Source organism: Choloepus didactylus, chromosome 14 (assembly GCF_015220235.1).
Source record: "Choloepus didactylus isolate mChoDid1 chromosome 14, mChoDid1.pri, whole genome shotgun sequence".
Lineage (NCBI taxonomy): Eukaryota > Metazoa > Chordata > Mammalia > Pilosa > Megalonychidae > Choloepus > Choloepus didactylus.
In genome coordinates, this window is record NC_051320.1 from 82,524,704 (window position 1) to 82,668,882 (window position 144,179).

Consider the following 144,179-nt stretch of genomic DNA (forward strand, 5'->3'; position numbering starts at 1 on the left):
GAATATTTTCACTCCCAACCCCCCATTTCTCCTACCCTGCAACCACTAACCCCTTTTTGCCTCTAAAGATGGGGCTTATTCTGGACATGTCCTATAAATAGATTTACACAATATGTGCCATTTTGTCACTGGATTCTTGCAACTTGGTGTCATGTTGTCAAGGTTCATCCACATAGGGTATATCAGTATTTCATTCCTTTTTTATACCAGAGTAATAGTCAACTGTATAGATATGTGCCAAATTTATTTATCCATTCATCTGTTGAGGACAATTTGGGTTGTTTTCACCTTTTGGCTATTGTGAACAATGCTACTGTGAACAATCATGTACAAGTATTTGCATGTGCATTTGTTTTCATTTCTCTTGGGTATATACCCAGGAGTGGAATGGCTAGGTCAAATGTATCTCTATGTTTAATTTTGGGGGGAACTACCAAACTGGTTTACAAAAGGACTGTACCATTTTACATCCTCAGATCTGTATGAGGGTTCCAATTTCTTATTATCCTCTCCAGCAGTTCTCTCTCTTTTTGGATTATAGCCATTATCGCATTGTGGTTTTGATTTGTATTTCCCTGGTGGCTAATGGTGTTGAGCACCTTTTCATGTGTTTACTGGCCATTTGCGTATCTTCTTTGGAAAAATGTCTACTCAAGTCCTTTGCCCATTTTTAAATTTGGTTATTTCAATTATTTGAGTTGCATGAGTTCTTTATATGTTCTAGCCGTATTATCTGACATACGCTTTGCAAGTAGTTTTACCTATCCTGTCTATTTTCTTTTGATTTCTTTATGGTACTACTCAAGGCACAAGAGTTTTAATTTTTTGGCACACCACTGTACCAATTTTTTCTTTTGATACTAGTGCTTTTGGTGTTATATCTCTGAAGCCATTGCCTAATCCAAAGTCATGAAGATTTACCCTGTATTTTCTCCTTAGAGTTTTACAGTTTTAGCTCTTACATTTAGATCTTTGACTGAGGTTGAGTTAATTTTTGTGTATAGTGTGAGGCAGGGGTCCAATTTCATTCTTTTGCATGTGGATGTTCAGTTGTCCTGGCACCATTTGTTGAAAACACTATTCTTTCCCCCATTAAATGGTCTTGGCACCCTTGTGGAAAACCCATTGACCACAGATGTATGGGCTGATTTCTGGACTCTCAATTCTATTTCATTGTTCTATATGTATACCCCCCCCCCCTTTTTTTAATGTATATTCTTAAGTCAGTACCAGAGTCTTGATGACTCTTGCTTTGCAGTAAGTTTTTAAATGTGAGTCCTTGAACTTTGTTCTTTATCCTTTTTTTTCCCCCAATTGTTTTGGCCACCCTGGGTCCCTTGATTTCCGTATGGATTTTAGGATTAGCTAATAAATTTCTACAAAGAAACCAGCTAGGATTCTGATAGGGATTGCATTGAATGTGTAGATGGCTTTGGGAGTGTTGCCACCTTAACAATTTAAATCTTATCTGTGAACATGGGGTATTTTTCCATTTATTTGGATCTCCTTTATTTCAACGTTTTCTAGTTTTAAAAGCATATGTTTTGCATTAAATTTATTCCTAAGGAATTTATTTTTGATACTGTTGTAAATAGAATTTTCTTAAGTTCATTTTAGATTGTTCATGAAAGTATGTAGAAATATAAATGTTTTTGTATATTGATTGTATCAGTCCGAGTTCCACCAGAGAACAGAATCAAAACTAGTAGATGTACACATCTATTACATTAATTTCCATGCTCATTTTATTTCCTTCCTTCTGCTTGCTTTATGTTTAATTTACTCTTCCTTTTCTAGTGTCTCAAGGTGAACAGTTAGATTACTGGTTTGCGATCTTTTTTCTTTTTTAATATAGGCTATACATTTCCCTCTGAGTGCTATTTTACTTGCACCCATAAGTTTTGGAGTGTTATGTCTTTATTTTCATTCCTCTCATAGTTTTTCCTAACTTCTCTTGTGATTTCTTCTTTGACCCATTTGTTATATTTGAAAATGTGGTTTAATTTTCACATTTTTTGGGAGTTTACCAAATTTATTTCTGTTATTAAATTCTAATTTCATTTTATTTTAGACAGAATGAAATTTAAATTTATATCCTTTAAAATTTACTGAGGTTAGTTTTATGTGTTCTATTCTGGGGAATGCTCCATGTGTACTTGAGAAGAAATGCCATTCTGCTCTTGTTGGGTAGGATGTTCTACAGATGTTTAGTTTGCTTATATACTGTTCAACTCTTCTATTTCTTTGTTGATCTTCTGACCTAGTCTTTCTATACATTATTGAAAGTGGTATACCAAAGCCTCCAACTATTATTGTTGAATTGTCGTATCTTGCTTTTATTTCTTTCAGTTTTTTTTTCCCCATGTAATTTGGTGTTCTGTTGTTAGGTGCAGAGAACAGAATAGAAAATATCAGAATGAATCAAGTGATCTTTGTGAAACTCGTGTTTCAGTTATGTGTGTGTGTGTGTGTGGGGGGGTCTTGGTACATATTATGATTCAAAAGGTATTTCTTATTGTAATTTGTGATAAAAAACCTTTGAAAGCCATGCCTTGGGCAGGCCCCAGTCTTGTGGTTTTTAGACTATCACACATGGTGTTGGTTTTCACAGCCTGAATTAAAACTCCCCTTTTCCCCCAACACTCTCTTTACCTGGCTAACTGCTACTATTTTTACCAGCCTCAATTTAGATAACACCTCCTTGAGGAGGCCTTTCCTAATTCCACATGACAAAAAAAGTTACTGCTGCACCCTCTACTTCTTCTACTGTAGACCCTACTGGAATGATTTATTTCTCTCTCCATCCCTCTACTGTAAGTTTTGTGAGGCAAGGATCATGTAAATCTTATTCACAGCTCCATCTGTGGCAGCAAGCAGATGCTTGGCAGTTGTCCATGTTCAGGAAGTATTTGCTGAGCATATGATTAAAGTATAAAATAATGAGACACCTCCTACATTACCAAGGGTTGGGAAACAAATATATTTATTGAGAATTTACTATGTGTTAGGCATTGTGCTAATTGCAGCATCATTATAGAAAAATATCACAACAACCCCTTGAGTGATATAGTTATTTCCATTAAATACATGTGGAAACTGAGCTGTGAAGAGATAAAGTAACTTTCTCAAGGTTACCCTGTACTATCTAGTAGGAAACAGAGCAAAATATTAGAAGAATTCAGGAAAAAGAGATTGTAGGGAGCTTGAAAGGTCCATGGAAAGAGGAAGCCTCTGGGGACGTGAAGTATGCTGGAATCTGGGGCAGTGGAGAACAGGAAGGGAAGGAGCCTAAGTTGAGAGGTGGGGGGAGGGGAGGATAGCATTTTAAAATGCTTGTACCATCACCACAGCAACAGCATTTGAAAAAGAAAGCTTCCCTTCAAGTTAAGTAAAGCAAAGATGTATTAGACTCAGTGTCTTTTCACAAGTAATGCAGGCAGCTGGAATGTCAAGTTAGGATGGCTATCTGGTACCTGTTCCTTGTAAAGGACTGAATTTCCTTCTGCAATTCAGTGTTAATGGAATGTGAAGGCGTTGCACCCTCTAGTGGTTGAACTGGAAACACATCTATATAAATCTATTTGCCATCTTACTGGGTTATCAGTAACCTGATACAATGGAGAGTCTAGTTTGCAGAAGGATTAGTGTAAATCTTTGTCCCTTGAGATTTTCAAGGATTGGGGTATGTAAAGAAAACATAGGAATGAATCAAGACTTTCAACCACTAAAATGTCTTGGATGGAGATGTCTTGAAAGATATGATTTACGGCTCCAGACATCTGGAAAATCCTAGACAAATTCTACAAGAAAATTATTGGATATGTTGCTGATCTTGAGTCAAAGGGATCAAATTTTAGGTGTTAAGAACAAAAGGAGATCTCAAAACCAGAGTTTTGAGCCATAGCTCAAGACAGAATATCTCAGTATATGGGAACAGGAATGAAAAATAGTCATTTTCTAAGACATTATAACTCACAGAAAATTTATGACTCACAGACCCTCACTGAAAGGACTGTACAAAGATGTATTTCAGTAAGAAGAAAATGGCAAATCCTAAGTAAGGAGTATGATACGATTCCAGTGGCAAAAATGTAAATTGGTAAGTTTATCAATATAACGAAGAGAGTAATGTTGATTGTAAAGAAAGAAATGACTAATAATTGAGGATTTTAAAATTAAGTGGAACTAAAATAGTATAAAGGATATAGGGGCAGAGACTGAAGTTAAAGAGTTCCAAGTTCCTGGAGGAGGATGAAGGTAGTGATTAATTTGGAACCTTAGAAATGTATTTTTAAAATGTAATGGTAAATTCCAAAAATAAAAAAGCAAAAATGCAAGCAAGAAAACACAACAAGAAAAAAAGATCTATAACTTTCATATTAACAGAAACGAATAAAACTTAAAAAGAATTTGATTAACGCCAAAGAAGCCAAAATGTTGACGTTTAAAAAAGGCCTGGTAAAAGAATGCCCCCTTGTGGTAGGTTGAATAATGTTCCCTCCAAAGACTAATGATTCCTGGGCCTGTGGGTGTAAACTCATTGGTAAATGGGATCTTCAAAGATCCTGTTAAGATGAAGCCAAATTGATAGAGTCCTTATAAGCAAAGGGCATTTAGACACGGAAGTAGAAGCTGCAAGAGGAGAGAGAAAGAGACAAATTTCCATGTGACAGATGCCGCAATTGATTGATTGCCAGCAAGCCACCCCCAGAACACTACAGACTTTGGAGAAGGTATGGCCTGCCAGTATCTTAATTTTGGACTCCTAGCCTCCAAACTGGGAGTCAATAAAGTCCTGTTGCTTAAGCCAACCAGTTTGTGGTATTTTGTTACAGCAGTCTTGACAAGCCAAGGTGCCCCTCAAATAGCATCAGTAAAAATATATATATCCCCATATATATAATTACATAATAGTGTGTGCATGTGCAGGCACAAACACACAAACATACAGACTTGAGAAAACAAAGAACATCAGATAATAAGAATTTTTAGGTATATGTTGTTTACCAGAAGACATGCATATCGAGCCATATAACACGGAAAAGTTGGAAATAAACTGATGGAAAAATTCCACATGCACATACTAGAAAAATACCAAAAGAAAGCTTGTGTGGTGTCATCAATATCCTACAACATAGAATGTGGGCACAAAGGCATTTATAGGAATAAAGAAGGATCCTACATGATAACAAACAATATACCTTCCCTACCAAAAATAAAAAACAAAACAAAACATGAAAACTCTATTACAATCATCAACTTTTATTAATCTAACAACATAGCCTGGAAATATATGATGCCAAGTAGACAAAATTTCAAGGAAAAAAACGGATATATCAGGAATTATAATGTATATAATGGCTTATTTAGCTTCAGGGATGTGAGTATGAGAGCATAGAAATCCTTACCTTCCAGAGGAGCATTTTCCCAAACAACCTGAGGATGCTGAAATTCTACATGGAATCTGGGTCGTCAGAGAAGCAGCTCTATGGTAAGATGTCTCTAGGGCCCAAGTTTGCCTAGCTGTCAGCAGGTGCAGGAGAAGCTTACAACAGAATAAAGCACATCTGAAAATAGACAACTTAGGGACAAAACTATAACTTTAACAAAATATATATAAATACATTGCATTTATGATGGTATCTATACATCTCTAGCTACAAACAGATATAGGTCTATGAGAAAGGTGGGGGGTGGATATAAACCTTGGGCTCAAGAAAAGGAAGAATTACATTTTATATAGGCACACATTTAAACAACTGATAATGTATGAGCTCACAAAGGGTGCCTCAACAAACTCCAGCCAGCAAATATAATTTAGACCAATCTCTCCACATAATGCAATTAAATTAAAAATAAGCTAAACTTATAGAAAAAAGAGTAACATTATATATTTAGAAACTAAACACTTCTAGATAGCTCTTGAGTTTAAGTAAAATTCACAATTGGAATTATAAAACACTTAGAACTAAATGGCAATGAAAATACTACATATTAAAAATTGTAGGATGCAGCTTAAATGTTTTTATGTTTGAGGAAAATATATAACCTTAAATTCATGCATTTTAAAAAGGGAGGAAATTAATAAACTACAGCTATATGCAACAATATGGATGAATCTCAGTATTAACTGGGCAAAAAAAAAGCAAGTCCTAGAAGGCAATGTGGATGACAGCCTCATTCAAAGTTATTTTTAAAAATAAAAAGATATATATTTGAGATACACACACACACACACACACGCACACATATATGCACACACACTTGAGGAACACTTACATATATATAATAAGACAAAAAGAAATTAAGCGAATTGGAATCTCAAAATTGCTGATTACCTCTGGACAGTAGGGAGGGGAAAGGGATGGAAGAGGAGCACATGGTAGATATTAGTTTCTTGTAATATTCTAGTTCTTGGTTGGTAGATTAATGAATATTCATTGTATTATTACAATGAATAAATGAATGAAAGAAAATAAAATATCTCAAACGCTGATAGGATGTCATGAATCATGGTTTATGTTAATTGAATTCTGTAAGTGTGACACCACATGCAGGCAGAGGGGGAAGTAACAGAGATTAACTTCTGTATCCTGAAAAAAAACAAACAAAAAGCTCACAACTTTACCTTCAAACTTCAGGTGATACTTGAACAGCATTCTGATTGAAGTGTAGATTAGCATAATCTACTTTATTACCCTGAAAAGTAAACATTGGAGTGGCAGTCACAGCCAGTACAAGACGAAAAGTAAAAGGCATAAAAACATTGAAAAGGAAGAGATGAACTTGTACTTCTTTGCTGATGACAAAATTATTTACTCGGAAAAATCTAAATGAATCTAGAGAGAATCTGTTGAATTAGTAATAGAATTTGGCAGGGTCACTGAATACAAAATCAACATGTAAAATCAACATATAAGATCAATAGACAAGCATCAGCAATAACCCCAATTAGAGAAGTAAAAAAAGGTAAGAAAAGTTAGGAAAAAAGGTTAACATTCACAATGGCAACAAAAATCATAAGCAATCTAGAGATAAACCTAATAAAATACACGCAAGGCTTTTATAGAAAGAAATCCAAAACATTATCTTTAAACAAAAAAGACCTGGGTAAATGGATGTGAAGACTCAATGTCTTCAAGATGGTGTTTTCCCCAAGTTAATGCATGAAGTTAATTCAAGTGTAATGCAAATGGGCCAAGATATTACTAGACAAAGAAAAACATGGAAGGGGCACTTGTGCTTTCAGATATCAAGAATGTATTTTTCATCTCAGGCATTGAAATCTGCATCTCTAAAATTTCAAGCAATTTTTTAAATATCTTTCTTGTCTCTCCTTAACATGTTCTATCTTTCTACTAGCTTATAGGTATAGAATAGCATCATAATAACTTTTAATGTCCTTATCTACTAAATTTATCATATGTTTCATTTCTGGGTCAGTTTTGATTAATTAGTTTTTCTTTCTCTCTCTCTCTCTTTTTTTACAGCTTGTATTTGTCCACCAAATTGAACTTCACTGTCCGAAAGGAGTGAATTAGCTTCCCAGGAAGGTGAGTCCAGTAGCAGGTCTCACCTCTACTCTGATTTAATTGATTTATTCATTAATTGATTTTTAATCCTTGCTCTGATTTGTACTTCCTTGCTTTTTGCATGCCTGGTAATTTTTGATTGGATGTCAACCATTGTGAGTTTTACCTTGCTGGTACTGGATACACTGTATTCCTAGAAATATTCCTGAGCTTTGTGCTAGGTCATAGTGAAGTTACTTGGAAATAGTTTGATCCTTTTGGGTTTTGCTTTTTAGTGAGGTGGTACTAAAGCAGTGACTAACTTAGGGCAAGGGTTGCCCATCAGGTCTGTGGCCCATTTTTGTATGGCCTACAAGCTAAGAATGCATTTTTGCATATTTAAATTGTTGTTGTTGGTTTTTTTTTTTTTTTTTTTAATAAAAAGAATATACAGCAGACACTGTAAGTGGCTCACAGAGCCTAAAGTATTTACAATGGCAATAAAATGGCCCTTTACAGAAAAAGTTGACCGAGTTATTTTTCTCCCACTGCTGGGGCAAGACCTTACTTAGTACTACAATTGCTGCCATATGAATTACAAGGTTTTCCCCTCTCACTCTTGTTGGTATTAAAGCTTCTGCTTTAATGGGCATATGTCATCATTGAAGCCAAAGCAAATGGGACAGAGACATATGTTGAACCTGTAAGGAAATACTTCAAATCATGTGTCAGTAATCAGGGAGCTATAATAATTTTGTAGAGAGGAGAGTGCATAATTGCAAAGCAAATTCTCCCTACACCCCTAGATTAAACAAGATAATGCAGTACTGCTCAGAGCCTTTAATGTTCAATTGCAGAGATTCTCTAATGATGTCAATGAATTCTCAAGAATTTTGTTTTAATTTCATTTTTATTTCAGTGAAAATTATAATTTATATATGTTTATTTGAAACTCTGAATGAGCGTCTTGACTATAACTATAACTAGGAGATTTCAGGGCCCACATTTACATTTGTGCTTGTATCATTTGAATGAGCAAGGGTGAAGGCAGAAAAGAAACAGTCACTGTTTGTGTGTCTACAATCTCCCAGGCACTGTGTAAAACCTTTAGATGTGCTTCTTCTTTTCATTCACACAGCAACTCTTCCTGGTAGGATAATCAACCCTGGTTGATGGGCAAGGAGCTTGACTTTTACAAAGGTTGAGTTGGTTCAAATTGCCAGGAAATGGTGGAGTTGGGATTAGAGCTCAGGTCTGTCTCCCACAAAGCCCATGGTCTTCTGCTATGACCTGTCACTCTCCACCCCAATTGAGAAAGGAGACGGAGTCGGCAGCCGCTCACAGTCAGCCACGTATGCTCCGGAAAGTTCCGCCCTACTCATTCACGCATGTTGGCCAGTAATAAAATCACTTCCCTTTTGATGATGAAAAAAGGCCAGAGAGTCCAGGCTCAGAGTAACTCAGGATTCTCCTACGAGGAGGACTCAAAGGGGATACTGACCCTTCCTGATTTACTAGGGTTTTAGAAGCAATGACCTGGTCAAAGCAGTCATTTGGGAATGATCCCTCAATTAACACCAGCGATATTGTGAATAATTACACACTCTGCATACTCATGTCTCTGAAGATTCTCAAAGAAAATGATCGTTCATGATTAGTTTGAATTGATCTAGATAAGTGGCAATTGCCCTTGCTATTAAAAATAAAAGATTAAAAAAAAATAATCCATAGTAATCTTTTGCATGGGTTGCCGATAGTTTATTCAGTCAGTCTCTTATTGATGGGCTTTTGAGCTGTTTCCAATTATTTTTGTTATTACAAATAATGTCCCCTTTGTCTTAGGTTTTGTTAGAAAAATGTAATATAACAAAAAAACCCCCAAATCTCAGTTTAATATAACAGTGTAAACAGTAAGTATTACACCTCCTAAGGCCCAGGCTTGGAACTGGCACTCTGTCACATGCTATGGTTTAAAGGAAGCCCATTGTCAAGTTTAAGCTCAAGGGAAGGGAATTTACTCCACCAATGATTAGACCATGGTCAGCATGTGGATTTGGGAAGGTGGAGTATTTTGCCTGATATTAGTATAGCCACCCAGCTCTCTTTTGGCTACTATTTGTATGAAATATCTTTTTCCATCCTTCCACTTTCTATCTATTTTTGTCTTTGGATCTAAATTGATCCTCATGTAGATGATATATATTTGGGCCAGGTTTCTTTTTGTCCATTTTGCCAATCAATGCCTTTTCACTGAGGAAATCCATTTACTTTAGCAGTAATTGATAAAAAGGACTTACTTCTGCCAGCTCACTGTTTGTCTTCTCCATGTTTTGTACATTTTTGGTTCCTCAGTTCTTATATTACTGCCTTTTTTGTAATTGATTTTTTTTTCCTAGTGAACTGTTTTGATTCCCTTATTGTTTCTTTTTCTGTATATATTTCTGTTTTTTCCTTAGTGGTGATTATCCTGAACATATTAATGTTTATAAAAATCAAATTTTAATTAAAGCCAACGTAGTTTCAATAATATACAAAATCTCTGTTCCTTTAGAGCTCCACCCCCTACAATTTAATGCGTTGTGTATCCATTAATATAGATTTATAATTTTTGTTTTACGCATTTGTGTTTTAAATCATATAGGAATTAGAGAGTAGTAACAAATCACAAAAACAATTCTACTGGCTTTTGTATTTACATATGTGCCTACCTTCATCACTCTTCTTTATTTCTCCATATGACTTCAGGTTTCTATCTGGTGTTCTTTCATTTCAGACAGGAGGACTCCTTTTACCACACTTGTGAAATCAATGTATGTGCATTTTAAAACCAGTAATGTGTTTATTGAGTGTCCAGTTTTCAGTAGTGAAAAAGGGGGGATAAAATGAGTTTAATTTGCAAAAAGAGGGATTTTCCTTTCACTTCTGCAAAATAACTTTTGGACCGGATGAGGTTGGTTGCACTCAAATGTGTGGACAGGTTGCAGAATGTGCTTCCTCAAACCACATTACATCTGGCAGGGTCCAGAGAACAATTCATTCCCTAGTTTTTCATAAGCTAAAACTTCCCATCTTGCTCTCTTTGAATCCAGGGATCTGGGAACTTGAGTTTCTAGCTACCCTGAAGTCTTTAGACATCTTTCTATTCAGTAGGCAATGGACAATATAATTCAAGGTCTATATGGAGACCCTTCTTCAAAACTCATCTAGGGCTTACTGTTCTCTATCACACACTACAAAATGCTTTCATTATTACTCTTTCATGAGAAATATCTTGCTTTGTCCCAGAGCTTGTTGGAGGTGGGAAGGGTTGTGGATTGCATATGCGTAAACATAGTGTCAGGCTCACATGAAGTTTTATCCCAGCAAAACCACCTACTACCTGTGTGTGCTTAATCAAACCACTTGACCATTTTCGGCTTCAATTTCCTCATTTGTGAAATTGGACTATCCTATTCCAGGTGCTGTGTTAAGTGTTTTGCATAATTCAGCCCATTTTATCATCACAACCACCTTAGGATGAAGAACTATTATCATTCCTTTACAGTTGTATTCATTAGGGTTCTCTAGGGAAACAGAATCAACAAGAGATATCTATAAATACAAGATTTATAAAAGTATCTCATGCAACCGTGGGTATGCACAAGTCCAAATCCTGTAGGGGAGGCAGCAGACTGGCAACTCCAATGAAGATGTTCAATGAACTCCTCAGGCAATGAACTGGCAACTTCGATGAACTCCTCAAGAAACGCTTCACTGGTCAGCTGAAGAAGAAGTGAAGGTCCTCTGTTTGTCTTGCTGAAAAGTCTTTAACAGATCGGATTAAATCCAGCCGATTGCGTTCTCTCATTGTGGAAGACAGGCCCTTCGTTGATGTAATCAGTCACAGCTGCAGCCGATTGACTGCTGTTTTAATAAACCGGCCTTCTGGTTTATTAACCAGCCACAAATGTCCTTGCAGTAATGGTTAGGCCAGTGCTTGCTTGACCAGACATCTGGGTACCATCACCTGGCCAAGTTGGCACATGAACCTAGCCTTCACAACAGATGAGAGAATATCCACAGAAAGGTTATGTGAGCTGGGATTTGATTCAGAGAATCTACCTTGCTCGCTCTTGAACAGTATGCTGAACCACTGTGGGCAAGTGCCAAGCAAAGGGTGGCACCCCACAGATATCCAGTAAACATCTGTGTACCTCAAATAGCAATAGCTTAAGAAGTATTAATGGATCAATAGAAAAGAAAGCTGCATGCAGAAGCACAGTATTTTTACAAGTGTTGTCTGTGGGCCATGTGTATCAGAATCTTGGATTTTACTTCACACCTCCTCCTGAATCAGAAACTTGTGGGAGTGGGACACAGGAATGCTTGTTTTTGGACTACCTCTTCTGGAAAATGTTCCTAACACTAAAACTTAAAGGCTACCAATGTGGGAAAAAGATTATTGGCTGAGAGTCAAAATATCTGGGACACTAATTGTTCATACTCCTACAGCTCCCTATAGTTGGCAACTTACTTTAAGAACCTGTATATCTGTGTGTACAGAATCATTTTGTAAAAAATCCCAAGGAAACATCTTAGAGCCATCTTTGAAAGTTGTTTTTGTCACTCTTCACTCTTTTAATTATAGTAATTGAAATCAGTCGAATGGTTCATGGGGACAGAGAAGAAATAAACTAAATGTCACTTGATCAACACGCATCTTTCCTGCTGGAGCGTAGGCTTTAGGAGGACAGTTACTACTCTCTTTTGCTCACTATCTCCCTTACTAAGGGCAGTGCCCACATTAATAAATATCGGTGTAATTGAGGGAAAGGATTCTGTGCAATGGAAAAAGTTTTCAAAGCAGTATCAAACCCAGCCATTGCACTTTTCCTGCCTAAAGTCAGGAAGGTCTATAAAATACTTCTCACCATGGCCAACATTTTTACAGTGGCTTTCACAAGCAGAAAGAATTTATCAGAACAAGTTCATGCCAGAAGATAGCCATGCCTTTTAAAGTTTCTGAATTCACCCAGATTTTGCATTACCAAATTAATAAAAAGTAAGGGCAAAAATGCACAATTACGTAGAGATTTTGAGAGCGTCCTGTAATTAGAATGCTGTCTCTGAGAGAAGCAAGTGACAGACCTGATGTGACCTTGGATATGATGATATAGAGTTAGGCAAAGAAGAAGAAGGAGAAGGGAGGCTATTCAGTTATTGTTTCCTAAGGGAAGAGGATAGTGGTGTCCCAGTAAACTAGTACGGAGGGCTAGTAGTTAACACCATATCACTACTTGAGTTAGTCTTAAAGTTATATGGATTGCAGTTTGCTATAAATATGGGCATAGGCCAGATGTGTGCAGGAGCTCAGTTATTTATGTAACGTTATCCAAAGAACTGTCCTTTTGTACCCATCTTCACATCAACCAAACTGAAGGAACCCACCAGCCTTGATAACGTGCTTATCTGACCAATCTTGCTGAGCAATAGGATGATAATGCCACAGCTAGAAACTATTGGGAAAATATTTTTTTCAGAATGGTACTTTAAAAAATCCTTTCAAAGCCCTATGAGCATTATCATTATCTTACTTTACAGAAGGAAGACTGAGACCTTGTAGAGGGTCAAAAACTTGCCTAGACACAACTAATAAGAAAATGCATAGTATTAAAAAGGGGAGTTTTCTAACTAGGTGGAATGCTCCTTGGACACAGTATAGTTACTATTAACAAACACTGGCATTAATGAGTGAGGCTCTTGCAGTTCCAGTTGTGTCATCTTTAAAATGAGTGAAGTGGAGTAGGTCAACTCGAACCTTCAGTGAAGAGGAGTCCTTTCCTGTATTACTGGTCTTAGCACAAATCTGCCAGCAGAGGGCACCAGAGCCATGTGAAAGTTGTTTTTGTCACTCTTCGCCTTCAAATTACTTCTGCAAGAATCATTTAGTGCTGGGGGATGGGGGGAGCAAGTTGTTGGCTCAGAGTTATCTGACTCTTTCACTTTCTTAAGGAGAGAAAGAAAAAATCCCTTTTCATTAAATTGTAAGAGATATGCCGTCATGGCATTACCTGTTAATCAAAACAGGCTTCTCAAATCCAAATGCAATTAAAACTGAGTTTTCAGACGTTTACCTCCTTCCTCCTGGGTGTGTAGCCCCCTCTGGGATTTCCTGCTGGGAATATTGCTTTGAAAACAGTAATGTGTGCAGCAGGCCCGTGGCTACAGCCCCAGGAAGGGGAGGAGGGAAGCTGGCCTGTTGGTTCATGTGAAAGGAGTCTGAAAGATGAGAACGATGCAGCAGCATTCTAAGGTGACAGAAATCTCTGCCAGGCACGCCCCGGGGAGTCATAGTAGAATCCTTCTCTCCTGCAGTCCTGGTCCAAACAATTCCTAACCAGGTTTCACATGCTGAATTCATGGAGGCTTTCTCCTGGAGGGTAAGGGAAGGGAAGAAGAGGTACCATGGGGAGGGGGCTGACATGTAGGATGGATTTCATGTTTGATGTCTCAGAAAATGTCCTCAGTATCATTATTTAAGGCTTTTACCAAACTGTGACATTTTTGGTTAGGTACAGTACCCCTTTTTAGAACAACCATACTTAGCTACTTGAAGCATCTTTGAACATCTTATTCAATATTTCTGACTTGCTTGAGTATTTCTGAGAATTGTTTGAGGAAATAAAAAAATGTCAGTCTCCTCAATCGTTGCTAGTTTGAATATTTTTCTTACATTAAGCTGAACTGGGGGAAGAAGATGTCAAAATTTGAAAGCTTAGAAATAACCTGGCATTTGCATTACTGTCATCTCTCTTTCAAAGTTTGGTTTCCAAGGGTACTAGGGAGCAGAAAAGAACCTCATCTGCCGGTTAGGGAGCAAAAAGGGGCATGGGGATGATGTGAGATCCAATTTGAGACTTGAAGATGGATCAGATCTAGCCAAGCCTGGAGTGGGCTGGAAAGAATGTTCTGGCCAAGAGGAAACAATCCTGGGAAGGCCCAGAGGAGAGATGACGCTCTCTGGGTATTCTGTCCACTTTTCTGGAGAGGCAATGGCATGGAAAAGGACCGTTGTCCATGAAATTGCCATGACTTAGAAGATTTAAATCAATTCATCAACAATATCAAATGTGACCCATGGGAAAATTTGGTCCAGTAGCATTTGTTTATTCCAAATCAAGAATTGGATGCTGGGTTTAAATCAGATATAGATTGGATTTCCTATTGTGCTGAAATCTGTGGGGGTCAGGAGAGTCAGATCTGAACTGGAAATTCAAAGGACAACATATGTTTCAACCTACATTTTGGTGAAATCAGGTATGTGAAAGGGATGGAGGAGGAAGAGGAGTCCTTACCTCAGTTCAGCAGGTTTAATGGAGGCCGATTGCCCTAATCACCTGCAGTGTGACCCCTTCAAACTCAGTATGTTTAACTTGAGGTGCCCCAAGTCTCCCCTTGTATGTGCGAATGACTATCAGATGCCTTGGGCATGTGCTGTGCTTGTGTCAAAGCCTTTTCTTGTTGCCTCATTGTCCCAGTAACACCTGGAGAAGTCAGTGGACTAAAACCCAAATTCAAAATGCCTGTTTCTTTTTATTTTAATTACCTGGATAAAGAGAGCTGTCTGCATGTAGCTGAAAGGGCACCACCACTAAAGGGATGCTGTATTGAGAAAGACCTGATGAAACGTCTCAAGAAAAACAGCCACATGCATTCCGGGTATAACTACTTTTCTGTTAAGGGTCTGCGGAATTGGGATAGGGTGAAGAAGGGGAAGGCAAGAGCCATCTTCTAGTGAATTCTGGAGGAATTGGTTTCTGATAGTATGGATTCCCTGGATCTAGAGTGGAATATTGGAGCTTTAAAGGAACTCTGGGTGTCCTACTGTGCAGGCCCTGCATGTCGGAAGGGAGAAATGGAAGCCCAAATGCATCAACAGAGAGGATAACAGGCTTTCCGGAACCTCTTTATGTCTCAACCATTATTATCAAAATTAAGTCCAAATGTGTCATTCTGTGAGTTCCTAGTACATTCATGGCACAGAGGCCTTGGAGACACAAAGATGTTTAAGGCATGGCCACGATCTTCAAAGAGACAGAAGTGTGAATAATTCAATACACAGAAAGTTCCTAAGAGACATATCAACTGTTGGAATCATTCAATGGCAGGGATTTTGTTTTTTCTATTCATCCTGGATTTGGCATTCCAAAAATGCTTTCTGAATGGATATACCCGGTAATATGGAAGGGCACAAGGTGGGGATATCTGTGTTAGGGGTTAGGGATGGGCTCAGAAATGGCTTCACAGAAGCCATCCTAGGAAAGTTGTGATGGCTGAGAGCAAGTCTCCATACAGACAAGGCAGGGAAGAGCATTTCAGAAGGAAGAATGAATATATGCATCGTGTTTGGAGAGCTATCAAGAACTTCACTTAAGGGGGAGGGTATAGGAGTTGCAGAAGATGCTGGAAAAATAGGAGACCTGGCCTGGGTAGTGAAGGATTTGGGGTAAAGTCTTTGAACTCTATTTTGTAAATTACTGCTTCTCAAACTATCTGTGCTGAAGGACCAGTTGTTGATTTTAATTGCCCAATCTTTCAGGGATGAATAAGGGTGTGGAGTTTGTATTACAGATGACTCACCATATGAGTTCAAGAGAACCCTGTATAGACGCTGCTCAACGAGATGAGTCCACTAATCACACACTTGTATAACATGGCAAGGTTGGATTTCTAGGCACTTCCAAACACTTCCCTCAACTTCTGTGCTTACCTTGTCATGAACAGGAGCAAATCTCACAGGCTGGCTCTTGCCCGGTCCACATGCTGAGTGACAGCTGAAGATGAGGGAGTACCAGTTAATGAATTAAACAGAAAAATGTCTTGGTCAAAAGTGTGTCCAAGGAAGCTACATGGGCAGCAAGGTAGAGAAAGGTCTACAGGTAGAGCCTGGGCCAGGGAGCTGTTCCGGACCCTGCATCAGCCCAGATAAGAGAGGGTGAGGATCTGAAATGGGGCGATGAGCATCCTGAGGGGAACAGACGATCCGTTTAGAACCTTTCCAGAAACAAAAATGCATGGTGACCATTGAAGATGTGAAGAGAGACAGAGAAGGAGGGCCCAAGATTTCTGAAAAAGAGACATTTTGGGGATCCAGTTAACCAAGATTTAAACCTGGACACTTGAAGAGGGGATCCCAAAGCCTGTACCCAGGAAGGGGAAAGATTTCTTATGCAAGGGAAGGAGTTTTTCTTAGTACAGGAGAAAAATACCACTCAAACTTTAAGCATCAGAACCAGCTCCAAGCAGCCAAATTGGTTAAAACATATATTTTAAACTTGAATGCAGCAACAGTTTTGCAGCAGAACATTCCTATGCTCTAAAGTCATGTGCACAATTACAGATTTGTCAGTGTAACTTTTTCCCAGCTTCCTGTTTGAGAGTTTCCTATCTTTCTAGAGACTTAAAAACAAGCTGCAGCTGGCCTGATAGTAAAATTAAAATGACTCTGTAGGTACAAAGAGCTACTGGGTCTGCTGTGCCACATGCAATGTAGTTTTGTGCTGCTATTGAGCAGACAATTTGGTGGGGAGAATGGGGGTGAGGTTGAGCTTGTAAACTGGGAAACCCGTTTCACACCTCTTACTTATTTACCTCATAGTAAGGGGAGAAGGATTCCAGAAGCTTTTCCCAGTTCATTGAAGCCAGGCACTCGCCTGTGTGCCCTCCAGCCCTCCAGATCCCATACAACGCAGGAGTTCTGCCCCCCGTCACTTTCCAGCCTCACGGCTTTCATGCCCCACCAAACATAAGACTGAATAAGATCTCCAAAATGGACATGGAGCAGGAGGACTGTTCACCAGGACAGAGGCTAACATGTGGTAGGCACCAAAGGAACGGCTGGGTGTGATGAATTAATTGATTTGAATCCAGAATTGGCCACATAGTCATTTATTCCCTCCCTCCATCCCTCTCTTCCTTCTTTTATGCTTTCATTTTCATTTCATGTGTTTACTGAGCACATACCATGAGTCAGACCCTGTGCGAGGCTCTGAATTATCTGTGATAAATGAACCAGGCAGAATACTGCTCACTTATTCAATCATAGAGATTCCTGAACTTCCCAAATTGGAGGGACCCCTAAATGTCCTACAGTTCAAACTTCCCATGCCCCCACCCTATGGCTGCATCCCATCTACACGAATCCCAGTCCAGGAGTCATCCATCTTTGCTTACGCACCTCCAGTGTTGGGAACTCTGCCCTTGAAAGCAAATACTCTGTATCTGGACCATTTTGACTTGTAGAAATTTCTTCTTAATGAAAGACCTGAATGCTGGCACTTGTTGCCTTATGTTAGTGGGGTAACAAGAGATTTATTTTTCATTCTTTCTACTTTTCTGTATTTTCCGTTTTTTTCTCCAAAAGAATCTATGTCTTTATAAGGGAAATATTTTTTTTTTTTTGTAAAATTATTTTTGTAAAAACAAATTTTGTAAATAAAAATTTTGTAATTTCTCCCTTATGTTAAACTGAAGTCTTCCCCCCTGCCCACCTCCCTCTCTGTAGCTTCTTACACATTGACCCTAGGTTTTGTCCAGGGGAAACCAGAATAAGCTTACATTTTTCCTCTTATAGTTTTTGAAGACTTTTTGCATTTTTGGTATTTGACGGCTTATTTGATTGTCAGTACTTCCAAAGAGTTTGGCTTTCTTGAACTTATTCATAAAAATTGCAAATGAGGCTCAAACATGTTTTCATTTTTTAGAAGTGGATGCTTCAGTCCCTTCTTTATTGAAGATACTGGATTCCTATTTCTCGATTTTGCATGCTATTTCCCATTTTGGCAGTCATGCCTAGACCAGAATAAAACACGGTTCTGAGAGTGCTGGGAGGCAGCACACCGTGTTGGTAAAGAGTATGGATTTTGAAGTTGGACAAATATGGGTCCAAATCCAGGCTCCACCAGCTTTCTTTCTTTGAACCAGTCACTTAATACCTCGAGCCTCTCTTATCTTATCAAGCTAATAATGTCCAACTCATGAGACTATGATGAGGATTCAGTGTGCTGAGATATGAAAAGTGCTTAGCAAAAAACATGTGTCATAGGTAGGTCTTATTATTTCACACATTCAGCAAAGTTATCTACATATTTACTCCTAATTAATTCAATAAACATTCATTTCACAAAGTGTTTTTGATCCCCTTTTATTAACCAAGATCTCTGCTTGTCTCCTGCCTCCCAGGCAGTAGAGACTATGTTCTTGAACCTGCCCTTCTAACTTCTTGTTTTGATGCTACCTGAGAGGAGACATCCCACTAAGTGCCAAATGGCTGATGCAGGTATCAGGAAACTCATAGGAGGCTTTAGGTCCTTGTCTAGCCTTTCTTAATTCTGACAGGCCAGGCCAGAGCATTCCAGAAGCCAGGATGTGAGGCAGAAGAGGGAAGGAATTCCAGAATGAGATGAGGTGGCCCAAAGGAGCTTCACTAGTTAAAAATAGACCTTTGCAGTTTTCAGGATACAAATCCTTTACATGTTTTGTTAGACTTTTATCTAAATATTTTGTTTTCTTTGGTATAATTGTCAATGGTAGTACCTTTTAAATTCAGTTTCCACATGTTTGTTATTAGTATATGGAAAGGAGAATGATTTTTGTGTTTTGAGTTTATATCTTGCAATCTTGTGAACTCATTTATTAGTTCTAGAGGTGTGTGTGTGTGTGTGTGTGTGTGTGTGTGTGTGCGTGCGCCGGCATATGTGTGGTTTATTTCTTGGGATTTTCTATGTAGACTATCATGTTATTTGCATTAGGGGGAATTTTATTTCTTCCTTTCTAATCTGTATGCCTTTTATTTCTCTTTTCTTCACCTTACTGTGTGGGATCGAGTTTACAGCTTATGTTGAATCAGAGTGGTGAGAGTGGATATCCTTGCCTTGTTTCCAATCTTAGGGGGAAAGTATTCAGTCCTTTACCTTTAAATATATCAGTTGTAGGTATTTTATAGATACTCTTTATCATGTTGAGATAATTCCCCTCTATTCCTAATTTACTGGGAGCTTTTATCATGAATGGCATTGAATTTTGTCAAATGCTTTTTCTGCATCTATTGGTCCTATGCATATCACTTTTTTCCTTTAGCTTATTGATATGGTGAATCACCTTAACTCAGGTTTGAATGTTGAACCAGTCTTACATATCTGGAATACCTCCCTCGTGGCCATGGGTTATAATTCTACTTATGCATTGCTGGATTCCATTTGCTAATATTTTATTGAGGAGTTTGTACCTAGGTTCATGAGGGATATTGTTCTATAGTTTTCTTTTTTTACATTCTGGTTTTAGTGTCAGGATAATACTAGCTTCAGAAAATGAGCTGGGTAGTATTCTTTCCTCTTCTATTTTGTGGAACAGATTTTCTAAAATTGGAGTCAATTCTTTAAATGTTTGGTAGAATTCTCCAGTGAAACCATCTGGGTCTGGAAATTTCTTTTTCAAGAGCTTTTTAATTACAAAGTCAATTTCTTTAATGGTTAGAGAACTATTCGGGAGCCTATTTCATCTTGGTTGACTATTGGTAACTTGTGGATTTCCAGAAACTGGGCCATTTTCAATGTTGCCAAATATATAAGTGCAAAGTTGTTTATAAGTATTCTCAAGTTAAAAGTCGTTTTATAAGTATCTTTTTAATGACTGCAGGATATAAAGTGATATCCCTTGTTTCATTCCTTATATTGATATTTTTTGTCTTTTCTCTTTTTATATCTGCCAGTATTGCTAGACACATCAATTTCACTAATTTTATTGAAGAAGCAGCTTTTTATTTCATTGATTTTCTCTATTCTTTTCTTCTTTTCAATTTCATTGACTTCTATTCTTATCTTTGTTATTACCTTCCTTCTGTTTGCTTTGGGTTTATTTTGTTCTTCTTTTCTAGTGTCTTGAAGTAGGGACTTAGATTATTGATTTGAGACCTTTGCTCTTTTCTGATATAAGCATTTAGTGCTATAAATTTCCCTCAGCACTGCTTTAGCTGTGTTTCACACATTTGGATATATTGCAATTTCATTCAGTTCTGTGTGTATTTTTATTTTCCTTTAATTCATCCTCTTTGACCTATGGATTATTTAGAAGTGTGTTTACTTTTCAGGTGTTTGGAGATATTCCTGTTGTCTTTCTGTTATTGATTTTCAGTTTGATTCCATTATAGTTAGAGAACATACATTGACCATATGTATGATTTCGATTCTTTACATTTGTTGAGGTTTGTTTTATACCCCAAGATATGTCAATCTTAGTGAAAGTTGTATGGATTCTTGAAAAAAAAATATATTCTGCTGTTGTTGGGTGTAGTCTTCTATGTATTTCAATTAGATCCTGCAGGTCGATCGTGTTGTTCAGTTATTCTACGTCCTTGCTGATTTTCCGTTTAATAGTTCTGTCAATTGCTGTGAGTGGGGTTTTGAGGCTCCAAACTACACTTGTGGATTTATTTCTCCTTCCACTTCTATCAGTTTTTGCTTTATATATTTTGAGGCTCCATTGTTTGGTGCATGTACATTTAGGATTGGTAAGTTTTCCTAGTACATTGATCCTTTAATCATCATGTAATGTCCTAGTCATACATATTTTTTTTACTATATAATCCATTCTCTTTCCATTTTACTCTGCTAAATCCCTATTCTCATTTGAAGGTTTGTTATCATCAAAACATGGCTTGATACGTGTCTATCCAACTAGATTTAAAAAAGATGTTTTTGGTTGCAAGTATAAACTCAATGGAAACTAATTTAAGCAATAAAAGTAGGAGTTCATTGATTTATATAACTGGAAAGTTCAAGAAGGATGGCTCTGGTAGTGAACATAGCTAGTTCCAGGGCCAAAAAGACATTATCACCTCTCTCCATCTATCCTCTCTCTCTTCTCTGTTTCTCTGTGTCAACTTAATTCTCACTTATTGCCTCTCCACACAGTGTCTAAGGCCACCACCCACAGTTCTTCATATGCTGCTAGCAGTTTCAGATAACCTAGAATATCTTTTTTTCCCCCTAATGGCTTTAGAAAAACATCCCAGGATGTCTTTGATTTATCTGGCTTGTATCACATCCTCATGCCTAATCCAAGCATTTTTGCCAGGGAAATGGGATAATTCGATTGGTCAGCTTGGATCATGGGCTCACTCTGTAGCATGGGAGGTTGGTTCAGTCCAAAAAGAATAGAGTGCTAGTATAGGACGGAGCAGAGTTCGGAAAGGAAAATATCCTGGGCAGACAAAAAGCAACAAAATCTTCTACATCATCCTGAAGCCAAAAGGGACTGTTGCCCAGAATATAGCTCCCCTATTGGGTGCTCAAGTAGGAATGATTTGATCATCTGATGGGGTGATAATAAAAAGCCAAGTTGCTTCAGAACCCTGGTTGTGCCACTTCCTTGAAAATGTTTAAAAATAATTGTGAACCACTTTTTAAAAAATATACTTTTATTGTGAAATTTAACATATATACATAACAGTGATAACTTTCAAAGTACAATTTAACAAGTACAGAGCAAATTTCAAAGAATGTTATGGGTTACAGTTCCACAATTTCAGTTATTTCCTATTGTGAAATATAAGATACATACAGAAAGGTGATAACGTTCAAAGTGCAATTTAACAAGCAGTTATATAGGTAATTTCAAAAATGTTATGAGTTACATTTCCACAGTTTCAGTTATTCCCTTATTGTGAAATATAAGATGTATACAGAAAGGTGATAACTTTCAAAGTACAATTTAACGAGTAGCCATAGAGCAAATTTCAAAGAATGTTATGCTGTGAACCACTTTTATACTAGCTTCTTTGACAACCAAATATCTTCCCTTGCCCATTGTTAAGACAAAAATGAGTGAAACCGAAAACACTTGCAGGTGAGCTCAGGAGGGAGGGGTTTAGGATGGGGAGTCCAAGGAAGACAGGATTTGGGTGAGGGGTGGATTGAGACACTGAGAAACCTGGGCAGGGTGTCCATGCATCGGCAGTGAAAGAGGGACAGACACAGGCAGGCAGGAGGTGTATGGTCAGAGTGAGCAACTAGGAAGGGAAGGTTGTTGAGAGGAAAATAAGAGAAGGTGAGAAAAATTCCTAAAGGGAGGAGAGTATCAGTTATTATGTGTGTAAGGAACAAGGAAGGGCAGCACATGTACACATACAAAAAAAATATGCAGCAGGGAGAGCACTTCCCACTTCATTAGCCATCCTGTCCTTCTCCGGCTGCCATGCTCAGACTCGGCTCTTTCCTCTTTTCAGTCTTCATGTTTACAGAACCCTTAGCCTGTACTACACTATTTTCTAATTACCTAATATCTTGTTACTGTCCAGTTTCTCAATGTCAGGCACTGTGCCTTATTTATCTTCCGATTGTGATATAAAGAAGCTTTTTTCAGTTGATGAGTGAATAATGATAGGAGATTTAAAACTTCATTACTTATAATAGCAGAGGTGGCCACTCCCCCTGGAGAATTGTTCCCTTTGATTAAACAAATGCTCCAGTTTCAGAGAAAGCTCGTCTTTCCCTTGGAAGGACGGTTTCTTTTAATGATCGACATGCACAAACTCTGATGGCGAAATCTTAGCTAAATGCATAGACCTTCAATTCCGGCAGGAAATAGCTGAGCGTCTGCCCCACCCCCCCACCAATCCAGTCCTCTGCCTTGCATTGCCTCAGGGAAGGGTCCTTGTTGCATGATGCGGTGCTCGCTGCCCAGAAGGCAGGGGGCACAGGGGCGGCCGCCTTGGATGCCCTTCTCCCCCAGCATCCCTAACTGACAGGCTCAGCAGCTGTAGCACACTGCTGCCTGCATCCTTTGGAGACGTCAGTGACTGTTTCCAGGGTTCCCGGGTCCGTTAATTGTCCCCTCTCCTGTTACTCATCTTTCAGGAGCGATACTGACATGGTTTATAAGCCCAGGCATTCCAGATCAAACAGACTGGGTTGCTGGGAGCTGGAAACTTTCTGGTATCTCATTCCACAGAGGGAATGCTATCCTCCCCGGAGTACGGGCTGTGGCCACCCTGGCTGCTGATAACAACCTCACTTTCATCCAAGGGGTGCGGGGTCCCCCTGCCTTCTTTCTGAAGCTTTAAGTAACAGCAGCAGCTGCCTCAATCCATACAAGTTCTTGTTGTTCTTGGTCTCTTTCTTAAATTTTTTTTAACTGATTCTTTACCTTCCTCAAACTGCTTTCCCAATGTGAGGCGACGAGCTTAATTGCCCCGTGGTAACCTGGTAACTGGGACTCGCCAGCTGTTGCTGCTGCTTCCTGTGATTGCTGGTGACTTCATGGAAGATGTATGTGTGATCTTTCAACATGTCCACAAGTGGAGGGGGGAGAAGCTGGCTGCTGGGAAGAAAGGTTTCCTGATGTGTCACTAAGTGCACACACATGAAATGGGAATGCAGTGCAGCCATTTCAGATGACCCTCCCCGGCCCTCCGCTTCCCCTTGGTTCCGTGTTAGCAGCCGGATTTCAAAGCTTTGCCACACAGAGAGCAGGGGCTGTGGGCTGTGCTGGCGTGGGTTCAGGAGAAAGGCAGGCTGCGCATTCAAGGCCCATGTCAGCGTTTCTGTCAGCACAATTGCTGACTTCCTAGCAGTTCCCTTTCTCAGGATGACCTCAGGGCTGTTCGCGTGTTTCAACAAACAGCCACTGGGCTCCCCGTGGATGGAATGGCTTCTCACAGGGGGCTTACGGGCTAGTGGCGGGGGGTGGGGTGGGGGTGGGGTAAGACATTGACCAGATAAATACAACCCTGACATGCAGAAGTGTCGGCTGCTATGGAGAATAAAACAGGAGTTCTGGCGATCAGGAGGGCCAGAAGTGCCTCTTTGAGAAGAAGCTGATTCTGCAGTTAAATCTGGTACATTCTTTTATTCACTCGACATTACTGAGCTTTTGCAAAGCCAGTCACTGTGCAATGTGTTGGGAATACAAATGTAAATAAGACATGGCACTTACCCGCTCACTCTTATGGCAGAGAGAAAGATATACAAATTAAAATATATTGTTGTCAGGTAAAGTGCGTGCTATGGACACATGTAAGAACCGCAGTTATAATAACCTGGAATGATCAGGGAAGGTTGGAGGAGGTGTTCCCACAGCTCTGACTTGAAGGATGAGCCATGAAATAATAATAGCCAACAGTTACTGATACCTTGCATGTGTCAAGCAATTTTCTATTTGTTTTCCATGTAGTATCTCCTTTAATCATCACGACACTTCTATGAAGCAGCTACATTAGAAGCCACATTTACAGATGATGAAATGGTGGCTGTGAGAGATTGAATAACCCACCCAGATCATGCTAGCATTAAGGGGTGGATCCTGGATTCCATCCAGGCTCTAACCATGCTACTCTATTGTCTTCCTGGAGTTAGCCAGAAAAAGAAGGGAGAAAAGTGTTCCAGATTCTGGGATCAGCCCAACACAAAGGCACAGAGGAGTGAGAGAACGTGGCTAACCCGTGGGGCTCTAAGGGTTTAGTGTTTCTGAAACCCATGGCGTACCTGGGGGACAGGGGAATGGGTGAGACTGAGGGGGTAGGCACAGGATACATTTTTTTAATTTAATCTTTTATTAGAGAAGTTGTGGGTTTGCAGAATATAAAGTCTAAGAAACCATTGTTTACCACAAGATCTTGAATAAATTTCCCTACATTTTCTTCTAGGAGTTTTATAGTCCTGTGCTTATATTTAGGTCTTTGTTCCATTTTGAGTTAATTTTTGTATATGGTGTGAGATAGGGTTCCTATTTTATTCTTTTGCATATGGATATCCAGTGCTCCCGAGCACATTTGTTCAAGAGACTATTATTTCCCAGTTCTGTGGACTTGGTAGCCTTGTCAAAAATCAATTGGCCATAGATGTGAGACTCTATTTCTGAACTCTCAATTTGATTGCATTGATCAATATATCTGTCCTTATGCCAGCACCATGCTGTTTTGACCACTGTAGCTTTGTAGCATGCTTTAAAGTCAGGAAGTGTAAGTTCCCCAACTTCATTGTTTTTCAAGATATTTCTGGCTATTTGGGGCCTCTTACCCTTCCAAATAAATTTGATAATTGGCTTTTCCATTTTTGTGAAATGGACTATTGAAATTGTGATTGCAATTATGTTGACTCTGTATATCAGTTTGGGTAGAATTGACATCTTAATGATATTTAGTCTTCCTATCCATCCATGAACATGGACTATCCTTCCGTTACTTAGGTTTTCTTTGATGTCTTTTAGCAATATTTTGTAGTTTTATGTGTACAAGTCCTTTATATTCTTGTTTAAATTTACTCCAAGATGTTTGATTTTTTAAGTTGCTATTGTAAACGGTTTTCTTTTTCCTGATTTCCTCCTCAGCTTGTTCCTTATTAGTGTACAGAAACACTACTGATTTTTGCATGTTGGTTTTGTATCCCACCACTTTACTGAATTTGATTATAAGCTCTAGTAGCTTTGTTGTAGATTTTTGGGGACTTTCTCTATATAGGATAATGACATCTGGAAATAGTGAGTTTTACTTCTTCCTTTCCACTTTGGATGCCTTTTATTTCTTTTTCTTGCCTAACTGCTCTGGCTAGACCTTCTAGCACAATGTTGAATAACACTTATGACAGTGGGCATCCTTGTCTTTTTCTGGATCTTAAAGGGAACGCTTTCAGTCTTTCGCTATTTAGTACAATGTTAGCTGTGGGTTTTTCATATATGTCCTTTATCATGTTGAGGAAGTTTCCTTCCATTCCTATCTTTCAAAGTGTTTTTATCAAGAAAGGATGCTGGATTTTGTCAAATACCTTTTCTGCATCAATTGAGATGATCATGTGTTTTTCTTCCCTTTGTTTTGTTATTGTGGTGTATTACATTAATTGATTTTCTTTTGTTGAACCACCCTTGCATCCCTGGGGTATCACCACTTGATCATGGTACATAATTCTTTTACTGTGCTGTTGAATTTGATTTGCAAGTATTTTGTTGATGATTTTTGCATCAATATTCATTAGAGATATTGGTCTGTAATTTTCTTTTTTAGTAGTATCCTTATCTGGCTTTGGTATTTGGGTGGTGTTGGCCTCAGAGAATAAATTAGGTAGTGTTCCGTCATCTTCAATTTTTTGGAAGACTTTGAGCAGAATTGGTATTAATTCTTCTTGGAATGCTTGGTAGAATTCACCTGTGAAGCCATCTGGTCCTGGGCTTTTCTTTGTTATGTGGTTTTTGATGACTGACTCAATCTCTTTATTTGTTTGATTGGTATGTTGAGATCTTCTATTTCTTTGAAAGTCAGTTTAGATGGTTTGTGTATTTCTAGGAATTTGTCCATTTCATCTAAGTTATCAAATTTGTTAGCATACAATAGTTCTTCTTCTTATGATCATTTTATTTCTGTGGGGTTGGTAGTAATAATTCCCCCTCCCATTTCTGATTTTATTTATTTGCATCTTCTCTCTTTTTTCTTTGTCAGTCTAGCTAAGGGGTTGTCAATTTTATTGATCTTTTCAAAGAACCAACTTTTTAAAAACCTCTCTTGATTTTCTGTTCTCAATTCCAGTTATTTCTGCTCTAATCTGTGTTATTTCTTTCCTTCTGCTTGCTTTAGGATCAGCTTGCTTATTTTTTTTTTCTCCTAGTTCCTTCAGTTTCCTCTAGTTTCATTTTAGCTCTTTCTTCTTTTTTAATGTAGACATTTAGGGCTAAAAAAATCCCTCTCAGCACTGACTTTGCTATATCCCATAACTTTGATATGTTGTGTACTCGTTTTCATTCATCTTGAAATATTTACTAATTTCTCTTGTAATTTCTTCTTGACCCACTGATTGTTTGACTGTGTTATTTAATTCCCATATATTATGAATTTTCCAGTTCTCTGCCTGTTATTGATTTCCAATTTCATTCCATTATAATCAGAACAAATGTATATAATTTCAATCTTTTAAAAATTATTGATACTTATTTTGTGATCCAACATGTGGTTTATCCAATGATTCTTGTGCACTTGAGAAGAATGTATATAATGCTGTTTGGGGGTGCAATGTTCTGGTTATGTCTGTTAGGTCTAGTTCATTTATCATATTATTCAAGTTCTCTGTTTTCTTATTGATCCTCTGTCTAGATGTTCTATCTATTGATGAGAGAGGTGTATTGAAGTCTCCAACTATTATTGTGGAGACATCTGCTTCTCCCTTCAGTGTTTTCAGTGTTTGCCTCATGTATTTGGAGGCATGATGGTTATATGCATAAATATTTATGATTGTTATATCTTCTTAGTAGATTTCCCTTTTTACTAATATATTGTGTCCTTTTTTGTCTCTTATAGCAGATTTGCATTTAGGGTCTATTTTGTCTGCTATTAGTGTAGCTACCCCAGCTATCCTTTGGTTATTTTTTGCATGTATCATCTTTTTCCAACCTTTCACTTTCAATTTATTTGTGTCTTGGTCTAAGGTGAGTCTCTTATCAATAGCATATATTTGGATCATACTTTTTTATCCATTCTGCCAATCTATGTCTTTTGATTGGGGAGTTTAATCCATTAACATTCAATGTTATTACTATAAACACAGTAATTACTTCAGCCATTTTATCCTTTGGTTTTTATATGTCATATGTTTAATTTTTATTTTGTTGTCTCTCTTTTTACCCTTTTAGTGACCCTTGCTGATAATCATCATTTCTACACTCTACTCCAAGCCTGTCTCTCCATTCTTTTCCTTTGAGCCTGCTGAACTCCCTTGAGTATTGCTTGTAGGGTAGGTGTCTTGTTGATGAATGCTCTCAGTTTCATTTGTCTGTGAATATTTTAAACTATCCCTCATTTTTGAAGAATTCTTGGCTTGTAGGCTTTTTCTTTCAGTACCTTGAATATATCCTACCGCTGCCTCTCACCTCCATTGTTTCTGATGAACTACTCTCAGTTCTTCATCACACTTTATGGGTCTCTTCCTCCTGCTCTTCCCTGGGTGTTATACAATGCTCCTCTGGCCTCCAGAGCCCCAGAACAGTGGTTTCAGATAGTTCCCGGCTGTTTACTAGCTGCCCTGGAGGACGGACTCAGCCCTGGAGCTCCCTACTCTGCTATTGTTCCCAGAAGTTCTTCCACAGGATGCATTTTGATGAGCTTCCCCTGCTGAGTTTTATTCATGGTCATGCTGTTATTCTGCATAGGGATTATTGTCAGGAAAGAAGAAAATTTTAAAAAAAAATGCATGCATAAAAATATTCAAGAAAATCATGAAAAACAAAAATGCATGGACCATAAAAGGGAATAATGCAGTTTGAGTGGAATGTACCATAATATACCCCCTTCCCCACAATATGCCCTTCATAAGGTAAGGGATTTATTATTGTAACTATTACTACTACTACTATTATCGTTATTGTGTCCTGTTTTATTGACTGAAGTCTAAAACAGTGCTTGGCTCACTGTAGGTACTCAAAAATACTTGTCAACTGACTGGCTAGATGAATGAATGAATGAGGTTGATAAGATAAGCTGGACCCAAATAATAGAGGTGCTTAGGTGCTATATTAATAAAACATTTTAATTTATTCATTCTCTTTAGAGGAGATTTTGAATGGAAGAATATCATAATTATATCTGTGTCTAAGAATATCTTTGGTTACAGTGGGCAGGATGGATTACGACCAGGAACATTGGCAACACTGCAGAAATGGACCACTGAAAGGGCCTTTGCAGAAATAGAGAAAGGTGTGATGAAAGTCCTACATCCCACTTGAGACCTGTGGTTGAATGGGGCTTCTATATGGTGATATCTAGTACCCGTGGAAACCTAAGATCCGGAACTTGAGAAAGAGGCCAAGGCAGAGAGTGGGAGGTACAAGTTAAACATTGACATTGATGAAACTGATCTCAGAAAGAGAACACCAAGAGGCAAGATGTGCCAGCCCCCCAGGTTGTGTAAAAATGTGAATTTCAGAATCTGAGATATTAGAACTGGATTAGTTTTTGGTGATGGTGATATCTAAGCTAGTGATCTTGTGTGTTGGGTGGCTGGAGAAGAGTGAAGTTGAAGATTAAAGACTTTCAATCTCTAGGTTTCAGATGCAGCAACATTGAAATTTCCTTAATCAATTACCAGAAAATCCCAGGCATATGGAGTTCTCTTGGATCTCTTCTCCTCTCCCCCATAATTGTGTGTGCACAAACAGATTGATCTAAATTTCCAGAAGCTGAGTTAGGATCTGTTTTTGGAAAAGCTACATGTTATTGCCCAAGATGAAGTGAAAGTCTTTTCCCTTCCCTGTCAATCCTCAGTGGGTTCTCCAAGGGGACCCAGTTCTACTTCAACAGCCAAGAAAAGAGTCATCTATCCTCTTGGCTGAACAAGTTGCTGGGAATATAGGAACTAATATAACTCTAATGTCTGGTTTTCAAGTCAACTACCTAACTAGGGTTTGAGCACTTATTGGCAATTAACCTCAAGTTTAATGGCCCTTCTATTCCCTTGTCATTAGCTTGACTATACTGTGATAGATTTTTCTTCTTCCTGAATGAATCATTTACTGATCAGACAAGCATTACCAAAAGATACACAGGTTTTGGGGATAGTTTTCAAGACACATAGTACCTAGCAATTGGTAAAATTCTCTACATAGTCAACACAACTCAAATAGGTTTTAAAAAATGGGAGAGGTGACACCTAAGAGCTCACCTGACCTCATTTTACAGTTGAAGAAACTGAGGCTAAGGGAAGAGGAGATTTTCCTTGCTTTCAGGCTAGTTAGTAGTACAGCTGGGTAGCAAACCGTTTTTTTTTTTTTTTTTTTTTTTTTACCTAATTCATTGATAACCATGGTAGAGATTAGCTGTAGCCACGCTCATAATACATTCTCCCTTTCCATTTAGTAACAGGCACCATTTTTTTTACCTGGGCACATTCTGCCCAACCAAAAGACCAAATTTCCCACCATCTGTTACAACCAGGTATGGTCATATGACTAAATTCTGGCCAATGTCATATAAGCAATAATGTTATTGGGAACTTCCAGGAACCCTCTTTAAAAGAGAGGAAGGCCTTTCCTTCTCTCTTCATTCATCCTACTTGCTTTAATGGTGAGTGTAAGAGCTATCTGACTTCATAAGGAAATTTGGACCATGAGGATATTTTGGGAGTGTAAGCCATATACAGAGAAGCATCCTAGTTGCTGTCATTTGGAGCCAAGTCTCAGCCCTGGAACACTTCCTTCCAGACTTCTTACACAAAGGAAAGAAATTAAATTTTAATTTATTTAAACAATTTCCAGGTTTCATTTAGTCACAGTAAAGATCAATACTAACGAACTCCATAGACTCAGATATGTATGGTTTTCTACCTTTGAAATGCCATTCCACTGAAACTTTGACTTCTGATGTCCGAGTCCACACAAAGTTATTTTATGTTTCCACCTACTTTTCCATAAGTAGCAGTAATCTTGGTTGTGGAAGAGGGAGTGATGGTTCTAACAATAATGTATAATATTTGACATACAATATGGGTTAGGGTTAGGGTTAGGATTAGCGTTAGGATTATATTATACAATATATAATTTGTCATACTCCTTGTTCTCAAGTTATTATGATGTTTTATAAAGAATTAATGAAAACTATGGTTTCTAATTTGCTAAAGAATTAAAGAAAACCAGGATTCTTTGGGGCCAGGTAGATATTGAAAACCAGTATTATTCCAATTTGGGGCCTCTCATTCTGGTCCAGTGATATTGAAAATAGGTCTTCTGTGTATCTGTGTCAACTTCATTGGTCCCTCTGGAAACTTCAAGACTGGTTGAAGATGAAAATCCATCTGATCTTGACCAAAGGAGGCATTTGCCAGAACATAGCACATCCTCATTGTATGTGGTCCTTCACACACAGCTCTAGATTGGACCACTTGCAAGAATGAGTGCAAGAAGCAATTTCATAGCAATCTAAATCCTTAATCTGGAAATATCCCAGTTTTAAGCTATGTGGGTAAAGTGACAGCGATGGACTTATTCAATGTGGTTCCTTTGGTGCTTGGCATAGAGTAGACCCTTAAATGAATAAGTTAAAAGAGAGAGCAGGAGAGGAAAGAAAAAAAGAAGGAGAGAGAAAAAGGGAGGAAGATACATAAAAAAGTGGGGGCTGGATTTTATGCATTCATGCCTAAAGGATATGTAAATGTGTGTGTGTTCAGGTCAGAGAGTTAAAACTTTTTGAAAGCTGGAACACCGTTTTCCATTTCTCACCCAGGCTCACCAAGTTGTTAGTGAGCTTTGCTAATGAGGGAGTTCTCTTGAATGTTAAAGTGCTTTTGCCTCACTCCATTACTTCCCAGCTCAGTTAAATCTGCTACTGGTTTTAAAAGGCCTCAGGAGATCAACCAGACATATTCCTTGGCGTAATTAACTTTAACCTTTCCAACCTTTGTTTTCCCATTTACTGTCCCCAAATGTTGGAAATTCCTGGAGTTTCCTTGACCTCTGCTGTAGGGATTCTCCTTAAGGAGATGGTTTTCATGAGGGCTCATGGGAGATTGGTCAGTTTCTGTGACAATTTGTCAGGTCCCAAGGTAGCTGGGCCTCTCACTTGGAGATTGCCCTCTCTTAAGACTTTTCATTTTGAAAATGTTTATTGAAGGAAGACAGGAAATTTCAATATCGCCCCCACACCCCATGAAGTAATGGAGATGATGAGCTGTAGATCCACGGAACTGAGGGAGGTCAGCAGCTGTCTCATAAGCAGGAAGGGACAATGTTAATGGTGGGTTTATGACCTTCCAGCATAACTGAAATCTGCAAGCATAAAGATACCTCTTAGAGCACTGCAGCAGCTGTCCCAGTGGCAAAAGTATGCACAAGATAAACCGATGAGGTTACTTAAACAAACAAAAGGAAAACACAAACACCAGACTTATTGAGATACAATTCACACACTATCCAATTCACCCATTCAAAAGTGTATAATTCAGTGAGTTTTAGTGTATCAGAACAGATCAATTGAAAGCACCACCCTGATCACCATCAAAGATCTCTCCCATGGGATGAGCACTGGTTCTGAAGACATTTCCTCTGCTAAAAACATGTTTGGGCATTCCTGAGAAATGCTTTCAGAGCTTACAGCACATTCTTTTCAGACTTCCCTATGGTGCTAAATTTTTATCCTTTAAGGGTGGAGTCAATTTTTTGCAACCAAACAAGTGTCATTCAAAGCCAATTCTGTTGAATGAAGTATGTGATCAAGCTGTGTAATAAGGTTTTGGGTCAAAAACCAAAGGGTGGATTTGAAGTCTTCATTAATTTTCTTGTGTGGCTTGGAAATAGATTCTAAGCAGAATGAAGAAGTCTTGACTTTAATCTTTCCAGCCAGCATCATTGGATTAATGGGCCAACTCTCCATTCAAAGGGGATATTAGTTTCTTTCCCTCACAGTCACACTTGTACCTGCAAATGATCTCTTCACTGGAAAGAGACCTGCGGACGGAACTCTGGACCAGGAGATTGAAGACCAGAGGAAAAATCCAGGTTCTACTACTTTCTATTCATTTGACCACAAGTATGTCACTTAACCTCACTGGGTTTCCATGTCTGCTCCTACAATTAAGGACAATATCGCCTACCATATATATTAAGTGAGATAATACATGTCACCCTGAATTGTAAATAGTAACTTGAAAAATGCTGTACACATGAAAGGGACAATGTCTCTTCTTAACCAGATGGCACCATCTGTGAGGGCAGGAGCCGGGACTGTTTAGTTCACTACTATATTTCCGGTACCAAGGACAGTACTTGGCATGGGTTAAGTGCACAAGTATTTGTTGACTATGTTTGCAACCAGGTTTTTCTTTCCCTTATATCCTTAAGCCTGATGGGATATTTCACACAGGGGCTTATGCTTTGTTCTTCTAAGAATTATCACAGGAGAGTTAATTTGGCAAGGATCTTAGAGATCTGAATTTAATGCCTACATTCTGCTGAGGGGAAAACTGAGGCTTCAAAAGAGAAGTGATTTGTCGAATGTCAACAAGGCTGAATCCTGCAGAAGCTGGACCAGAACTCGGTTTTCCTGGCCCTCTAATTTTGTTGAGTACGTTGTAGGTGAATAGCATCTCTAGAGGTTTCAGAGTTGACTCTGTATGAATCAGGATTAGCTGGTAAAATCTGAAGGGGCCTGTGTTAGGGACCAGAGCCGTCCCATCTTTTGATCATGTGTGCGCAGCCTCCATTCCCAAGCACATCCCCTGGCTAAGATGGCCGTGATGACCAGCGCTAAGGACAAAGGGGGAAGAAGGAGCAGCCTTCTCCGTCCTGTTTAGACTTTCCAGGAAGTTGCTCTCAACCTTTCTGCTCCCATCCCATCGGGCAGAACTTAGTCACATGACCACGTCTAGTTTCAGTAGAGGAAGGTAAATATAGTATTTATCCTGGGCAGTCATGTACCCAATGAAAAAATAGGGCTTCCCTCATTGATAAAGCAGCAGCAGCAAATGGCTATTGAAAGACAACTCCCCAAAACTCCTCGATTTGGGGGAACAGTTTATTATTTATGTTTTTTTTTTTTTTTTTTTTTTTACATCTAGAGTAGAATTTGAAAGGGATGAAAGAAAAAATGTTTTAAAAATCTCTCTCCTGTGATTATGCATGCAGAAATGTCACAGGAGTAAAAATCTCTGGAGTTTTGCCTTCAGATAGACTATCATGGGTGTGGGTAGGTATGTGTGAAATTCAGGGTTAATAGTACTAGTCTTATAAAAATTTCCATTCCTTGTTCTCATTTATACCTTCATTCAGTAATGCATCCATTTCTTCACTGAACACTTATTGAGAGCCTGCGAAGTGCCAGGCATGAATTCAGTTTCCAAATGTTAAGGCACACGTCCTGACAGCTCAGCTCTCCAAGCCCAGAGATTTGAATGTGTATGGACTGAGCCATGCAGCTACCAACTGAAATGTTCCATCATCTCAGTGATCGTATCTCATACCTTAAGGACTAAGACAGTGTTTCCTAAGAGAGGATTGTTTGGTTCTTTAGGTGCTGCATCTGCAAAACACTATCTTCCTCCCTTTGGGCAACAATTATTGCAGGGCAAAAGGCTTCAGAGCTGTGTGTACTTGACCTAGTGCCTGGCACAAAGCAGACTCGTGTTCAAAACTAGTGTGTTCTGTCTATTTCTTTGAGCACAAGCCAGCCACTCTGGCATATGGAATCACATTGTGTTGTCATAACAGCTCTATGCTGCGGGGGTAACTAGGGAGGCTTTAGGCCCACTGCCTTGCAAAGCCCACATCAACGTTCTCACTCAAGTTTCCTCCAGTAGATAAGCAATATAAGAAAATACTGGGATTGAGCTTGCTAATATCACAATCACAGGCTCAAGGCAAATCCCCCAGTCCACTTTTCAATGGCTTCGACGCTGTAGTCTTCTAACAATCCCAGAGCCATCATGCCTTTGAGGGGTGCACTACAATGCCCAATTTGCAGAGGAAGTAACAGAGGCTCAGAGAGATGACACAGCTTTCTCAAGGCCACAACTGTGTGTGACAAAGCCAGTTCTGCTTTCCCCAGGAAGCTGGCATCCGAATGAGCGAATGAGCCCTCGGACAAGAATGTGCGTGTTGTGGGAACCCCTTTGAAGAGCTCTGTCCTCATTTCTACCGAGGCAGGATGCAGATAGCTAACAGCTGTGCTCAGACAAAGTGTCTCTGGGTCCTGGACAATTGACCACTTAAAACTTTATAGCAGGAAGGACTCAACATTTTTCAATTCCAACTCCCTTATTTTGATGTTGAGAAAAAAGGAGAGCCCGAGAGGTCACATAGTGAGTCAGTGGCAGGAGTGAGAGAATGGCCCAGGTGTACTGCCCACTGTTGGTCAAGGCCTCCTTGCACGCATGTCACTGCACCACTCACGGGAGTAACGGAGGGATCGTTTCACAGGGCCGGGGGATGGGCTGTCATGGAGTTTGAGGATCTTCTGTTTAGTATCTTCAGAGGTGAATGTTAGAGGTACGGAAAGATTAGATTCAGGCTGGCCCTTAAGTGATGGAAGACATCGGAGGGAGAGCAGAGGGAGACAGCCACATAAACCATATCCCACCCCCTAGGAGTGCATAGCTGTATAATAAGGCCTCTGCTCCACTCCCACTGGGAATGGTTCACGCCTCAGTTGTTGTCAGTTACACCTGAACTCCCCTCTCCAGTAACCATTCAATAAGGATTAGTTGGCAAGCAGTTGAATGGAGGCAGATGACGTCAGCAGGAAGGATTCCTCATTGCTGATCAGACTTCTCAAAATGCCTCCTTTGTGCCAACAACACTATTGCAGAAAGGGCATCTGGACCAGGGTCCTGGCTCCACTGTGTCCCACCCTCACCCTGGGAATCAGGGCACAGTTTAAACAAGTCTTCTGCTATGGGGAGCTAGTGCTCACTATGCAATGAGTGAAGGCAGAGACCTGGTCTCTCTGTTCATCAGTGTCTCCTCAAAACATAGTGCAGAGCTGGACATAGTAAGTGCTCAATAAAGACTTGTTGGATAAACTAAGACTTATAAAAAAGAGTAGGGAGGGCAGCAGTGGGACTCCATAAGGGCAGATGGCATAAGGTTAACAGATGACAGTGAGGGAACAGAGCTGTATATGTTTTATAAGATGTATCAGCTCTGTTGGGGATAGTGGTCTTTCGACTGGAAGAGAGGAAGATACATGAATATAGATGCACAGAGTTCAAGATGTAGACATGAAAGAAGTCAATCCTCACTGAGCAAGGGGCATTTTCCAAGGGGCACGTCAGGCACTGCACAAAGTGTTTCAAGTATGCTGTTGAATTCTTTTCTCACAACTCTGGAATATAAGTGTTATTATATCCATCTTACAGATGAGGAAACGGTAGTTTAAAGAAGATAAATCATTTGCCCCTGGTTGCCACCCAGAATAAATTACTTAATAGAGACAAGATTTGAACTCACACTGGAATCTCATCCTTTTCCTAACAACTTCACAATATAATTGAAACAGTGAGCAATCACAGAGGAGCTGCAGAAGGCTGAAGAGCAACAAATGACGCAATGTAGGGAAGTGAATGTTAGAATTGATACATAAATTTGGTATGTATCCCCAGGAGAATTCTAGAAATGGTTATTAAATATACTTTTTTCTCAGCACTTAGAGCAGGAACCACTGGTCACCAGGAACCAATCTGGTTTGCCTAAGAATAAGAAGAGGTAATGGCATATTCAGCACTTTGGTGATTGGGTTGCAGCTCCTTGGGCCCCAGCTGAGGCCATGTGCATCAGTGTCAGCAAGGTACTTGGCAGGTTCCCTCAAAATAAATATCTTCCAGCCTTCATTTCTCAAAACAATTTAAGAAATGAAGGCTGGAAGATAGGGATTCTCAGATGGGGGAATGGGGGCCCAGGAGCAAGACTTCATTCCCAGAAGAAACAAGCTTTCTGAGAACCGACCCAATCATTAAGAAGGGTGGTGTTAAGACAGGGACCCTTTCAGGAAAGGGGAGCAAGCCTCAGTGACTCACTGAGCCACAAGTTGGGGGCTTGGGTACAGGGACATGAAAGGAGCACAGTAGCAATAGTGATGACACAACTACTGAACTGGATAATCAGCCAGTTTAACTTCACAGGGAGCATTTCCCACTTCATCCAAGGACATCAGGGTTTCAAATATGCCGAGCTAAACTTGCCAGTTAGCAGGGTGTCTGTGTGTGTGTGTGTGAGTGTGCACATGCATTGTATGTGTATGTGCACACTCACATGGGTGTGGGTCTGGGGAGAGACAGTCACGTGACTGTGGACATGAGGATTGGAGCTAGGCAAGATGGATTTGAAGTTGGAAAAGAGAAGGATTAGAGGGATTTATTAGTCATCTTCAAATAATCAATGATCTTTTTATGTGGTGAAGCATTCATTTATTTCTTTATTTTATTTATGTGCATGTTTGCTTTTTATGCCTTTCTCCTGAAAAGGTTTTGAAGTAACTAAAAAGTTTTCAAAAGCTGCTCTATCTTTGGAAGTCAGAGCTAGGACAAGGGTTGACTATTGCAAGGAACTCATTCTAACAACCTGAACTGCAAAACAACTGAGTGACCTGTATGAGCAAGTTGTCTGAATTCCCCAACCTCAGAAGTATGCCAGTGCAAGGTGGCCAGAAGTGGTGTGCGCGCACACACACACACACACACACACACACACACACACACATTCGCCCTCTCAGAATAGTGTGGATCGTTGGATCAGATGGGCTGCCAAGGTGTCTTCCTATGCTCTTTCTGTACATATTTATTGATTTAAATTTGATAATTTCTTGACTATATTAATTATGTTCTCTTTTCAAGGCTTTGTTTTCATAACAAACACAATACAATTTCAATAAACTTTAGGTTTCTGGCTCCAGTCATCAATGTCCTGCACATAAACCCAGGTCTTTTCCCTTTGGGGAACATAGTAAAACCCAGAGCTGCTAATGCGTTTATTATTACATTATTTCCAGTTACTTTGGAAAGAAGACGTGAAATGGTGGCAGAGCTGGGAACAAAACACATGAGAGTCTTTCTCTCCAATGCCCCATCCCCTGGCTCTCCGGATGACACTATTCTGCATATACAGGCCTGTATTTTCCCTGGGAAAACCTGCCTACCTTGACTTACTTGTTAGCTTCCGGGGGAGGTGGAATAAGGTAATTGACATGACCAGAAGAGACATTTCACATTGCATCAAGGGGGTTTATGTTCATACAAAGAGAAAAATAAATAGAACACGGCTCCCTTGTTCCATACCCAACCAAGGACAAATCAGCAGGTATGAAATTACAACCATCCAACTCTCCCTGTTGTCTTTAAAATCGTGGCCACAACAATATGGACTCGGCTATTTCTCCTAGAGTCGGGTTTGGAAATGCAATAAAGCAGATGGCACTTCCTAGGGAAAGCCTTGCCTGGCCTCTCCCAGAAAGTTCTACTTTCCTTCGGCTCCTCTTTGTACAGGCAGCACCTGTGCTGTCATTTATGTCCATGCTTGTCTGTCTTTGAGGGCAGAGTAACAGAATGCTCAGAGCATGAACCTTGGAGCAAGACTGCCTGGGTTCAAATCCTGGCTCTGCCATTTACTAGCTGTGTGACTCTGGGCAACTCACTTGTCAGTAGGATGGGAATGATAACAGTGTCTACTTTGTAGGGTCGTCTTGAGCACAATGCATGCAGAACCCCAGTAAATGTAGGTTCTATTATGGCAGTGTTTAACGGGAGGGCTCTGGAGTCACACCTGCCTTGGTTCATGTTCTTTAGGTTTGTTACAGTGCTAGATCCTTAGCCTCCCTTAGCCTCAGTTTCCTCAACTGTCAAACGGGAATAATAATAATCTAAAGGATCTCAAAGGAGTTGTTGAGATAGGTAGGGTTAAAGTATGGTCATGCAGGGGAGCTGCCTGACTCCCAACACCCAAGGAAAAGTTGCACAGTGGACTCTGAGGTCTTTCCAGGCAAGGATTTGATCTAATTTATCTTTGTCCTCTTAGCACCTAGCCAAACCACACACCACACATACACCCACACCATAGCACATACACACCTATACAGAACACACACCATGCCACACACGTACACAGTCACTTATCTTATACACACCCCCCACTTCACATACATATGCATACACACCACATACACACACTGTGCACATGCCACAACACACATGCACACACATCACACACACAGACACATCATACCCCCCACATCACGCACATGTATGCACACACATACCATAGACCCACCCCCCACATCACACACATATATGCACACACACCACATGCACACACCCCCACATCACACACACATACCACACCCACCCATATCACATCCACCCCAGATATAAACACAGACACACACCACACACATGCACCTTTCACCCCTCCCTCAGCTGCTCTATTGAGCCGGAGGGAGCTGTGCTCAGTTTCAGGGATAGCTTCCAGGGCCTGTTGCTACAAGCAGAGGTCCCTCAAGAGCTGTGGCCACCTCCCTGGATAGGCATGCGGGGTGAGTTCAAAATTTGCATTTCAGCCTGGGGAAAGGATGTGGAGTTATGATTTCTTTGCCCTTTTTGATTATCAGGTAACACATCTACCCAGGCCAGGAGACTGTTTCCCAAAACAAGGTACAGGGGAAGGTGGTTATTCTTCCTGAAATTGCTCACGGCTCTAAAGAATGCCGCATGTGCCACAATGAGCAGGAATTTCTTCCTGAGTGGTCTGCACAGCCGATGATCTGCTTTAGCACCATGCTTCAGGGAGACCCAGAATGTTGGGCTTGTCGGTATTTAGACTCTTGTCCAGTGGTTCTCAAACTTGACTGGTTTGATTTGACATGAGGCAGATCTCCAAGCACTTTAGAGGAAGTTTGTAGCAGAAAAAGACACTGAATTCATGACTTAAATCCTAATCGTATCACCCAGGCCCTTGTTCTCTGGTTTAAAAGTCCAGTTCTTTGCAATGGAGTCTCCAAAGAACTTTTCATTTCCACGTCATCTGAGGCCAAACGGAAAGCACTGCAGGTCTCAGAGTGCAGACAGGTTTCCTCCATGGACATCGTCTCACTCCTTCGGGGAGACTTGGTTTCCCTAGCACAGTCCCCCTCTCAGCTGTCAAGTCCACTGGTTATCACATAATTCTTAACCGAAGGTGGCCAGATTCCAATTGTAGAGTGATCACAAGAAGGGAAACAAAAGCCTCTCAGTTAAATTGTCCTGTGCCTAAATCTGCTCAGAGGCTAAACTTATTCACCTTAATTACCACACCTAACTCCAGGCTTCATGACCCTTCAGATCAGGGGTCAGCAAACCAAGGTCAGCAGACAAACTCTTACCTGCCATCTGTTTTGTAAATAAGGTTTTACAGGAAAACAACCAGGGTCATTCAAGGACATATTGCCCATGGCTGCTTTTGCATTGTACTAGGGGAGTTGAGTAGTTGTGACAGAGACTTTATGGCCTGAGAAGCCTAAAATATTTGCTATCTGGCCTTTCACAGGAAAACTTTGCTGATCCTTGGCTTAGATGGTTACTTGGGGCACTCCCAGGGGTCAAGGAGCACTTAATGCAAATTAAACCTGCACACAAAACAAGAAATCCTGGATAGGTGGCGCTGTGGTGTACCCCACAAGATCCCTCTGAACCCCATAGTGTAGCCTTCATTGATGAAATCATAGCAAACTAAAAAAGTGTCTTGTTGAACTGTCTTGGTCATTTCAAAGGCTTATTTAAATAGGCTGATTAAATTTTCATTTAATCAAGTGATTTTTTACTTCAAGGATTTTGTTGAAGGGTCTGTTGTATAAAAGTGATCAGACATGTCATTGGCTCCTTTATTAAGCCAATTCTTTATTGGTCTCTTTTTTCCTCCCCTCCCTCATTCTGCCCCACTACTAAATATGGCAGCACTTGCATGCACAGGTCGCTTCCTTCCTGGTCCCAGAACTTTTGTGAGAGCAGTCCCAGAGGGGCTGGGCCCAGGGCTGAGGGATTCTCCCCAAAGCAGATGGATCCCCTTCCTCTTTCTGTTGTTCCTAGCAACACTTTGAGAGGGGCTAGAGACATTGCAAAGCCCAAGGACTCAGTGCAACAAGATGTAGGGGCCATTCAAGAAACGGTGCTTGAGTTATGGTTTTGAGTGCACCTCTCAATTTCATGCATGCTTGTATATTCACACACCCTACAGCCATTCCAATAATTTTCACAATAGGAAGAGATTTGGTGTATAAACTCTTCACCAAAGACTTTTTATTGGGAGACAAAGTATGTCAAAAGGTTATCATGATATATGCTCCTATGGGAGACGTAATTTCAAAGCTGCTGTCACAAGGAATTGATCTGATGCTAAAGCCCACAGCGTACAGGGTGAAAGCCACCTGGGCTTGAAATAATAATAGTATCTATGTTATAAGGTTGTTGTGTGGATTGAATTAGAAAACTGATTTCTAACCTGATCACAATGGGTGATGCCTCATGAAGGCTAGTTGTTTTTTGTTGTTGATGATGAAGTTGATGTTATGATTTTCCCCCAGGAATTAAATGAGGTGGGGTGTAACAGCTAGACCTTTAAGAGGTACAGGAAGTAAAAAAGAGAATTTATTCAGTAAATTGTGGCTCCTCCCACTCTGCCAAGTTGTGTCTGTTGAGAGGCATGAGGGAAACACAGACAGCAGTATGTCAGCCCTATTAGTGATAAAAGGAGGATTGGAGGGTGTGGCCTTGGAGGTCTTAACAGCAACACTTAGGCCTAGAATTCCTTACCCAGCTGGCCTCTGGCAGAGTGGGACAGTTGAAGTGTCCCCCGCTTAGAGAAGCTCTTAACACATGGAGGAGAGTGGATTAGAATGCATATTTCCTGCAGACCCTCAAGCTTCAGGAGGTGGAAGAGCAGGGAAGGGGTAAGAATAAAAAGAGGTCAAGCTGTACTTAGTTCCTTCACCCAAACCTGTGAATCAGATACCTCGTTTTTCCTGCACTGGGAATGAGTGAGGAGCAGGGAGAAAGACCAGGTGTGTTTCTCCACCAGTGGCCCCTTCTGATGGAAAGAGGAGATCAGAGAGATGGAGGTTCTCCCTTAAAATTTTTGGGATAACACAGAAAAACCCCTAACCTAAAATCTTGGACTCTTAGAGTTAGGGATCAGAGAAATTTTCCTGAAAGAGGTGACCCAGCCTTAAAGCTGAGGAGTAGATATATTGGTGAAGAAAAAGCAGGATATTGGGTTTCAGAAGAGAAAGCAATCAAGAATTGATTCACAGAAGAGCGAGTACCTGAAATGGGCTTTGATTGGTCAACATCTCACAATAAGTAAAGTGGCTCCTCAAGCGCATTCAAGACAGGAAAATGTTAGCTGCCCTGTAGTGGTAGGAAAGCCCAGGGCGTGTTCAGGGAATATGAGCTGCCCAGTCTTGGAAGTCTGTGGAGAATGTTTGAGAGTGCAGGGGATAGGACAAGAATTTTATTTGGGGCCAAGAATCAGTGCATTTAGGATACCAAATACCAAGATGGGATGTGAACCCAAGTCCTTTGTAGTCAATCACACCTTTCTGACTCCACTGCAGGGCCCCAGTGAGAAGTGATGCAGTCCTGGTGGGAAGTAAGGGGTGGGGGAAGGAGAGGGGAAGAAATATGAGAAATATATTATGGAGACCAAGAAGGTAGAATCTATGGGGTCAACACGGCAAAGATTGGTGAATAAAGACCAAACTATGATGGTAAGATGCTTGAGGTAAGGGTGGTCTGAACAGAAGTTAGGAAGTCAGGGTCCATACTCTGAATGCCCAGTTGAGGAATCAGCATTCTCCAAAGGTGGAAATAACCAGCAGGCAGTTGGAAAAATGAGGCAGAGATAAGAAAGAGGGGATAGGTCTAGATTTAAAGATTATGGCTTAATTCTGAGGGTGGATAAAATCACAAAGAGAAGAAGTATAGAGAAAAAAAGAAGGCCAACAAAATGACCTTGGGAAACATTGGTGTTTAAGGGGCAGGGGTAAGAAGAACATCCTTCAAAGGAAAAATAAAAGATATAATTAGGTTGAAAGAGTTTCGAAGTGTAGTGTCACTGAAGTGATGAATATTTTACTTGAGGTGTTAATATATCGGGATTGATGTACCCTCAACTTTATTTATGACACTAAAAAATTTTGGCTTTTCTTCTCATCTGCTACATGGGAAGCGAAATTGCTCTTCTAGCATTTGATGATTGAGTATCCAGATATTTGAGGATCAAAAGAATTATATTTTTAGAGCACTATCAATTGATTTGACTTCAATATTTCTGTCTCCTGGCATCCAGTTTGGCAGTATATCACAGGGAAGGGGCGTGGGGGTCAGATGCCTTTGAGAAGAAGGAGGATGTGGCATGGGAAATCTTCCCTCTCTCTAAGCCCAGAGGACTGAGGAGGATGACAGAGATGGGAGAGAAAGGCAGGCAGATGTGTGATCACATCTCCTACTCCGGAGAGGAAGAAGGTGTGCTGGCTGGTTTGAGGACTCCAGATATATAGAGCACAAGGGCTCTATCCCACCTCCATACTGAAGACTCAGAGGGACCACAATGCCAACTCAACAAGAGGGTTCTCTATATGGCTTAGAGGATAGACTGGCATATTCAGGAGGAAAGAGGGTTTTAGTGGCAGTCCCAAGACTTTTCAGCAGAAGAAACATGAGGTATAGATCTCTTGGCCCTGCCTTGGATCCAGTTACAGTGGGGTTGAGGAGACCCTGCAACAGGGCTGGGACTGGATTCAGATGTCTGCAGTTTCAATGAGAACTGAGGAGGGTCCTGGTGGGGGGCTATGGGGTAGAAGCATTGGACTCAGCTAGCCTGGAAAAGTCTGGAGAAGAGCTGATGATCCATCCATGTCAGCATCAGTATCACTGAACACCCAGGAATGAAGCAAAACCAAGCATACTTGATGAAATGCTGCTCAGTGTAACTCAAAAACCAGCCCTGGGGAAGTGCCCCCCACCCCTTCCGAGCCACGGGATCATGCCAACCTTTCTCCCAAATCCCCAGAGAAGAGCAGGGTGGGGAGGGGACCAAGAAAAACAGCAGTGATCTCAAAGAAATGGACTTAAAATGTAAATAAATGGTTTAATGAATGATTGGATTCATTTTCAGTTGACATGAACTAAACTAAGTACTTTTCCTTAAATATTTAACTAATAGGGGTTTGTGTGAGGGAGAGTAAATTAATAGTAGAGAAATAAAAGAGCCCCACATTCTTTGCACATCTAATTTTAACATGAGTAATTCTGCCACATAACTTCAATCTCTGATTAGCTTGATGCCTGGTATATAGTAGGTATTTGAAAAATATTGTGAAAATGAATGTTTCCTCCTACTGTTTAACATATCCAAACTGTCATCAAGAGTTGTAGCAAAAGTGAGAAATGGTTGACATTTAGTTAAGGGTCATTTCCTTCACTTCCTCCCTGTGCCTCCTTCCCTTAGAATCTGTGTCCTCAGACTTTCTGCAATCAGCTTTAAATTAGAAGAAAGGATCAGAATCTCACTTAGACGAAGACATAAATGGCAATGTACAGGGCTGTGTCTCCCAGGGACTTTGTTCATTGACAGTTCAAATCCTTGGACTCGGGATGGCATTCCTGTGACAGGAGGCCTCTGGGGAGAGTTAGATCTTGGGTGGAAGAGACCCCTCAAGTTACACACCCACAGCACTGGGCTGTTCTGTGGAGGTGACTGTCTCTGCTTCAATAGTAAGTTTTATCTGTAATAACTAATTAGTAATGTAGAGATTGACATGGGACACAGGTAACACTCCCTCTTAATCCCTCAAAAGGGAAAGGAAATCTAGTCTAGTCTAGGAGTTTCACATTTCTTCCCCAAATTAGCTTTTTCCTTTTTCCTTTTTTTTTATTTTTTAAGGCCAGTTTCATTGCTTCCTCCTTGCAAATGAAAGATCACACAGGCATGGGTTTCTGAAGGTTATCTATAGCTTTGCCTAAAATGGCTATAATTGGAGAAATGAAATACTGCTAACTGCAGAGCCTGAATAACATTATAACATTATGCAAAACGAAGGCACTTTAGAAGAATAAAGGAACGATGACAAGATGACAATGCAAATCAGACCCAGTGAAGGTCAGACGTTTTGCATAAAGTGCCTTGCAGTCTAATTCATGTGAACTTCCCCTGAGGAGAGAAAAGTGACTTATTAAAGCACAATGTGTTTTCAAAGAGTATTACTGCAGAGCTCTGGATTTGCTTACAAGTCCCACAGGCAGCCACAAGGATTCCGTGAGGAACTGGGTATAGGCATAGCCAAGCTGAAATTATAGAACCTTTGTGCAGAAATAAAATATCCCAACCTCATGAGTGTTCTCAAGCCAGCTTTCTTAACCCTTTGGTGGCCAAACTGAGTGGGTCTTGGTTAGAGAACAGGAATAGGCAATTATTTATAGGCTACCATGTTTATTATCTCCTTTTATCTTCAGAGCCTTTTCTTTTTATAAGTGAGGATATATCAAGGCTCAGAAAGGGGTCCTACACTTATAAGTGTTGGAGCTGGCATGCAAACTCTGTTAGACTCTGAAGTCCAAGGTCATCCAAGTATACATACTGCCTCCAGGGAATAAATATTTGTGCCTTATGAGAGGAACAAGGCCTGCCAGTAGCACGAGGTCTTTCTCATGGTAGGAGGATTCTTTAACTTGACTTCATAGCACGGTAAGTTTCTGACCTCTATGGGCTGCCTTTGTTTCCCCTATATCACACTCCCTTGCATTAAGTCAGAGATCCAGGTGGATACTGGCTACCACTTCCCACCCTCTTTTAACTGATATTTACTACTGTACTGTGACTCAATAGTGAGCACCTCATTTCCTCTCACTTTCAAAGGGAGACGATCAAACTTACTTGATAATGTCATTGAGAGGCTCATGTGTGATCCAGTGCAGGATGCACTATACAGAGCTAAAACCAGAGACCCAGGGCTCAGACTTCCTGGATTGGCCCACTGGTTCCACCCTTTACTAGCTGTCTGACTTGAGGCAATTTTCCTTGTTTATAAAATGGCATAATACAAATACCTACCTCATAGGGTGGTGTAAGGGAGAAAATAATAAGCCATTGACAGTTCTTAGCACAGTGACTTCCACTGTAGTTGAGGTTCTATAGTTGTTTGCCCTGTTATACTTTACTAAAGCTCACAATACCCTACCTGGCACACTGTGTGTACTAAGCCTAGGACTAGTGTGAGCTCCATCTTGGCCAAAGCCAAGAAAGAGCTCCCCACCACCCTAGTACTTTTCACTCAGAAGGGACATATATGTGGCCAGTCTTGTGTAGATAGCCCAGTCATTAGAAATACTTCAACTGCTGGTTAATCTCTCAGAGTTCCGAGTTCTATCTTAGAACTGCAGTCTGAGCTGCATGTGAAAACATAGGAAGGTTGTGAAAAATAACGATGTCTAGGTTCCACCCAGGATCCACGCCAGACCTACTAAACCAGACAGGATTGAGAACTACTGTAACAGGATTTTAACACACGTATGCACCTTATTCCTATGATAAGGCAGGCACACTGAGTTTAAGTCTTCACCAAGAATCCTATATATACCCTGGGTATAAAACCCTGTATATTAAGTTTGCTTGACTGGTTAGATATGGCTGGGGATAAACAACCAGGACAGCTAGAAGACCTTCCTGCCCCAAGGAAGCTAAACTTGTTTTGTATAACTTACACATATAAATAATACATAGAATAGTACAGGAGAGGAGAGAGAGCCTTGGCAGTACTCTAAGTTCTGTAGGAATTCAGTAGAGGAGGAGTACATCTGTTAGTGAGGAAAGAGAGTAAGTCTTTGCTCTGGATGGGCTTGAGTTCAAACCAGCGCCCCACTGGGTGACCCTGATAAAGTTACTCTATGATGGGGGATGCTAATAACAATTTGGTAGGATTGTTGTGAGAATTATCAATAATGTTTGTAAATTTAGCCTAAGGTCTGACTTACAGTAAGCACTCAATTAATGGAAGTTATGATTTTTGTGGGTTAAAGTCTTCAGAGATGACTTCTTAAAGGAGACCACCAAGGAAGACTTAAGACAAGTGTTAAAAAACAAGAAAGTGTCATATTCTGATTGGAATTAAAGACAGAGGAGGGGGAGGGAGAGGCTGAGAACAAGGAACAGAAGGTAGAGAATGGTCATCTGACGACAGAGATGTTAATTATCTGCTTCTCATCCACTTCTGCCTTCTTCCTTGGTAACCACAACTCTGCAATATGCCCAGTCACAGGCAACAAATCATGTTCGGTTGAATGTAGTCATGAATTTAAATTGCTCTTTGCCAGAGACTCAATTTTCTTGCTTCCCATAAAGGAGATAATCTGAGCTAGTACAGATTAATGAATGTTAAGAGAAAGTCTGGTGGTAGACTTCTTGGATGTTTCTTTCCTGATAAGAGGAACAGATACCTTCTTGCCTCTTCTTCCTCTCATTAATGAATATGAGGTTCTTGGAGCTCTGGGAGCCATTTTGTAACGGTGAGGCAACAGGGATGAGGATGAAAAACCAATATGCTAAGGATAGTGGAGTTGAAAGATAGAAGGGGTAGGTGCCCCCGATAGGTATCCTTGAGCTGCCATGTTAGTTTGGGACTGTATTATGAGTTAAATGAAGACATGTTCAAGTTCTAACCCCTGGTCTTGTGAATGTTATCTTATTTGTAAAGAGGATCATTGCAGATGGGATTAGTTAAGTTAAAATGAGGTCATACTGACTGTGTGCTGAACCCTTAATCCACTGTGACTGGTGTCCTTATAAGAAGGGGAGAAGAAACAGAGACAGACACAGGGAGAAGGCCATATGAAGACGGAGGAAGAGAGTGAAGAGCTGCTGCTGTGAGCCAGGGAACAAGGATGGGTGCAAACACCGGAAGCTAGATGTGGCAAGGAAGGATTCTCCCCCACAGGTTGCAGAGGGAACACAGTCTTGTCAGCGCCCTGATTTCAGACTTCTACTTTCTAGAACTGAGACAGTAAATTGATGTTGTTTTAAGCTATCCAATTTGTGATACTGGAAGCCCTAGGGAACTAAGACAGACTGTTTACCTATGTGCTTCTTGATGCACAAGGAGAAAAATCCACTTTTTGCTCTTTATTAGATTAATTCTTATTTGCAAGCCAAAACATTCTTAACTGATGCACATGGTTAGAGCACTGATAAAAAATGCTTCCTTTACCCTCTTCAAGAAACATGGTCTGGCCAATACTCTGCATATAGTTATGCTCACAGATCTAGCAGAAGAAAGGCCCCGAAACAGCCCTGCTTTCGTGACGAGGTGGACAAAGTGAGATGGAGACCTTGATCACCTAGGGTTTTTATCTCACATGTTTCTCTCTACAGCACATGCTGCTTCTAAAACTTTTAGGAAATGACACCTGGAGTCTAGCCAAGTTGGAATGACCGCTACCTGCTAGGGACAAATGATTCATCCAATTTCTGGAAATCACAACTACACCACCCAAAAGAAGAGAGCCAATGCATTGTTTCAATTCAGTTTGAAACTTTCCTAACAGTGTGTTTAGTATCTCACCCAGAGCTTAAGGGTTAAATTCCTCTGATTGAAACCTAAATAAGCTTGGGCACTTGGAGGGGGTTGGGGTCACATTATCTAGAGATGGGTGATCCATTTGTCACTTCAGGTGTAAGCTGTTGTACGTGAACACAACTGTGCATGGCTGTTAGTTTAAAATTTGCTTCTATCAAGTTTCAGGGAATATAGGAGTATGAATCATACCAAAATCGTATATTTGCATGAAACCACCATGTCTAATGTTATGTTTGGTATAACACACTGCCCATTGTTGCTGCTCAGACATCAGAAGGTTTGTTCCTGGATCGAGGTTTAGCAAGGACAGTGTGTTCTGAGAGACAGAGAGCCAGGGTAGCCGCACAACGTATTCTACAGGGCCTATGAATATTGCTGCTCCCCAATATTTCTCCTATCATGATACCACAGTGCTTGAAATTCCAGATTTCCTTTGCTTTTAATTCTTCTTTAACCACATAGGCTTCTAGGAGAGATGACATGCTAACTAGCTTATGCTAAAGTGCAGGTGGTTAACTGGATCCTATTCTCTTGGCTGGAGGATGCAGGTAAGCTGAGCCAGGAAGTTCTAGCCACACCATATCCTTTCTTGCTCCACATACAAGTCCTGGACTGTTTCCCTTGACCCCTTTGATCTCTGTGCTCCTGACTGGGCTGTCCTTTCTCTCTTATCTATATCTGCTGACATTGTATTCACTATCCAGTATTTAGCTCAAGGGTCCTCTCCTCCGTAGAACTTCCAGAATACCTTCCAGAATTAATACTTCCTTCACCACCTTTGTGCCCCCTAATTTACATTTTGGTTCATTCACTCACTCATTCATTTCTCACCATCCTTGTCCTCGTAGAGTTGAAAGAGGAGATAGATGTTAATCAAAAAAACACACTACTAAATATAGATTGACCATTTCATAAAGGATTGTAATGGAGAGATGCTAAGAGTGGGTGTGGAAGGAGGATTTGACCTGGTCAGGGAGTTCATGGAAGGCTTCCCGAAGGAGGTAAGGATGATCTGTGACCTGAGAGAAGGGGTAAACGAGGCAGATACTCCAGGCACTCCCAGCACCATAGATTTCTGCGAAGACTGAATGAGGCAGTGCATTCCTGGCACGTTCCTGGCACATACTGAATAAATGATTGCTGGGGTCATGGTGCTAACATTACAATTCTTAAGTGCTACCATATTCAATAGTATGGCCTTTTGGCCTTTGGCAAAAGAGGCTAAGGGCATCTAGTTATAAAGTCTGCCCATCTCATCCTTTTGAGGGCTCAATTTTAATACTATAGTGCATGGGACTGAAAAGCAGCTACAGTGATGTCCTAGGCATAGTATTGGCTGCATTTCTCTATCTTCCCCTCTGTGACATGGACTTTTGACCTCTGGCCACCATTGCAAGTTGAAAAATAGAAATCATTTCATTTCAGTGTTTATCAACATTTTAAATGCACATATAATTTTACCCAGCAATTCCCTTCTAAGAATCTAACTTATGGAAATAGTCACATACGTGCCTAAAAATACAAGTCCAAAGTTGTTCCTTGCAGCACTATTTATAGCAGCAAGATATCAGAAACCCTTTCAGTGTTTGTCAATGGTTCTGGACCATTTTCTGTATGTTTTCTATGAAAGACTATGCAGGGGTTAAAACATAAGACAGATCTATACGAACTGATGCATAGAGAACTCCAGGAGTTAAAAACAATAAGGCAGATCTATATGAACTGATGCATGAAGAACTCCAAGGCATATTTTGAAATGAAAATAAAATGTCAAATATTGTATGACCCCATTTATGAAAAATAAAGCAAAAAGCAAAACAATGGGTGAATCACTGAGGTGACAAATAACGTGATGGTTAACAGAGCATGCTCAGAATTCAGTCTTCCTTGGCTCAAAGCCCACTTCTACCACTCCTTCATTGGGTGAGTTTGGGCAAGCTATCGAATCTCTCCAGCATCAGTCTCTTCATTTGCAAAATGGAGATAAAAATAGTACCTAGCTCAGAGAGATGTAGCGAGGACTAAATAATTTGATATGTATAAAATACTTACAACATTAACTGCAGTGCTCAAGGGGCTCCATATGTGCTAATTATTATATAATATATAATAATATATAGATAATAATTCTTTAATATATATGTAAGTGCATAGAAAAAGGTGTATAGAGAGATTATAGATTTCCCAGTAGGTTATGGATAGATGGAAACAGCCAACTCTAGCTGTAGGGAAGGACTTTATGCCACTACAACCATTGGAGAAAGACAAACTGAACTCAGGATTAGGAAGGCCATCTTCTCCTACAGGGAGAGAAAGTGGAGTGAGTATCTGGGTATCTTTCCCAAAATAATATATTTGGTTCCAACAGTTCAGAAAGTCTGTTTCTTCTCATTCCATTCTGTACACACCCTGTGACTCTGCTTTCCTCATTTTTTTTCCCCTTGGGTGATTTCAGGATTTAGTTAATGGCGGGGAGTGGAGTAGAGACAGGAGTTGTGGGTAGGAAGTCGGCAGGGGTGGCGGGCAGTCTACAGAGAGAGACTTTCACTTGTTACTTCTCATACTTCTTGAAGGCTTGAAGTTTTTACAATGGGAAATGTTCTTGTGTTAATTACCTGTGTATGCTTTATACATAAAGGGAAGGAGTTGTTGTTTCTTTATCCTAGCATCCATTTCTGAGCCTGATGTTTGGGTGGTCAAATGGGATAGCAAGAGGTCAATTTTCATAACTCTTTTTTTTTATTTATTTTAAGAGAAACTTTATTTAAAAAAATTTAGTATGCAAAATAAATTTTATGTACCAAAAAGTAGAGAGAATGTTACAGCAGATACTGATACCTGGATTTAATGCTAACAAACATTTTGCTGCATTCGCTTCATCTCCTTTTTATGTTTAAGTAGTTTCTTAATGTATTTTGTGTTTTAAAGCAAACTACAGACATCATTTTACCCTCAAAATTTTCAGAATGCATCTACAAAAAGTAAGGACATTATCTTACATAACAATAACATGATTATCACATCTGTCAAAAGCAGCAGTAATTTCCTAGTAGCATGTAAAGCCCAGGCCAAATTCAAATGTCCTCAATTGGCCTAGGAGTTTCTCTCATTGCCAATTTGTTCAGACCACATTGCACTGAGTGGTCTGTGGCTTTTTGAAAGGCACGCAAAGGGTGTTAGGATTAAAAGCCAGAAGGGGACAGTGATGGAGAATATCTTTGCTTTCTTTGGGCAGTGGCCTCACAAGGCAGAGACAAGGCCCTAGGCATTCTTGCTTAATGACCAAAAACCAGAATAAGAACAGGGCTGTGATTACTCATTGGCATGAGTTTGGGATTGGGTGACCAGTATGGAAATCACATGCAAATCTATGCAAACTTCCCTAACTTCCCTCAAAGGGGTCAATGAGGAGTGACAAGTATGAGGATGATTACATCTATTAGGAAAAAGAATCTGTCTTAAATTTGTTGAATGAGGTTTTGTTGGTGGGTAGCAATTTTAACTCTTTTCTCTCTCCAGAGAAGGGAATTTAGCACTTACCAACAGCTCTTGGCTTAAGCTTTGAAACTTGAATTATTTGTGCTAAGCAGCAAATCTTCTTAGCTGGCCATGGCCAATGCCACTACACTGCCTGTACTGCCTCTGATTGCCCTTGGAGTCACAAGTTCAAGTTGTAATTCTGCCAGTAACCCCATTTGACCTTCACTTTAGCTTTGAAAATCACTCATATAAGCTGGAAAATGAGAGGGTTGGACCAAACGTTCTTTAAGTGGATTTCCAATTCTGAAACTCCAGGCATTCCGGAAAAGGTCTGAATTTTTGACTTCATGTCTTTCTCTTTGGCATTTGGTGGGAATTGAGGTAGTGTATATTCCTTTAGTATGCACAGCTAAGAAAAAAGAACAGAAATGCCCATCTACTTTTTAGCTGCCTCCTTACATTGCAATTTTATTGCCCCGTTTCATTCTTTGCTTGTTTGTTTATAAGGAAGACTATCAACAGCATTTTGATGCATTTGTCCGAATTGGAGCTTTGGTTCCTCTAAAGGATCTTAAACATACAAACAGACACAAATTAAAAAAGAGAAAAGCCTCACTGGTCCTTGGTGACAGAACTTGATAACTCAATACTAGTTAAGACATTTAAAAAACAAACTCCTTTAAAGATGGAGAATGAATGAGGGTCCTGGGTGTGTGTTGCTTGTGTCTGAGTTCCCTGCACAGTGTCAGCTGTTAACCTTGGACATGGAAAGGAGAAGGGGGTGAGCACGCCTTGAGTCCTTACCATGAGCCAGGTACCATACAGGTATGACTTTGTCTAATTCTTTCCATATCTTTAAAAAGTAAGTACTACTCTTCCCATTTTCCAGATAAGGAAACTGAGGTGTAGTCTCTTAGCACCCTGGCTTCTCCTTTCTTTGCATACTTTTATATATAATGATTCAATGATTATTGTGAGACAGGTTAGCATAGAGCTTAAGTAAGTGGGCTCCAGAACTGACCTGTCTGTGTTCATAACTAGCTGTATAGCCTTTGGTCAGGTTACTTGTTACTTAACCCCCATTGCCTCAGTTTCCTCATTGGTAAAAATTGGGTTAATCATGGTACCTAGGATCCATCAGAGGGGGCAATGATTAAAGCTAATCCATGTAGAGTCCTCACACACAGCAGCACACCATCCCTGTTCGCTATCACTATTCTGTCTGGCTAGGAGATAGCAGTTCTATTGGGGAATATCTGTGTCACTGCATTATTCCCAGTGTCTATCCACATTGTGGGCACTCAAAAAATATTTATTGCTTGCTCTAATTACCATCATTCTGAATTACACCGCTCTAGGGCCTACTGATTGATGCCTCTTGCCAGGGCCACTCATGTATATTATCTCTCGGGACTCTCATTAGTTAATTATTGGCATAACCATTTTACTGAGGAGGAAAGAAAGGTTCAGAGAAGTAAATGGGTCTGCCTTAGGTCACACAGCTAATAAATAGCCAAGTTAGTGTTGAAATCCAGGTCTGAGTGACTCCAAGTCCAGTGCTCTTTCCCCTCCCCTAGGCTGCCTCTCTGTGCCTGGAAAAGAACAATGAACCTTATGACAACCCTATGTAAACAGGAGGTTCTGGTTTCATGAAACCAAAGCCAAAGCAAAGTAAGCAGAAGTTAACAAAAGAGTCATAGTCATCTGATATTTTAATGCAAAATAAAAAAAGGATCCCCTCCTTTCCTAGATACCAAAACGTATGTTGATTCCTGAGCAGGAGAAGAAAATCTTTAGGGCCTCTGCCTTTGAGGTCAAAGATTTCTGTGTAGAGGACCCAAGAGCCACTTGCTAAGGCTGACTTCTAAGTAACCATTATTGTCCTCTTGGGCAACTCTGAACTGTAATAATTCCCAGTGTTGGCCAATTAGGCCATACGACTACTGAGGAACTGTTACTGTTTATACTGAATTAAAGGAAGTTGATGTCAGTGCTTCTCACCTTATTGCAAAGGCAGATTCTGATTGGGAAAGGGCCAGAGATTGTGCATTTCTAACACATTTCCAGCTGATGCTGAGGTTGCTGTTTCACGGACCAGCCTTTGAGAAGCAAGGGTTTATGAGATTGCTGGGGCTGCCCTATGGCCAAATACATTGATTCCTGCAAAGGATGGTTTGCAACCACAGGAAGTGTAGGAGCTTGCAGGGGAGATACCTGCATTGAAGTCCAGTGCTGCTACTTTATGGGAATGGGCCTTTGTGCCAGATTCTTCTCTCAGGATCCAGGTGTCCTCATGTGTAAATTTATTGGAAATGGAGCAATGGCTAGATGCTAAGGCCCCCTTCAGTTCTAAGATTGCATGACTGCCTGGCTCATTCTAATGCCTGAATCAAAGTCAAGATTTGACTTTTTCTGTTTTGCTAGAAGGGAGCTGAGAAAGTCTTAGACTTGTGTAAGAGACTTTTAAGCAGTTATCTTGGGAAGCAGCCCATGGTCCACAGAAGCCCCCATCCATGCCACGGCATCTTTGACCTCTCTGCTTCTTTGTGGTCTATTCCCATTCAATCAAGTGGCCCAAAGCACTTTGTCACCATGATGTCCTTCAAATTTCCTGAAAGTTAAGGCAACCTTGGAAAAACGACAGTGACCTTCAACTAGAGTTAAAGTTGTGAACCTTGGATGCCGTAAAGCCCAATGACCTTCTTTCAGAGAGGGGAAGGGACTTAGCCAAGGTCACACAGTCAGTTGGAAAGAGAAACCCAGAGTCCCTGCCCCACTGCCAGACCCACTCTCTCCCTGCAAAATAAATGAACAGATATGCAGGTTTTACTCATATGCCCTGGATGTCCTTAGGCCGCTGGAAAAAAAAAAGAATAACCCTTGCCATGTTACCAAGTTTCTCTTGATGTTCTTATTTTATTCATTTATTTAAGCCATCCAGTTAAAAATAAAGTTTCTGATACCTGTCTCAGGGTAAATTGTGGGAATAATTGGAGACACTGGGCTTGAAATCTGCCTGCCTTTTCTAACCGTATTTGGCAAGAATTATACCTGTTTCCCAAGGACTGATACTGCCATCTTGAACCAAGTTTAGTGAACACTGAGCAGTGCTTTTTACATTTGAGAGCAGGGAAACGGTGGGGGGAGGGCAGAGAGGAGACAAAGAGACAGGATCAAAGACTCTAAAGATGCTTATGGTATTATGGGAACATATAAAACACTCTCACCATCTCTCACCTCTCCCATCCCCATGGGTTCCCTCCCATAGTTACCAATGACTCTGGGTTCTCTGGTTCATGCAGAGATTTTAGAACATTGCTATGAAAACAGAAAGAAGAAAGAGAGGGGCTGGTGGTGCTGGCTTACTCTTTCTCTATGTTTATTAACATGAAACTTTATAAAGACACACTCTATTACACAGTATTATTGGTATTTGTTTTGTTTCCAAGAAGTGGTATTAGGAATATTTTGGAGAGAAAGATGTGCCTTCCCATGCGGAGAGAGCCTGCCTCTTGGCAGAGGAGATCATTACACTGTCCACTTTCGCTGACTTCTTTGATCAGATCATCTGTCAGGACTGACTTCTGTCAGGTACCATGGAAGGTGTCATAAAAGTACAGATACTTGTCATGCATGGGACCACAGCTCTCAACATAGTAAACTGTCAGGTCTCCAGTGTGTGAAAGAGCCTCCAGAACCACCGTGTGGCAGGCCTCCTACCCTCCCACCAATCACAGTATCTGTCTTGAACTTCCGAGGCTTTATTTCCTACATCATATCCCACCTACCCTTGTTCTTACTAGCTCTTTACATTGCTATATGTTCTCCTTATAGCTTCCTCCTGACATGTCGACTCAGTGCTTAGGATGAATGCACAGGCTCTACTCCTCTTTCTCCTCCTTGACCTCAGTGAGTTCACATTCTCTTTCTGGCTACACTATTTAGGCCATTTGCAAAAACTCCTTAAGTTCACACCGTCCCTGGAAGCTCTCATATGATATAACCCCTGGGTCAATGTATTAGTCTCCTATTGCTGTTATAACAAATTACCATAAACTCAGTGGCTTAAAAACAATACAGATTTATTATCTTACAGTTCTGAAGGTCAGAGTTCCAACATGGGTCTCAATGGGCTAAAATCAATGAGTACGCAGGAACCTCCGTTCCTTCTGGAGGCTCTAGGGGAGAATCCACTCCTTGCCTTTTTCAAGTCCTAGAGGCTGCCTGTGTTTGTTCCTTGGATCATGGCCGTCTTCCATCTTCAGAGCCAGCAATTGCCAATCACGTCTTTCTCAAGATGTCATGTCTCTGTCCTGGCTCTTCTTCCTCCCTCTTTTCTATTTAAAGACTCCTGTGTTTACACTGGAACCACCCGGAGAATCTGGGATACTCTTGCTATCTTAAGGTCAGCTGATCAGCAACCTTTAGTCCATCTGTAACCTTAATTCCCCCTTGCCATGTAATACAAAATAAGCACAGGTTCCAGGGATTAGGATGTGGACCTATTTGGAGGGTCATCATTCCATTATTCTGCTTACCATGGTCAGACTCCCAAATTATTCCCTGGCCCTGGGAAACGATTCTACCCAGAGATGGGCAGGAGGCGGCCCAGGGAGGCAATTGATTGAAGATAAAGAGGCCACACAAATGCTCTCCATTGTACTCCATGGTTCATTCTCACCTACTTCACAGTTTTGCCAGGAGTCATCATATCTTGCTGAAAGACATAGTAATCATTATAAGACTACAACAGAAATTGAATAATGAAGCTATTGCCATCAAAAAGACAAAATGAGCATGCATTAAATATTTAAACTGCATCCTGAGGAACATCTATTATTAAATATAAAACGCATAAATGCAATAAATAAAAATAATAAATAGTTTTCAGTGTTTGTTAGTACTTAACTCATGTCAAGCAGTGAACTGTGTACTTTGCATTCAGATTATATCTTTTAATCTCTAAAGCAATGCTACAAGGTAGGTACTGCTGGTCATTACATTTTTAAATAAGGAAATATAGGCTTAAGAGATTGTGTATGTTGCAAAAGATCATATAGCTAATATGTGGAGAGGAGGAATATGAACAGGATTTGATTCTGTCACCAAACACAACCACTAGGCTACACTGTCACTTTAGGAGTTTGGAGGAGGGGAAAATCAGTGAGGTGTGAAGTAGCTCAGAAACCCTTCCTGAAGGTGAAGATATTTCAGCAGGATTAAAAAGGTTGCTCAATGGGAATCCCCTTAAAATCCCTCTCAGGCTATAGGGGGAACCAGAATTTGGGTATTTAATCCCTTATTACAGGTACATGTTCAACCCCAGGGCTCACCTGTGCATCTAGGGCCATATGCATTTATGAACTATGCTCCTTTTATTTCCACTTTCCATCCCAGCTTGATGAGGCAAGACAAAAAAGAAGTCGCCCTTGTTTTCTTTGAGTCTTAGGGTGGCCAGGGCACATTAGGGTTGGCGGAAAAATAGGGTGTGGGATGTGCACCTAGTTGTATTGTAGAGGCCATTTTAGGGAGAGAAAATTAATAATGTGCTAATTACTCATGTCCCCTTAGAGACTATGAAAACCAAACAAGACATTCATTCATTATTGTCAAACATTCATTTTGTAGGTGCTATGAATACAGTATATAGACATAGAAATGAGCAAGACGTGGTCCCTTTTTAAAAAAGATCTAGGAATCCATAGGAGAAAATAAATAGAAATCATTCTTTATGAACAGATAAATTCAGACTCAGATACAGAAAACAGGCATTAAGAAGGGACAAGGTGCTAGATGCATCAAGCATTATTTATTGCTGACATTAATCGTACAATGTAGGTATTATTCCTTTTCCATGGAAGATGAACTAAGGTTCAGAGACTTTAAGTAACTTGCCCGAAGTCTCAGGACTAACAAGTGGAGAAGGTAGGGTCAAATCCTGGCTGATTCCAAAGCCCAATCACTTTTACCAAACTGTACAGAACAGGGATAGGAAAACTTTTTCTTAAAGGGTCAAGTAGTAAATATTTTAGGCTTTGCAGGCCAAGAGGCAAAATAGAGGATGTTATATAGATGCTTATATATCCATTTAGAATGAAAATTCAAAAATATAAAAACTGCTTTTAGCTTATAGGCCAGGCAAAAACAGGCAGTGGACAGGGTTTGGCCCACAGACTATAAGTAGTTTCCTGACCCCTGTTTCAGAGCCATTTCTCTCTGCCTTTTAGAGACTACCATATAGATGCATTATACTACATTCTACTGTATTTGTGTCCATACTGTGATTTCTATTATGGTGAGTTCTCTTTGAAGACAAAGACTCTTTGAGCCGCCTTTGCTTCTCTGGAGAGCACCACAGGAATTCTCACCTATAGAAGAGCCTAATATATGCTAGTACTGGAGCAGCTATAGTCCGTTATAATGGACCAAGTAGACTCTGTGGGGATGAGCATGCATGTTTGATTTGTTTAGCACCAAGCTGCACATTCTGACATAGGAGAAGATGCCATGTTGGTCCCTTTGGTGGTTTATGGAATGACTCTAGAAGTTCTGGGCAAGATGGCTTTTTCAGGTATCACAACTCTCAGGCATTTGAAATAGGGCAGACTAATGCTTACAATCCTGAGCTTCAGAGGGAGAGAGATTTGGCCCCTAAATTTGCTTCTGTCACTTTTCCTCTCTGGCAGACCAGGGCTCATAGATTAAAAAAAAAAAAAAAATTATATATATATATATCCATGCTAATAATGATGATCATGATAATGGCGATGCAAAGTTCACATTCACTGAGTCCTTATATAGCCAGGTATAAGGACAGCTTACATGTATGAAATCTTTAAATCTCACATCAACTCTCAAAGGTAGGTAATATTATTATCCTCATTTGCCAGAAGAAAAAACAGAGACACAGAGAGGTTATGTCTTAGCAAGAAAGTGGCAGAGTGGGATTCAAACATGGTAAGCTGGCTAGAGTCTGTATGTTATTATTATTAAAATTCCTATGGTATTTGTGGCTTCTCCAGGGGAAATTTACTTGAGGAATTATGTGTTGAATAGAACTGGGATGGAGATTTCCCGAAACTTGTGTTTGGAACCTGTGGTGGCTCTCTTTATTGTTTTCCCTTTAAAATTATGAGTACTGTAAAAGGGAGAGGGCACATCATCTGCCTATAAAATTATTATTATTTTTTATTCATGGAGCTGCTAGAGAGTGAAATTCCTCTCCATACCTTTCTGCTCTCCTATTAGCAGATGAGTCTCCTCCTGTGTGGTATGTGGTTGTTCATACTTACAGTGGCTTCAGAGGGATTGAGAGCAAACATTATGGCAAAAAGTCTGGAGGCAGCAGTTGGTCTGGGGAAGAGGAGACTTGGATGCGTGGCAGTGGCCCTCAAACATCTGAAAATGTGGGCCTTTCACTGAGTCAGTCGAGCATAATGGTTAAGACCATGATGTGTATGGAGTGAGATGCCCTGTGCCCCAGGGCTGAGCTCTGTGCACCATGGAAGCTACTTATGAAACTTCACCTTCTTTACCTGCAAAATGGAGATGGGTGACACAAATCCAAAATCTCTCATTTGCCTTTCTAAAATTCAAAAATATCTGAAGGCAGAAAATGATTTCATAAACCCAAAGCAAACTCATTGAGCAGCTTGAACCTGCCCTGAACTGGCATGAGACATGTTACGGTCTTTATTTATTCTACTTGGTGAGAATATGCATGTATAGGACTGCAAAATATTAATGGATTTGCTTGTAGCATGTTATCTCAGATCCTGCTGAGGGTTTAAATAAGATACAGCATATGCACTATATTATCTTTGTAAAATAAAAATAGTTGTGACTTTCCAAACTTGTCCGGCCCCAAGAGCTTTAGGTAAGGGATAGTGGACCTGTTCTAACTACCCCATTAGGTTTCTAAGTGGATTAAGTGGAATTAAATATGGAAAGTGCTTAGCAGAGTTCCTGGCACATTCAAAATCTACAGCAAACATTTCATTTCCTAAATATTTATTGCACTCCAACCATGTATTTGGTTCTGTTACATTAGTAAGCAATTTTGCTCTATTGTGCCATCAATTTTACTCTCTCGATAAGAGGCCTGTGATGCAGCCTTTAAGGAATGCTCCATTATTTTCTCAGGGATTTTTTTTCCAAGATGCATTCTGAATGTTTTGATGCTGGTGTTTTGTGATTTTCAGAGTCTTAAAGGGAAGTTTTAGCTCACACCAAGAATGTCTGTTCCTTACTCAAAGGGCACTTAAATGATTTGATGATTTAAATGTTAGGAGTTTGCAGTTTTCAGTCAAATCATCAATAATAGCCAAGTTCACATACGCACAAGCTGGCCAAGTGCAGGCATGCGATGCCTTCATTTATTGAGAGACATTCTGTTTGGGATTGAATCATTGACTCTGGAAAAGGCATGATCTTAATCTTAATCCATCTTCCTGTGGGTGTGAACCCATTGTAAATGGGATCTTTTGAAGATACTATTATTAATTAAGGTGTGGCCACATTGAACAGGGTGGGTCTTAATCTGTATTACTGGAGGCCTTATAAATAGAGGAAATTTGGTTGCAGTAAGAGAAGCCGGAAGATACAGAAGCCAGAAATCAGAGAAAACCACAGGTGGAGAGAAGGAAGCACATCACCAGTTGATGGAAGAGTGCCATTATCAGAACGTGACTGACTCCGTGAGAAAGCATGACCTTGACAACATCTTGAGTTTGGACTTCTAGCCTTCAAAACCATAAGATAAAAAAATTCCTGTTGCTTAAGCCAACCCATTGTGTGGTGCTTGTCATATCAACCCTGGCAAACTAAGACACACCCCAAGTTCAGATATAAAATGTGAACAGATATGCATCTTAGACTCAATGAAGAGTAGTATTGTTCCCCAAAGAGTAGAAATTAGATGGATTTTAGGGAGACTGCTCTCAGCATGCTATGGAAAAAACCTTCCTCACAAATGGAGTTGTTCAAAGATAGGATGGACTACCCTTAGTATTCTAAAATGCTTCTCCTCTGGCAATGTGGAAGCTTAGCCTGGACAAATGCCTGTTAGCAATATTGTAGCAGGAATTCAAATTCCTCAAAGATATTTGAATTAGATGATCTTTAAGGAACATTTCAACTCTGATATTCATTGAGACTTGAAGAAGAGAGAGGAGACAATCCAAGAATATGGAAGAGATACAGATGAGATTCCTTGACCTTCCCAAATTTGCTTGATTCTTGGAATGTTCCCTTTAGAGTGGGTTTGGACAGCTGAGTTGAGCTCCCATCAGTCCTATTGTGCTCTGCTTATGTCCAAGGGGCAAAGGGTGGAAGAAAGTGTTGAGGTATAAAACATCTTTGAACTGTGATAAAGAAAAGCATTTACATTTCACATGAAATTTTGGATCAATGTGGTAACATATGAAGAAACAACAAGAAAGCTACCAACAGTCTTTAAGTTAGCCACTGATATTGTACATTGACGTTCTATGATGAAAGGAGTTTGAGAGGGTGAGCACAACACAACCCCCTCTCCCTCTCTGAAATCTGAATCAACTGAGAAACCCAAGGGAGTTGACACACGGAGAAGAAAATGCCAGCGTCATTACTGATGAAGTGTGGAGTGAGGATCAAGGCAGCCATGGCTTTCTAAAATCATTCCCTAGGCTTAGTCTGAATTTCTCACCTAGCCACTGACAGTGCTGGGAAGGAACCACATTTTTCTCCTTGGGGCATAATCTTTGTCTACATGGCAGTACAAGGAAAGTCTCTTTCTCTTCATGGAGATGCTTGAATTAGAGAATAAGCATTCCCCCCACCTAAATTAGGCTTCCCCTTGTTTGGGGCCTTTTGGTAGGAAGGAAGAGTCTACATCCTTTGTGGTTTGTCCTTTGGAAGTATTCCATTCTCTAGAACGCATTTACAATTCACAAACTTTTTCACACACACACAATTGTAAATAACCCTGACTTTGACCTTGATGTTTGGGAGAAAAGAGGCAATGCAGTCTATAAAAAGGAGGCTTCCTTTTAATTACATAATAATGCCATGGTGAAGCATTCCTAGAAAAGTTTTCTTGAGGTCCATTGGTGCAGGATGAACTAGCTGTGTGAACTTGGTCAAATCACATATCCTCTCTGGGCCCATTTCCCTCAGGGGTTAAATCCAGGGGTTACATTGGATGACTGCCTGATCCCTTCCAGTCCTCACATTCTCTCATACTCTGATCTCCCCTTTCCAAGAACAATACTTACCACACAAAATATCATCTTGCTCTAGATTGTGATCCTCATGACTTCATCCATGTGAACAGACAAACATCAGAAAACAGCTGAAGCATAACACAGGATCTATGGAGATGTCAAGGGCCCCCGCTTTAATGCCTTCAGTTGAGATAAACTTTCAAACAAACAGCATTTGTGTGTCAGGAGGGAGGAGGGAGGAGGTGGTATAGTATGAAGCCGTCTTTATTCAGGGTGTAAGCTCCCATTTCCTGGGACAGTGAGAACATTGTCTTTTTTAGAAAGTTTGACTGAAGTGTTTGTATGGTAGCTTGAGGACAGGAAGGAGAATGGGACATGTGTCAACCACTTCCTCCCCAAGCCCTCCAACCCCTCCCTTTACCCCAAGCCTGCACCCTCCATTCCTCTGTGGCTTCTGATGAAGTTCCTGGTCAGGGGACCCGGGCCAACTTGCTCACACACATGTGTACACACATTCACACACCCGTGTACCCACAAAAGAATCATCACTCACCTTTCCACCTCGGAGATGAACGAGGACTGAATTCCCTGAAGGGACAATGGACTGAGCTTCCCTCACACAGTGACTGCTCCTTCTGAACACTTTCCCGACTCACCACGTGGCCTTAACTACTCCCTCCTTGGTGCTGCCATATATACTCTTTCACTTTATCGGATACTTATTTTGCTTGCACATATGTCTGTTTGTTCTAGACTGTGAGCTCTTTGAATACAAGGACTGTATCTGATTTATTTTGATGCCCCAATCCTAAGCCCTGACATATAAATAAGAATCAATAAATGATTTTGTAATGAATTTGGGATTAAGGAATATAATAAACACATTTTGGGGGGGGTCTTTGCTCATCTAACAACCCCCATTTATTGAGAGCAAACACTGTTTACCCGTCGAGATGGGATCCTAGAAGCCATATTTGTGCTACCTGAGAACCCTCCCTTGGCAATAGTTAACTAGATCTTGACTCAGTTTGGGCCCAAATTCCCTCTACTAGGCTGAAAGGTAGCACTTAGCCCTCTCCATGGTGGGGATGGAGACCTAAGTGGCTGTTTTCCACCATGTATCCAGAGAAACAGTGTGAGCTATGTAAAAGATGGAATTTAAAACTGTTTTATTTACAAATGTAATGCATGCTTGTTATAATAATTCAGGCAGTGCATACACATATGATGTACAAATTAATGTTCAAGAATGGCTAAGAATATTTCGTAAAAGAAAAATAGGGGTGAGGCTTGTCCTACCAGATAAACAGTATGGTAGTGGTGCAGTGTAAATATCTTGATGGAACACATAGGAGCCAGCTCTCTGGGCACTTACTGTCTGATAAAGGTGGCATTTCAGTTTGGTGAAAAAAGGATGGATTGATTTTTAAAAATTGTGTTGAGGCCATTGATTCCACATTAGGATGAAAAGGAATTTAGTCAATTTTCCTACTTTGACAAGTGGGAGGCTTTCCTAAGCAAGACAGGAAACACAGAAGCTGTAAAGAAAAACAAAATTAGCAGCTTCAGTTATGGTAAAAAAAATTAACAAATTTTAAAATTCAGACTGGAAAGAGACCCTATAAATAAAAAGGATACAAAAAACTGATTATGAGAAAGTATTTGCAACTCACATAATACACAAAAGGAATAATATCCCCATGATACTAAGAGCCTCTACAAATAAGAACTAGAAGATAAACAACCTAACAGAAAAACAGGGGAAGGCATAATTTTAAGGCCTTTTTTCGTTGGTAAATACTGATTTCTACTCAAAGCAATAGGAAAAAGTACAATTTGCTCTGTGTAGAAGCACGCCTACGAAGTTCTATGAAGTCAGCCTTTCCCAAGTGTGAGCTGCTCAGTTTTGACATTGAATTCACCAACATGTTTTAACAGGGTGATCGGGAATGTTCTGAATTACCACCCAAATTCATCTGACGACTATTTGTGGGTAACACACCCTATCACACAGAGCTTTTCTGAGGATTAAATGTGATAACATATGTAAAACCCCAGGAACAGGGCGGGAAAATAATGAGACTTAAATCAATTATTTCCCTTTCACTTTTCATCTTCCCTTCTACGAGGCTGCTTGAAAGGAACATGCGTTTCCTTTCAGGTATTCGCATCCTGAGGTCTAGCCCAGTGCTTGTCACGGTGTAAGAAGGGAGGCAAGAAGAGTAGGAAGGAGGGGAGGGAGGGAGGGAAGGAATGAACGAAGGAATGAAGGAAAGGAAGGAAGGAAGGAAGGAAGGAAGGAAGGAAAGGAAGGAAGGAAGGAAGGAAGGCCGGCCAAATCGATTCCGTTCCCTGGTGCAATTCCTTCTCTATCCACATGATGGCGGCATGAGCATTGCAGGGCTCCAGCCCTCTCCAGACTGGCACTCAAATTTCTCCAGGTTTTAAAGCCAGGGGCGCCTGGGTGTGTTTGTGTTTGGCCTGCAGTCAAAGCTACACCCAAGCTCAGCACTCTCAGCTGAGCCGTAATGCAGGTCGACATGGAAATCTACAAGGATTTCACCATCTTTCTTTCTACAAACATCCCAACAAATGTTTGATAATGAAAAGGGCTTTATAGTCATTTTCAAAAGAGAAGAATATCCTTAAATACACAGCATCTGCTCCTCTGGGCTTGCAATCTGCGTGCAGGTAGTGCAGTTAATGAGCCACCGGCTTGCTGCTCCTAGGGCCAGGCTGGAGGAGTCAGCTGGTGGAGTGATGGGAACTGCAATCAGCAGCTCTGCACCAACATGCCCCAGGATGGAAAATGTGATTTGTGACACAGCAGCTTGGGAATAATAATGAAAACATAATTGCTCCAGGCGGATGGCTTGCTGTCTTTCAATTGCAAAGCTGCTTCACATCATACGAGAGGAACTGTACTCTTTAGCTTTTGTTCCTCTAGGACAACCAGAGGCACACCCAGCAACTGTCCTTCTGCCCCCAGTGACTTAGATGTTTCTTTGAACTCAGGAGAAAGGCTGTCCCCAAACTAGGAGGAACTGCGTCGGCTCCAGGCTCCCTGCAGCAGCCTGTCTGCTCAAGCAGAACTGCCCGAGTGATGGATGTGGCTTTGAAACCTAGTCATCCCATTCTCTCTCTCCGGGGATAGGTGGCAATGTTTTTTGCCTTCTGAGTTGTTTTATTATTATTATTATTATTATTTTATTTTGTATAGTTTAGAACCATTTCTTATTTGGTCTTCATCACAGCCCATGAAGCAGACAGAGATTATTGACATGATGTTACAAACAAAGACAGCAAGAATCAGAAAGATAAAATTATATGTGTCCAGAGGCTCCATGACTCCACTCAGTGGTTGAGAGCAGAGGACTGTAAGTGGGTCACTTGGGTTTGAGTCTTCATTCCACCAATTTTAGTAAGTTACCTAATGTCTCTGATTCTCAGCTTCATGATCTATAAAATGAGGAGAAAGACACCAGTTTCTTGGGCTTGGGGGAAGACTGAATGAGCCAATGCATGTCAAATACTCAGCATCTCAGCATGGAGCCGGAATGTCTGCTGTAGCAGGGAGTAAGTGAGCAAGCTGCGCATCTAGAAACTCTACACAATTTTGTATCCTCCTAGCCCCACATTCCATGCAAACAGTACCATACAGTCTTGATTAGCTTTTGTGCAGGGATAATTTTCCTGCCCTGGGACTTCTGTGCCTGATGTGTGAGACTTTGCTCGGCTTTTAAGGATGAGATTGGTAAGGCCACCTTTGTCCAATGGGGGATTGGAGCTGTTGGATAAATGCTGAGACATTTCAAAGTGAAAAGAGAGACTGAGCCATGATTAATCCCTGATAGTGTAACCTTATATTGGTGTTCCTTCCTTCCTGTTTCACTTGCACCAGGGCTTTCCCTCATGTCCCTTGGGTTCACCTCCCAAGTAAACTACCTCTGTACCAGCCTCTGATTCAGGCTCTGTATTTAGGAGGTCAAGATAAGCCAGGATGGGAGAGAACCCAGGCCTTGGGTCCGACTCCAAGGTGAGGACTCCTTCCAGCTGCAGAGACTTGCATGAGCATGGGTGCACAAACACCCCCAAACACTCCCCCCCCACCACTACCCTCTCCCACATTACTCTCTGGTAAGCTGGTGGAGTGAGAGGTAAGTCTGGTCAGCTCTGAAATATTTCTACATCATCTCATAAGGTGGCAGGGAGTGGGTTTATCAGTTCCCTGTGCGTTAACAGGCAGAGGTGTTCGGTGTGGTTGTTACCACCTTAGACTGGGGCTGGCGTCAGGTGAGATCAGAATCTCTCTCCACGATGTGATTTAAGGGCACCCTAGGTTCTGCAATGCAAATTTATTACGTGTTTGGGGTGACACTTTCACCCCAGGCTATTGGTCACATGGGTATGTTGGAGCTCATAGGGGTAGACAGTTCTGGGTGAGTGCCAGAGCTATCCCCTCACACATACGCACACTTTAAGCTACCCTTATAGATGACCAGTTATGAGTCAGCACCAAGCAAACACTTCTGCCCACATCAGTGGTAATTAATTCAGGCTTCAAAATAGAATCACCTGGAGCATCTTTAAAAAATGCCAATTCTAGCTCCCACTCCCCTCCACCCACATCTGTTCTAATTGGCCTGAGGGTGGGGCTTGGGCATCTGGAAAATTCCTCAGGTGGTTTTCATGCGCAGTCAGGTTGGAGAATCATGGATACACATCGTGCTTTTTCATTCTTTCTGGGACGTTCCCAGGAAGAGATGCTTACCCCACTTTGCAAAATGTAAGCAGCGACCGTCTCACAGCAGTGCAGGGGTGGGCCTTCCCCAGGACACACACCATTAGCCATGGAACAGAGATGCAAACCCAGGTCGGTCAGACTCCCAAATCTCAGGCTCCATCAAATAGAATGCTTGCCAATTTTTTGACCTAAAAATCCCAAGACAGAGCAGGGTATTCATGTTGCTCCAGGAGAGAATATCTGGGGAACCCAAAGCAGACTGGCAATTTCTTTGAAGTCCCATGCCTTATTGTAAAAAAAAAAAAAAAAAAAAAAAAAAAACCACAAAAAAAACTCATGTGAAGTTTTCATTTCCTTCTATAATATATCCATGTTGTTTTTATAAAATGATAATATTTCACATTGTTTTCTATAGAATTGTTCCTCTAGGAAGATGGGCTGTGTCATTCATACCACTCAATCCTTGCCCCAGTCCATATACCTCCCCCAAATGGGCAAAGGAGGATCAATGAAGGCTCACTGTGAGGGTGACACAGATTGAGGAGAGAAGGAACGTGGGGAGAAGGAGTCATGGAAAGTATGAGGTTCCTTCAAGATCACTTCTGTTCACGTTTCCCACCAAACTTGAAAAGAAAGTTCTTAGCAAGCATTAAAGAAGGGTGTTGGTCACAAGCTCATGATGCAAATTTCATTTATCCTCTATTTCGGGGGTCAACCCCCACTTTATATAGAGTCATAGAGTAAATATTTTAAGCTTATGGGCCATATGGCCTCTGTCGCAACTTCTCAACTCAGCTGTTATAGCACAAAAGAAGCCACAGCCGCTATATGAATGAATGGGCAGGGCTGTGTTCCAACATTTTCTTTACAAAAAGTCTGGTGAGAGTTTGCTGACCCCTGCTCTATTTTGCTTACTTATAAGTACGAGTTAGGCAATTAGCCTAACTCCTCCTCCTCAGTTGCTTCATCTATAAAATCTCAAACTCAGAGCTGATCTCGATACTCATAAGAGTTACATATGTTGCTCTTTCCACACATTTATGCATACACACACACACACACGCGCGCGCGTGCACACGTTGCTCATCTTCACAACAATCTATGGATTTCATTTATGAGTAACAATGCAGAGGACTGGAGCAATTAGGCCTGACACTTCATGTTGAGAAAGTGGAGAGGCAGGATTCACACCCAGCCCAAAAGGTAACTAAAGCCTAGATTCTTTTCCCGAGTATGACAATGTTTGCAGGCAGTTGCTTGAACAGACTTCCAGGAGGCTATGGTTTCATTTGCCTTCTCCAGGTGGCTCTTTGCCCAACATGCAGCCAGTGCTAAAACTTACCAGTGAGCCACATTTTTGATTTTAAATGATGAACCTAAGATTGAAATCTATTCAGCTGAGCACATTTACTTGGCATCCTGTAGGCAAACGTCAGGAGACCTTTTTTCAACTGGGCCCCGCCTCTTGCGTCAGGGAGATATTTGGAAATGCATGTGAAGTATCTCCTTATTTCTGACCTTCCAGCTGTCTCAGTTATCACAGGGTCATGCATGCTCTTGGAGAGTCCAATCCTGTGACACTCGCCTACTAAATGCAATAAATGCATTCCCTCTGTGTCACGGGCTTTACTTGGCCTCTGCAGAAATATCCTAGAGGCTGATCATGGTGGCCCAGATACCTGGCTCACCCTGTCACTCATTTTCCCTGTATTTCAATTTTAGTCCAACACGTATGTATGTGTGCAACCATTCTAGGTGTCCGAATAAAGAATAAATGTGGTCTCTGTGTTTGCCTTCTGCGAGCTGTGGTGCCAGAGACTATGTTAGGTGCATAGTATGCTACATACATTATCTCATTTTATTCTTCCAACAGCCTTATAAGATAGATATTATTTCTTCATTTGACAAGTATAGCAGATGAGTGCTGGGGAGGTGAGGTCTCACTTCCTCTGGGCAAGGTAGGTAAACTTGGCTCAAATCTCCACTCCCATGGCTGGGAAGAACCTTCATCCTTCCCCTGAGATTGCCGTGAGGTCCCTGATGGTGTGGTTTCCTACTTTCCTCCTCTATGATGCACAATATTCACCCCCTCTGTGAGCTCCACCAAGAGACACATACCCAGAAAGCATTTGGAGGAGACGATACTTTATGGGTGATTTCAGGGGCAAAGTAGAGAAACAATTTATGTCTCAGCAATGCAGACAACTTTACCAGGAAGAACCGACCCAACAGTTTTCAAAAAGTCTTCTAGCAATGATGATGCCACAAGGTTTTATTGCCCTTGCTTCATCCCACTTTTCTACATCTCATTTCTCTCTTCCTATATCCTTGTTTTTCTCCCTTTCACCCTTTCTTTTCTGAAATGTTTAGCAGTTTACTTGTCCTTAATGTCTTTATGCTGGACAATAAGCATACTTTTGGGTTCCAAGTCTTCTACCAACACTTTCTTATTCAAGTATTTTCCCAAAGGAGCCTTTGCATGACCATGTATCAAAGCATTTTCTCTGTGACATCTCGTGTTGTTAGGACATTAGGATGCCCTTTGCCGTGGCACAAACAGGTGATGAGGAGGGACTCGATCTGACTGGAGCATCATAGAGACGGAACTGGGTATGCTTGGCCAGGCCTCCTCCTGTCTCACCTTCAGGATTTGCCTGTCCACTGAGTGCACACCTCCTGCTCTATTCCTCTTTGCTGGAGGTCTGACAGGACCAGTCCCCCAGAGGGGGACATGGGGTTGTCTGATGAAATCTGTACATTGGTGAGGAAGCCCTTTAACTCTAAGATGCAGTATCACCAAGCTCACTTGCCCAAAAATGATCAGTTTTAATAATAACCACGATAATATTGTAATCTACATCTGCCAGACTCCAGTGTTTTTCTGAACTTGAGTGGGAACCAGAAATATCATTCACCAGGTCCCTCAGACTTCAGGTAAAAGAAGTAGCAAAGAGCACTGGACAAGCAAAATGAAGTATGCCCACTGCATACACAATAAATGGGATGTGAGATACCAGAATTAAGTAAGGCTTCAATTGGGTCATAAAGGAACAATGAGTAGAAGTTTTCAAAGTCACTATGGAGAAGAAAAGCAGTATAGATGGGAGTCGCAATATACAGAAATGCGCAGAAGAACGTATAAAACGAGGAACTTCAGGCATGTGGGCACATGGCCTCGAGAAATGGGGGGAATGAGGTGGGAGAGCGAGGCAGGACCAGATTACAGAGGATGTTGCATGGCTTACACTTCACCTTGTGGGTACCGGGGGACTGTTGAATGGTTTTTAGCTGCGTGTGTGCATGCACATCCAGTAAAAATGATAGGCTTGAACTATTTGGGTTTCAGTATCTTTTTGGAGACAGTATGCTCCATGAGGATAGGGGCCACATATTTTTACCAATTCCGTATTTCCTGTGTATCTTTAAACTTGAATTCAATGCTGGGCACAGTGTAGACACAAAACAATATCTTTGAATGGATGGATGAAAAAGGACAAGTTTGAAGTAAGGTAGATTCATGTACCAGTAGTTCTCAACCCTTTGGGGTCATGGATCCCTTTGAATATCTGATAAAAGTTTAGGATCTTTTCTCCAGAAAAACATAATTATCCATAATGTTTGCAGAACATTTCAGGAGGTTGGTGAACAAAAGTGAGTACCTAGTAAATGTAGTTTCCTATTCCAGACATTGGGCTATTGTTGCATACAGTAGACACTGGGGCAGATGTTTCTGGAGTCCCACCCGTATCCCTCTGCCCTTACCACTACAGTGCACACCAGCCGAGCTTCCAACCTCAGCACCTGCAATCCTTTGCCTAAGGGTTTTATCTTGGAGCCCATGTGCCAGCCTGAAGTGCCAGGGGACTAATGCCTCCTGGGAGCACTTTCAATGGCCGATGATCCATGATCGACAGGTGTGTCTACCCCAGCTCCCTTTCCCTTGGTAGGGATCAAACTGAGTCAAGCGTTCTACATTGTCTCTCACTTTGCTCAGTGAGATTCTGCTCTGTTGCCCACATGTGTGGTAGGTTTGAGAGTACATCCTTCACTGGCTACATTCCTTTTCCCCACTCCTCAGTTAGTGCTCCCTTCATTGCCAAATACGTTACTAGCACTGGAATCTTCGAACAGAGATCGCCTGGTTCCCCAAACTAAAACAGCAAACAATAATTACTTGTAGAGTGATGATTCTTATGCTCTGCAAGGTGGGTTTAATGGGTATTAATTTTAGTGGTGGGGAAATCAGACTCACAGAGACACTTGGTAACAAGCCCAAAGGTCCATGACAATGCTAGTGTTAAGCTCAGGCTGGAGCAGAGCCTCTGGGCCAAAGACTTACTCCCTTTTTCATTTATTTAGATGATAAAACTGCCGTCGTCTAGGCATAGGGAGAGACATTGGGGACGGATGGGAGGTCAAGTTTGACAAGCTCTGTTCACATGGAGCTTGTGTTCTAGGGAGACGAGAGCAACCATAAGCACATAGAAGAAATAATTACAAATTATAATTAGGACTCAAAGAAACATACAGCACAATATCATAGGAAAAAGAAACTGTTGTATAGTGACAGCCAGTCTTAGAAAGGATATGAGAAAAAGTCATTTTTTTTCCTAGGTTCTCCATGTTGGTTCATTGTATCTCCATTCAACAAATATTTATATAATGCATACTATGTTTCAGCAAAGAAAACAAACATAGTCTGTACTCTTAGGAAGTGTACAATCTAGACAGCAGAGATAGGAAATAAATAAGTAAACAAAGGAGAAAAATACCAGGTAGTAGTAACCACTTTGAAAATAATAAAAATAGGTGATGAGAGAGTACAGCTTGTCTTTTTCAATAGGGGTCTCTGAGAAATTTAAGTCCAAACACCCCAAGAAATAGATTGAATGTAATTAACTCACTTGTATGCATCTAGAATGGTACTAATTATGTACCATCCTTGAGCAAACTGGAAAAAAGATTTTCTCAAATAATTTGCTGTGTTCTGTGGTTCAGATGAGGAAATCTAAGGAGGAATCATTTAAGCAGAGATCTGTATATCAAGAAAAATCCAGCCTTTGAGGATCAGAGCATGCAAAGTAGGGAGAAGAGCTACTGGCCAAGCCCTGAAGGCAGGATCCATTGGGTGCACCAGGAATGGAAAGAAGGCTTATGAGGCTGGAGGGGAGTAAATGAGAGGAGAAGGGGAAGGGAATTGTGTGAGGAGGTGGGCCAGGGCCAAGCCATGGAGATCTAGTGCATCAAGGTTAGGAGCATTTATTGTTTTGGAAGTGTAGGGAATAGTTTATAGAGAGGTGAACAATCAAAGAAGGGAAACCAGTTAAGATGTTACTGCAGCAGTCAAGTTGAGAGGCGGTGGTGGCTTTATCTAAGGAGATGGAGTCAACAGGACTTAGTGATGAACTAGATATGGAGGTTGTGCTAGTTTTGATGTAATACCCAAAACGCCATGTTCTTTATTGCAATCTTGTGGGGGCAGATGTATGAGTGTTTATTAGGTTGGAATCTATGGATTAGGTTGTTTCCATGGAGATGTGTGGATAATATCTTTGATTAGATTATTTCCATAGAGGTGTGGCCCACCCATTCAGCATGGGTCTTGATTAGTTTACTGGAACCCTATAAAGGCTCAGACAACAGACAGATGCTCAGTGCTGCTGCAGCTTAGAGAGACATTTTGAAGACGGCCATTGAAAGCTAACGCTGACATTTTGGAGAATGCCATTTTGAAACACAACCCAGGATCAGCAGATGCCAGCCACATGCCTTCCCAGCTAACAGAAGTTTTCCAGATGCCACTGGCCATCATTCAGTAAAGGTATACTTGTGTTGATGCCTTAGTTTGGACATTCTCATGGCTGTCACACTAAATTTGTAACTAAATTAACCCGCTTTATAAAAGCCAATCCATTTCTGGTATTTTGCATAATGGCAGCATTAGCAAATGGAACAGAGGTGGAAGGAAAAATAAATCAAAGATAATACCTGCCTTTACAAATGGTGCGTGACTGATAATGCCTTTTATTAGGATGGGGGAGACAAAAGAGGAACAGGTTTACAGGAGAAAACTCAATAATTCTGTTTTGGCTATGTCACACTTGAGATATATATTTAACATCCAAGTAGAGCTGTCAGGTTGACCATTGAATATGTGAGTCCAGAGTGTACAGAGAAAGATTTGAGAATCTTTGCCATATAGAGGATGTGGTCACCTGGAAACACATATGTGGTTCTGGAATACTAACTGCCTGGTTTATCATTTTAACAATCTCAAGGTGGTCCTGCTTTGTTTGATACATTCTATATTATCATGATCCTGTGGAGAGAATATAGATGGAGATGACAACACTTCCCTAGGAAAGACCCTGGGACACTTCAGCATTTATAGGTCAAGGAAAAGAGGAGAAACCAGCAAAGAGGACTGAGAAAGAAAAGTCAATACAACTGGGAAGACAAAAGAAACGTGTTTTATGAAGGTGAGATGGTCAGTCATGCTGCTGAAAGGTTAAGCAAGAAAAGAACATCGAAAGGGCACTTACATCTGGCCTGCTAGAAGTCATGGTTCCAACGCATGGGGGTGACAGCTCTCTCCAAGACACAAACTCACCTGCTCCTCAAGAAATCTGGTCTATGACATCACACGTGAATTAAGGACAGCGGATAGTGTACTTGCAAAGACCATGAACTATTTCCCTTTAGCATGCTCAGAACAACCTAGACACATTGAAATTTCTTGGGATTAAAGAACAATGTCTTGCCTATGACATTGACCAAAATTAAACTCAGAAGACATGGAAGTTTGTTTTAGAAAATAGAGAGCCTCCAAGGGCTCTGGCGTAGTAACGACTGTTCTACTACTATTACTGCTGTCGGTTCCTGCTACCACTGCTGCTGCTATCACATCATCTCTTCCAACTCCCAGGCCAGTGCTGTTTCTAGCAGATCACGCTGGCTCAGCAAAGCTTCCTGGTTGGTTATATAAAAAGCAATGTGGGAAAGAGTTAATTGGAAAACAGAGTGACTACATTTGCAACCCAAGAAGGCCTGCTGTGACTCGTTATCTGCAGAGCTAAGCAGCTTGCTGTACAAGTGATATGGAAGCTCATTGCTGTTAATGCCAACGGGGCCACTTAACACCTCTCTGTAAATGGTCTCAAGATTAATATCTTGCCATTTATTTTATGTTATTCCTCCCCCTTCAGAGGGGAAGCCTTTCCTCATCTTTTGCCTGCAGAAACCAGAGCCCAGAGAAGGTCAGGCCTGGCAGAAATCTGAAGTGAGCTGCTAACTTGACAGTTCCTTCCAGACTTCTCCCCATGCAGCATGACTTACAGAGTTGGAGAATTACTTAATTACTTAGCAGAATGGAAAGAGCATGGCCTTTGGGATCAGAGACCAGGGTTCGAATCTTTTGTAATCAAACGAAAGAGCTACTTTAGCTCATCTCAGCATTATTTTTCTCATTTGTAAGAAGCAAACAAAACAAAACAGGAAACATAATTAAACCTGTACCACAGGCTTGTCACGATCAACCAACCCACGCTAATATGGCTTCTGCCTACTGGAGGTAGGCTTGAAATGTGATCTTTTCAGCTCTTTATTCATCACAGTTGACCTCCACCCCCTACCCCGAAACATACCCCTTTCTTTCCTTCTGTGACCCAATGTATCCCTGGTTTTCCCTCTTCCACTCTGGCTATACCTTCCCAGTCCTCTTGTAATGGCTTCTTCTCTCTATCTGATCTCAGGACTTGCAAATGGGCCCTCTTCTTTCTTCTCTTTACAATCTCTTTCTAGCCAATAGCCGTTATCAGTCATTAAACACCCTGTATATTCTGGCAACTGACAAGCTCATCTCTGCAGCCTAGATCTGTCTTTGGATATCTTGTCTTGTACATGCAACTGCCCACTTTACATCTCCAGTTGGATGCCCTGCAAATGTATTACACTTCACACGCCTGGGGATCTCGAGCTTCCTAGAAGTCCAGTCCACCCCAAGCCTGCCACCTCTCAGTCAAGGGCACCCTACTTAACCCCCTTCCTCCAATCAGAACCTGCAGGTTCATCCAATTCCTCCCTCTCCACTCCTCACATTCAATACAGCTGCAGTTTGTGTTGGTTCTATATCCAAGGATATCTTGAGTTCATCCATTTCTCTTCATCTCCACAAGCATCTCCTAGCGTGTGTATTTTCCATTTGCCCTTCCAGATCCCTTCTTGGTCCTTCTCTTTCCTGCTCCATGTCTTGGGAGACTGATCTAGATTAGGTACATCGGAAAGCTCCGTTGCCCTTGGGCTTCTGGTTGGATTCAGCTAATGGAGAGTTGCAGCAGGAACTCGGAGACAGGGAGAAGAGAGAGGTCAGGGGGTTTGCTCCTTGGGCTCCCTTGAGGCTTCCCTACACCCCGCTTCTCCCTCGACACAGAGTCGCTGTATTAGACTCTCCTTAAATTACCCTTGGTTGAAAGTGCTATATATTTCCTTCCAGGAGCCTGACTGACTCTGGTTCAAGCATTCTTTATCCCTTGTTTGGGACCAAAACAAACAAACAACAAACAAACCAACCACCCTCCTAATAGGTCTCCTACACTCATAGAAACCGTTCCACTGGAGTCTCTTAGCAGCACTGAGAGGCTCCTCTGCTTAAAAGTCTGCAGTAGTCTCCTACTGCACGTCGTCTTATGGGCTGTAAGGCCCTTGTGATATGACCCCTGCCTGCTTCCCCAGGCACATACTGTGCTCTGCTCCAGCTGGTTTCTTGCACTTAGGCCCCATGCAGATACTATTACAGACTCTGGAACACTCCAGGCTCTTTCCTGCCTTGTGGATTTTGTACATATTCCGCTTCTGCCTAGAATGTTCTCTTCATGGAGAGATGCATGTATGTGCGTATTTGCCTCCTTTTTATTGTTAGTTCTCAGCTTAGTTATCAGTTCCTCAGAGACATTTTTTGTTTCTGTCACCCATCCTAAACTAGTTCCCTCCCATTATACTCTGTCACAGATTTCTGTTCATTTCTTCATAGCAATGATCATCATTAATAATTATTTATCATTTAATTATCTAATGTATGTATCCCTAAAGTAGATATAAACTCAAGGCTATGGTTTTTGTTGTTTTTTAACCATAGTTACTGTGCCTGATATATAGTAGGCATTCAATAAATGTTTGTAAAACTAAAGAAATAGGCAGGTGAAAATACTGGGCTTATAGTATATGCTGCGTTTATTAAGCATCTAATGTGTCAAGCATTTGTTACAGTAATAAGATCACCAAATCCACTCTCTCTTCAGGTTCTTCCGATTATCTTGGGTTAGGTTTTGAGACATAACCTGTGGACATATGTAAGGTGACTAAATCAATTGATTTTCATAATCAAGGAGTGTGGGGTGCCTGTTCTCTAAAGACACTGTTTTCTAAATTCTGATATTGTTTTTATGAGTGAGAATAAAGAGAATGCAACAAATTTATCCCCCTAGAACTTGGAAAATGGGACCTGTTGGTGGGAGATTAGCATTGACCAATTTTTTTTTTTTTTTTTTTTTTTTAAGATGTCATTTTCATTTTAAAGTAGATTCCAGCATAAAGTACTAGAGAAAGGTTTTTGGATGGGCTTAGTACCACCTAGTGGTATTTATCTGAATTACAGGCATGGTGCTGGGAAGAAGGCAACCAGCTTCCAGTATGCTACTATTTCCACTGTATTTGAATGAAGACACATAATAAATGGAAGTAATTAAAATGGTTACATAGCATCACCAAATTCTTTGACCCATTCAGGTGATTAGAAAAATTGTAAATGCCTGCTAAAGGACTTAATTAAAGCAAGTTCCTTTTGTATATAATTATAGAGTTCATATTTAAGAGAAAACTTCCAATGGTTGTCTTGTGTACATGGGGGCACAAATGAAACACCAATAGTATCATCTTATAAGTGAGGCAACTGAGGATTACAGAGGTTAACCTCATCCAAGATCAAAATACCACTTCTGAGTTGGTGATGAGATCATGTGTACCTGGGTGAGGTTCAAATGACATTCAGAGACATGTGATACAAATTCCTCCCCAGGCCCATGTTTCAATTCTCTTAAATTCATTCAGAATCCATTGTACACCATGCATGGCAATTTTAACAAGGTGATAAATTAAAAGTAGGAGTCCTTTCACATTCCTATTCTTAGTTAATCTCCATAGCAACTTCATGAGGTTGTTATTTTGATTAAGGTGAGGCTCAGAGAAGGAAGGTGGCAGATTTCCTGGGATCACAGAACCAGAGTGACAAAATAGAGGTTCAAATTGGGGATGTGCTGACTCTTTTTATCACCTTTCCACTTTGTGTGTTAAACTGTTGGAAATGACAGAGAGGTTTTTTTCCGCTTGTGTAGGGGTTGGGAGATGCTTTCTTTTAACACCTGTAACAGAAGTATTGCATCCTTTCTTATTCTTCAGAGGCCAAAGGGTGGGGCCTCCCTCTGTTGGTTGCTAGGAGCAGTCATCTGTTATCACCTGCTGCAGTGTGGAACCACCTTCAGGATCAAGAAAGAGAATTTAGCCCAAGGGCCTTACTCAATAAGGGCACCAAAGAATGGAAGTGGCAGGGAATGGGGCTTATCCTTACTATCATTATAATTACTTTTTATAGGCAATGTTACAGCAACGTGTAATTACAGGCATATAATAATACCTCTTGTTCTGAGGCCCAGAATTCAGGCTGCGTGGTTTGCATTAATAGCATCTATCTAACTGTGCCGTGTGGAGGACACAGAACTTGTTCAAAGCTCGGCTTCCCCACTTAGCAAGTGCCTTGGACAAGATTCTTAGTATCCTTGACCCTCGCATCTTCATATCTCACATAAGGATAATAACACTTATAACCTTTGTGATGCTTAATTGATAAAATATATAGAAAGTGCATAATATAGTACTTGGAATCAAATAGACACTCAAAAAATCATTGATTTCCTTTTCCTCCATCTGATAGTGAGTGGAACAGACTTTACCATATCATCTGCCAAAGGCAATGCCAATGAATTCATTTTCACCTTGAGTGGCAGGAGATGTGCACATAGGGTGACTGATAATGTTGGGATACTGTCAGCCTATCCAGGGAACCCTTCAGTTAACCCATAGCACACTGGATAAAATGAGTGCTTTCGGCGTGGTTTTGAGCTGAAATTGTCAGGCTTAGGGAATTTACATGAATTGGCCAAAGTACACCCAAAGAAGGAATATGAGGCCAATTAGATCCCAGTCTTCTGGCCTAGACTCGATCTTTTACAATCCAACTCTGCTGGCAGAATTTATTTTTATTTTTAGTATCTGTTTTTCTCAAGATTCGAAACCCTTCTCCAAAAGGGTTTATAGTTTACTCCTCTTCTTTTGTCCTTTCCAATTTCTAGGGCTCCTATTTTCTTTAGGAACTCCTCTGGGTAGCAGTTTTTTGCCTATGGGTAATAATAATAATCCTACTGCCACAACTAAAAATAATAATAATTATAATTGTTGAATAACAATGGCAGTGTAACTAATACTTGCAGAATGGTTACTTGGTGCTAGGCACGTGCTTTGTAATTTATATTAATTATTTAATACATTCATCAACCTTATGAGCACGTAATAGTCCCATTGTACAGAAAATAAACTGGAGCTTATAGAGACAATGTAAATTGGCCAGGATCATTAGAGTTAAGTGACAGGACCAGCAACTCTGATCTATGTTTACTTCACCCTAAAACTCAGGTTCTTAAATATACTATTCTTCATCCTCATTTTGTACACGTTAAATGCTTCACCTCTTTTCTATGCATTTAGGAGTAAATAATTTTTACATTTTTGTTTATTGAACATAGCCCCTTAATAACACCAACAGATTTACAGTTTCTAGCAGAGTTGTCCAAAGATGAAACAGCTGCCAACTTAGAAGTTTCACTTGCTATCTCACAAACATTGCAAACTTAACATATCCATGGCATCCTGGCCTTCTCCACCAAACCTATTCCTCCCTAATCATTCACATCTCACAAAAGGGCACCATTGGTAGCACAATCACTCAAGTCAGAAACTTGGGATTCCTTTCTGTGCTGGTTTGGATCTATTATGTCCCCCACAAAAGCCATGTTCTTTAATGCAATCTTGGGGGGGGGGCAGACTTATTAGTCTTTTGATTAAGGTGGAAGCTTTTGATTGTTTCTTTGGAGATGTGACTCATCCAACTGTGGGGGAGACGTTTTGATTAAATTATTTCGGTGGAGGTGTGGACCCACCCATTCAGGGTGGGTTTTGATTAGTTCACTGGGGTACTTAAGAGAGCTCAAGAGCTGACATAGACGATGACACTTGGAGATACTTGGAGATGCATACAGAAAGACATTTGGAGATGTTAAGCTAAGAGGTAAAGCCCAGAGTTTGACCTGGAGAAACTAAGAGAGGAACCCCAGATGCTTAGAGAGAAACGCCCTGGAAGAACAAGCAAGGATGCACAGGAGCTGAGAGAGAGAAGCTAAGAGAAACAGAAGCTCAGACACATTTTGGAGAAAGCCATTTGGAAACTCAATCCCAGAGCAAAGGACTAGCAGAAACAGGCCATATGCTTTCCCAGCTGACAGAGGTGTTCCAGGCTCCATTGGCCTTCCTTCAGTGAAGGTATCCTCTTGTTAATGCCTTAGTACAGACACTTCTATGGCCTTAGAACATAAGTTATTTGTAACCTAATAAATCCCCTTTATAAAAGCCAATCCATTTCTGGTATTTTACTTAACAGCAGCATTAGCAACCAGGGCACTTTGTAACACCTTTCTCTCTTTCACTCCCTGTGTCCTTATGATAGATTGAATCATGCAACCCAACAAAAGACATGTTCTTAATCTTAATCTGCATTTCCATGGGTGTGAACCCATTTGTAAATAGGGCCATTTGAAGATGAATTGTCAGTTAAGGTGTGGACTTATATGTGAATAGGATCTCATCTAAGATCTAATTTAAGTGTGGCCAATCTGAATCAGGGTGGACCTTAATCTGTGTTACTGGAGGCAGACACAGAGGAGAGAGACATCACCAAGTGATGGAGGACTGTCATCCTTAGAATGCTCCAAATCGGGGAGAAAGGTGCCTTGATTTGGGACTTCTGGCCTCTAAAACTATGAGTCAATAAATTCTTGTTTAAGCCAACCCATTGTGTGGTACTTGTCATGACAAAACTGGCAAACTAAGACCTTCCCATAGATCAGTAAGACTTGATGATTTAAAATAATTTTATATATTTTAAATAAATGATTATTTTTTTGATCTAAAATAATCTTAATTAATTCTTATTTCTCTTATTTCCATTGCCATTGCATGTGGGCGGGGGTGTCAGGGAGGATATTTAAGAATTAGATGTGAAGATGGATTAGATGGTCTCCAAATTCCCTTCAAATTATGAAATTCCATGAATTTATCATCCTCCCTGGTTGAATTTGAATCTCAAAAGGAAATATCTAAAGATTCAAATGGTAAAATGCAAGAAAAGCATCATGGATAGGGACTTGTATTTATGTACTCAGGTGGGTGGAGGGGCTAAAGTATTTCATGGAGAAAGGCTTCTTTTAAATCCTTATATTGTACCCTTTGGACAATCCACCTACTTCCCCAGGCATTCTTTTCAAATGAAATTCAAATACAACTGAAGCCCCTGGAGTCAAATCTGTGTTGAAATTCCGACTCTGCTCCTGAGCACCGTGGGTCATCTTGGCCTTGTTACTTAACTTCTCCAAGACATAGTTTCCTCATCTGTCAAAAGAAGTGATCATTACCTCACAGTGTTGGTGGATGGAAAAATGACAATGATGGTGAAAATATAGTCTTTTACTTATTCATTTATTCCAGAGGTATTGTGTGCCAGATGTCACGTTAAGTGCTGAGGATGGAGAGAACAAGGGAGACAATTCCTACACACATGGTCCTTACCATCTACAGGGGTAGACAGACATTAAAAAATGATCACACAAATATGTAGATAATTATTCTAAGAACAACCAGCTCTCCTACAGCAACATCTCCATGCCAGGTACACTCCTCAGTGCTTTCCATAACTTAAGTAATTCAACCCTTAAGTACACCTCTGAAGGTGGCTCTGTTACCACCCCCATTTTGTAGATGAAGAAGCTGAAGCACAGAAGTGAAATTACTCATCCAAGATCTCGGGTAGTAAGTGGCTGAGCCCAGATTTGAACCCAGGCACTCTGGATTCAGAGTCTGTGCTCTTCACCACTCCATTATAAAGTAAAGGGCCGGGAAGGAAAATGGTAAGGCATCAAACCATGTGATAAAATACTGGTGGTGCTGATATAGATTGGGGTGTCTGGAAATCCTATCCAAGTAAGTGACCTTTAAGTTGAAACTGAAATGGTGAGTGAGGGCCAGGGGTCAGGAGGGAGAAGAGAGATTGGAGCCAAGACCACCATGTGGTCATGGAATGACCTGGACATCGGTGTGGGAGAAACAGAGAGGGAGACCAGGGCAAGTACCTCGGAGGCCTGACAAGGATTTTGGATTTTATCTTAAGAGCAAAGATAAGTTGTTGCAGGTTTTAAGCAGGGGGATGACACTATTTAGTTATCTTAAAGTTGGGTAAGTATCAGAAATTTTATTCTTCCCAACAATTTTAAGAGTTGAGTACAGCTGAATAGACGAAGGCCTAGACAGATTAACTAACCTGCTTAACATGACACAGTAAGTACACAGAATTCACCCTGAAGTTGACCTTTTTCCAAGGACTTACCCTTCGTCACTGCATGGACATGCTCTATAGGGTACACTGTATGTTCTGTGATAAATCTGCCTAGTCTCCCATTGGCTTGAGTCTGTCTAGTTCCAATGCTTTCATACCCACCCATCGGCAGATTATTCCCCCATTAATATGACCAGTTCCAATTGTTCCAAGGAATTCCAAAATCAACTGTCCACTTGGCTTCTCCTTTTGGCATCTCCGAATTAATATGTGTGAACGTGAATCCTTGATTTACCCCCAAACTTGTTACTTCCACAACCTTTCACAACTCAGCCAATGGCAGCTTCATTCTGCCCATTGTCTAGATTATATAAAGCTGGCCATCCTCCCCTTCTCTCTTTCATACCTCAGAGTCAATTGCTCAGCAACTTATGTCCTCTCCATTTTCAGAACATATCCTCCTCCCCCTCTCCTAATTCAAACCAGCATCTCTGACCTCACTGTTCTTGAGAACTGAAAGCCTCTGCATGATTCATCTGGCTTCCAAAGAGATCATTCTAAGTAGAAGTCATGTCTCGTCACTCTTCTGTTCAAAACCCTCCAGTGACTTCCCAACTTACTCAGCATGAAAACCAAAGGCTCATCATGGCCCTTGATGCCTCAGCTGTTTTTTTTTTTTTTTTTTTTTTTTTATTGCCCATGTGTTTACATATCGCCTATGACTGCTTTTGCACTACGGCAGCAGAGTTGAGTAGTTGTCACAGAGACCATATGGTTCACAATTCCAAAATATGTACTATCTGGCATTTTGTAGAAAAAGTTTGCTGACCCTCCCATGCCCCTTACCCCAACATGCATGAGTGCATGCACAAGCACCCACACCCACACACACATCCCTCTGATGTCGTATTCCAGCTCCTTTACCCTCTTTTCCTCTCTTCTAGCCCCACTGGCCTCCATGCAGTTTCAGACACTTTCTTAGCATGTCCCCACATCAGGGAATTTTACTTGCTGCTCCCACTGCCTGGTCACCTTCACTAGCTGTTCACATGCAGATACCTTCCTCACTGTCTCTGGTTTCTGCCCAAGTATTGCTTTATTGAAGGTGTCTTCCATGGTTTCTCAGGAGTGGGATTCCTTCCTATGGGTTATTTCAGCCTCCTTTTCCCATCTTCCTGCCCCACAATGTAAACAGCTACTCCTATGCTCTTCTTCTTCTTCACTCAATTATGTAACTTTCAACTCAAATGAGAACTTAGAGGCAAAGGTGGAATTCCTGATTCCTAGAATGCCATATGATAAATAAGACTAGAAACAGAAAATGGGACTGGAAAGGGAGTAAAAAAAGGAGCATTGTGATAAAGGCCACTACTGTCCCCACTTATCTCTAGGAATAAAACTCTCTTTCATTTGGGAAGATGGCGTCTGCTTCATTTCTTTTGGACACTATTTCTGGGCTTTAGTTTGAGAACTCATTCCTGAATGTGTTTTCTTCCCTCTCTACCTCCACCTCACCTCAAGTTTTATAAATATGGTGGTACTTTTCTTATAATGAAATAAATGTCTGTAACTCTTACCATCCTTCATTTTTCATCTTACCCCTATCTCCACCAACAGTGTAAAGTTATTCATATATTCACTTGTCTCCATATTAGAACATGAGCACCATGAAAGCAGAGATTTTATTTCATTCACTGCTTTATCATCTGTGCCTTGAACAAATCTAGGCACATCATAGATGCTCAATTATTTTTGAATGAATGAGTACATGTGAAAACGCCTGGCAACTATAGCATGGAGTCTTGACCACTCCTCGGGTGCCTTAGTGTGTGCTAGGCACATGTTGAGCACATTCACATACATTGTTTCATGTTTACCCTCTCAGCAACCTTGGTGGGAAGGGGCCCTTGCTTCTTTTCTATCCTTTCATACAAAAGATAAGGATATCCCTGCATGTTGCGGTTGGAACAGCAGGAAGAGGCCATGTGTCTGGGACCATTCTTGAGTTCTGAGCCATTTCTTCCCTCCAGGTGGCAGCTGAGAAAATCACTATCCCTTTAAAATAACTCACATCATTAAGTGTCTAATAATACATTAGAATTATGTAAGTTTTCCTAAAAAGATTAAATCCAGGATCCTTCTCCAGAGATCTAGTTCATGCTACAATGGGCATCCTGTTTACTGAATTCTCAATAATAGAGTCCTAATTGGAAGAAGTCAGAACGAAGTTAAAGGCCAAAGAACATATGGGTATAACATACTTATAATTGTTTCTTCCTTATTTAAATATATATATATATATATATCTCAAAACACTGTCCAGCATAAAACTTTTTATTGCTTTTTATTGATTTCTTTAGGTAACTTTTCAAAATCTGAATTAAAAAACTGGCCAAGACAAATCTCACTAAATAACAAAAAGTGCTGGTCTTCAACCAGGCTCCCACCTTCATAATTTAATAACTGTCTTCCCAGACTGCCCTGATGGCCATTTTATCATTATAATAAGGCTCAGGTATTCTGTCTTTTTTCCTGTGTTTTGTTCCCCAAATGAATCAGCCGAGGAAGCTTAGAAGGCTGAGGGAACAATGCCAAGCTTTTTGTATTTCTTCCTTCCCTGTTTTCCTGAAGTCCCCGACTCAATGTCATCTGACTCAAGTAGGGGAGTCAAACATCAAGGCTATTTCCTCGTGCTTCATCTGTGACCTCATGAGCCTCTGAGTGGGCTAAAGGGCCAGAATCATACAATAACCTTAAGACTTGGAGTAGAGCTGTGAGAATGCATGCACATCAGGGTCATGAAAAGACTCCTGGAAATGGGAGTTAGAGGCAGCACCAGGCCCTATTCTATGTTCTGCTCTATCCATTTACTGTGACCTTGATCAAGCCCTTTAACCCACTCTGGGAGTGGGTCAGTCCTTTTATCACTTGTACTCTTTTTTAACAATAGGTCCCTAAAAGCAAATAAAATATTACACAGAATCTCAGTAAATGACATGAATAATAGGAAAGGAACTTTGCTTAAAAAGGAGGTAGAGGGTCATAACCTCATCCACCCATTGTCCTTTACCTGCTTCACCTCCCTTGCTCTCACCCCTAAAGACCCCTGAAGCTCACTGTAGCATCGTAGTGCCCAGGGGAACCTCGTTTGGAAGCCAGTTAAATAGATGATACTGATCTTGATATCCAGCTGCAACATGCAATGATTGAGGAAAATCTACAATGTTTGACTGTGATATGAAAACTGCTCTACCTATGAACTGGTTTCCTAAATGCAAGTTATAAAGATAGTCATTCTTCAGAAGTCTAAAGATAAGTGACTGTTCCTGCCATCTGTTGGTGGTAGGCAAAGCTGATGAAATTTTACTCTGACTTGCTGTTTTGTTTGTATCTATGTGTTTGTCACTATTTTAAAGATGGGAAAATGGAGGCTTAGAGAGGCTATGTATTTTGCCCTATGACATATAGTTAGTAAGCAGGGGAGCCAGGATTTGAAGCTAGGAAGTTTGGCTCTTAGAGCCTGTACTTTTTGAAAAAAATCTATATTCCAGTCTCCTTTTATAAGCCAGAAGTTGATACATACACGAGCTTCTGTTTACAGCAAATGTGAGAGGCAGGATGTATATCCACTGGATTGTACTCTGCTACTGGTCCAATACCACTGTGTCCCTGGCCAAAGCCCCAACTTTGTTCCCTGCAGAGTCTAAACGGATCCCAGTCCCTTGGGCCAGCCCCCTGCTCATGTATACTAAGCACAGCTCTTTAGCAAGCTCTAGCAATTAAGGTGATTTGGTTAAATGTTCAGAGCTACAAAACAATTCATTTAGTTCAAGACTGGGTCTTTGAGATTGAATTCTCCATCAATTTCCCTGCCTCTTGCACTCTTATTTGCCCCTTAAGAGGAGCTTAGCCTTTTTAATTACCCAGCTGCTTCCTCTTAGGTCCTTATTTTCTTCCTTGGGGCTTCTGGCAGAGATTTGGTACAGTCGATTGATAAGAAAATATTGATTCCAAGGGATGTTCTTATAAATGTTGTTCATAAAGGGTCACCAAAAAGGGGGTTTAGAGATAGAGTTGTTGCTGAAATCAGAGCTCTAAGCAGTGGTAGCAAGAGAGATAAAATGGCCCAACAACCCATGCTCAATACGGGAAATAAGGAGAATGGAAGGAAGAGGATCAAAATGATCCACTTATCAAACACCTCTGGTAGGCTAGAATCATGGCTTTACTAATACTAACCTTATGACCTTGAGCAAGCTTCTTAACATCTCTAGCTTTCTCAACTTTAAAGTGATACAAATAACATCTTCTTCAAAGGGTAGTTGTCAGGATTAAATAAGATAATGTATGTAAATTGCTTTGCATGGCTGCCCCATATAATAGGTAATATGGAAATGGTTGTTATTATAGCTATTATGATTGCTTTTATTTGTGCTTTTGGTTAACTCTCACTGGTCTCCAAAGCAAGCAGTATCAGCTGGAATTCTGGATCTCAAACTTATAAAACCAAGATAATAAGCAACTAGTGCTCATTGGATGACAGGCTAGTGATTCTGTTTATGACTTACGTATGAAAATCAGACTAATTGATGGCCATTGGGCAAGGGAAAGATGCAGAAAAACGAAGCCAGCTAAGGAGCAGAGCTTGTAAATTTTGCAAACTGTCCTCAGTTTAATTTTTGGCATTCCATCCTCATTAATGACAGTGTATATGACTTCACAATAAATTGGGAATTTGCTGTGTGAGAAAATGAAGATTTATACTAAGCTAAATTGAACAAATAGTGAATAATTGATTTAGTTGACCTGACAATTCCCACTTATAAATAACACAAAATGTTTTACTCTGGCAGTAATTTAGTTTTCTGGGCATCCTGACTCTTTCTAGCAGTTCACTGTAGAGACCCAGTGTTTTATGACTTCCTCATTAGAGGAAGATTTTAGATTCTAGATCATGAGCTCTGGTCTCCCAATATCATCCTGGCATGAACAAATATAGCTCACACTAGATATTCCCTCAAGAATTTCATAATCCTTTATTTAGTTCTCTGATATAAGAATCTAGTTTGACCTCTCCTTCAGTAAGACTTGTGATAGATTTGGTTGGATTCAAGAATTACTGTGTTTGCCAGTCTTATACTACAGTCTTTAGAAATAAAATAAAAAAAAAAAAAGGAATAAAATAAAATAAATATAAAATTAACAGTAATGAGTCATTTTAAAAATTCCCTTGTGGGCTAAGAGTGAATGCCATCTTAGAACACATTAGGAAAGGAAGCATTTATTTCCCAGTTTGCTATCCCAAGGAGTGGTATAGATGAATATATATGAATCTTCTCTGGGCACCCACATGCCAAGAGCTGTATGAATTCATAGACGGTTGATTTACACAAGCTATAGAGGTAAATGAGAACATTTTAGAAGATATCTTTCAGCATTCCATAATCATTAAATATTCTAATTGAAAGTGTCCTTAAGAGAGCATTCTGGTTAATCTCTTGATTATAGATTCAGTTTCATGCAATAAACATCTAATGAGCTCCTAGAATGTGACAGGCGTTACATTGGACTCATGGATAGGGACCATGCGTATTTCTGAGGCAATCTGGAAAAAAAAAAGAATCTGCCATCAAGGAGTTTATATGCTGGTGGAAGAGATATTTGGGTATAGAGAGATCTAAAGCACATGGATGCAGCAGGTTTCATGAGGTCCTTGTGAACAAAATATTCTAGGAGCAGTGCTGAAGGAGAAATCTAATTTATATTATTAGCTTGGCCAGCAGAATACCATTCATAAATCTGACTCTCTCTTCATTTCACTCATTCAGCAAGCATCTGTGATCATCTTCTCTTTGCCATAACTCTTTGCTGGACGTTTGAGGTTGCTGAATGCAATAGTCGTAATATCTGAATTCATCATGGGTGCACAGTCTAGCAAAGATGGATGACGATTTAATGGAAATTCCAGGGTCATGGGTATTCTGAGTAAACTGAAATATTATGGAGTTCCCCTGTGTCAGATAGACCTGTATGTAGCTGGCCTGGGATGCCCATGGGAAGAGATGACCCAATACAGGGGAAAGAATTACTCAGTTTTTGATGCCTCCTTCTCAAGTTGAGGTGAGATATGAATGAGAGGGCAATTAGATTATTTCTATTAAAAATATAGAACTTCAAATAAACATTAGTTGTGCTGATTTTGCTTGGCCAAATACCTAAACAATAACTAGGAGGTCATTGTGACTTCTTGTTATGATTTTGTGCACTTGAACACATCTTGGGCTGTGAGTCAGGTGTTCTGGATTCAAGTTTTAGCTCTGCTAGGAAAGCAAGTGTGTGTCCATATTGATAGATCATGTTAAATTAAGTTTTAACTCAGTTTGCTTTGATGTGAATGAGGAAATTGTGTTTCTGAACTCTAGGTCTGTTTGTTCTCTTTGACAGCTGGTCTACAATACTGCTTACTGACCACTGAAAGTGACGTTGCTCATGACATTAAGTAGGTTCCTTGGTCATATGGTACAATTAGGATGAAATACGTTTCAAATATGACACATGCTGCAGACACAGAGCCAATTGCTTTACTGGTCAGTGCCACATCACTGAGATGCTGTTAAAATTGATGGTATTGCAGTTCCCAATTTTTGCTTTTTATATATTAGAACAACCAACATTTGAAAGGCAAATACTTCTGATGCATCATATTCTGGAGTTATTTTTAATGACCAATGAGAACACAGTTGTGGCAAAGTGTGCAAGTCAAGTGGCTCTGTGCCTTGGTTTGCCATTTTAGAGCTGTGTGAGCTTGGAGGAGTTATATAACCTATCTGCATCTTGGTTCTCTCCTCTTAAAAACTGGGACAATAACTGCATCCATTTCAATGGACTAATTAATAATGCTGAGGCCTATAGCACAATCATTGTTGGGTCTGTAGCTCCTGTTGAGATGGATTTCCCCAGGCGATACTGGTGCACTTCTCCCAAGTTCCTTTTTGACTCGATCAATTCTTTCTAGTCACATAGGTGAGAGTGGCAAAGCTGAGACTTGAGCCCAGTCAGATGTCAGAGCCTATAATCTCAACCAATACCTAATACTGCCTCCCCGAGTACTTAGAGTGGATGACTTTTGAACATTAAGACTCATCGACAATACCACTCTACAGAACTCTTCCTCCTTGGCAGCCTTTACATACCCATTTTTCATGCTTTCATTCAGTCAATGAATGTTAGCAATTTTTATTAATACAGCTGTCTAAGAGCAAAGTTATAATCCAATTAAATTTAAGTCATGATTAAACATTAGTATCTCAGAGTGTATTTGAAAAATATCACTAAAGAGGGTAATTTTTGGAAAGCTTTTTACACCTGGAATTACTGAGTTCTTATCTTTTAGAGATTTGCTAGTTTGTGTGTGCCGCAGATCTCTAATGTCTTGCTTGCTTAAAGTTAACCAGCTTTTTGATGTAGAGGAGCAGGAAATTGGAAGACTGTGATGGTGAAACATATTGATGATAATAACTGTAATTTGCTGAGCATCTATTACATTCCAGGCACTTTATATCTTTTATTTATATTATTGTGATAACCCTGCAAGCTAGATACCATTATATCCATTTGAGTGATATAGAACCAGAGACTCCGAGAGCTTAATTATCTTGCCCACAGTTAGTGTCAGAGTCCAGACTGCAACAAGCATCAGCCCATCTCCGAATGACTATTTCTGTGCCTCTCCAGAGTGTGCAAAGAAATCGAAGGGAAAGCAGTGCTCTAACAGATTGAAAATGTGTGATGCCTGTATATGTGTGTGTACATGTGTGCATGTGCATGTGTCTGTAAAGTGAATTTTTTTGTGAATTAAAATATTGTATACATTGTGAAGACTTTACTGTTTAAGTGAACTAAGTAATGATTCTCTTTGCAAAATGAAAAATCATTTGTACACGGAATCACCATCCCATAGTAATTGGTGTGGTGAGACTGCAAGTTCATCTGCGAGTTTCCTTAAATGAGCTATATGCTCATGTTGTGCTTTTCTTTTTTCCATGACAACCATGATTGCTCCTCTGATTTCACCATATCAGGGCAGTGATAGGAGAAGGGACAAATAAGTAAATAAATAACAATGTACATTCATTTAGAATTTTGACATTCTTAGTGGTTCAACTCCACAATCACCTTATAAAGTAGTCATTGTATTATTGCCCCATTTAATAGAAGGGCAAAGTGAGGTATAGAGAAGCTAAGAACTTGCAAGAGCTCAAACAGCTGTAACAAGTAGAATCAGGACTTAAACCCTCATCTTTGGTGCCAAAAAGATTGTTGCCTTGTTTATCTAAAACTGTTTTCTGGTGGGGTAGGCATAAGAGAGGGGTTCCAAGAGTTCTTGGGCAGCAATAACCTTATTTAAAGGCAATAATTAGCACAGGGTGATTATTTCTCCTTTGCTGTTGTCAGTTTTTAATCAAGTACACATTTTGAACACTTGAAAACAAATTTCAAACTACCAGTTATATTCTTTGCAGTACATTACCTCATTTTTCCTGTAATACTATTTTGAAAACTATTTAAAAAACTATTTCAGGAATATTAGAGGTGAATATCAGTTACGCAAAATTCACTGAGCTATACCATATGCAGCAGTTTCATTATAGTAGGAGAAAGATAAACAAATGATTATAATATAATAGTTACCAGTTTTATAATAGAGATTTACTAGGAATGTTGTAGAAGCACAGATGATTATTCTTGGTGGTGGCATCAGAGATCACTTTTATAAGAGTGAGATTATGTAAGTTGGGTCTTAAAGAAGGATACGTAGGAATTCACCAGAAATGTGTGGTGAGATCTGAATTCAGACTGAGGGTAATAGCATATGAAATAACACTAAGCCATGAAAAGGCAGGAGATGCTTTAAAACAGTGAATGGTGAATAATCCAATGTGTCTGGAGCATAGAATATGAAGAGAAAATGTCTGAGATGAAATTCAACAAGAAATTTGGAACTCGTTTGTCCTACTACAGAGCGTGGACTGTAAGCACCGGGCAGTCATTGAAGGTTTTTAACAGAGGGAGTGACATGACCAGGTGTGAATATTAGGATTATTTCAATGGCAGCAATTGGAGAATGGATGGATGGGGCTGAAAGCAAAGAGACAAATTGTGAAGCCAGTGCAGCAACCAGACAAGCAATGGTGAGCCCCAGGCAGTGGCAGCGGGGATGGAGAAAATGTCCAAAAAATGGGTAAGTTGAGATATGTGGGAATGTTTTCTAATAGCACGTGTAGATCTTCAACTTCTAACTACCCCATGTGCCTTCTTTGGGAGCAGAGCTATGATTTTGATTGCTTGCCTATTTGCTTATTCGTTTATTTCACTTTTCTTCAAAAAATTGCAAAAGAAACTAACTTATGCTCACTACAACCAGTTAAATAATTCAAAGTTATGTACAGAATAGCTAATAATATTTCCTCATCCTATCCCTTGTTACCAGGAAACCAATGTTAATGGCCTGATGCGCATTATGTATCCATTGTCAATGTTGACACAAAACAAATGTTTTTGGTACATTTTAAAAACAATCATCCACACATATATATAGCTATATATAATATATGCATTTATATTCCCACTTATGTTATACACACATTTTCCTGACTTGCTCAAACTCTGTTAAATTTCTCAGTTTCATAACTCATACTGGATATCCTTCAGGGCCATAGATAGATCTCAAACTCACCTTTTTAATGGAGGGATAATATTCCTTGCATGGATATGCCCCTATTTATGCAACCACTTCCCTATTCATATATATTCAGATTGTATCTTTTTTTGCCACAGAAAATATTCAATAATGATGTTTACATACACTTTTATTACATGAACTAAACAATGGCCACAGAAGTTTTTTTAAATCAAATCATTTTTCATCCTTTCACTGCTGGACAGGACCCTATAAACCAGGTCAGTCAACCTCCTCATTTACCAGTGAGGAAGCAGAGGCACTGAAAGAGGCCGGGAAGTGCTCAAGTCCCCTAGGCAGTTTGGCAGTTCTTATGGAGCAACCGTTAGTCCCTTGGCAACAACCTGGCCCCCTTCTCCATGGAGCTGTAGATTCTTAAATAGTTCCTAAATAGTTCCTAAATAGTTGGGATTTGTTTACGATCAGAACAAGGATCAAACAAAACCTCCTTTGCCAAGGAGCAAGGGCAGAGATGATGGGAAGGGTTGAATTCACTCCAGCCTGTCCCTGGAGGCAACGGGGATCCTGGCCATTCCTGCTGGTCTTAGGAAGTGCTCCTCCATCAAGCATGTGTGGTTTCCTGGTTGGGGGACAGAGGGTGCCTCCTCCTTCCCTTCCGTGAGCAGACCCTTTTGACCTCTTAAACATCCTTGGAGGCCCTGTCTCATTTACTCTCTTACATACAACGAATGCCTTTGGTCCCCTGGGAATAGATAAGTCAGAAAAAAGGCTTAGTGTTCCTACAATGGAATGCTAGCTAGGATAAGACTGGTGACCGTTTGCTCTAGTGATTTCCAGACCTGCCTGATCTTTAGAATCATGCAGAAAGCTCATTTACAATACAGATTACTGGTCTCAAACACAAATCTCCAGGGTGGCGAGCTCTAGAAAACACGCACATGTAAACACACACACACACACACACACACCACCATACATATACATATATACATTTACAGACACATATAAAAGAATGTTGTAAAATATATTATTTAAAATATTGTATATGATATCATTTTTCTTTGAGTTGCCAAAGTTGCCATGTATATGTATGTGTATGGCCAACATTGTTATTTTCTAAATGAGAAAACTGAGGTCTAGAAATGCTCTGTGACTTACCTGAAATCTTTCAGCACGTTTGGGGCAGAGCCAGTGCCACATCTCCTGTCTCCCAGTTCCAGGCTGAAATTATTTTACCTCATTTATAATTACAGATTCCTGTTAAAACAGTAGAGGAATTTATCTTTGTTAAAGTGCCACTGTGAGAGGATGTAAGAGAAACAAAAAACAAACAAAAAACGACTAGACACGTGCTCCGGTTTCATGGTTTTGAACAGAAGCAGCATTTCTCAGTTGTCTGATGGGGGTGTAGGAAGGTGGGTAAGCAGGGTCCCGGGGACGGAGGCCGCAAGGTCTCGCCCGCTCGTCGTATTTCAAAGGCTGGTGCATGGAGAAGGCCTGGCGGTGGAGATCCTTCCCATTCATCTTGTGAGCATGTGAAAGACATTTAGACTGAATGATTTTCAGCCCTTCTAGGTTTGGGAATTAAAGGTAAATACGGGGCGGGAAATGCTTTGACCTGGCTTTAAAGGCTTGTGTGAAATGCTTCCTGAGGGGGAATTGTGGGTCACTAAAAGGTGGCTTCTCGCTAATGCCCTTGATTGGCTGTTGGTGTGCAGCTCCCTGTGAAGCAGCAATCACTCAGGCTGACCACTGCCCTTTTGCTGCAATTATCAATGGTCCGGCAATTTCCCTCAATTTTAATCAATTTCGTTTCTGAATAGCTCTTTTCTTTGTTTCGGACAAAAGAGGCAAGTGTTCTGCCAGGATGCCTCCCTTCTCCCTGGCAGCTCCTGTTTTCTTTAGGAAGTGCTTTGGAGACCTGGTCCCCTCTTAGACAGTGCAAAAGGCCCACATCTCCTTTCATTAAAATGAGACTCATTCTGGCTGACGATCCAGCCTAGCCTTCTGCAGTACAGTTAAAGCAAAGGATGCCCAGTTGACTTTAAATGCAGGTAACCAACACATTTGCCATCCTTATACTAAAAATGTATTCATTGTTATCTGAAATTCCATTTGAATTGGGTGTCCTATGTTTTTATTGGCTAAATCTGGCAATCCTAGTATAAGCAGATGAGCAGGAAACAGTGAAGAAAGGGATGAGATCAAAGTCCACGACACCAAGAAGACCATGGGGAGGGTGGACAATAATGACAGTGGTGGCAAAGAAGTTTCATTCATTCATTAGCACATTTGTGTATTTGGAGAGTCACTGATTTCAGAAAGATTTATTAAATCCTGTTATGTGGACAGTACTATGATAGGGCTATTGAGAGTAAAAAAATACAGATTAATGGAAAATGAAGATGTGTAAAGCAATGTTATAGAGCAGTATGATAAGTTCTTTAAAACAGTACAGTTACAATTATGGCTCTTGATGCTTTTTCCGTCCATCAGCTGGAGGGGTCTGACTAACAACAACTGAGAGCTCTGTCCAATAAGGCTTTGGGTTAGACCAATCTTTCCTGATCATGGGCCCTATTTTATCATCTTCTTCTGATCACATTCAAGGTAACTCTTCTGGAAGTAGGCTGAGAGAGTGAAATACCAACCACCCATATATTTGGTTGGTAAACACCACAGTAAGTATGGAAATTGGGCCATCAGTATATTCCACAGGTGATGAAAAAAGGGAAAAAAAGAAAATGTAATATTTCTTCTCTAAAAGTTTTCTTTAGATGGCAGATCTTAAAATCTTAAATGAGTTTTTTTCACTGGATCCAGGACATTTGCTTGCCATTTTATTTTCTGTAAAGGATTTTAACACACACACATCACATGCACAAATACACCTTTATTAAACCAGAGGCAGATTTAATGAGAACCTAAAACCAATCTAGTGAGAAATCAGTTCAATTGGATTTTAAAAGTTTCCATGCAATAACTATTAATTGCTATTGGGAATACACAGATGAACAAGAAAGAGACAGTTTGCTTATCTTTTAAAGGGAATTTACACAGCAGTAATGGAGATGGTTCTCTGGAGTGACTTGCCATGCCACAGCAGCTTTCATTGGGGTCTCCAAAGGCCCAACTCATGGACAGACGGTTGGCAAACTGGGTGACATGGAGGTGCTGTCCAGCAGGGGCAGCGGAGATCAGCTGGGGCATCAGATCTTCTCTATTACAAGTGAGCACAGCAGAGAGGAAAAGCAAGGATGAAAGAGTGGAGAGTCGGGGCGAGGACAGCCCAAGGCTCAGAGCCCCATCAGGCTGTGGCTGCTGGGTGTGCACGTTGTGTCTGTATGAAGCGTGTTCCCCAGATTTGTGAAATGAACTTGTTGGGATCGGAAGTGACCTTCCAGTTCCTGAGGGTGTTTCCATGAGGTCTAGATGTATGAACATCTCTGCTTTTCCTGGAGACCAGTTGCAAGGGTGCTTCTGGCTCCCATGAGACCTGGTTGAGCTCTCCTTTTCCTTATGGCCATGAATTTTGTTACAGTAACTTTCTTTGATTTAAGGTAACCCAAGGGGCCTGTGTTTCTTCCAAGCAAAAGATCAAACTTGCAAACCCAGGCCTAACAAGATAATTATGTCACAAGGCAGCATAGGACCTATGCTTAGAGTAGAGAGAAAAGAAGATGAAGGAATAGATTGGAGGCAGAAGCTGGTTCCTGTCAGGAGAATTAGACAAGGCTTCATTTAGGCATCGGGACCCTAAAGCAAGGATCAAGAGTTTTCTAACCTAGCCTAGTGACTTCTAAGGAATTAAATAAAACCAAATTGTTGTAATAAAAACATTCTTCTGCCTACCAAGTTGACTCAGGTTCCCATATCCCAACTCATACGTTTGGTATTTATCAGCCCCAGCATATCCTTTACGAAACACCCTTATATCTTTCCATTTGTTACTTACAGAGAAAACTTATGAAGGAGAAAAGAAGCTAAGAAAACAAGCAATGGTCACTGAGCTAATACTGTACTTTGTCCTCTGCACTTACGTTCCTCATTTGAAACTCACAAGTACTGCCTAATATATTACTCCTTTCTATAGGTGAGTTATTTGAATCAGAAAGGATAAGTGATTTACCCAATATCACACAAACATTAAGGATAGGAGTTTCTTTCTTTATAATTAAAAAAAAATGTGTAAACAAAGAGACCAAAAACTTAATATTGTCATATAAAACCATTGTGAAATTCCCCCTTACACCTGGGCACAAGGAGCTGTCATTGCCTCCTGGTGGCTCAGAACCCACCAACCCCACACTTTACCCAGAGCCAGCTTTCCTTCCAGTAACCCAGGATCTATGGTCATTTTGACTCCACTTACCACATTTCAAAATGTACCGGGCACTACACCCTATTCCCTCCGATTCTTGCTAAAGCGCTGATTGTGATATAAGAAAACCGAACACTGGGGTATTTAGTGGATGTTAACAGTCAAAACACAACCCCTTGCAAGACTGTATTTTCATTTTATCCTGGAGAAAATCCTCAAGGCCTTGGCATCGCCCTAAAAGTAGAATTCACTTTGGCAGCTCACAGCTTGTGGGTTCAGCCCTGAATCTCTTCCTCAGAAACTATTTGTCTTCAGCTTCTCCTTATGAATCATGTTAGCCCCAAACATCAGACTCAAAGGGTAGAGTGGACTTACTGACCAATGCTTATTTTCTCAGCAAATGTGGCCTTTTATAGTCTTTCTTCAGTGGTGAGCTGGTACCGGCCTGTATCAGCTCATAAGAGCTGACGATGACATTTTCAGAAATTTTGTGAACTGGTTGACCTCATGTTGCTAGCATACGATTGACCAAGGTGGGATAGTTATACCATGGAAATTGGCAAATGCCAGAAATTCTGACTTTTTTTTTCCTTCAGAGAACCAGTTGTTAAATAAATAAACATTTACCAGCATCCCACTGCCTGCCTGCTTTCCTCCCCCCCTTCCTTCCTTGTTATTTTTCTTTCTCTTTCTCTGTTCTCTAATAATGCTAATGTGTACTAGCAGTAATAGGACCTTTACAAAACATCTCATTTCATCGTCATATATACCCTCTTAGCTCGATTTTAAAAATACAGAAACAGAGGCTCAGGTAATTTATGTAATGCCCTAAAGGGCACTACCAATAAATAGTAAAAGTAGAAATGAAACACAAACCTGTCTTGTTTGAAAGCTTGTATTCATTCCCCAAATCTGTAAAAATAATAATTAAAACAAAACAAAACAAAAAACAATGCTGGGGTGGCAGACTTGCCCTGCTTCCAGATCTTGCCTTGAAAGAGGATGCTGCGTGATGAGTATGTCTTAACATCCCCTCCAGCCTTCAGCCCAGAAGTAATGTATTAAGCAAAGTTAACAACGAGAGTGGGAGGTAGCAACGTGCCTTGGCATTGTCTAAGGGTAAGGGATTCAGGGAGAAGGTTCTACTGATCTCCATGGAGATCTCTTGGTAGGGCTGTCCACCTTGGCAGAGGAAACTAACAGTAGAGATTACTAGGTTCCAATCCCCACAAAACCTGTCAAAATTCCAACCAGAAATGCAGTGTTTAAGAAATAGGATGTTTAGAAATGTTTAAGCTCTTTTTTGTTTGTTTGCTTTTAAATTTTTCTTTATCTATGGGGGTTGCTCGTTTCCTCTCTGGGCAGCGGTTTACTAAAGGAAAAGCTCCATAACTCAGCTCTTACAACACCAAACTCTGGAGAATGCAGGGTAGATGATTCAGGAACATCTGGATTTCATTTCCTTCTTAACAGACATGAGATTAGAAATTAAGGGAAAAAGTGTTTGGCAGATGGTATTTGGAGAGACTGTCAAGCCCCAAACTCAACACATAACCTGAAATAGAAAAGGATGAATTCATTTAGTCATTCATTCAATACACATTTTTAGCAGGTGCCTCCTGTATAGAGAACGCTGTTCTCTGCACAGGAAAGCCGTGGTGAGCCTGGTAGATAAGGCTCATGATCTAGCAGAGAAGGACAGAAAATGAACTCATAAGCCTGGAAGTATGACAGATCATTTCAGATGGGGATGAGTGTGGTGAAGAAACCAAAGCAGGGTCTTTAATAGAGAGTGACCTTGCCAAAGAAGGTTATCAATAGTGTCACCACTTTGGAGGGGGTATTTGGGGAAGGCCTCTCGGAGGATGTAGCATGGGAGTTGAGACCTCAGTGAGCCAAAGAAGCTTTGTAAGATGTTTAAACTTAGTTATAAGAATCTTTTCAGGGCTCCTAGCCTCCCATCCACACTTCCACTACACATGTCTTTAAGTCAGTCTACCCCAGTTTTATTAATTTCTAGTCCAGCTACTTTTCCACTACATTCTTCTCATTCGGCTTTCAAGGCCTCCTTCAAATGAAGCAACAAAATGAGGCCAAAAGGCCTGAAGTTTGGGGTCAGTCAGACTTGGTTAAAATATTGGCTTTACCACTTAGTAATAATGTTACTTAAATTGTACAACTTGATATATTTTGATATATATATATATTTATTTATACACACATGCACACATATATATCTATACCCATAAAACCTTCCCCAAATCAAGATATGAACATATCCATTACCCCCAAAAGTTTCCTCATGTCCTTTTGTAACACCTCTCTTACAACCACCAATCCTCAGGCAACCAGCGATATGCTTTCTGTCACTATAGATGAATTTGCATTTTCTAGAGCTTTATAGAAATTTAATCATGCACTTTTCTTTTTTGGCTGATTTCTTTCACTTAACATAATGATTTTGAGATTCACCCATGTTTTTGCATGAATCAATAGTTCATTCCTTTTTATTGCTGAGTAGTTTTCCATTGTATGGTTCACCGTACTCTGTTTAACCATTTACGTGCCAATGGACATATGGGCATTTCCAGTTTGTGGTTATTAGAAATAAAGCTTCTATGGATATTTGTGTAGCCATTTTCATATGGACATATACTTCCCTTGGATACATACCTAGTTGTGGAATGACTGGGTTTTATGGTAGATGTATGTTTAACTTTTTAAGCATCTGACAGATTGTTTTTCAAAGTGGATGTGCCTTTTTAAATTCCCATAAGCAGTGTATGTTGGTTCCAGTTGCTCTATATCCTCATCAACTCTTTGTGAGTCTTGTTAACTTTAGATGTTTTAATAGGCTTGTAGTGGTATTTTGTGGTTTTCATTTGCATTTCCCTAACAACTAATGATGTTGAACATCTTTTCATGTGCTTTTTTCTTTTTTTTCTTATATTATATCTTCTTTGGTAAAGTGTCTGTTCAGATCTTTTGTCCATTTTTATTACTTTTTCCCTTATTATTGAGTTTTTAGAGGCCTTTATATATTCTGGATATAAACTTTTTATCCAATATGACTTCAAGTATTTTCTTCCAGTTGTGGTTTGTCTTTTCATAAACTTAACACTGTCTTTTAAAGAGATGCAGTTCTTAATTTTGATGAAGTCCCTTTTAACATTTTTTTCATTTTTGCATGGCACTTTTCATGTGATATCTAAGAAATCTTCACCTAATCCATTGTCATAAAGATTTTTCCTACTTTTTTGAAAATAATCATAATTTTAGGTTTTACATTTGACCCAATAATCCATTTTAAGTTATTTTTTGGTATATTGTATAAGGTATAAAGTTCACAGTTTGAATATGGATATACAATTATTCCAGCATCATTTGCTGAAAAGACTATTGTTCCTCCACTGAACTGGCTTGTGCTTTTGTTGACAATCAATTGTTTGCATATGTGTGGGTATCTGGACCCTATCTGTTCCATTGGTCTCCCTGCCTGTCTCTACACCAATACCACACTGTCTTGTTTACTGTAGCTTTGATAAATAACTCTTGAAGCTGGATAGTGTAAGTCTACCGATTTTGTTCTTCTTAAAACAAAAGTCATTTGAACATCCATATAAATTTAATAATAATCTTTTCAATTTCTAACAAAAGAAAAAAGACTGCTGTGATTTTGATTGGAACTGGATGGGATCCATAGTCCAATTTTGGGAAAATTGATATCTTAACAATAGTGAGTTGTCGGACTCATGACCAGAGTATATCAAACCATTTACTTAATTCTTTAATTTCGCTCAGCAATGTTTCCTAGTTTTCGGTGTACAGATCTTACACGTTTTTTGTCAGATATATCCTTAAATACTTCATAGTTTATGCTATATTTAATGGAATTTTTGTCATTTCAATTTTAGATAACTGGTAGTACATAGAAATACAATCACCTTTTAATATTATCTTATATCCTGCAATTTTGCTAAATTAATGTATTAGTTTTAATAGCTGATATTGATTTTTTGGTAGATCCTACAGAATTTTCCATATGAACAATCATGTTTTCTGCAAATAAAGACAGATTTACTTTTTCCTTTACAATCTAGATTTTTTTTTCCTTTGCTAGACTTATTGTACTGGCTACAGTTTTCAATACAGACATCACTGTTTTGTTCTTGATCTTAGGGGTAAAGCATTCTGCCATACACCCTTAACTTTCACGTTAGCTGTAAGTTTTTGGTAGATGCCCTTTATCAAACTGAGAAACTTCTGTTCTCTTTATAGTCTCAGGGAGTTTTCATTAGTAATAGATACTATATTTTATCAAATTCATTTTTCTGAATGTGTTTTGGTGAATTAATGGTTTTTCTGTTATTATTGGTTAATATGGTCAATTACATTGATCGATTTTTTATGTTAAACAAACTTTGAGTTTGTAAGATAAACCCCATTTAGTCTTGATGATCTTCTTTATATACTGCTGGATTCAATTTGCTTAAATTTTGTGAAGAATTTTTGCATCTGTCTTCCTGAGGGATGTTAGCCTGTGGTTTTCTTTTCTTGTAATGTTTTTTGTCTGGTTTCACTATAAGAGTGATACTGGCTTCATAGATTAAGTTGGGAAATACTCCTTCCTCTTCAATTTTCTCAAGGAGTTTGAGTATTGTTTTTCTTTATGCTTAGTAGAATTCTCCAATAGAGTAATTTGTGACAGAACCCTAGAGTGTTCTTTGTAGAAGGTTTATAACCACAAAATTAAGTTTTGTTAATAAATTTAGGGCTATTCAGTTAATCTGATTCTTCTTCAATGAGCCTTGACCATTTCAAGGAATTTATGCATTTTATCTAAGCTGTTGAATTGATTGGTATATAAATGATTTCTATTCTTTTAATATAGATATAGAAAATCTATAGTGATGTCAGCTCTCTCATTCCTGATACTTGTAATTTGTCTTCATTCTTTGTTTACTGATTAGACTAAAATTGATTGGTCATTAATTTTATTGACCTTCTCAAAGAAACAAATTTTGGTTTCATTCCATTTTCTTGGTTCTTTTCCTGTTTTCTGTTTTATTGATTCACGACGTGATTGTTTCTTTTCTTCTATTTACTTTGGTATTTGTTTTCTCTTCTTATTCTGTTTTTCTTCTTTAATGTAAAAACTGAAGTCATTGATTTGAAACGTTTTTTTCTAATAGAGGCTTTCAAAACTATAAATATTTCTGTAAGTACTGCTTTAGCTTCATCTCACATATTTGACGCAGTTTTATTTTCATTCAGTTCTAAATATTTTCCATTTTTTCTTTTGGTGCTTTCATTGACCCATATTTGTTTAGAGGTTTGTTATTTAGTTTCAAATTTTTTTAAATTTTCAGCAATCTTTTGGTTATTGACTTTTAATTTATTCCATTATGGTCTGAGAACATACTTTGTGTAACTTGAATTCTTTTAATTTATTAAGACATTTTATGAACCAAAATATGGTCTATCTTGGTTAATGCTTTGTGTGTGTTTATATAAGAATGTTTGTCCTTCTGTTGTTGGGTGGCATGTGTTCTGAATATTAGTTTATAGTGTTGTTTAAGTTCTTTATATCCTTACTGAATTTTTGTCTGTCTGTTCTATCATTTATTGAGAGAGATGTATTGAAATCCCCAAGTATACCTGTGAATTTGCCCATTTATGCTTGCAATTCTGTAATATTTTGTTTCATAAATTTTGCAGCTCTGTTATTAAGGGCATAAATATATAGGATTGTTATTTTCTCTGAAAGAATTGATCCCTTTATTAGTAGGAAATTATCTTCTTTTCTCTGGTATTTGTCTTTTCTTTGAAATCTATTTTGTCTGATATCAATAGAGATATTCCAGCTTTCTTTTGATTAGTGTTAACATTTATGTTTCCCTTCTTTTCACTTTCCTATCTGGCAATCTCTGCCTTTTAATTGAGGTCTTGAGACCATTTAAATTTAATGTAATTACTAATATGTTTGGGTTAAATTTATCACATTGCAATTCTTCTATTTTTCCACCTGTTTTTTGTTCCTTTTTTCTTTTTTTTTTTTTTTTTTTGCCTTCCTTTGAACTAATTCTATGTTTTTTACTTAAATTTTTTCTTTGTTTGCTGATTCGCTATAACTCACTGTTGTGTTATTTAATTTGCTGTCTTAGGGTTTATAGTATACATCTTTAAATCATCACATTCTACCTGCAAGTCCTATTATATGACTTCATGTTTAGTATAAGAACCATATGTTATAAAACTTCACACATAGTGCAAAAAAGTGTACAAATATACTTCTTCTCTCCTAGCCTTTTTGTTATTTTTATCATACATTTACTTCTGTAATGTTAGAAACCCCATAATACATTGTTGTTATTTTCACTTTAATTAGTCAAATATATTTTAAGAGATTTAAATAATAGAAAGAAATCTTTAAGCTTTACCCACATAGATATCATTTTCAGTGCTATTCATTCCTTTGTGTAAATCCAGACTTTTGTCTGATATGATATTCCTTCCATTTGAAGAACTTCCATTTTTTGAAGGGAAGCTCTGCTCAGGATGAATTCTTTCAAATTTTATATATTTGAAAATGTCTCTATTTTCGCTTCGTTTTGTAAGATATTTTCATTGGGCATAGAATTCTAAGTTGGCAGTTTTTATAGTTGTTGTGTTTTGTTAGTACTTTGAAGCTATTGCTTCACTGTCTACTTGTGCTTTCTTAAGTGGAACCAGGGCTGTGTCTTGTCTAGACCAAATCCCATCCCACTACTGAGGCAAAATCCTGAGTCCTCTACATAACACCACATGAGTTACAAGGTTTTCCAGTCTGGCTGAAGGCAACAGGAGTTATTCCTTTCCACATGTGAGCTGCAAGGAGTGTTCCGTAAAATTATTTCATGTACTTTTCCTGAATTAAGGTAATATCCTCACTCATATATGCACTGGAAACACGAGGGTTTCTTTTGCGGGTCTCAAGAGGTTTCTCTTTATGTATCTCTTTCCTTTCTAGTACTCTGTCTTGAAAACAATTGTGCTTGTCTCCCTGGAACCCCAATTATGTTTCCCTAAATAAGGGAGAATTGGGCTCTGCTTGGGTTTTCCCTTCTGATGTCACAGTCTGGAAATTCTCCCGACAGTAAGCTGGGGCAATCACAGGGCTCCCTCCTTCGTTTCCCATCTCTCGTGGATCAATGTCCTTTAATGCCTGATGTACAATGTCTTGAAAACAGGTGTTTCACACATTGTCCATTTTTTTAGTGTTCTCTCAGTAGGGGGTATAAATCTGGTCACTGTTACTTCATCTTTCCCTGTTGCTAGCAAGAAGTATTATTTCCTAACTTTGTTTGAACCTTTGCTATTTCACTTTGCACAATCTTCCCAATTCAGTCAGAATATCCAGGGCTTGACTTATCTTGGAATAAGAACACTTTTTGTGATCAGATAATATAAATAAAAATTACTAAATAATTAAATAGAGACAATTTAACTTCTTCTACTTCTATACATCTTATCTTGATTTTTATTTCCATTTTAGGAGTTATAGAATAGGATATGCAATATGTTCAATGCTTTAAAATGTTATCACCCACCACAATATCTAATGTAAAGCTTTTAACATACTATGCATTAGTTAATGTTTGTTGAATTGAAATTCATTTTCAATAGTTAACTGTTTTTCTCCCATATTCTAAATGCTGTCTGACATGTCTATTAGGAATACAGATTCATTGGTTGATCTATAGGAGGCCGTATTTCTATGAACTCACTACCAACTTTGAGACCAGTATCCTCCCATGCACCCCCATTCCCAACTTTCCATCCCAAATTACTTATCATAAAGTGTATTTAGAATTTACTTCAGACTTTACGTGCTCAGGAATGAGTTTTAATACAAGTGAGATGTATTAACAAGCTGGAAAATCTGAGCAAAAATTCCTTATCACTTCTTTAAGAGCCATTTGCCAGAGGAAGGGCTCTGCAGTGATTCATATTGACTTCCAAGAAAAGGTGTTGACCCATTGTTTTATTGGGCTAATTGCTTATAAATGCCAAGATTTCAACTCTAAGGATTTTCTAAGATCACAGTCTAGAAATTATTGAAAACTGGAATAGAGAACAGATTCCTGCATGGTAAGTATGGTATATAAATGCGCTATTGTACTTACGTCTCTTGAATGTGAAGAAAATTAACTATGCTTTCAAACTTGGGATTTATAGTTTGGTATGCACAAAATTCTTTTCAAGATGTATAGAAGAAGAAGAAAGGAAATCTGCTGTTGTGTGCCCAACTTTTAAGCTGTCTGTCCATTTTTCATGTATGATGTCTTTAATCCTCATGGTAATATTTGGGGAAGGGTAAATACTACATTCTTCATTTTCATCAAAGAATGACTAAGTAGCTTGACTAAGGTCACACAGCTAGAAATGCCAGAAAATTTCAACAACATTTATTGTATATGTATCAGTCACTGTATGTATGATTTTTTTTAATCCTCTTATTAAACCTTTGAGGTTGAATACAGTATTTTACAGATTAGGAAACTCAGGCATACAGAGCTTGAACACCTTGCCCAATGTTAGCCCATAGTTAGCAGTTTGTCAGTGCCAGGATTCAAATTCAGGTCTGTTTGGTTTCCGAGTTCATATTCTGTCCTTTTTTGGTAATTAATTGTGCCAAAGAAGGGAGGAAGTCTGCTAGAGAAGCTTCATGAAAGAGTTGCATTTAGTCTGGATCTCAGAGGAAAAATCGCTATTATTTCCTAGATTTGAAGGGAGATAGGTATTTGCAAGTAAAGGAGATTTGAGGCTGAGGGGGCTTATGGGAAAGTGGAGGTGAGAACACTGTCCTCCCAGCCCATCAGCTCGGCTTGAAGTTCAACCTTTAGTGCTTGGAAGAACTGAAAAGGCAGGCAGCCCCTAGGGTTTCAAGCAGAAAGTTCAGTCACATGAATGAACACTTAGACCTAGGGATAACTGAGGAAGCTGCCACCAAATGTCCCTGCAGATGACAAAGTGGTACCTCCACATGCCAGCCAGTGAAGCTGTAGCTGAATATTTGAAGACCCATTTTTCTAGAGTAAAAGGGATCTCCTACTTTTTCTGGGTCTGCATGACAGTCATGTTTTCAAGCTCTGGATTCAAACTGATGTGGTTTCTAAGCCCCTCTTACTCATTTAATAGCCCTGTGATCTTGGAAAAAAATATTGAAATGCTCTGAGTGTTTTATTGTCTGTAAATTGGGGACAATAAGAGCACTTACCTCCTCATCACAGATAAATTGGCAGGGAGATTGGGGCAAGGAAGGGCTGGTGCAAGATGAAACCTTTGGAATAGATGCTATTTAATGACATTTCCCATTCTAAGCTTTTCTAATATTAAATTTGTCAAAATATTTAGTCTTTAATAATGGAAACCTGGGATTAATGATACTGTTATTAAGTATATAATCTAGCACCTCTCAGAAAACATATTACCTGGGCAGCTGTATCTAAGGTGGATGTTTCTTTTGTACTCAGAAAGGGACAGAAAACTAAATCTAAACATGCTGAGCACTTATTGCCAAGCAGTATCCTTGCCACTTTATATTCATTATGTTTTTTTAATCATGCAAAACTGCATGTGGCAAAACTCCTCATATCATTTTGCATATGAGGGAATTGGGCCTAAGAAATAAACTTTTCCCAAGTTGCAAAGCAGATAACTTGAGGATCCAGGATTTGAATCCACATCCATCTGATTCCAGAGTGTGTGCTTATTACACTGGGCTGCTGCCAGGGCTGGAAGTGAGACCTGCTCTAAAAATAGACTGACCTTCCTTCCATAGCCCCTCCTTTAAAAGATCCCTTTTTTTGAACTTGAAGAAACGGGAGACTTCCCTTCTGGAGAGAACTGGCCTTCCAGGGGGCCTGGGTATTGTTCCTTAACATTCCATAAGCTATTTTCTAACCTGCCCACATCCTGTCACTCCAATTTCCTTCCCTTTCCTGATAGCCGGGCAGAGTCTGAGCTGCAAGTCTGATGTGCACATTGCCTGTCCCTTTGCCCATTTGATACAATGATCCATGACAACAGATTTACGGCACTTCCATACTTCCGAGGAAGCATGCTCCAGATGTGGAGTGAAGTTTACTGACTCTTTCTTATAAAAAAAAATGAAAAAAATATGAGGGCAGCTGAATTGCCTCCTGCACACCCTTTGCAGCAGACACTTCTATCCCTTAGGCTCCCGTGGAAGTTATGTCCCTTTTCCTTTCTCCTTATCGCTTTCCTTTAAAGTGTGCCTGGAAGCACTGCAAAGGGGAAAGTATAAACAATGTCAGGGGTGGTGCTATATTTGAAGAAAATGTAGGCCCTGCATCCTGTCATACTCTTAAAATAAATAAACTCGCAAAAAAAAAAAAAAAAAAATCCTGTATATTTTGTAACCGCCCCTTAGTGTGTCGGCTGATTTAGATAGTTAGATAACCAGTTTAGCTTTTAAACAGCCTCAGAACTCCAACTTTCATGTTTGAAACAAAAGGCACCACATCCCAGCCTTCAGAACTAAGCTTATATCCCACTAAAATCTGCATTTTTATGGAATTCCAAGAATTTCCTTTTCAAAACTCCGTAAGAAGATAATGTAATTGGGTTTGAGTTAAAATGACCTTAAGAAAGGTTGTGGGTACAAGCTGGAGACCTAGGAGTGAAATCTTACAGGCATGTTTTGTTTGACTTTCATGATGTTTTTAAAAGATGTGAGCCAACATTTAACAATTTATAGGTTTCACATAAAAATCTGACTTTGGGGATTATTTTGAAAAATCCAGAGGTGGGGCAAAACTGGCCTGGAATTTGCACCTGGTAACATTTAGATGAAGCTGGATAGGCACTGCCCCCTCTAGGGGAAGGGACCCTTGCCTGATTTCCCGGGAAATCCCTTCTCTCTCTAGATCCCATACTGGAGATCCAGCATAAGGGTCAGTTGCACCTTATGCCATTACATTGCCCTTGTGCTGTTGCTTTTTAAAAAGAGCAACTATCTTTCTCTACCCATGCCTCTATCAAAAATAGGATCCTAATTGTTGAACCAAGAGGGCTATGTGATTCTTTTTATACTTGGCTCACCCTTTGATTTGCTACCTGCCTTCCCTGTTACTGTCTAACTTGTCTCCCCCTAGATCTAGGCCAGTCCCTTGCTCTAGAAGCCTAGGACAATGATGTCTGGATATAGAAGGTGACTTGTCTAAGGTCAGGCACCTAATTAGGTAAAAGGATTACAATTCACATCTGTGACTTTCATCTTATGTGGTACCAAATGCCAGAGATATTTTGGAATTTTATTGGGAGCATTTTTTGTTTGTTCCAATAAATGGGGGGTGGGGGGGCTTGACTGGCATTTAGTGGGTGGAAGCCAGGGATGCTAGAGATCCTGCGATGCATGGTCTGAAACAACCAAGATTTTCTTCATCCTACTCAAGTTTTGAATCCACTACCAGACATTTGTTAATTGAAAAAGTCATTTATAATTTTTTGATGCTAAAATCTTTTTCCATCGTACACAACCACATACACATACATACACTTAAACACACAAAGTTCATTTTTTAATGTGCAGTTTCAGTGTAAATCAAAAGACCAGGTTAATGGTTAGGAGCACAGACTCTGAAACCAGACTGTGAAGGTTTGAATCTCAGCTCTACCACTTGCTTGCTGTATGACCTTAGGCAAATTACTTGATGTCACTGGGTTTCAGATTCCTCATATATAAAATGAGAATAATAGCAGTAACTACCCATGTTTTTTGTATTAAGACTAAATGAACAAATATATACAGTATTTATAACAGTTCCAGGCACACGATAATTGCTATAGAAAAGTTATTACCATTATTTTGTTTGGAGTTTACAATAGATGTTCACTATTTCAGAAAATTATATCATTTATCACAGCTCCACGCATGGTTGCCAATATACCCTCCCTCTATTAGTCTGCATGTGTAGAGGTTGCATTCTTGGTGATTTAATGTTTATCAGAGAGTATCTAATTTCTTTATTTCATGATGCCTCCTAGAGTATTTTATGGAAGGACACCTGCTATTTTATTTTAAATCGTGTCCCTGTTTCCTTTTATAATACTATTATGGTTTTGTTTATTGTTTTTTTTAAATTATCAATGAGAGTTTGTTTATCAGTGAAGTTTATTTCAGGTTGCAGAGGGGCATTGCAAAATACTTGCTCTGGAAAGAGAGTATAGCTGTGATTATGTTGAGTACCATTTGGTTTAGTGCTTTCTACCCATGGTGTAATTCCCTCCCCTGACTTCATAGGACATATTTTAAGTGACTGAGTCAGGGCTTTCTGGAAGGATGACTCTTCCAATTCCCAAACTCCAGAAGAGGAGAGGAAAGGAAATCTTGTAAAACATTTATCTTTTGGTTGCATGTGCATGTTAGCTGGGTCTTGTGGCCCAAGGTTACAGAAAGGCTTTCCTACTGTTTCATTCAAGTCCAAGGTATCTGTTGGTATCAGAGTTTATTTAACTCGCCGTAAAATGGGAAATGGTTGCAGGGTTTTGAAAAAGTACTTGCTTGGACTGTTCTTAAATGGATCACTGCAGTTGCTGTGAGGAATATAGACTTCAAGGGGAAGGCAGAACAGGATTGGAAGTAGAAAGACTATCTCAGGTGAGAAATGACACTGCAATGGCAGCAGTGGAGATGGTGACATGGTCCAACCAAAGATATATTTTGGGCTGAACCAGAAGAGTTTGCTGATGGATTGAATGTGGGAGTGAGCTTAAACCGCCTGTTTAGCAATCACACAACAGCATGAAAGGTGGTACTATTAACTAAGATGGCGAATATACTGAAAAAGAAACAGGTTTAGGCAAGTGGAATCAAGGGTTCCATTTTGGACACGATGAATTTCAACAGCCCATAGTTATCTAAGTGGGAACATTGAATAGGCAGCGGGATATGTGTGTCTAGTTTTTCTGGAAGAGGTCAGGACTAGAAATTTGATTTGGTGGTCATCAATGTTTTGGTACTTTTAAAACCATGAGATTGGATGAGATCAATAGAAAGTGATCTCAGGGGCCCACTGATGTTGAGAAGTTTGGGAATAGGAGGAGGATATAGCAAAACAGAAAGAGAAGGAAAGGATGGTGTTCTAGTTTGCTAATGCTGCAGAATGCAAAACACCAGAGATGGATTGGCTTTTATAAAAAGGGGGTTTATTTGGCTACGCAGTTACAGTCTTAAGGCCATAAAGTGTCCAAGGGAACACATCAGTAATCGGGTACCTTCACTGGAGGATGGCCAATGGCGTCTGGAAAACCTCTGTTAGCTGGGAAGGCACGTGGCTGGCATCTGCTCCAAACTTCTGGTTTCAAAATGGCTTTCTCCCTGGATGTTCCTCTCTAGCAAGCTTGCTCCTCTTCAAAACGTCACTCACAGCTGCACCGAGTTCCTTCTTTTTGAGTCAGCTCATTTATATGGCTCCACTGATCAAGGCCCACCCTGAATGGGTGGGGCCATGCCTCCATGATAATATCTTATCCGAGTCATCACCCACAGCTGGGTGGGGCACATTCCAAGCAAATCTAATCAGCACCAAAACATCTGCCCCACAAGACTACATCAAAGATAATGGCGTTTGGGGGACACAATACATTCAAACTGGCACAGATGGCGATACACAGGAGAAAAAAACATGGGAGTAGGATGTTACAGAAGACAAGTGACACATTTTTTTGAGAAGAGGAAGTGATCAATTGTATCAAATACTTCTAAGAGATCAAAAAAATTATAATTGAGCAGTGGCCTTTGGATTTGGCAAAATTGCTTTTAGGCGCTTCTCTTCTAGGTATTTTGAGATTTTCATTATGACATGTCTTGAGGTGGGACTTTTAAAATTTTTGTGCTGAGCATCTGGTAAGCATTTTAAATGTAGAGACCTGTGTCTTTTTATTCTGGGAAAATTTCCCTTATTTTTTTCTGATTTTTTTTCCTTCCTTTCCACTTTCTCAGTTCATTCTCTCTGGAATCCTTGTTTATTCAGATGTTTATCTTTCTGGATTGATTTTCTGATTCAGCTTTCTCTCCCACTCTCCATCTCTGTGGTTTTGGTTTTACTTTCTGGAGATTTCCTCCACTCAACTTGCTAAATCCTTGATTTTTATTTGTTTTTATCTCTATTTGTTGAGATAAAACAAACAGAGTTTTTATGAACTCTTTTCATTCCGCTTTCTCCTTATTACTTTTTTATATTCCTTGTTTGCAATATCTTCTCTTATTTTTCTGACATTTAAGATTTCTTTTTTATCATTGTTTCTTCTTGATTCCTTTGTTCTGTTTGTTTTTGTCTTTTTCTTTCATGTTAGAAGCATTCCTTTAATATTTGGTGATGCTTGGTTATGCTTTCATTTTTTTTAAGAGCAAAGTACATGGACAAGGTAGTTGACTGTTGAACTTCACTGTACTATGATCAGGTTTTCAGTCACTAGTTAGTTGTATCTGAAGGATTTTTCAATGAGAAATATCTCCTGAACTATTGAATTTAAGATGTATGCCATGGATTAAGATCATGGGGTCAGAAAGCAAGATTTTCCTTCATTCCTGTTTTCATCTTCATACCTTCTTCCCTTTTTCTGCTGCTTGGAACCCCTAAGTCTGGAGCTTCTCAGGCTCAATTTTTTTCAGAGTCCAGATATTCCGTTTCCCGTCTAGAGGGCTGAAGTAGGGAAGAGAAAGCATAGTCAGCTAGCTGACAGAAGTGTAAGCCAGGGGATCCGTTTGCTTAATATGCCAACTTTAAACCAATGTCTTCCAACCCTGCACCTCAGATCTGGAATATTTTACAAGAGGGTGTGTGCACCTTTTGGTAATCTCCAGTAGGATTACCATAGCTTCGAGGGAAGAGAAAGCATGCCACAAGTAGAAGGAAAAGTGCCTGAGAGATTTTCTTGTCTTGTGGCCACAATTCAAAGAAAACTTCCACCAATGCTGGGCTAAATCCCAGAGTTTCTTGTTGGTCTCAGGAAAATTTGAAAGATTTCAGGGACTAGTTCATTTTGCTCTGGGTTGTTCACCTGGTGATAAGACAGACTTGAAGGCATTGTATCCTCAATTCCTTAAGGATTTGGTGCCCAGAGGGCTCAAACTCTAGTTTGTTTGGTTACCAGCCTGTTCTCTATACATTCAGTGCCTTGACTCATATTTGCCATATTTCTTCTAGATTTTAAAGTTTTGTGATTCTGTAATTTTATGGTTCTCTTTAAGTGCTGAAATATTATGATTTGAGTTCTTAATTTTACAGAACATCTTCTACCATGTGCTAAGTACTTGGAAGGATTAAAAACAAAAGACATGATCTCTATCAGCTTTATGGATGAAATAAAACAACGGGGGAAAGGAGAAGGGAGTACATATTCAGACAAAATTGCACTCCAAATATAAGATGCCAAGTATATGTTTTTTCTTGCATGCCAGTGTGATGGGATTTGTTTAGGACACTTTGAGTTCTGTATTAAGAAACTCATGCTAAAACTTGCCTAGGTTCAGCAGGAAGATTTGGCATATCATCCTTCAGCATGAAATGGAGAAATAGCATTCTTTTCTCTGTTTATCTGCCCTTCTCTAAATGCTTTAAGAATTTACCAAAAGGGAATGAGATGTGTGAGTTGGAGCAGTCACAGGTTTCCTAAGGGGTGAAGGGGTTTGGTAGGTGATAAGATTTAGCTAAGAAGAGAGATGCATGAGTGATGTCCCAGGGGAGAATAGGGGTTGTGGTGGTGGTGGTGGTGGTGGTGGTGGTGGTGAGCAAAGTATCTGTGACTATTCTATGCCAAGCCTTCATCTACATAACCGTCAGTGACCTCTGGCCTCAGCTCCCCCAGTCATTAGCTATGTGACCTAAATCAAATCATTCTTTCTAGGCCTCAGTATTTTCATCCATAAAACCAGAGGAAGATAGGGTACAGTGTTGTGTTTCCCAGTGAGTGCTTCATGGAATTCTACCTTCAGGTGATATTAATAGGTACTATCTGAAAAGAGGTTCTATGATCAAGTATATTTAGGAAATACTGGTTAAACAAAACTAAACTGGATTATTTAGGATGTTTTAAAATCTTTAATAAGACAATGGTATTATGAATCTGAGGGAGAAAATTTTTTATGCAGAAATATCCCAACTTATTCAATCATAGAACATTTTTCATCATGAGGGGCTGATGGTGATGTATGGCTGATCCAGTAATTGTGTTCCTATACCCAGAACTTCCAAGACACTGTGAGAGGATGCAGAAGGAGTAGTGAATATACAGATTAAACAGGATGGTGGGTCAGATAGACCTGGCTTTGAATTCCAGGGCTTCCTGTGTGATCTTGGAAAAATTGTCATCTATGTAACAGGTATATATGGTTGTCATCTATATAACAGGGATAACAAAATCTATTGTACAGATTGTTGTTAGACTATATGGAGACAGAAAATGTATAACCTGATAGCACAGTTCCTGGAAATAAGTATGTGTTTAGTAAATATGAGGTCTCCTTTTTGCTTCCTTTTACTGTATGTTTCACTTGAGTGAGGGACAGATGGCCATGAGGTTAATTGCAAATGGGGTGTGGCACTTTTAAGCATCATGTTTTTTGAATGTTATTTGAAAGGGGGTGGGGAAAGAGGGAAATCTACTTTTCACACCAAGACATTATTGATCTGGAGAACCAAATGGAATATTTTTACACCACAGTATGACGAGATGTTGATAAACCTATTCCTTGCATAGGATCACAAATCCTTCCTGCACACATGGTTTCATCTTTTTGAAGTGGAAGTGAGAAGAAAATAGTGGAAATTAGCTTTTCAGCTTGTGGTTGCAGAAGAGGATGGGACTATACCAACCTGTCATGAAGTCTTGTCTTTTCCCATGCTCACTTCCTTTTAAACTCCTCTGCCCATAGCACCCTGCTAGACTGTACTCGGTGCAAGACTGGCCAACATTTGATTGGGTGGACAACTGACCCAAGAGTGGCCCATATCAAATTACTTACAAGGAGATTTGTTATCAAGGGTGATTGACAATTACCAAATCCCAATCAAAGTGGTCTCCTCCATGATTGGTCTTACATAAAAAGAAACCAGCTAACCAATGGAAAAGAGCAGACATGCAGAGAGAGGACATACTGTCATAAGGCTTATTTTAATGTGATTTGACTTAAATAAGAAGAGAATAGAAGCATGTGGAGTTCACTGCCTCCATCCTATTCCCAGCCTGTCCTTTAAAAACAGTGTTCCTCCAAGCCAAGAGTTGAATAGAAACTGAAACATTCCATTTCCCATTTTCTTTTGAAACTTAGAATTTGGATCCTATTTCCTCAAGTCCAGAATGAAAGGTGGTCCATGAGTTGATTACCTATGTAGGTTTACTTCAAAGTGATCGAGAAATGAAGATCAACACGAGTTTGTACAGATCCAGACATGCCAAGCTTAGGTGGACTCTCCCTTGCTTGTCAACAGCTTTGATGGTGAGCCAGGTGAAGCTGTCTGGAGCCATTATCTACTGTGATGACATCAGACAGGTACTACCTGGCAGCATCAGCCCTGCATTCCTGTGGAAACTCGGGTTAATCTTGGAGGCTCCTCTGAAAAATTCCTTTTGTATGTCTTGGGGGCTTTGTTCAGAATTGTGTTCTAATATGTATCTTTATATGAGGTCAGTGATATATCATAATCCTTACCTCTTTGGCAAAGCCACAAATCCTCCAAGCTTGACCCAATGCCAACAGTTATATTTTTGCAGAGTTTTTGTGAGGGTCCTCCTCATTTCAGTGGCTGAGGAACTGAAAGGAGTAGGTACTGGGATGTACCTCAGGTTCTAGCCCAAGCTCTGCCATGAACTCTCTTTGTGATGTTTAGCATATCCATTGCCATTTCTCAGTTCTATTTCCTAAATTGGAGATAAAAGTCTTCTCTAAAGATCATGGTGTCCAACTACTTTCACTTTACAAGGGAGAAAAATGAGGCTTTGTGAAGAGAGGCCCTTGCTGGGATTTAGGGATGTCCATAGCAAGCTTTTGCCACTCAGCATTCAATTTGCATTCTCCCAACAATAGCATCCTGGTTTGCTTTGCAGGACCTTCACCTCCCTCATGCTCTCTCCATTTAGGAGGGGCTGACCGCAGTCCCAGCTTCAGGGCTGGGCATGTGGCTTAGGCCTGCCCCATCTGACCATTTACATCCACAAGATTCCTTGGACTTAGTGAGGGATGGGACGTAACTCAAGCCAGGCTAATTGAAGTCAACAAAATTCACTTAGAAACCTTTGAATTGAGAGTAATTAGAAAAGGGATCTATAGTTTCTATGGGATTTGCTGAGAGTAAAGAAGTAAATGGAGGTCCAGCATTAATCAGGAAAGGAAGTTCTGCTTGAGAATGCAGAGATATGAGAGGGAGATTGAGACCTGTATGGCCAGCCATGTTGGGAGCTAGGTGTTGGAGCCAGACTGTTGCGAGTTTGAATCCCCAACTTTGTCGCCAACAAGCTGTGTGACCTCCTTGGGGAAGTCACTCTTTGGTGAAATGGAGATAATGAATGGAAATCTACCTCCTAGGCTGTGAAGAATAAATGATTTAATATTTGCTAAGTGCTTGCAACAGGGCTTGGCATATAGTAAGTGCTGCATAAGTGTTTGCTGATATTATTGTTACTCATTATAACTCTGTCTTTCAGTTATATGAGCCAGTAAATTTTGTCTTTTGCTTAAACCAGTTTGATTCCTAATAAAACTGATCACATATCAAATTAGTGACAGATCTTAAAGGCAGGTCTTTTGATTTCCATTTCAGACAAATGAATTCCCTGCGAACATGTTACAAGTTTCAAGTCATAAAATGAAGGTATTGGATTGGACAAGGGACCGTGATGAATATTCTCTGAGTTTATTGAATTAAATGTCAATTGATGTTAAAGATTGAGTATTAGATACCAGGAATTGTTGATTTTGTTAGCTGTAATATGTTATTGTGATATACAGGTGACATTATATATACACACATATATATATGTATACGTGTGTGTATATATATATATAAAGATATATATCTTTTTTAGAGCTACAAACTTAGGAGTTAATGCTATATTTAATTTAGCAGAAACACAAAACAAGATGAGACAAATATGATAAAATGCTAGCAATTGTTATGTCTGAGTGATGGACAGCTGGGTGCTCATTATAAAACTCAACTTTTCTGTATGTTTAAAAATTTTATAATCAACATTTTGGTTGCAATTGCTGAATTAATTATATAACTTCCCCTCTCAAATGTAGGCATCATTAGGACAAGGACCATATCTGCCTTGCTTACTGTTGTACTTCCAGTGGCTGGGATATGGCGCATGGTCAAATAATATGTACTTAAAGGTGATCTGGTTGGGCCTTGTCAGTTGAGAAGGAGAAGAGTTTAGGGCAGGTATAACTGAAGCTGCGGGGGCTCTGCCATATCCTCTCCCCACCGGTCATCCCCATGCATGCTGAAGGCTTTCAACTACAAGCCCTGGGACTCCCCTCCTGAGACCTGTCCTCTGGGCCACTCAGTCTCTACATGAGGTACAGAAGTGCTGGGATAGGGTCATCCCCCAGGAGTAACCCCAGGCCAATGATGAATAGAGCTTGGAGGATGAATGTTCTAATTGCCTTCCTCCTGAAGTGGAACAACTTTCTATTCCTCAAAGTCTCCCAGAGATCCCCAGTGTAATTGAGCCCCAATTGCCTGCAGCAGTAACCTGCTCATCATTGAGCCCTTTCATTAGTTTACTTCCCTTTGCTGTCTTATGTCTGCGCTCTGCTAGTAATGCTTCCTCAAGTAAACTACTTGTCCTCAAATGCTTGTCTCAAATTCTACCTCTGAGGAACAATCTAAGACAGAAGGGGAGAGATTGAGTCTGAACAAAGTCACCAACAATAGATATAGAGAAGAGAGAGTGAATAGGAAATTTTTTTTTGGATGAACTGAACAGAACTTGATCTCCTATGTGTCAGGGGTGATTAAGAGGTAGATGCCATTTCCTGGGGAGATCCCATGTTCTATGCATGTCTGACCAGATATTGGGAAAAAACTGTGCTCAACACCATCCAGAACTAAATTATTCAACTATTCCACTCTCAACCTCCCTTCTTCCCTCTCCATGGAGATATTTCTTGGGGCAGGTTCTTGAATCACCAGCCAAATATTCTTCTCCTCTCTGCATGGTGACTTTTGCAGTGCAGTACAGACATATGCTCTCCCTCTACAGCCAAGCCTAAATTCCACCCTGGCTTCTTCAAATGCCCTTGGATGAAAATAGACATTCCTTTCTCCTGCAATCTTTATGTATTCTTACTCATTAGACATGCTATGTTAAATCTATTAACGGAATAGTTATGCCTATGAAGCTCCTAAATTGTAACCAACTCAAAATAAAGCCGTCAACAAAACGAGGCACAGAAGCTGAGAAAAAGTAAAGTTGCCTTGGTTACTCATGGTCTAGGGGCATAATCTGCTCAGCCTGGCAGGGTTCTCAATGACTCGAGCCTCCGAAAGTGGTAGGAAAGATCCGAGGTTCCTATATTTGATTTCTGACTCTGCATCACCTCCCTCCTGGGTATGTTTGTGTCTGTGTCTTTTGTTTTCCTAGTCATTTGTCTTATCATTTCTCCAAAAAGCAACAGCACTTACAATACACAATAATTCTTCAACTCTTAGGTATCGAGGCAACTGAGGATCTTCTCGTAAGAGAATGATGCTCAAGGGATGAATTAATGAATCAACTGATTAATCTTTTATCATCCTTCACATTTTCAAATGCTTCCCTGACTTATTGTTATGAATCTTCTGGTCATCTGGGTGTGAAAATTCAAGTCAATTTTGACCTCTCTTTCTTGACCTTTTCTCAAAGTTCTCCCTAAATCCTATTGGTGCTAATTCTATAATGTTCTTTGAACCTGCCCTGTCCTTTCCACTCCCACTTCCCCTGCCCCTTTACAGCTGTATTGTTTAGAAGGTTCTCTGATCTACCTGCTTCTGGTCCCTCCTTCCAACTTCCCCCTATCCAATCTCTCTTTCCCCTGCTGCCAGTGTGATTATCCTAAATATAGGTTTTATTATATCAATCTCCAGTTCCCTAATATTCCATGATCCCTCCACTGAATTCTAATTTGTCTCTATCTAACTAGATCCAGCTTCATTTCTCCATTCAGTACCCTAAATCCTATATATCTTCCTCCCAAATCCTGGAATATTCCCTCACTTCCCTGGCCATTTGGCCTTTGCTCAAGCTATTTGCTCCACTGGATGCCCTTCTCAGATAGACATTTGTTAAAATCCTAATGTCCTTACATTCTAGCTCAAATTTTATTCTATTCTCAGATATTCTGTTTTGATTTTTTAATTTACTCATTGCACATGGTTTGTCTATAATAAATATTATAATCTTTTGGATTAATTATTTGTCTGCTTTCTTCATTTGCTTTTGAATTCAGAAGGCAGCTAGTATTTTATTTATTTCAAAATCACCCAATGGCCCTTAGAACTGGGCTCTGCACATTCAGGTGCTCAATAAATAGCCCCTCCTCCCCTAACCATAATAATGGGAGCAGGGATTTGGTTCATAGAAAAGTAAATGAGAGTGAAGTAATGCTGACCTTTCTAATAGTGATCCATTTCTCCTATAAGAACCAATGATTATGGTTGCTAACATGACCACAGACATAGGGGACTGGTGGTTTGATGGGTTGAGCCCTCTACCATAAGTTTTACCCTTGGGAAGACGGTTGCTGCAAAGGAGAGGCTAGGCCTCCCTGTATTTGTGCCTAAGAGTCTCCTCCTGAATGCCTCTTTGTTGCTCAGATGTGGCCCTCTCTCTCTGGCTAAGCCAACTTGAAAGGTGAAATCACTGCCCTCCCCCCTACGTGGGATCAGACACCCAGGGAAGTGAATCTCCCTGGCAACGTGGAATATGACTCCCAGGGAGGAATGTAGACCTGGCACCGTGGGACGGAGAACATCTTCTTGACTAAAAGGGGGATGTGAAAGGAAATGAAATAAGCTTCAGTGGCAGAGAGATTCCAAAAGGAGCCGAGAGGTCACTCTGGTGGGCACTCTTATGCACACTTTAGACAACCCTTTTTAGGTTCTAAAGAATTGGGGTAGCTGGTGGTGGATACCTGAAACTATCAAACTACAACCCAGAACCCATGAATCTCGAAGACAGTTGTATAAAAATGTAGCTTATGAGGGGTGACAATGGGATTGGGAAAGCCATAAGGACCAAACACCACTTTGTCTAGTTTATGGATGGATGTGTAGAAAAGTAGGGGAAGGAAACAAACAGACAAAGGTACCCAGTGTTCTTTTTTACTTCAATTGCTCTTTTTCACTCTAATTATTATTCTTGTTATTTTTGTGTGTGTGCTAATGAAGGTGTCAGGGATTGATTTAGGTGATGAATGTACAACTATGTAATGGTACTGTAAACAATCGAAAGTACAATTTGTTTTGTATGACTGCGTGGTATGTGAATATATCTCAATAAAATGATGATTTAAAAAAAAAAAAAAAAAAAAAAAGAACCAATGATTAGGTTTGATTTAAAGAAACAAAACTTTCAGACATCCACTCTGCTGGCATCTTGTGATATGGCTTCCAGTGATTCCTCCTTTCTGGTGTCATGTCTTTGCACCATCCCCTCTGTTTGAATGTGGACTAGAACAAAAGACTCTCTTCTAATGAACACAATATGGCAGAAGTGATTTGGTTACAAAAGGCTGTGGTGTCCATCTTGCTAGCACTCTCTTTTGCTGGCGCTCTCTCTTTCCCTCTTCCTGTTGCTATGCTGTGAGGTATTCTGTGGAGAGGGCCGCATGGCAAGGAGCCAAAGGCTTCCACTAACAACTTGTAAGGAATTGAGGCCTCAGTCCATCACCTGTGGTGAGCTCAATCCTGCCGGCAACCATGTGGGTGAGCTAGAAAGTGTCTCTCTCCTAGGTGAGCCTCAAGATGAGTGCAGTCTTGTGAGAGCCTCAGAACCGGAGGACCCAGTGAAGATGCTCTGTTGCCTGACATTCAGAAACTGAGATAATAAATGAGGTTGCTTCAACCTACTAAGTTTTTAGATAATTTTTGGGGCAGAAATAGATGACCAGGACATCTTCCTTTGACCATTCTAACCATCATGTTCAGGCCAGTAGCACGTTCTTTCTTACTGATGTATTGCCAATGGCATCTATCCTTTCCAAGTCTACCCATTGTAGGGCTTTGTATAAAGACTTGTCTCCTAGGAACATGGATTACATATGTTTAAATTCATCTGCATAAAACTTTAACAGAATTTTGCAAAACCAGGTAAAAATTTAAAATAAATTGGGATACATGGGATGAGAGAAAAAAATGTCACCTATGGATTGCTTACCAGTTCAGGCATTTATGAAGTGATCACTATTGCTCCAATTCCCCAAATATGGAAAATAAGGATCAAGTTAAAACATTTTCTCAAGGGCACATATCCTGTAAGTGTTGAAATCAGATGTCAGGCTCAGGTGTGCACCAAGCTTTTTCCCTATAATTAAGGTTCTCAGCTATGGATGTGCATTTTAAACACCTGAGGAACATTATGAAAACACCAAGGTATTTTGATTTAATTGTTCTGGGCATTGGGAGTTTTAAAAGCTGCCCAGATGATTTTAATATGCAGCCACGTTTGAAAACCACTATACTACATCACAGACCCACCCCAAACTGCATTCAATCTCAGTGGAATTTAGTACACCCCTCTGAGCAAGCCTCTTGAATCCTTACTGAAAAGGACAAAGGTTCACCAAGACAGAAGATCTGTTGAGCACAAGCTGTGGGGAAAAGCATTCTAGAAGAGGAAAAAATAGAGAGGCTACAATAAACTCTGACCTTGAGTCACACAGACATTGAATGGGGCAGAAGATTTTATTACATAACAGGAAATTGGTCAGCAGTTTTCCCCACCTTATATAGCTACACTATTTAATCATATTTCACTTGCCCTTGAGTATCGGACATTTCCCTTGAATCACAGTATATTAGAGCCAGAAGAGAACCTAGAATTCAATCCTTAGAGAGAGGGAGAAACTTGCTAAAGGCCACACAGTAATCAGTGGCAGAACTGGGTCTAGATTGGGTATTTAGAACCTCCACCCCCACCCCATCCTGAGGCTCTTTACACAACACCAGAACAAACATTATTCAACTGGGAGAATAAGAACATCTATGGTTATCTGTCAAAACTATGTAACTGGCAAAGAGCATTCCAGGCCTTTTCAAACCCAAGTTCTACTCCCCCCTGCACAGTACCAGATTTTAGACACTTTTCATTTGCTGTTCCCTGTGCCTGGAGACTATTTTCTTGAAGATCTTACGGCTGTATCCATTTCATTCCAATTTTTGTTCAAATGTCTACTTAGCAGAGTAGTCTTCCCTGACTACATAAAATAGCAACCATCCCCCTGACCATTCCTTATTGCCTTTGCTCTGTTTCATTACTTTTTTCCAAAGCATTTATTATCACCAAAATATATATTACATTTTAAATTGCACCCAAAATATCAATAATATTAGCTAATTAAATGAAGAATGAATAGTCAAATTTTGACTGCTTATTTAGGAGTATTTTAATTTTCACATTTTTGTGAATTTCCCAAGTTTTCTTCAGTTACTGATTTCTACTTTCATTTCACTGTAGCCAGAAAATGTACTTAGTTTTATTTCTATCCTTTTAAGCTTATTGAGATTTGTTTTATGGCCTAGCATATGGTCCATCTGGGAAAATGTTCTCTGTGCACTTGAGAAATATACATATTCTTTTGTTTATTTGTTTAATAGTGTTTTATAGATGTCTTTAGATCTACTTATGTTATAATGTCATTGAAGTCTTCTGTTTCCTTGTTGATCTTTTGCCTAGTTATTCTATACATTATTATTTTTTTTTTTTTTAATTGTACTTTCGATTGTTTACAGTACCATTACATAGTTGTACATTCATCACCTAAATCAATCCCTGACACCTTCATTAGCACACACACAAAAATAACAAGAATAATAATTAGAGTGAAAAAGAGCAATTGAAGTAAAAAAGAACACTAGGTACCTTTGTCTGTTTGTTTGCTTCCCCTACTTTTCTACACATCCATCCATAAACTAGACAAAGTGGAGTTTGGTCCTTATGGCATTCCCAATCCCACTGTCACCCCTCATAAGCTACATTTTTATACAACTGTCTTCGAGATTCATGGGTTCTGGGTTGTAGTTTAATAGTTTCAGGTATCCACCACCAGCTACCCCAATTCTTTAGAACCTAAAAAAGGTTGTCTAAAGTGTGCGTAAGAGTGCCCACCAGAGTGATCTCTCGGCTCGTTTTGGAATCTCTCTGCCACTGAAGCTTATTTCATTTCCTTTCACATCCCCCTTTTGGTCAAGAAGATGTTCTCCATCCCACGATGCCGGGTCTACATTCCTCCCCGGGAGTCATATTCCACGTTGCCAGGGAGATTCACTTCCCTGGGTGTCTGATCCCACGTAGGGGGGAGGGCAGTGATTTCACCTTTCAAGTTGGCTTAGCCAGAGAGAGAGGGCCACATCTGAGCAACAAAGAGGCATTCAGGAGGAGACTCTTAGGCACAAATACAGGGAGGCCTAGCCTCTCCTTTGCAGCAACCGTCTTCCCAAGGGTAAAACTTATGGTAGAGGGCTCAACCCATCAAACCACCAGTCCCCTATGTCTGTGGTCATGTTAGCAACCATGGAGGTGGGGTAGGCGAATACCCCTGCATTCTCCACAGGCTCCTCAAGGGGGCACTACATCTTTTTTTTTTTTTTTTTTTCCTTGTTTGTCTTTTTTCTTTTTTTCTTTTTTTTTTTTTTTTTAACTTTCCCTTCTTTTTTGAAATCAACTGTATGAAAAAAAAAGTTAAAAAGAAAACAAACATACAATAAAAGAACATTTCAAAGAGACCATAGCAAGGGAGTAAGAAAAAGACAACTAACCTAAGATAACTGCTTAACTTCCAACATGTTCCTACTTTACCCCAAGAAAGTTACATACTATAGCAACATTTCAGTGAACTTGTTCCTACTACATCCATCAGAAATTAACAGACCATAGTCATTTCTGGGCATCCCCAGAACGTTAAATAGCTTATCTGTTCTTCTTGGATTATTGTTCCCCCTTCCTTAATTGCTCTCTACTGATAGTTCCCCTACATTCTACATTATAAACCATTTGTTTTACATTTTTCAAAGTTCACATTAGTGGTAGCATATAATATTTCTCTTTTTGTGCCTGGCTTATTTCGCTCAGCATTATGTCTTCAAGGTTCATCCATGTTGTCATATGTTTCACCAGATCGTTCCTTCTTACTGCCGCGTAGTATTCCATCGTGTGTATATACCATCTATACATTATTAAAAGTGAGCTATTGAATTAACCTTTTTAAATTAACTATTTCTCCTTCCAATTCTGTTAGTCCAGCTCCCTTTTGGTTACTGTTTGAATGTTAAATCTTGTTCCATCATTTTCCTTTCAAACTATTTGTGCCTTTCATCAGAAGTTTCCTTCTTGTAGACAGCATATAGTGGGATCATGTTATATATTTTTATATTCTTTCTGCCTGTCTGCCTTTTGATTGGAATGTTTTGCCTATGCATACTTATTGTTTTTACTGATAAAGTAGGATTTATGTCTGCCATTTTACTTGATTTTTTTTTTTTTTTTTTTTACATGTCTTATGGCTTTTGGTTTTCTATTCCTGCATTACTGTTTTTTTTTTGCGTTAAGTAGATATTTTTCTGTCGTACTATTTTAACTTCTTGTTTTCTTTCCTGTTGAATTTGAGTTATTTTCTTAGGGGTTGCCATATGGATTACAATTAACATCTTAACTTAAACAATCTAATTTAGTTAATACCATTTTTATTTCAATAGTATACAAAAACTTTGCTCCTGTGTGATATTATTGTCATATGAATTACATCTTTATACATTATATTTCCATCAACAAAATTTCATGATTATTACTTTATGCAGTTGTCTTTCAAATCAAATATGAGAAAAAGTTACAGACAAAAAATATGCTTATATTGTCTTTTTTATTTACCATGTAGTTATCTTTCCCAATGCTCTTTATTTCTCCATGGGGATTGGAGTTACTGTGTAATATTTTTCATTTCAGCCTCAGTGACTCCCTTTAGTATTCCTTGTAAGGCAGGTCTGCTAGTGACAAATTCTCGGCATTTTTGTTTATCTGGAATGTCATAATTTCTTCTTCACTTTTGAAGGATAATTTTGCTCAACATGGAATTCTTGGTTGACAATCCTTTTCTTTCTTCACTGCCTTCTGACCTCCATGGTTTCTGTTAAGAAGTCAGTTGTTAATCTTATTGCGGCTCCCTTTGTATTTAATAAGTCAATTTTTTCTTGTAGCTTTCAAGAGTCTTTGTCTTCATCTTTTGGTAGCTTCAAATATGATGTTTTTAGGTGCAGATCTCCTTGAGTTCATCCTACTTGGAATTATTCCAGCTTCTTGGGTGTGCTGATTACTGCTTTTTTTTTTTTTTCAAAAAAAATGTGGAGTTTTTGGCCATTATTTCTTCAAATAATGAAAATCTCTTCAAAAATTTTTTTATCCCTTTCTCTCTGTCTCCTTTCCTTTTGGGACTTCCATCATGCATCTGTTGCTACACTTGGTGGTGTCTCACAGAACTATCAGATTCTGTTCATTTTTCTTGTTTCTTTTTCTTTTTGTTCCTCAGACTGAACAATCTTATTTGACCTATCTCCAAATTTGGTAGTTCTTTCTTTTGCCATTTCAAATCTGCACTTTAAGACTACACTTATTTAGGGGGAGGAGTATATACTAGCAGTCAGAAAGACTTCATTGAGGGGGGAGGCTTATTTTGGATTTAGAAGAAAGACCAGGAAACAGGAAAAAGTTTAAAAACTGATGTTGCAGCCCCATAGACATGCTATACATGGTCTGCACAGTAACTTTTTAAGAAGAATTTGGATAGCAAATAACATTTAAAACCATGAGATCACATAAAATCCCAATCTTTAGATTGTCTTAAAAAGTCAAAATATTAATGACTAACAACGATTGAGTACTTAAAATGGCTCCTCATTGTTCTAAATCCATTGTCTGTGTTAACTTCCCAACGGTCCTGGGAAATTTGTAGTTATTAACCCCATTTTAGACACAAGACATAAAGAAATGGTGAACATTGGCCAATGTCTCATAGCTATTACATAAAGACCTGGACCTGGACACATGAAGTCTAGCCCCAAAGCCAATCTACAACCAAACTCTACACTAGGCAGCCCGCTTAGAAGGCCCACTTCTCTGGGCCTGAGTTTTCACTTGACAGTAATTAACAGGTGGTGACTAGCAGCTATGGAAAATGTGTATTTCCATTCACTTCCATTCCTACCACTTCTTATTCTTTTACATCAGTCAAATGTCATTATTTTTATGTTACCTGCCTAGCTTCTGTGGGAACAGAGTTTGCAAACAGAACATCAGAGATAAGAGGAAATGCATTTTATGAGGGGAAAACAGCAGGAAAAAAATATTCAGTAGTAAGAAAATGCAAGGCTTGATGGGGGAGAATGAAGATGGGTTTGGCAAAGAGTCGCTTTCTGTGGGAGGGCAACAGTAGAAACATCTGGAGAGAATAATTGGAGGTATACCATGGAGACCATGAATAGCAATGTGTTCATGTATTTTGTAGCTCTTCATCTGTTTCAGAGGACAGGAACACCAACTACCTTATTTGATCCCTCAAGTTACCCTGTAAATGAGAATTCTAGTTATTATTAGACAGATACAGAGACTAAAACTGAGGGTCACATGGGCTGTCAATGTTTAAAGGCAAAACGGGAACCAGAATCCAGATCTCTAAGCTCTAGCCCCCTGCTGATAAACAGATAAATAAGCCATCACACACAAGCTCTACATGGGCTAGAACTTCATCTGTCCCAATCATGTCTCTATTCTTGGCACCTAGAACAAAATCTAGTATTTGGATGAAAGAAATGATTTAATCTTGCCGACTGCAATCTGCTTACCCTCTAGTGAAATATCATTTTGGCTCTCCTTGGGCTCATAGCACAAACATCTCCCAGAAGGCAGAAAGGTTTAACCAGGAGCAGCTCTTCTGCTTCAGCTTCCTAGCTCTTTGCACAGGCTGAATCAGCTCCTTCATGGTGAATTTTCCATTTCAGAAGGCACCAGGGACTAGATGCATCACAGTACGCCTACTAATGAGGAAACCTGGCTGGCTTGCGAGACAATGGTGTGTAGGCTGGGCAGTGGGTGAGGCCTCAGGGCAATAGTGACAGACAGGCAGTTGTCACTTGAAGAACAGGCTCTGTTTCCAGGTCACTCCCAATAGTTCTACTTGTTTAGGAAAGAAAATTTGTCCCAAACTTTATGCACTCTTAGGGGGCATTCTTGGGACCTTATAGCCCTGTTGAGTATTTGTGAATCATTTCTGAGTGATCTGATTTTGAGTGTTGCATTACAAAAGGCAGCAGAATTTTCAAAGCCCAAAACATAAAGGTTATATTTATTATATTTTCTTCACTCATGATTTAGTGGACATGTATCTAGATTTAACTTGGGGTATTATAAAGAGCATCAGCCAGACAATCCAGATGCCTGGGTCTTGTACAAGTTATGTTATGGTAACCCTTAGCTATCCCATGTTATCTGTGGTTCTCAGAATCCTCCCCTGTAAAAACAGGGATGAGAATTCCTAAGAACCTTGCAGGTTTACAGTTTACTTACTTCAGTTTCACCAAGTTCTCTGAGAAGCTTTTAGTTCTGTGATTGATTTTGTTGTTATTGTTGTTCCTAATTCCACTTGAAAGGAATGGGGGCTAGTTACATCTATGGCATACTTTCACAGTGATCTCAGATGGTTCCAACCAAATTAAATATTTGCTCTAGCAACATTTTGTATTTGTTCAGCTTCTTGTAATTTTTAAAAATAAAATAAATTATTTAATTTGTTTTATTTTCTTCCATAGTAACTATTAAGGAGGCCAGATAGGTGGTAGAGGGGTAAGGGAGTTATTCTCATTTTAGGCACGAGGAAACAACTTCATAGAGTTTCAATAATTTATGTAAAGTTAATGTGACTAATTAATGGAAGAGGTCGGATCAGAGCCTGAGTCACCTAATGTATGCTGTTATCATTATTATTATCAAACAACTATTTATGTGCAACGCATTGTGTTAGACATGTCCTAGCTCTCTGAGAGCTTCCAATCTGGTAGATCTATAATCAGATAATTTGGGTCAATTGTGTGAGGGTAATAATTGAAGTGGGAACATTAGCTGAAGAAGCACAGAACAGGGAGGAGCACGACCCAACCCAGGAAATTCATGAAGCACTCAGGTAGATGGCATCTGATTTTAGTGTTCATGAATGGATAAGATAAGTTAGCCAGGCATAGAATGGAGGAAGGTCTTTCCTGGAGAGGAGAAAAACATAAGCAAATGTACAAAGGGGTGAAACAACATTTTCTGTACAGAGCAAGGTAAGCATTTCATTCTAGAGCATAGATTCAAGAGCAGAAATTGGAATGGAATTAAGCTAGAAATGTAACTGGCATCAGATCATGGAATGTCTTGTTTGCCTTGCACAAGAGTTTGGACCTCTTCATGGAGGATGTTCTGGGAGGCTACTGAAGGACTTTGTATGGGGCATGACTGGGTCCCATTTACAGATGGACCAATATAGTGGTCGAGTGAAGGTTATGAGTTGGGGACAAGACTGGTGGCAGTGAAATAAGTTTGGAGACTTTAGCTTTGGATAAGAGGTTTTCAGGTATTCTTTCTTTGAACTTCAGCAATAACATAGGAAAAGTGAGAAGTTGAGTAGAAAATTTAACAGAAGTGCTCACCTTTTCAAAAGAAATCTATTTTGGATCAGCTCTTGCTAGTTTAAAGTAGGGTACACCAACTCCCTTAGAGTTGCAGATGATGAAGATTGGACTTCTCATTGGGATAAACAAATTATGACATGAAAAGATAAAACTAATACTACTAATAATAAATAAAATTGATTGACTACCATATTCTATGAAGCAAGCAAAACTCTTTGTATTCATTATATTACTTAATCCTTCCAACAGCCCTGTGAAGTAGGTACATTACATGTATCCCAGATGAGGAAACTGAGTCACAGAGCCAAGTTACCTGCCAAAGGTCATACAGCTAGTTTGTGATGGAGCTAGAATTTAAATCTAGGTCAAACTGTTACCTCAAATGTAGTTCTTGATCACCACAGGATCTTGAGATAATACTCAAACTTATAGAGAGAATGAAGGGCACAGATACTCACGAAAAGAGGGTGGGAATAAGCATGTTCCACGAAGGCAGCTCGGTGGCAGCAGTAAAGCCCTATGCTCACTGGTATTAATTGTCCCAAAGTTATCTTGAAGCAACAGAAGAGGGAGACTCAGTGACAGCCCTGCAAAAATAATGAAAAATTATTTTTGAAGACATGGATGACAGGCCAGTGAATGGGGCTTAGATATTCCCTAACTGCCCACTCTGCTGCTTCCCATTTTAGGTTTCTTATACTTACTCTTATATTCTGAGTCCTACATGTATCATCCTTCCTACTTAAAACCTTGGGAAACTTTCTAAAATTCTTGCCTCTGGCTCATTTTGAAGACTATCATTTTTGCTATGGGCTAAAAAAAAAAAAAAAAAAAAATCTATGTTGGAACACAAAGCCATCAACTTGACTCTTTGTTCCTTCTGGATTATTCTCTGTCATCCTTTCTCAAGGGGAATAAGTCTCAGCCCCTGCCTTTGAGATGAGGGACATAGGTAACAAAAGGAATTTTGGAGATGAAAAAATATAGTAGAAACTGATCCCACTGAATTGAAAACTTAACATTTATAAAACATCAGAACAATCTAGGGTGTTTTTGTCACTTTTCAATACAACTTATTATGTAATCCCCATGAGGGCAGGTAATATGTCTTGTTCACTGCTATAATCCCAGTGCCTAGAATTATGTCGGCTGCATAATAGGCACTCAGGAAATGTCTGCTGGTTGAATGAATTAATAAATAGTTTTTAAACAATATCCTGTTCCTCCATGCATTCAGATCATGGTTGACTCTACTAATGTTTGGAAACATATCAAGTACCTGTGGTACAAACCGCAGGTAGGCAGATTGCAGTTACGTAAAGGAAATATTATGACAGAGCAGTACAACCATGGAATCATCTACCTTAGTTATCAATTGTGCTCATGCTTCTTATAGATCAAGTTAGATGAGGACTGAGAACTGAACCTTGGATTTAGTAATGTGGAGCTCACAGGTAACACTGAGAAGATGGTTTCAGTGAAGCAAAATCCTGAGAGTGAGTTCACAAGAGAATGAGAGGAGAGGAATTAGATAATAGTGAGTATAGACAACTTTTTGAGGAGTTTCTGTAAAGGGGAACAGAGAATATGGTGATAACTGGAGGGAAAAGGTAGGTTTAACAGAGAGTTATGTTTTTTTAAAAAAAAAAAGATGGAAAGAATACATGATTGTATGGTGGTGGGAATGACCCAACAAAGAGGAAAAACTGATGATAGAAGAGAGAGTAAAGCATTGCTGGAGTGATGCCCTTGTGTAAGTGAGAGAGAAAATGATCTACTGGACCAGTTGCAGTTGAAGGATTAGCCTTAGCCTGGGCATGGACAGCTCATCTGCAGTGATGAGGAAGGCAGAATTCCATCCCTGCATAGAGACGCCAATGACTGGGTGGATGTAATACTAAGTTCTCTGCTACACTTATGTGTTATTTTGATATTTAGTTTTTTTTCCCTCAGTTTATAAACTCCTCTGCAACAGTGACTTATCCTTATCTAACCCTGTTTTTATGGCAGTTGTTAGCTACTTGGCACTTACCAGGAACATTTAAACAAATGAATGACTAAAAGATATACCTGCATTTTCTAAATACTGTGTACTACTGGAAGTCCCCAAGAAACAGGGAGAATTGGGAGAAATGTTAGAGCCTTATTTCAGCAGTATTTAGTGAAAAGAAGGAATGTGTTACAGCTGTGCGAAGGCTGTGATGTGAGCATTAACAAGATGGGTGGAGAACAGATTTTATGGGACCAGTCAGCGAGTTTTATTAAGAGCCTCCAGTGACCCAGCCCTATATTCTGTACTGTTGGGACTTGAAGAGAAGAAGGATATAGGATGGCTCTTGGTGGGTCTGGCTGTTGAGTCAAGACCTAGTATAACCAGGTAAAAAATTATATGACCCCATCTCTAAGCCTTCTAGTATATTGGTTAACAGCATAGGCTCTGAATTAAAAAATGTCTGGGTTTGAATCCTGCCTTTGGTAACTTGTCACAGAATAATTTGGGGTACCCTATTTTCTCTGTGCCTCGATACTTCATTTTTTAAATGATGAAAACAATTGCTGCACATAGTAGTCAGTTATGAGGATTAAATGGGTTAATACAAGTAAAATTCTAAAGAACCTGACAATTGAAATATCTCCTATGTGTTAGGTACTACTAAATTATTAAGAAGGGTATTACTGTATTAAGAGGTGTGGGAGCATATACTGGGGAGGCAAGGAGTTGAATAGAGAAGGCTCACTCTGGGGTGGCTTCCTGTCTCCAAATATTTCACCTCAGTGGCTATGTCCTTCTTATCTTATGACCTCTGGCTGTTTGAGGAAGGGGGCTTGTTTTCCAAAGTTGGAACAATCAGACTTTCCCATTTAATAGTTGGACATTAAAATGAAAGAAACAGGAATTGAGATTAGGAGGAAGTGTCACATGTGTGGCATCAGCTTTTGTAAAAAGATCCATAAACTCTTGTAGCTGAAGGCTTTGTGTCTTCTTGGTTGTTTTTTCCTGAAGTTTAACTGTTTAGTTCTTTGTCTGAATCTGTGACTACACCATTATCTTTCCAGTAGTTCTCCTTTTCAACTGAAGGGCAAAAGTTGGTTTCTGTGCTTGGCAAACAACAAACAAACGTTAAAGGATACAGAAATAGAATACATGGTCAGAGGAGCTCCCTCAGTGAGGATCTGTACTATGGCATTTTCAGCCATTAAACATTACATTTCCTGTAATTCATTCATTTATCCAGCTGGTGGGAACCTTCTGTTTTAGTGTTGCTGAGAATCAGATTCCACAGTTCCTGCTTAAGGAGCTCAAGTCTTGTAGACAAGAGATTTAGGTGCCAGATTCTGAAGAGGAATGGGTTAGTTTAATTTGAGGACTTTGGGTGAATGGTGGTACCATCATGCATTGGGTCTGGACAAGAAGTGTTGACTTAAGGGAAACAATACAGTATCCTTCCCATGAGCGGTCAAACTTCTGCCTTTATACCTCTCTGATCAAGTGCCTCCAAATGATCCCCTTCAAAACAAATTTGTAAATAGAAACTATCAGGGCTGGTAAAAATATCATTAGAAACATGTGCTCTCGGGTAAGTCAAGTAAACTTCTCTACTCATCTGTTAAAGGGGGATAACATTCACCTTTCCCAGTTTTGTTGTGAGTTTTCACCAACATGATATCTAGAAAACATCTCTTCAACTTTAAGGTTTTGTTATTAAAGTGTCATATTTTCAAATGCAAAGAATTTCTCCATTCTATCCATCTCCCTATTTTTTTTTTTTTTTAATTTCAGAGTACATTTATCCCGGTTGATCTTTTCAATTTTAACTCTCACTATTCCCTTATAATCTCTATATACTCCAGACATCATGCTATCCTCCCTTACACACTCCACAGTTTCCTAACTCTATGCCTTCATTCACATTTTCTTCTTCTCCCTACCCCCTGAAATAATGCCTCCTTGTCATGATTTCATGCATAAATCATTCTTGGCTTTCAAAGTCCAGATGAAATGTTGCTGGCTGTATGAAAATGTTTCTGTCGTCTTTCTGCTGGAAATTCCTCTCTTTCAAATTCCTAAACACATTATCTGTAACTCTTATATGCCTCATGTTGTAGTTATCTTATCTGCCTTTCTAGAACTGTTTGAAGATAGTCTATCTCATCACTCCTATAGTGGCCCCTGCTTAAAAATCTTCCCCAGTTCCTGAGATTGAGAAAAAATTACAGATTCCCGTAGCCCCTAACATGGGAAGTATAGATTTTCTATGTGACTTGATAGGAAAAATAGAGAGATGCATTTCTGAGGCATGAGGTAATCTAAACCTTGGACAGATACAGTAGGAAGGAAGGACTAAGGAGAACAGAACACAGAAGTTGAGATAACCAGGCAAAGATACATTAATGACTAAACCAACTTGGGAAAGAAGGACAAGGAAGAAGAGAAGCAGGCTGGTTCCAGATGTGATGACCCAAAGTAGAAAATGTGTCATAGATTGGTTTCCCCAGGAAGCAAGTCTTATATGGAGAGTAGCATGCAGGTGGTTTATTAAACGGTATTGTTGGAATCAATACATAGGGAAGGGAAAAGAAGGAAAGGGAAGGAAGGGGAAAGGAAGAGAAGGAAGCAGAGAGAGATGCTGCCCTACAATGAAGTCTCAATAGAGTCCTCAGCCAATCTGATAGGGAATTTTGAAGATGTGATGACTCTTCAGAATGCTCTTGAGTTGGGTCAAGAGGAACAGCACTTTATCCACAAGCACCAGTCAGTCATTGGATGTAGACTATCTCAGGAAGGAGCATGCTGTCTGGCAAGGAAATTCCTTTCAGCAGAGGTATTCTCAAAAGGGGTTGACAGATGAGGGCTGGTGCTGGCAGCACTTTCAGCAGATGGGGTAATAAATCTTTGTGGAAGGGGGATCACGATTTCTACCACAAGTTGTTTGTTTGCCTTGGGCCAATGTGGATGAACTGGAAGAAAATGAGGGTTAAAAAATTGTCACATTCTGAATCTTGGGCCTAAGTAGCCTCAATAGGGCTTAGTTCTCGTCAATCGATACACCAGTGACCAAGATGATCATATCAGCAGTGACCTCTCTTCAATTCTTAAAATGTAGTATTAGTTGATGGCCTAATTTTCATGGGAACACTTCTAGACAACCCAATAATATGTACCACAGTGCCTTGTACATAGCATATCATGCAGCAAATGACTTGAGTTGAATGAAGGACCAAGTAACCCCACTGAATTACTAGAACACTGAACATTCTCATATATTTTAAGAACCTCTCCTCATTGCCTTTGAAGTTCCTTGCATATTCTTTCCTATTCCATTCCTGGTTTATACCAGTTCTGTATTTCTTCATGGTCTTGCCTGGTTTATTTCTGGTGTAATTTTTTTCTTTATAGATTTGATAGTTACTGTTTCTGTACGCTATTTATCATCATTGGTATTGATGGGATCTTTGTTTCTTTGTTCTTTTTGCACCTGAGGGGTGTGTATATGTGTGTCTGATCTTCAGCACACCTTTCTCCTGGTCTGGAATGAAAGTTTCTCATTTACAACATCCCATCTTCACCACCCAGACAAGTTCTTGTGAAAACTGAAATGAAAGTGCATAAAAAGGAGAGGCAGTCCCTTAGCAAAGACCTTTGGCTAGCTGCCTGGGTGTTAGTTAAGCCCTCCCTGTTTGAGTGTAATCCCTGGGTCTAGGGTTCATTTCCTGGCTTTAGTAATATCTGGAAGGAATGGGAAAGTCACGAATGCAAAAGATGGTAAACTAATTAGTGGATCAAAAGAGATAATCCTGAGAAGTCATGGTTCAGAGAAGAGTAAAAGAGGATGCATTAAAAATTAATTAGCTTTCTCTAATCCCGAATTTCCTCATCTATGTATTGGAGATAATAGTACCTCCAATGCAATAATGTATATAAAACACTTAGCACAATATATGGCACTTGGTCAGTCTCCAATAAACTGATGTTTTATTGTTTAATATTAACTATTTTTATTACACTGCAAGGATGGTGTCTAGACCAATATATTAACTAAAATTGTACTCTTCTTAGGAGCAGGTAAAGATATGAAATCAGATGGCAGACACTGCTGACAATGAGTAGAGAACAGATACGTAAGACAAATGATAGGACACTGGACTGGAACTCTGGACAACTGGGGTCCAGGTGAGGCTTTTCCCATAGCGATTTTGGGCAAACATTTCAACTTTCTGAGGATCCATAAAATCATATTTAAAAGAATAATATGGAGGAGATGGGTATTACTTGCCTCATATTCCATGTGCTCCCCACATATTCCTATTTCCCTCATAGTTCAGTTGTGAATAGTTCTTCCTAATAAGCTGTGATCAGGAGTGTGGTCTTCAGGTTCTTTCTTTACTTTCTAGGATGGTTTCGGGGAGCACGGGTTGAGTTAAGGAGCCACAAGACGGAACCAGGTTAGAATGTCTGAGTCATCGCATGGAAGAGAGTTGCCCTAGGCAGCTACTGAATTTTCAGTTTGAGCAAATCTATTTTGAGAACAATAAATCCATCTTTTCATTCTAAGCCATTGAAATTGTGTGATTGTTTGTTAATGGAACATAATACAGCCTGTCCTGATAGACATAAATGAAATAGGATTAGATAACTTCCAAGTTTCCTTCCAGCTTTAATTTTCTCATTCTGACCATTAGGATGAGAGGAGAATGTGAACACATTGTGTTCTACATGAAAATAGCTCTATCTATTTGTTGCCACTATGGAATTTAGGTATCACTTTATAAAGACTTGGTCAAATGTGATTATTAGGGACTATGTCAGCAGTCTTGAGATTGTCCATATTTTAAAATGTACATGTGTGTGTTACATTGACTTGAATAAATGTTTCTCCATTGTGTTCTTACATACCCAACTCAAAATGTGAATTATCAATGGCCTAGTGCACTCATTTTTTAAAAATACAAACTAAATGATACGGAAAGAAAAGTGGGAGAAAATTATTAAATTAGTATTCAGTAAATAAAAAGAAGTGGATACTTAAATTTGATAAGTATAAGTAGAGAGTCTTGCATTAGTTTCAAAAATAAGTGTATATTTCTCAAAATATACAGAGTATGTGTCTAAAACAGATCTTGTAAAAAGATTAAAGTGTTTCAATTGATAATAAAGTCAATTTGAACTTACAGTGTACATTTCAAATATTTTTCTGCCCCTTTTTCTCTCTTTTCCTTCTGCAACTGTAGTTACACTATTTTAGACCTTTTGATGTTGCCTACAGATGTTATTTTCCACACCCTTAATTTTTCCTCACTCATTTACTCTTTGTATTTAAGTTTGGATAATTTTTATTGACCTATCTTCAAGTTCATTGATTCTTTTCTCTGCTATAACGTGTCTGATTATAAGCCCATCAAATAAATGTTTTATCTGTGATACCATATCAGATTTTTCATTTTCGTTTTATAGTGTACTTTCTGCTCTGATTTCCCTTTTCAAGCAAGTTTCCACCCTTCCCACTAGATCTTTAACATGTTTATTGTATTTGTTTTAAAATCTCTATGTGATCTATCCACTATCTGTGCCATCCCTAAGTCTGCTTCTATTGACATTTTTATATCTTGACCTTATATTTTCTTGATTCTCATATTTCTCATAATTGTTATTGTATGTCAGATGTTATGTGAAAATAACTGTAGAGATTGAAATAATTTTTTTTTTTTTTACCAGAAAATAGCACATATCTTCTACTCCAAGGCTGCTAACATGGGACTCTGAATCAATCTAATCTGTAGTTCAACAGGGGATGTGGTTTCTTTTTGTTTTATTTGGATCCATCACACCACTGACTTCTAGCAGCTTGAGGGTAGGATCGGGAACTTCCTTTAAACTGGCTTGGGATCTGAGCACCACAGAGTCTTTGGAGATAGGTCTCTCTGTCGTTTACAGCCCACCCACCTGCTTGCCAAACTATGGGAGATGTCTCTCTGCATTACAGGGTGCCTAATCACGGGGGTTCTGGGGAGTTCTGTCTTCTCTCATGCATGTCCCTGGCTTTCTGCTTTGTGGGATATTGTTGTCTTCTCTGCTGCTTTCCTCCACTGTTTAGAGGCTTGTTTACGCTGTGATGGCGTGATTCTCTCAGCTTTCTTGCTCCATTTCCAGCCTTCAGTATCTACTGCCTTGCACTCCTGTCCTACCCCAGTCTTTATCAACAACATTGCCTCTGTTGGAGATTGAATTATGTCCCCCATAAAGACATGTTCAAGTCCCAGTCCTGTGGTGTTATGCCACTTTGTAAATAGGACCTTTAAAGATGTTATTATTCGTTAAGGTATGGCCAAAGAGAATGAGAGAAGGCCTTAATTCAATATGTCTGAAGTCCTTATAAGCAAAGGAAATTTTGACACAGAAGTAGAAGGCAGAGATCATTTGAAGCCAGGAATCAGAAATAAAAGCCTAAGAGTGAGGCAGACTGCCATGTGATGGAGAAAGCCCAAGGACTGCAACACACCAGCACCGGAGTGCTATAGACGCCAGGAAAAAGCATAGCCTGTTGGGGTCTGATTTTTGACTTCTAGACCCCAAAACTGTGAGCCTATAAATCCCTGTTGTTCAAGTCAACCACTGTGTGGTTTTTTTCATAGCAGCACTGGCAAACTAAGACAGCCTTATACTTAGTGTGGGCTTCAAGTGCCTCAGCTCTCACCCTGAGGAATGTCTTAAGGTTGAACTCTCTCAGTCCTCCTACTCTTTCCCCAGTCCTTTCTGTAATAGCCCTGACCGCTCAGTGATAGCACATAGAAAAGCACTTGTGAATACGTAGAGAGTTATTCTGTAGCCCAGGTTCCTTGGGGTTCCAAATCTTCACATCAGCTCACTCTGCCATTAAAAACTCACTAAACCTTGAGGTGATTTCTCTTTCCCCTTCTGTAGTGGATTCTCCCTACTTTTACTGTGATATCACAAACAAAATTAACAGAGGCATTCTTTTTTTCTGGAAGGACTTGTTACTTTCTGAATTTAATTCATTTAGGTTTTATTATCCTCAGCTTTCTAATGGCTTTTCTGATATTAACAACTGTGATCTTATATTTGATCCAGCTTTGTCTCAGGGTTACAGTGAAAGTGCTGAATTTACACATTTTACATCCCAACTGATAGCTTAAAACTCCATATTACCACTCTTTTTCTTTAATTTTTTACTATCCAGGCTAGAGGTTGCCAAACAATGACCTGCAGACCAAATCCAACATGCAGTCTGTTTCTATGACCTGCAAGCTAAGAATGTTTCTTACAGTTGTAAAGTTTTAGGAAGAAGAAGAACAAGAAGGAGAAGGACGAGGAGGAGGGGGAGGAGGAGAGGGGAAGGGGGAGGAGGGGGAGGGAGAGAAGGGGAGGAGGGGGGAGGGGGAGGGGGAGGAATATGATCAGCTGCAGCAGCAGTGTTGGTGTAGGCATCAGAGACTGAATATAGCCACCAAAGCCTAAAATATTTACTACCAGGCCCTTTACAACAAATGTTTGCCGACCCTCGACCTGTACAGGGCTAAGTTCTGTGCCATAGAATTGTTTCTATATTTTCTGCACAAGAGAAGAATATTCATGTTGTGATTTGGTTGCACACATGAGACAGAGAAAGCAATGGGGAAGGAATAAGATAGGGGACATGGAAGAAGGATGAGGGGATTTTGGAGGAGGTATAAAATCAAAGAGATGTGTCATGATTTTCTGGAACAGTCTTTCTGGCATTTGGGCTGGTGATAGAGAATTGGACAAACAGTGCTGTCACATTTTGGGTAAACTTTATCTGTAACATAGGAATCTTGATCCGGAAAGTCCTTTCTTAGTAACAATGGCACTACAAACAGAAATAACTCTGTGTGAAATCTGTCTGTGAAGAGAAGTTGCTGGCTCAGCATCCTAGCTAAATGACTTCATGTCTGGACTTACCAAAAACACCCATTGTGATGTCTATGCTGCAGGGATGGGACTTTGATAAACAAAATGCTCCTTTATCTGAATTCATCCAAACCCTTTTTCAAGCCTTTCCTTTTCCTTAGACATCTTTGCCCCGAGAGCAAGGTGATGGTTGAAAATAGAAACAGCAGAGCAGGTTCCCTGTCGTTGTGTTTAGGAACACATCACTGAAATAACGTTAAAGGGAAGTTTGGAATTTGTCATTCCATTTTCCTCCAACACCTGTTTGTTTTCTTCTGCTTATAAATTATAATGTTTAATGTCCACAAACTTTTCCTATGTGTAAGGAAGTTAGAAGGGCATCTTTTGTTACGCTGGTGCACCCGGCCATCAATCATTGAGCACTTATTAAGTGCTAGGACATGTGGGGGATGTGAATGCTTTAAAAACTTCCCAGCGTTCTTTGTTGCTATATCACTGTCATATACTTCTTTCTATACAATCCTCACTTAACCCTGTAAGTCATTTATCAATGTTAGCATCATGATCATTGTGATCATCATCACTGCTATCTCCACCTTGTAGATCAGTAAACGAGGACCAAGAGAGGTTTTATATCATTCAGCTAGACGCATAAAGCTGGGACTCAAACCAGGCCCTCTGATTCTGGATCCTGGATTCTGGATTCCAGGCTCTGCCTCTGGACCAAATCTGTTTCCTATACCCTTAGCCTCTTGGGCCCAATTGAGAGGATTCTCACCATCCCTTTTTATAAGCTTTAAGTGTACTACTGCTCTTGGAATTGCCATGTTCTAGCCATGCTTATGGGAGCCAGCTATCTAACATCTGTCCTTCAGTATTCCAAGAATTTCTCTTTATCAGTGTCAGTGGATTTGAAGCTATTGAGTTTAGAGTCCAAATCAATTCCTAGAATACTATATAAAGGATATTTGCCATATAATTAACAGTATAATTACAAGTCCAATATAACATTAGAACCAAAGACTAGATTACTGGGGAGTCCAGGGGCACTGTTTCTGATAATATAAGGAAATCATTAATATGAGAGATTAAAGTTTAGATACCATCCGACCATACTCTTTTGATTTGTGGATGAGGAATCTGAAGTTCAGAACTATTAGGCAGTATGTCCAAAATAATTTTGTTGTTTGTAATGAGATTTACACCCATATTTTCCAGCTCAAAGTTTAGCACATTTTCTGTAACACATGTTGAGATATGCTGGAATTGCCTCTTATGTGCATTTAACTTACATGAATAAAAACATTTGTTTCAGTGTGCTAAGGCTGCCAGAATGCAATAAATGCAATATACCAGAAATGGGTTGGCTTTTTTTAAAATTCCGTTTTATTGAGATATATTCACATGCCATACAATCATCCATGGTATACAATCAGCTGTTCACAGTACCATCTTATAGTTGTGCATTCATCACCCCAATCTATTTTTGAACATTTTCCTTACACCAGAAATAATCAGAATCAGAATAAAAAATAAAAATAAAAAAAGAACACCCAAATTACCCCCCCATCCCACCCTATTTTTCATTTAGGTTTTGTCCCCATTTTTCTACTCATCCATCCATACACTGGATAAAGGGAGTGCGATCCACAGGGTTTTCGCAATCACCCTGTCACCCCTTGTAAGCTACATTGTTATAAAATTGTCTTCAAGAGTCAAGGCTACTGGGTTGGAGTTTGGTAGTTTCAGGTATTTACTTCTAGCTATTCCAACACATCAAAACCTAAAAAGTGTTATCTATATAGCGCATAAGAATGTCCACCAGAGTGACCTCTCAACTCCCTTTGAAATCTCTCAGCTACTGAAGCTTTATTTCATTTCATTTCACATCCCCCTTGTGTTCCAGAAGATGTTCTCAATCCCATGATGCCAGGTCCAGATTCATCCCCGGGAGTCATAGGCTGTGTTGCCAGGGAGATTTACACCCCTGGGGGTCAGGTCCCATGTAGGGGGGAGGGCAGCGAGATCAATGGGTTGGCTTTTAAAATGGGGATTTATTAGCTTACAAATTTACAGTTCTAAAGCCATGAAAATATTCAAATTAAGGCATAAACAAGACATTATCTCCTCTGAAGGAAGGCCACCAGCATCTGGGACTCCCCTGTCACCTGGGAAGGCACACAGCCAGCGTCTGCTGGTCCTTTTCTCCCGGGTTCCATTGCTTTCAGGTTCTGGCTTCAGGGGTTACCTCTCTCAGCAACTCCGGGGGCCTTTTCTCTAACCTCTGTGGTTTTTTATGTGTCTTTTATCCTCTTATAAATGACTCCAGTAAAAGGGTTAAGACCCACCTTGAATGGGCTGGGTCACATCTCAATTGAAATAACCTAACCAAAAGGTCCCACCCACAATTTGTCTGCACCCATAGGAACAGATTAAAAGAACATGACCTTTTCTGGGGTACATAACAGCTCCAAACTACCACAGTATTCACTCAATAGCCCTCAAATGAAAAAAAAAAAAAAAAAAACAGAAAATGATAATTTAAAAAGAATAAGTAATGCCACCATGTCTTAACTCCAGAAGTTTATCTTATAGTAAGTGTGAGCTGTGATTTGTGAACGTGCTATTTTCTTGGTCAATCACAAGTCTCAAAGCCACCATCTCCCACTTGTCAGTATGGCTCTAGAGTCTTATGTTTTGTATTTTTTTTTTTTTGTACAAATTTAAGCCAAGCACTTCATCTGCTGTTCAGCCAAAGAAACAACAATTTATTTAAACACTGAAGGATAAACCTGCTTTGTTGATTTAACAGCATTAAGAATAGTAAGTACACTGGTCTTTGATATTCTCAACAGATTTTCAAGGGCAATTAATATTGAACACAATTTCTACCCTTTGCATTGACTTTAGAATGTAGGCTCCACCTTTCCCTGTCCCACTCCTAGCAGTATGGGATTCTACCATCTCTTTATTAATATCAACCCCTTTTGTCTACCAACACTTAGAGGGAAAATATGTTTAATACATATATAATCTTTTATGTAATTATTTTCCCCTTTAGAAAATAGTTTCTTCTCCCCTCCTGTGGTCATGATTGTCAGTTTAATTAATCTGAGAATTCATTTTCTATATCAACCCATCTCACTTGAGCCTGATCTCTTCTTTATATCTTTTAATAAATTATTATGTTTATTCATTATTGCCACATCTGGACTTTAAGTTACTTGAGGACCAATGTCTTGCACCATGTACCTTATTTCCAAAGTGCTCTGTATGCACAAGACATTTAATAAATACTTCTTCATTTGAACAAATATCTGAGAACACATCCAATCAAAATAACATGGCTAAATTATTCATGTGTTTCAAAAATTTTTAAGTGCTTTATGTACACAATTTCAAGAAAACACTAAGGGTTAAGACATTTTGAAGAGGGACAACTGAAAAAAAAAAAAAAAAAAAAAAAAAAAAAAACTGCCTGGGAGAGGTTTAGTGAATTGCCAAAAATCAGGCAGTTAGGGAATGATCGTGATTCATTTGCTAAAGGAGAGGCACCACTGATGCTTGCTGAGAGGAAAGATCAGGCAAGACTTTGCACAAGCTGTTCTCTCTGCCTGGACATCTTTTCTAGACATTCTTCATTCTTCAAATCAATGTTAAATGCCAACCACTCTATGGAACCATCTCAGGCAAAATTTGGCTTCCCCTCCACCAGGCTCATACTCGGTGCCATGAAAATATGCACTATTTTCCCTCCTTCCATCTCAGCCTTTGTCAACCCTGGTGGTAAATGTCTGTTTACTTGTCTGTTCCCTTCATGGAAATGAAAAAGTCTGGAAGGATAGAGACTGTATTCATTTAATCTCTCTGTTACCATCTCCAGTAGATTAATTTAAATTAATTAATTTAAATTCTCCCTCTTTCCATGTGACTTCCTTCTTATGACCCCACAAGGAAAAAATAATTCCAGCCTTCAGCTGTTTGCCTGCAAGATGCCACACATAGATTTTATAGAACATAAAGTCCATTCAGCTCAAAGAGTCAATTAAATCTTCTAACATAAGCCTTTGGGTGTTGAGACGTCTCATGTATACTGCTGCATTTCCTTCCCTGTTAGTCAGGGAGAATTAAAGAAACTAATCATTTTGTTTTTTCAGGATTTGGTTTGCAAGGCTCTGAAGGGGCTGCACATCACAAGCATATGAAATATGCCATCTCCAAAGTGCTTACAAACTAGCTGGAGCCAATTCCATCTCCGAATCAGTGTCTGAAATCATCAGGTGGTTCCTTTGGCCTGAGCCCCAAGAGCCCCTGACAGGTTGCCTTTGAGTGTGGCAGTGGGAGGTTTCCCTGAGACACTCCTGCACGCTTGGAGGCAGAGAAGTGATCATGGATTAGATGGCAATGAGCAGATCAGCCCATCCATCATTGGGTTTCTTTGCATCCCTTTTCCACTGTAAAGCGAAGCATGGTCCCCTAGCTGAGCTGATTCCTTTCGTATTTTTATGTGCACAGTTTGGTGACAGCAAGATGCCCCAGGCTCTGAGCTTTGAAGGAACTCAGAAAGAAAATGGATCACTTCTGCAAAGCTCTGGTAGATATTCGTACCCTGTGGAGAGGTGCTCGAGTTTGACCTATTGTCTTCTATGGGAATACCAAAGGAGTTGTCCAGCCTCAGCAGTCTGAATTAACAGGAAGCCCTGGTGAGATACTAGGGATCAATACATGTGAGATACTATGGCTACAAGGAGCCTTGGAAATCCTCACGACTTAGGCCCACTGTTCTCTTGCCACTGGGTTTTAAAGTAGCATCCATTCATTTTCCCCCTTTCACCCTCTCATGACCAATCAGGTGCTAACCCTTTTCAGGTCTCCTGAGGACCTCAATTCAATATGGTTTCTCTTCTCCCATTCCCTTGCAACCTCCTCCTTGTCTGTATTGCCAACATTGAGTAATAATCACCTACTCTTCTCCCTGCCTCTAGTCCCTACATTTTCCAATTTATGCTCCGTACACCTGCCATTTGGCTTCCCAAATTACAGCAGAATATTGTAAGAAGAACAAACAATTTTAGAGTCAGGCATACCTGAGTCCAAAGGTCTACTTTACTAGGTACAAGTCCCATGACCCCTAAGTTTCAATGTTTCTATCTGTTAAAAAATATAGATAGATGGTAGATAGTAGAAATTCCCTATTAGGATTATTAAAGGATTGAAATCATGTATTCCCTGTCTGGAACAAAGTAGAAGCTCTTCTCCATTCTTATGCAAATAATCTCTTCCTCAAAGGACCACAATGGTTTCCTTATTGCCTGTAGAATAAAATGCAAACTCCTCACCCTGAATTCTAGGTAAAAATAATGAGTCAATCCATCTGTCTCTCTAGCTGGTCTCCCATTCTGCCTCTTCAGTACTGGATGCTTCAGTCGAGTCTCACAACCCATGCCTCAGACTGTCCTTTCTCTAAGGTTTAGCTCTTGCTCTTTTCTCCTTTCCCCATCTCTGAGCATTGAAATCCTCCCCATTCAGGATTGCTTGCAAATTCCTCCTCCCCTACAAATTTAATTATTCCATTTGTGAATGCGACTCATGCATACTCTGTCTTTCCTCTGGCATTTGTCAATTTCCTCTTTATATTTTTGTGAATGCACAGGCATATCCATTCTCCCTTTAGCAAGTATTATGTCTTATTTTTCTTTCTCCCCTCAGAAACAAGTAGGGTGAATGACACAGCCTGTACACCCAACATATGTTTATGGAATTGAGTTGAATTATTAGAGCTCAAGCAATTGGAGAACAGGATTATTTGTCTTATTCCTGATATTGCTCAGCTCTTGCATCCCGAATCTGTGAGTTTTAGGAGGAGTCTGGCTGCTCTTCACCGCAGGTCCCTGCACAGGGACCCAAGCTGCCAAATCTTTGTTCCAGTCTCCTGTGTGCCAGGGGCAGAGCTATAGACTCGTCTGCAATTTTACCGTGGGTGCAAAGAAATGACCCATGTTCATTGATTGGTGCAGTAGCAAGACAACAGATTTGTAGAAGATGACCCTAGAAAAGATATGCCCCTATTTCTTACCTGAAATTTCACAACCCAATTAAGAAACAAAGACACTTTCTTCCTCTCATGTTGCATTTGTTAATAGTCTGACTTGCCTGGGGGCTGTGATGACTGCCAAGTGTTGTACAGCTGAAGTGCTGCACAGTAACACATGTCAAGTTTATCATTTAGAGAGAGAAGGGTGGCAAATTCTGCCACTTCTGGGGGCCATACAGATGAAATGGTTTTTAATTACAGCAGGAGAGGCTTAGGTTAAAGGTAAGGAAGGACCAACAGGTAATAAATTGTTAAAGCATGAGAAAGGTATACAAAAAATGGTGAAATCTCTTTAATATCTCCAGAAAACTTTAGGACTTATATAGACATCCATCTTCCTAATATAATTGCCTAAATTATGGAGAGGTGGGACTAGACCAGGAACATCTATTTGTTCTATATGTCAGAATCAGTTGGGAGTGCAGTGGGCACAACTTTGAACAATGTATAAAGCCGTAGTTTCCTCATCTGCACAATGAAGGTGATAATGTAATTACCTTCCCTACAGGAAAAGCAAAATATTCCTGTAATGCGCTTAGTGCACTGTCAAGCATATAGTAGGCAGTTAATAAATGATAGCCGAGGATAAAGATGAAGATGATGGTGATGAATAGAAAAGATGACTACAAATACAAGTTGTTTTTTAAGGCAGGCAGCTGTGGGCTCCTGTAGGAAACATTAGACTCAGAAGCAGAATAATTGATTTGAATCTGTCACTGAATTTACTAGCCATATGATTTGGGGTAAGTCACAACTTCTTTGAGACTCAGATTTCTTTACCTGTAATTTTGAGATGGCATTATATACTTCACAGGTTGTTACAAAAATTACATAACAAAGTATATGTAAGTACTTAAAACAAGGTTTGGTATATACAAGGCACTGCCAAGTTGCAAGTGAATGAAGATATGGGAATTTGAATTCCCTTTATCCACACTAATAGATAGACAGACAGACAGATAAGGCAATTAACATATGCTCATTTGTTCCATTGGTAAACCCAGAACACAGTGCCAGCCCTACATCTGGATCAAGTTGCAGTTACTCCATGGTGTATTTTGGCAAATACCAGGAAAGTCTTTTCATGTCATCCTGAAATTCCATTAATAGCAGTTTTCTGTATTCATTGACTCTTTCTCCACCACTTTAAAAATAAAACACAAATTCACGTATTAATGGTTAACATATCAAATTCTTAGTGCCCTAGATTTAGAAGGGAAAATAAAGGAGAATTAATTTAATGAACAATTACTGAGCAACTCTTTATGTTCCAAGCCCTGGACTAAGAAGGAATTCATGGTTGCTTTCAAGATTCAGACCATGCACTGTGTCCAGAGAAGTTGGAAGGTGTCAGGACACTGAAAACCGAAACAGGTATATCCAAAGATGCAATGCCCTCTTTTGAAAATGAAATCAGTGGTTGTGGGAGAGGCAAAGGGCTTTACACACTGAGGTCCCTTGGGAACTTATAATAGCTACAGACAGACAACCCACTTGATGCTGTTATTGCTATTACATTCCA